The 144,179-nt window shown below is 35.1% G+C and overlaps 6 protein-coding genes and 1 pseudogene across 18 annotated transcripts; 1 reads left to right on the forward strand and 6 right to left on the reverse strand.

The window, feature by feature from the left end:
- Positions 1-5,032: 5,032 nt before the first annotated feature.
- LOC114925369 (uncharacterized) lies at positions 5,033-5,662 on the forward strand. The gene is made up of 2 exons (XM_029292986.1): positions 5,033-5,113; positions 5,219-5,662. Exons 1-2 carry the CDS (start codon positions 5,033-5,035, stop codon positions 5,660-5,662), a joined length of 525 nt encoding a protein of 174 aa, XP_029148819.1.
- Positions 5,663-12,406: 6,744 nt separating this feature from the next.
- Positions 12,407-14,750, reverse strand: LOC114925370 (probable serine/threonine-protein kinase SIS8; annotated as a pseudogene).
- Positions 14,531-31,406, reverse strand: LOC112750949 (probable serine/threonine-protein kinase SIS8). Of its 6 annotated transcripts, none has more exons than XM_072216987.1 (8): positions 31,031-31,406; positions 29,832-29,909; positions 29,630-29,728; positions 29,455-29,523; positions 28,477-28,526; positions 28,053-28,229; positions 21,301-23,136; positions 14,531-14,904 (listed from the first exon to the last, which is right to left on the reverse strand). In XM_072216987.1, exon 7 carries the CDS (start codon positions 22,963-22,965, stop codon positions 21,310-21,312), a length of 1,656 nt encoding a protein of 551 aa, XP_072073088.1. In that variant the 5' UTR covers positions 22,966-23,136; positions 28,053-28,229; positions 28,477-28,526; positions 29,455-29,523; positions 29,630-29,728; positions 29,832-29,909; positions 31,031-31,406; the 3' UTR covers positions 14,531-14,904; positions 21,301-21,309. The 6 variants fall into 6 exon arrangements, with proteins under 6 accessions (XP_072073088.1, XP_072073091.1, XP_072073087.1 ...); XM_072216990.1 differs by lacking the exon at positions 14,531-14,904 and having other exon boundaries at positions 21,140-22,835; positions 22,925-23,136; XM_072216986.1 differs by lacking the exon at positions 14,531-14,904 and having other exon boundaries at positions 21,140-23,136.
- Positions 31,407-48,662: 17,256 nt separating this feature from the next.
- On the reverse strand, positions 48,663-52,547 carry LOC112750950 (uncharacterized). 8 transcript variants are annotated; one of them, XR_011872370.1, is made up of 6 exons: positions 52,389-52,531; positions 50,794-52,299; positions 49,683-49,726; positions 49,385-49,586; positions 49,183-49,280; positions 48,663-49,078 (listed from the first exon to the last, which is right to left on the reverse strand). XR_011872370.1 is itself a non-coding variant. In XM_072216992.1 (2 exons), the coding sequence occupies exon 1, from the start codon at positions 51,901-51,903 to the stop codon at positions 50,803-50,805; it is 1,101 nt and encodes a 366-aa protein (XP_072073093.1). In that variant the 5' UTR covers positions 51,904-52,040; the 3' UTR covers positions 49,541-49,656; positions 50,794-50,802. The 8 variants fall into 8 exon arrangements, 1 of the variants encoding a protein (XP_072073093.1); XR_011872369.1 differs by having other exon boundaries at positions 49,176-49,280; positions 52,389-52,515; XR_011872371.1 differs by having other exon boundaries at positions 49,176-49,280; positions 49,385-49,506; positions 50,794-52,547.
- Positions 52,548-63,942: 11,395 nt separating this feature from the next.
- On the reverse strand, positions 63,943-64,425 carry LOC140179373 (uncharacterized). The gene has a single exon (XM_072218233.1). It carries the CDS (start codon positions 64,423-64,425, stop codon positions 63,943-63,945), a length of 483 nt encoding a protein of 160 aa, XP_072074334.1.
- Positions 64,426-92,826: 28,401 nt separating this feature from the next.
- On the reverse strand, positions 92,827-96,095 carry LOC140172859 (uncharacterized). The gene is made up of 2 exons (XM_025799882.3): positions 94,367-96,095; positions 92,827-93,186 (listed from the first exon to the last, which is right to left on the reverse strand). The coding sequence occupies exon 1, from the start codon at positions 96,029-96,031 to the stop codon at positions 94,376-94,378; it is 1,656 nt and encodes a 551-aa protein (XP_025655667.1). The 5' UTR covers positions 96,032-96,095; the 3' UTR covers positions 92,827-93,186; positions 94,367-94,375.
- A 15,677-nt stretch (positions 96,096-111,772) lies between these two features.
- LOC112750953 (uncharacterized) lies at positions 111,773-113,636 on the reverse strand. The gene is made up of 2 exons (XM_029292987.2): positions 113,593-113,636; positions 111,773-113,500 (listed from the first exon to the last, which is right to left on the reverse strand). The coding sequence occupies exons 1-2, from the start codon at positions 113,634-113,636 to the stop codon at positions 111,874-111,876; spliced, it is 1,671 nt and encodes a 556-aa protein (XP_029148820.1). The 3' UTR covers positions 111,773-111,873.
- Positions 113,637-144,179: the final 30,543 nt, after the last annotated feature.

Here is a 144,179-nt window from a genome sequence, read left to right on the forward strand (position 1 = left end):
TATTCATATCCGATAGAACAAGTGGTTTTCAGAATGCTATAAGCAAGAGTTCTGATATCTTAGAATAAGGATAAAATGATTGAAGAGTACACTCACGTCTGACGGCATTGCTTGATAATATCCGTGATAGCAGGGTCCATATCATCTGCAATGACAAGGCAAATAGGCAACAATGCTGGAAACCGACAGCACCCACAACTTGCATCGGATTCATTCCACCCCAGGGCTGTTGCAAAGTAGAGAGCTCCCATAATATGACTCCAAAGCTATAAACATCGCACCTGGATATCCAATCACCACTTGTTATAATCATAAAATTATGAATGCCTTAAAAGGGTGGCAAAACCAATGAGAAGAACGACGAGACAAGGAAGCAAAAGAATAACACTTATATGTAATAAAAATTCCAACTTATTTTTTCCTATGCCAGATGATTCAGGTTAGAGAGGAACACAGACTATGAAATCCTTCTCCACAAGCAAAATAAAGAAAAATTTAATGACGAAAACCAATGATAACTGAGCTTACTTTTTATTTTAAGGTTCATTTCTTAACACTTCAGGCACCATCCACTCGGCCTACAACATGCCATAAAAAATGAATATATTGCAATGCCAAACAAACGCTTAGCAGCAAAACTAAATACGTGCAGAATATTGGAACTGATCACGCATACGAAAGAGAGGAGCTTGAGGTAGAGAGAAAAGTATGTAGTTACACTAAGCCCCCATTTGGCAATTATCAGAGAACACGATTATTACTTTAGAGTTTAAAAAATTATAATTAAATTCTTATATTAGATAAAAAAATTTGCAATTAGATCTTTATTAGCTGTTATTTAAAAAAATTAATAATTCTAAAATATTTACTTTTAAAACAAATAGTATCTTTTAACAAAAAAAAAAGAGATGATCTAATTGAAAGTTTTAATCTAGTATATAGATTCAATTACAAACTTTAAATTATAGAGATTTAATTAAAAATTTAATAAAATTATAAATATTAATAGAATAATTAAATATAATTAATTATATTTGGGATTGTCTAAAAACTAAGTTTGTAGGATATAGCATTGGATATTTCTTGTCATCCTTTGGATTGAAGAACTGATTCTTGTATCATAGCAGAGAGCAGGTTCTTTTTGAGACTTTGGTGGATATGGCGAGTAAGGAATAATAACATCTTTAATCCTCATAAAACTTGGCCTCTGAAAAAAGTGATTTGTCTGGCATTAACTTCAAAAAAGGAGCTTAGGAATATTTTTAAATTACAGCGTATGTTCCTTCCCTCTATTCTAAATGGTTTTTGGAATCTCCATCCATTTGTACTTTCAAAATTAATTGTGATGCTAGTATCTTAGTTCGGGTGATAGTATTGGTTTTACTTGTGTTATTAGAGATTGTAATGGGAGTTGGCAAACAGGGTGTTTGGGAATGATTGAGAGTAATAGTATTCTTTAAGGGAAATTGTTTGCTATTTGGAGAGGATATCTCTTAGCTTGGAATGTGGGTCAATGAGATGTTATCTGTGAGACGGATTATGTGAAAGCGTTTAATCTTATTACTAATCACCAAGATGGTTTTGGGTTTATTGATCCATTGGCGCTCAAAATAAGAGATATCATGTATTAGAATTAGCATGTTGATTTTCGTTTAATTATGAGAGATGCAAATATGGTGACAGACACTGTGGCAAAGATGGCGATGAAATTACAACTTTCTCATGTGGAGCTTCTTTCATCTTAGAAAGAATTTAAGAGTAATCTTAAATGAGACCGTCCCTCTATTTAAACAATTCCTTTGATTTTTTTTTTATTTAGTTTATTTAAGTGACCCAAAAAATATAATAATAATAACAATAAAGGGACATGTTACCTTTAGAAAAGTATAATGTCGACGGATAATTTTAAGATTTATGATTTAGAGAATTTGTTGAGTAATATAATATTAAAATAGGCCGAATTGGAATGTTTGAAATGGTTAGCAATTAGTATCATACTTGCCATAATTTTGCTAGTACACCTAATATACACCTGTTTGTAAAAATTTGTCTAACTCTACTATATATTTTTTCGGGTAAAGTAGAAGACCAAAAATATTTAATATTATGCAAGAAAAGAATATACTAAGAAATTTATACTTAGACAATATTCATGTTCTAACAATTAATTAGAGTTAATTTTTGTTTATGCCTCTTGATAATTGTTTATTTATATTAAAAAACTTATCAAACAATATTGACAAATCAACTTATCATTGGAAAAAGATTAAATGGAATAAATAAAAAATTATCACCGAATAAAATATTACACCTCATAGCTATTAGTTATTATCATTAAAATTAGGAACGCTAAATAATAATTTTTCACCAAGAAACGATGACTACTCTTTAAGTCTGTTAAAATTTCAATAAATATTTTTAATGTGAATTCATTTAACATGTATTTCTAAACATGTTTTTTTTTTTTTTAGTAAAATGTATTTCTAAACATTAATAGCTACTACTATTTGGAGTCTTGGACATACCATAGAAAACCTGCAGAAGACCAAATCTGAATCCTGATGAATAAACTCCCCAAAGAGATTCTAATATACATTATTCCAAAAAAATAAATTCAAAACAAGCAGAGAAAAAATATAGTAACAACAACAAATAAAATTATAAAAACACACACAAAAAGGGCCTCGAGGCTCATCCGTAGAAAAAAATTCACTAATTATCTCATAGAGGAAACAAAATTTTTGTAACAAAGCAGAAAAGCTGTCCAAGACTAGGTAAATGTCTCTCTTCTAGAGTATGCCACCTCAGTTCATCATGTGAAAGAAAAAAAAAGTTTCATTAGCATAGCAATGGGGCTAAAAATTTTAGTTATGGATTTACTATTGATGTTTTATTTGAAAATGGATACAGTGAGTGGATTTACAAATTGGTGGAACTATCAGATGAAAGATTCAACACTGGGAGAGGAGTGTTGAATGCAGCACGTGGGGGCATGATAGCCACGTGGCAAAGTTTGGTTGCATGGATTTGCAACATATGGGGGGCGTGCTGAGTCAGCACGGGGGTGGACGTGTTACACGTGGCGAATTGTCATTGGCTGATGAATAAAAAAGTGGGGGGGGGCGTGCTAAGTCAGCACAGGGGGAGTGTTGAGTGCTACCCTATATATAAGGCAAATCTCGGTACCATTTTCATTGCAAAGAAGAGTGTTTTTTATAGTAGTTTTTATTGTGTTGCTAGTGTAATGGAGGGTGCCACAAACTTGGTAATGTATCGCAACGGTGAGATTATACGGAATACTCATGAAGGAGTGAGGTTTGTGTGTCAGAATCTATTTTCGTTTGTGGTTCCCTGCACCATGACATTGATGGAGCTTCAAAACGGTCTCTGTCAAAGCATGGAGAATGGAATGTTGACGAGAGTGAGCAGTATTTTGTACCGGAATTCGGTTATAGTTTTTGGTGGTCTAATACAGTTTGATATTATGCCGATTATTGACGAAACGAGTATACAGAATATGTTCCAAATTCACCGGCAGACTTAGATGCGACAGCTACAGATTGAGTTGTATGTTGAGTTTGAAAACGTAGAGGCAGATGAGATTCAAAATGATTTAGATATAGAGGATGATAGAGCTGCAGTGTACGAAGGAATGAACAATGACAGTGAAGAGGACTTCGAAGCCACTTATGAAGCTGGCGACGAAGACGAGGATGGTGATGTGGGAGTCGAGGCAGCAACGGAGAATATAGTGGTTCATCACGCAGTTAGTCAACCGATGAATGTCCCCCCTATGCGTAATTTGGATCTTAACGCCATGAATGCACCGGAATTTCCGAAATATGCAAACATAGGTACGTGATGAGTGAATAATATGTTTTTGTATTTTTATCTTTTGGATGTATCAATGAATGATGATATCTGCTTTCTGTAGGTGTTGCTGACCTTGAGGACGGAGAGTTCAGGATCGGAATGAAGTATAGTTCTAGAAAGTCTGTCGTTGTAGCAATTAGAAGTTACACTATCTCTAGAGGAGTTGACTACAATGTTTATGCAAAAATGCAAGAGGTATGGGCGTGGGTGCGACTGGCTTATCCGAGCCAGCTTGATACGGAAAAAAGGTTGTTGGGAGATACGGAGATACAATGGTAAGCACACGTGCACCATGGGAACGATTTCACAGGATTATTCCAAGTTAGACTCGGAATAGTTGCTGAGACTATAAGGCCATTGGTTGAGACTGACCCGTCCATCAAGGTCAAATCTATAATTGCAGAAGTCCAGTCAAGGTTCAACTACACCATCAGTTACCGAAAGGCTTGGTTGGCAAAGCAGAAGTCTATAGCCAAAGTTTTCGGTGGTTGGGAGGATTCTTACCATGCTTTACCATGGTGGCTCTCGGTCATGGTTCAGAAGATTCCAGACTCAATTGTCCAAATAGAAACACGACCACTGTACAACGGGAGTGAGGAGGCGGACGGTGTCAGAATACTTCACCGCATATTTTGGAGTTTTAATCAATGCATTAGGGCGTTCAAGCATTGCAAGCCTCTAGTTCAGGTTCACGGCACACACCTATACGAAAAAAATAAAGGTACACTTCTAGTTGCTGTTGCACAAGATGGAAACCAGAACATTGTGCCTATCGCCTTTGCTCTGGTGGAGTGAGAGACAGCTGATGTGTGACACTTCTTTCTCAGGAATCTATGAAGGCATGTTGTTAGAAAAGACGGTGTGGGTATGATCTCAAACCAACGTGAGTTAATCCGGGCAGCAGTAAATCGTTCCGGTGGTGATTGGCAACCTCCGAGAGCATGGTGGATATTTTGTATAAGGCACATCGGTAGCAATTTCTTAAGGGCATTCAAAGTATCTCACCTGCAAAAACTTGTTGTCAACATAGGGTATTTAAGGATAGTGGAGGAGTACAACATCAACTATAAGAGGTTGGAAGAGCGAGGCAAGGCATATGCTCGGTGGTGCGATGCCATTGGACTTAGACATTGGTATTAGCATTTGATGAGGGTCATCGATGGGCCATATGACGACGAACCTTGTGGAGTGCATTAATTCAGTGTTAAAGGGTGCCCGAAACCTCGTTGTGTTGGCCCTCGTCTGAGCAACGTATTATCGATTAAATGAACTATTTACGTGAAAGAGTGTTGAGACTCACGAACGCAAGCGTTCCAGATTTACTTACTCTGTATTTGCACAACAGCGGATCAAAGCAAATATGCAACGTGCTGGAAATATAGTTGTGCAACGGTTTGATAGACAAAACGAGGTGTTTGAGGTGCGTGAAATGCCTAATGAAAAGGTGTTGGTAGTTGATCTTGCGCGACAGACGTGTGACTGTGGACACTTTCAGGTGGAACGACTACCATGTCGACATGTTATTGCTTGTTGTGCCAACCAGCGACTCGACTGGCAGCTGTATGTTCATGATGTGTACATGACGACAGAAGTTCGTAAGGTCTATATATTTGAGTTCGTACCATTAAGCGATGCAGAAACATGGCCTGCTTATCAGGGACCCGCATTGGTCGCTAATCCTGCCTTGAGGCGCACGTTGAAAGGTCGTCCCAAGTCGACCCGATACCTGAATGAAATGGATTCACGTGACATGCATAGTCCTCGGATATGCCGTCTATGTGATGCTTAGGGTCATAATCGGAGTTGATGTCCCCAACGTGCTGGACCGAGTGGTGCTGGTGACGATGGTCCTCCCTAGGTCTTTGTTGATTTTTGTGTTTCTCAGTTAATATTTTTGATATACGCAAGCGTGTTTGTATTTTTAACTTTGGATTGTGTCCGTTGATGTTGTTGATGTTCGTCATGTTTGTATTTTAATTTGGGTTTATCCATTGATGTTTTCGATGTTCTTAATGTTTAGTTAATATTATCATTTACTGCCTTTGTGAGGTACACATACAAAAGTTTAACCAAGATTTACATTCACCTAATTCTGACACCATAATTAAAATTAAATATAGGTCAACATTACAAAAGATTAACTACAAATTACATTAACTTAATTCTTAAAATTAACCAAAACAACATAAACCCAAGCTCACTTCTTTCGAACCAACCAGTTCAGTCCCTTGCCCATCATGCCCTAACCAAATCGCGACGGAATAAACCTTAGGTGGATTTTGTTCCGTCCATAAGTCATATGGGTGACCCCAAACTGAGTCATCCACAGCCGAAGTAGCTGACCCACCTGCCTCTGCCAGAGCAGATGCACCGAGGTTGTCCTCGTCAACAACCTCGTATCCCCGATGCGGCTGGATGAAACCACTGTCACACGATGTCCCACCTGACGTGTGCTCGGAAGCATGACCCCGCATACCATAGGCCATGTCTACTGATGTCCCATGTCCATCAGCTGATCCTGATGGTATAGGCATAGTGGTAAGATCTGGACAACCACCAAAACCACCGTAGGCCCAATGCTGTATTTGCTGATCTCCATGACCATCACCGAGAATCTGCAATGGGATCAACGGAAAGTCAAACCATTCATGTCCGGCCAGAATGGTAAGTATGGGCAGAATATGCTGGCCAGACTGACCTTGGTGGCTGTGCTGAGAATGCTGGGAGTGCTGGCTGTGCTGAGAGTGCTAATTGTGTCCACTATGCCAACTGTGCCCACTGTGCTGACTGTGCCCACTGTGCTGACTGTGCCCACTATGCTGACTGCGACGTCTGTGAGACTGCCTCGTCGTAGTCACCAGACTGAACGTGGTGGCTAGGCTCACTATGGTGATTGTGGTCTGGTGGTTGTGGTATATAATAAGGAAATGACTGAAACACTGCATACTGAGGTGGATCCTGAGGTGCTGGTGGCTGTGGTACTAGTGGCTGATCTGGATGCTGAGAAACGTACTCTGACAATCTCAGCAGATGTCCGTACGATCCCACATACCAATCTCGATACTCCGTCGACGGTGTAAAAGTCCCAAGTCGGAAGGGGGTGCTAATCTCGCAATCGATTGTTACGACAGTTGCCCCATTCCTTTATCCATCCCCATGTAAAACTGTCCAGTCATAAAGCTGCGCTCCGCAAAGAGTGATGCAATGCTCTCTCAATAGAATTTCTCTTGCTACCGGCGGGGGAGGTTGTGCATACCCAAACTGACGCATGATTCGGTTCGCAGAATGACATTCGGCACACTCGAACGACAATAATGGAGCAACGATGTCACACACCTCAAGGTGACCATGTAACTCGTCGGGTATGATCAGCCCTTCATACAGCCGCCATACAAACTGCCACATATTATTAGAAAATTAGCACCCTAATATTAATTTTTCTATATGGGAATCATACAAACCCTAAATATTTACCTCGTCCATGTAGTCTATTTCCTACCTAAAAATCGCTACGATCTTCGATGACCACGCCTTGTTCAGATAGGAATGACTCCACCTGAAATATGATTCATTGAAAAAAAAAAAAGGTTACTGATACGAGCCCTATGGGATAAACTGAAAACTGTCATATGCCAATTGGTCCAATTACAAGAGCAACAACTAAGAGAATAAAAGAAGATTTTGCAAACATGGCTAAATCATGTGTTCAGGAGATGCATCAAGAATTGGGCAAGACAATGATTAACGATTATCAAAAGCCACACGTCTTACTATTTTACAAGATGCATTGAAGACTCTCATTAGTCAAGATGAATTAAAAGAGACATCACTTTCTTAGAATTTATTCTATGTTTATTTTATTTTTGTTATTTGTTTGTTTTAGGCCCAATTATGATTTGACCCATATTTTATTCTAGTGAACTTATGAGTTAGGGATTTAAATTTAAGAGGTATAAAAACCCTCTAAAACCTGGTAGCCTTTTTTTTTCTTAATTTTATGAATGAAATTTTCTTTGAGTTTCTTTGAGAAACTTGGGTGTGAACAGGTGAGGTAGAGTGATTCCCTTAACTGTTGCATCAGGAAATCAAATTGAGGTAGATGAGTCCCTTTCTTTGATCTTCCATCTTATCCTGGGTTACGTTCCGTATCAGTTACCGTAGGTCAAATATGCATTGTCAACATAATGCAGGACTGAAATAGGAACTGTTACCTCATGGCAACTGGTATCACAACCGGTGGAAGGGATTGTCTGGGTATGGGCGCAATACACGGCAGTCGCTCCCATGCCCAAACAAACAACAAATTAAGATGGTCATCCATCTCCTTAGCATCATACTGTGATGCACGACATAATCCCCTGTAAAGATGCGCGAGACATGTTGACCCCCAACTATAAGTATGGATCCACTCGAAATCGCGAAGCAACGGTAGATACTTCGCGTGGACATATGCGATCGACTTATCCGTGAATAAGGTTGAACCCAAAAAACAAAAAATCTGGCATCTGACGTATCTCTTAATAGACTCCTCGGTGTCCAATTGCTCTGCGTCTCTGATATCCCGAACACAACCCAACTTTATATAAGATTTCGAAGAACTACTGACAGCCAGTTCGTGGCGGAATATAGCGATGCTCTGACTCTATAGGAAGTCGCTACTACTATCTGTCCGGTCGCTCACAGGCTCTCAATCAATGGGTAGGCCAAATATATGAGCGACATCTTCTAATGTCACAGTAACCTCACCCACCGGCAATACAAAGGTATGAGTTTCTAGTCTCCACATTTCCACCAAAGCAGCTAATAAGGGGTAAAATTGTTTTATGAACCCAATCCTAGAGACGTGGTAGAATCCGATTGAGCGTAAGTAGTTTTCGACCATCGGATTACACGTCTGCGGCGGATCCAGTTTACGAACCATCAAATTCCTATTTGGCTAGTTCAACAAAATTTATTCATTAAATATTAGTTTAAATAAATAAAAATAAATATTTATAATAATAATTTACATAAATATAACATATTTTTATTCCTAATCATAAAAAAATATTTACTTACTTAAATATTATAAATAAATACATTTAATATTTATATTCAAAAATAAATAAATATCAATAATATTTATTTTTGAAAATAAATAAATAAATATAAATAATATATTTTTGAAAATATATAAAATATTTAATAATATTTATATTCAAAAATAAAAAAATCTAAATAATATCTATTTTTGAAAATAAACAAATATAAATAATATTTATTTTAGAAAATAAATAAATATCAATAATATTAATATCTATTTTCGAAAATAAATAAATAAATATAAATAATATTTGTTTTCGAAAATATATAAAATATTCAATAATATTTATATTCAAAAATAAAAAATATCTAAATAATATTAATTTTCAAAAATAAATAACTATAACTATTATTTATTTTCGAAAATAACTATGTAAATATAAAAAATATTTGTTTTCGAAAATATATAAAATATTTAACAATATTTATATTAAAAATAAAAAAATCTAAATAATATTAATTATCGAAAATAAATAAATATATATAAAATTTTTATTTAAATACATAAAATAATAAAATTATCAACTTAAATAAATTGGATGATCCAAATAATTGATGATATGTTCTTCGAGTATCGTATAATTACGTACCATTTTTTAATCACTACAAAATTAATAATTTTTTTCTTTATACACACCTAAATAAAATCCTAACTCTCACTATATAACACACTTCACAAACTTTAGATGCTGCACAAACTTCAAATGCTCCACCTATCTTCTTTCTTAGTATCACTCACAAATTTTAGATAGGGAAAGTATGAGAAGCCAATGGAATATTTATACAATGTGTATAATGGAAGTTTAGAAAGCATTAGAGATATAATCATTAGTGTTACCTTTTTCCATCAGCTGAAGCTTTTGGGATGAGTGGTATCATGCATGGTATTAGAGCGCTAGATCCGAAAGGTCAAGAGTTTTTACCTTGGTGAACCCCAAAATCAATTTAAATTTTTGAGAAGATGTTTATTATCGCTAGTACTCAGATGATTATTCTAGATAGTATGGGAGATGTTCATTTTGTAACTCAATAGCCCATTGTATACATTGTACAAATAGTCCATTGTCTCCCTAGCAGGATCCAGATAGATACTCCACCAAGAAGCAAGAAGCTCAATTTATAGAGCTTGAAAATGAGACTAGCTTGTTATCGGAGTGGGGGCTGTCCCCTGCATGCAGACCACCTGCAATACTCCCCTGTGTTGCTGCATCCTTGGAACTAAGCAAAAGCTTTGTAACTCAATAGCCCATTGTATACATTGTACAAATAGTCCATTGTCTCCCTAGCACGATCCAGATAGATACTCCACCAAGAAGCAAGAAGCTCAATTTATAGAGCTTGAAAATGAGACTAGCTTGTTATCGGAGTGGGGGCTGTCCCCTACATGCAGACCACCTGCAATACTCCCCTGTGTTGCTGCATCCTTGGAACTAAGCAAAAGCCTGCAACGCTGCCAAGATTTAGAGGGAACACACTCCCTGCGTGTTGTTGCCACCCGTGCATGCCCGCCACCTCACTACGTCCTCTGCGTGGTGCTCGGGAACTGCCACACTTCCAATTGGCTCTGTCACCACGCCCCCTACGTGTTAAACACCTCACTTACAACGCGATAAAACACCTCCTTCTCTGATATTGAGCAAATACACCATTGGATATTCCATATAAAAAATAATTTCTGTAACAATGGCCTTTTATTAGACAAGTTTTCTTTATTTCTTTTATTCACTTAAAAATTACCAATAAAAATCATATTTTATAGGCAAAAATTTATATATAAATATTTTTATGTAAAAATAATATTTAAAAATTATTAAATAATTTAATAAATTTAATTAAACTATCATCTAATGATTTTTAATTATTAATTTTATATAAAAATAATTTAATATAAGTCTATTTTATAACATTAATTAAGAAAAGTAAATTGAAAAGATATATTTTCTCTTTGCTACTATAATTAATCTGTTTGAATTGACTTCTCAATCACTTTTCTGAAAAAAAATGTAAACTAGACTAACAAAAATTTATATTTAATCCGCTAAAAAAGTCATTTTAAAAGATAAAAAGCGTATAATTTTAATATATAGAAAATATAGATTATTTTATATCTTTATTTAATTATGTAATTTTAAATAACTATTTATATTATTTTTATAAACATAACATCACATATTAAATATATGTATATAATAAAATACTAAAGCACTTTTATAATTTTTTTTCCATCAAATTTAAACCAAAAGACATTTTTTTTACGAGTTTGATAAAAATATAAACAATGTTATTTTTTCAGCAAGAAGGATGAACTAGTTAGATTTTGTTTAGTAAAACTTTTATTTTTTTAAAGTAATTTATAAATATTAATTTTTAAAAGATAGTCTTTTAAAATTTGTAATATTTATATTTAATAAATTAAATTTAAAATAATTTTTAATAAATACAAATAACAATAGCATTTCATAAAATAACTTTTAAATTTAAAAATACTATAATATACTTTAATATAAGAATTATATTTAAATATTAATTAATGTATAAAATTATATTAAATTTTTTAATTTTAATATACAAAATTATTTTTAAAAAAATTCATCTTAAATACTTTTAAAAACGCTCCTATCTTTTAAAATTTGTAAGTATAAATACATAATTTTTTTTATATACCAAATGTAAAATAAAAAATTTTACCAATTCAAGCCTTAGACATAATAACACTTGGACCATCCAAATTAAAAAATTAAAAAAAAAAGAATAAAAAGCTTATCCAATTTGCATTTACAGCACCAAACAATTTCCACGGACTATCAATTTTTCTTCCATTCAAGCTACAACTGCAACATTTAATAATTTATGCACATCAAAATTTAGAATTGATTACAGCAAAATTACAAAGAATTGTGTATACAAACAAATGGTACAAACTGATAAATGATAATGACTCCACTGCAAAAAAAATTAAAAGTAAATCGGAAGAAAGAAATTAAAAAGAAAAAAAGAAAAGGAAAGAGACAAGACTGAAAAGAATCACATGACTGAATGAACAAAGGTTGTTTGGGTGAGCTTTTGAGAAAAAATCTTTTTTCGAGTTATCTTTTTTTAAAAGATCCTATAGAGAAGTAAAAGTAATTTTATGTTTGGATATCTCATGTAAAAAGGTCTTTTTATCTATCAATTATGTTTGGGTATAACAATATAAAAGTACTTTTTTGTTCATTTATTACACGAAAAACATCTTTTTTTTTTTAAGGAAAAAAGATCTTTTAAAAAAAGATGTAAATTACAGCTTCTCAAAAAAGATCTTTTTTTGATTTTACTAGTGCTTTTACTTTTACTACTAAAAATTTGCCAAACACATTAAAAAATAAAAAAAGATCTTTTTTCATTGAAAAAAGATCTTTTTTTAACAAAATAATGGCGCCCAAACATGCACAAAAATACAGTACAACTCGTCTTCCCATCATTTTCTTTTCAGCAAAAATGGAAAAAGATATGGTTAGCTGAGTCTGCACCAACTCTTGATGACTGAGCCTTCCCATGCCTACCTGGTTTCGGCACTTCAGATTGAGAACCAATGATCAGTTTGTGCAACGGCTTCAGCGCCACCATTATTTCTGTAGTTCTCAACTTTGGATCTCTACAATACAAAAGAGTATCATATAGTCACACCAACCATGATTGTAGGTTTAGTATTATAAAGGTTCCTAAAGCTAAAACATTTGCAAGGGCATTCCTGTATATGCGAAATATTTTCGACAAATCCCTATAGTCTAGAAGTTTTCAATTAAGTCTATATACTGTACAAATATTTTTCAACAAAGTCTTCTAGTTTAAAAATTGTATAATCAAGTCCCTATCATGCATAAACGACGAGTCGTCGTTACAGGGGTTTCTTGAAACTGGCTTGCGCTTTATAAGGATTTTTTATTAGAAAAAATGGTTATATTGAAACAAAACTGTACCTTGGCAAGATCAAGTGTGTATTTCCTTTCATGTGATTATTCATATCCAATAGAACAAGTGGTTTTCAGAATGCTATAAGCAAGAGTTCTGATATCTTAGAATAAGGATAAAATGATTGAAGAGTACACTCACGTCTGCCAGCATTGCTTGATAATATCCGTGATAGCAGGGTCCATATCATCTGCAATGACAAGGCAAGTAGGCAACAATGCTGGAAACCAACAGCACCCACAACTTGCATCGGATTCATTCCACTCCAGGGCTGTTGCAAAGTAGAGAGCTCCCATAATATGACTCCAAAGTATAAACATCGCACCTGGATATCCAATCACCACTTATTATAATCATAAAATTATGAATGTCTTAAAAGGGTGGCAAAACCAATGAGAAGAACGACGGGACAAGAAAGCCAAAGAACAACACTTATATGTAATAAAAATTCCAACTTATTTTTCCCTATGCCAGATGATTCAGGTTAGAGAGGAACACATACTATGAAATCCTCCTCCACAAGCAAAATAAAGAAAAATTGACAAAAACCAATGATAACTGAGCTTACTTTTCATTTTAAGGTTCATTTCTTAACACTTCAGGCACCATCCACTCGGCCTGCAACATGCCATAAAAAATGAATATATTGCAATGCCAAACAAACGCTTAGCAGCAAAACTAAATACGTGCAGAATATTGGAACTGATCACGCATACGAAAGAGAGGAGCTTGAGGTAGAGATGAAAAGCATGTAGTTACACTAAGCCACCATTTGGCAATTATCAGAGCACACAGACCTATTTGAAACTCTTACCAAACAATAACTTTAGGCTCAAGAAAATTAAGAAAGATTTGCTCATTTGTTACCAAAGACCATTCATCGTAGTAGAGTGAGTTGGTAAAGTCTAGAGAAGAGTTACAAGAGTTAGTTATGAAAGAACTGTTGGCTGTTAGAACAGTGCCAGCTACATAGGAGAGCTGTTAGTTACAGCTATCATAACTAACTTAAGAATGAACGGACTGTTGTGCCTTTTGTACTAGCTTGCACAGTAAGCTACCCTTCTCTATACATAAGCACAGATTAGTGATAAGCTCACTAGTAATGCAGATCATAAATTTCTTGTCTTTCTCTTCAAATCCTCTTTTCTTTCTCACTGTGTTTTCTTCCTTCTCTCATTCTCTCAAACCCTATTCAATCGACATTTTCTTGGCACATAGAACTAGTAATTGTATTATAAATTGAACATAACATAAGCCGAGGCTAAAGATAGGTATTCATCATCACAAAAGGATTAATATAACATGCCAAACATAATGAATTTTTAAATGGCAAGAAGCTCCGGTTTTCCAAACTTTTTGTTAAAAGATAATAGCAAATGCCTCTATTTGTGTATGTTTGTATAGCTTTAGAAGAATATAAAGCACAACGAACATAAAAAATATGCAGCAGAATGTAGAACAAGAACATGAAAGAACGAATAATTCAGAAGGCAGAGGGTATGACATAGTATTTGAGCTTAGAAATGAGGATTATGACAGCTTACTGTTCCTCCAATTGATCTGGAAGAAAGGAATGTACTATGTTTCATTCTTGATAAGCCAAAATCACATAACTATACGAAAGATAAAAGAAAGGGTGAAAAAAACAATTAAACCATATCTACAGGTAGCATTCAGCATGCTATCAAGAAAATTCAAACATGACAATTAGTTGACACCTTCACAACCCAATTTTTATCAACAAGAAGATTTTGTGGCTTCAAATCATGGTGTACAATCACTGGAGTGCAGTTGTGCAAATAGTTTATTCCTCGGGCCTGTAGATTCAAGAGATATATGTCACATCAACTGAGTTTCACTGATTATGGCAATAATTTGATTAATGAAACAACATCGCAATAAAAGAAAACAGAATCTTCCAGTATAGAGGGCCATCTCAACTGCCTTCGCTCATCTAATTGATTGTTTGGCAGATGAATTAGTCTGTACAAACTTCCTCTGCATAGCAAATATAAAGTTCAGACTTCAGAGTCATTAAAAGTAATCCTTCCAGAACAACATTAATCAAAATAATAAATAAATGCAAAGAAATTCACCAAATAAAATCAAATTCAATTTAAAGAGTTCTGTATTATTTCACTTTTAACACCTCCGTCACAACAACACACAATGAAACTCTAAGCCAGTAAGAGTTTTTTTAAAATGCTAACAATCAGAGAGTCAGAGACAATGGAACAATGTCTACACAGGATCTTAGACAAGAAATAATGAGGTAATTTATCTAAGAATTAAGAGAAAAACATCCTCGGGAAAAGTACTTCATAATGTACATATTTTCAGCAGGAGCGATTTCCAAGCATTACAACTGAGTAGCAATAATTAAATAAATGGCCAAAAATTTTTGAGACAACTGAACCATATTAACCTTAACTCGATGTTGCTCAGGATGAAGAAAAAAGGGGACATGCATTTTAGAAGGTGGGTTTAATTTTAAGATGGAGGTGAAAACTATATAGCCTGAGAAGAAATCCCTAACTTGTGGCCTACTCTCACTCCCACAGTCCCGCTCTCCTTTTTAATTTTTCTTTTCTTATTATTACTCCACGATATAAAAGAATGTGAGAAGAAGATTTGTGTGATTGGCGAGTGAAGGGAAGATGAACGGAAGAGGTAGACGGAGATCTGGTGTACTTGGGTGCAACACCAGCGGAGCACTTCTAATAGCGTGAGTTTATTTTTTGCTGCTCCCATTCAAGTAAATTTTTTTAAGCATTTTTCTATGCTCGAGGTTATTGCCGAAGTCATTATCTTGGATCTTAACTGTTTGGAATTAGTTTGCTTTTATTAGTTTTGCTATTCATGGTGAATAATTCTTAATTGCTTAAATTAAGGAAGTTGGTTTGTTTTTTATAATGGTTATGCTGCACTATCTCATTATTGTTCATCTTGCAGTTTTGTGATTTTGCTTTATGAATGGTAATATGTTTTAGAGACATGCACTTATGCTTAGGTGTGGTAGATATCCATGGATCTACTAAGAATGGACATATCAATTTGAATATATATCTACTTGAAAGATCATCTTCATCTACTAAGAATGGACATACCAATTTAAATCTTTAGTATTGATGATAAAAAATACTATATACTTAACAATACTAGATGATTTTGTTTGTACGTAGTTAGTAGTAGTTGGTTACTTGGTTTTGTTTTTCAATTCTCGATATATAGGAAAAGGACATAGTACAAAAATGAAGGAAGTTTTGTGAATTTTAATTCGAACAAGTGTGTAAAAAAAATAAGTTGTTTCTTGAATTGATAGTGAAGGTTTATTTAAATTGTTTTGCATTGATTCAATTTTATGCAAATTTCCCTTTGTAAACTGTAATCCAAACACACACTAAGCAGATTCTATTTTGGCAGGTAAGCTTCCTTTACCACTTCAAAAAAGTGTGACTTGCTATATGTTAATACCTTTAGTTCTCCTAATGCAGATTGGTTAGTTTCTTCTTATTCATATGTTTATCTCATATAAATATGTTGACTTTTGGTTAGTTCAAAACAATGCAAATGATGTATGTTTTATGTGATCTTTCGTTCCTTCTTTAAACTAGACACCTTTCAACTATAATCTTCTGTTTTTTTAACGGTTATTTCTAAAATTTTTTATTATTAAACAATTAGTTGATAATATTATTGTAAATTTAATTAAAGGATTATGTATACTGATGTTTTAATGATTTACCTTTGTGAATTTTAATTATTTTCTTTAAATTAAGAAATTTTCTTTGAAATGTGTGCTAGACTTTTTGATAAGAAATACACGTGTTTTTTAATAGTTCTACACTCACAAATCTCCAAAGAAGGTGAGATTAGGTTTACAGCAAAAAATACAAGTGTATTTTAAGTAATATTATTTAGATAATAATATACATTCAAGTATTATTTATACTAATACTATTTTTTTCTTTTATTGATTCCTTTTCATGACACCTGAATGGATGTAATCATTGCATGAAGATGCAGGTTTTTCTGGTTACTTGAGTTGCTTTTAAGGCCGTGGCTTCTTCTTGGAGTCCAAAGCATGAGAAGATGCAGAAGAACTTGAGTACAAAGTTAGCTGTGGCAATAAGAAGTGTTCAATGGAGTTATGACATTTTATGTTCACCTTCAACAACCCAAGATGGGTAATCAATTTAAAAACAAAAACTTTTTAGAATACAAAAAACAATGCCACTTTTCTCTCATGATATGAAGTTTCTATTTTGGTAATTTTGATTCTTTTGAGTCTTGTGTATATGATGATCATTGTGTTCCGTTAGTTTCATGAATAGGTTGTCTTGTCAGAACTTTTTGAGACATACATAAGGCTTTCGTTACGCAGAAAAAAAAACATGTTATTCATACTTCATTTAGTTTATGACTTCATCAGCCTTTAAGAATTAGCATGTAAGTACTTCTGTCTTGGATCCAACTTTCTGCCCTGTTTTATGTAATTAAACTTTCAGTGAGTTACACCATTGATGATAGCAAGGCCCCTATATTTGATTTGTTATTATAATCTATTTAATCTTTCTTTATGATGCTATGATTTTCGAATTTTTCCCTCCCATTTGATCCTATATCTCCATGTTCCATTATCTTTTCTTTATAATTTGAAGTCTGAGATCATTGTCTCTTGACAATACTGATAAAACATCCATGGGGTCACTGATATTTGGTGCAGTCATATAATATCATTTTTTTTTTCAATTTGATGAGTATAACTACATGAGTGTTGTATAGTTAAATGGATGAAACTTTGGTGGTCTTATATAAAAACTTTATATCAATTATTCTCTTTTATTCTCACATTTACTAGTGCATTTATTTTTGTATTACTTGGATATCTATACTCTTTTGGATTCATCTTTGTGTTTTTTACTCTATTGACAAAAATGATTTCAAGTCTTTAGGAATGGTGATTTTTTGGCAATTTGTTTGGTATAAAGAATGGTTGCGTATGCCTATTTTCAATGTTTGTTAATAGCTTTTATTATATTTTAAACTTAAAGCTAAACTTCATAATTTCTGGCAAATATTTTGGGGTCAATATAAATTAAGCTGTCAAAAAATTATTAGCAAAATATAAGAAATGGGCTATAGTAACGGAGGAATGTGATTGATCTCTTAGCAAACAATATATCATTGAGTTATTTGAATTCTTTCTAGAACTTGTATGTTATTTTATGTTTGGTACTTTTTAGCCTGAGGTTTAGAATACTATCTCCTATATAAATGAGTATTCTACTAAAATGCTAATTGGTTTCAAGAAATACCAGGAACATGTTAAAGATTTTATTACCTGCATCTCAAAGTATCTAAGACAGATTGTTATTTTAGATAACAATCCATTCGTCTTTTTATTGCAACCAGTGAATGGTATTCCATGTATTGCCTTTTTTGTAGGACAACCACATGACATACAGGTGCAAAGATCTTTGCTATTTAACATTGAAATTTAAAGTTTTCAAAGCCAAAATATAAAAAACTTCAAATCTCCCATATTAAATTGTGAGTAGTTTTGAAGCACAAATTTTGGCAAGAAGCAAACGAAAATGGTTCAGTATCTGTTGCATTTGGATAAGTCATAATATTTAGTTGTTATAGTTTTTGTTTTTTTTTATTTATTTATTTATTGTTTCTGGTAGTTGTAGTAGTAGTAGATTAATAATATGGAAAATTTAGATGTCCATAAAAGTGACATAGGATTGGTTTTATATCTGTATAAAAAAGGGTAAAAGTTTTCATTTTTCAAGATAAAATTAATATTGATTTTAACATAGTCTAAATAACGAATTAATTAATAAGTATTTTTTAGAATATTTGTTAAGAGCCCGTTTGGAAACAGAAGTTTTTTTGACTTTTGAATTATGAAAAGTCACAATATGCGTGTTTGGCACTATTTGAAAAAAAGCTTTTAACTTTTTGAAAAGTTAATTCATAACTTTTCGAAGAAGTAGAAATATACGACTTTTTCTTTTCGATAAGTCATTCTATCATTTTTCTAAAAAAAATTGCTTTAAAAAAAAATCTACTTTGCTCTGTAAAAATGTTTCCTGTTTTTTATGAAAATACTATCTCTCCACTACCATTTTTACGCAAAGTTTCATCTGCTAGAAGTATTCGCCCTCCACCACCTTTTTTAGGTAATGATTCATCTGTTGAAACTATTGACCTTCCAACACTATTTTAAAATAATGTTCCATCTGAATTACCTACTTCATATATTTCTTTCAGTTATTTTTTTAATTATTTTACCACTCTATTTTATTATTAAATTTGTATTTAATACTGTGTGTGATATGAAATCGTAGTTTTAGTTTTATTTTTTTCACATGTTATTTTATTTTTATATAGCTTGCTATTATTTTTATAATTAGTTATAACAAGTTTTTGAGTTATTTATTCAAACGCTACAACTTTAAAATAAGTACTTTTATAATTAAAAATTGAAATACCAAATAACTTATTTATAAACTTTTATTAATAAAAGTCCTTATATGTTAGGAACTTATTTAAGTTGTTTACCCAAACTGAACCTAAGTAGATAATAATAATAACTTTTGAGTCACCAATAAACAAGTGCTTCTTTAACAAATTTAACAAGCGCATTTGTTAATCAAATTCTTGAAAACATATTTATCCTTTGCTCAAATAGAGTCCACAAGTCCATGCTTACAAAGAACATATTAGTGTTAATAACAGTTCCTTAAGACTTAGATTTATTATCTTTGAGTGAGCTATGGATATTCACATTTTGATTCCCCATCAAAAATTCAATTTTTTTTTCCTTTTTTGAGTTGTGCCATTAAATTGAATTAAACTGGAAAATGATATTAAGTGTAACACTTATTATTGTTTTATTTATTTATATTTGGTAATTAAAATAAAGTCTAAAAGTCCAGCCGAAAATTACATATCAAAGATAAATCGAACTCTGGAGACCTCTCTACAATTATCATCTAACATATATTTGATTTCTTTAGGATAATTATCTATGAAATAAAAACCTAACTCTCTAGTGATACTTCTTTTGGCTAACCAGTCTGTACACACATTTTTCTCCCTGTAAGTGTGCTTAAAAATTAAAATTCAGTCTCTTTTCATCATTAGACTAACACTTCTAGGTGTACACTTATGTACAAGTATGTATAGACTTTTAAGATGAGAGTTTGGACCATTTAAAAAAAAGTTTAACGGACAAAAGGCTAACGAGTTTAGTTTTTATTTTTCTTTTGTCTAAATAGATAATTTATTTAAAAAAAATTATATTATGGACTAAAAATCTAAAATATTAATTTTCGAACAAATTTTTTGTCTTTAATAGATAAGGTTAGAATTTGAGTTGTTTTTTTTATTAGAAGTAAAGATATTTGAATTAGATCGGTAAGAAAAAAATTGTTAAAAAATTAATAAAAATAGGAAAAAAAAAAAAAAAAAAAACAACTAAATGGGTTTGTCCATTTATTTCGCAGCCAAGCACGTTAAAGAACTCTAAAAGTGCCAATCCCAATGGACCCAACCCATTTTAACGGTTCTAATTAGAATTTCGTAATTAGAATTTCGTAATGTCATCGTCAAGTAATGTAAACGAATTCAGTATTAGTGTTTTAAAAAAGAAAAAATGAAGTGGAATATAGTTTTAATTAACAAAAGAAAATGTAATTTTAAATCTTAAGTGTAATTTAGTTTACTTTTATGAACAAAAAATATTATTCTATAATACATCTATTTTTTTATTTTGTGCTTAATATATATTTAGACTAACATTAAAATTCTTTGTATAATAGAATATTTTATTAATATGAAAAGAACTCAAATTTTAAAATTATACCTATGTACGATATTTTGATATAATAAGAAGTTAAAAATATTATTCAGAATAAATAATTTTTTGTGGTAAAAATAAATTCTCTAGCGCGTGCATTTGCACGGGTCAAATGCTAGTATATATATATATATTTTTGGTACCTACAAAGTTACGGAAAAATAAGTTGCACAACAGAATAACAGAACAAACAAGAAAACAAAATTTTCAATCTTTTTCGTTTTGCTTAGTTTGTAGCATGATAAATATATGATCTCAGAGAATAACAGTAAAGAACACTCGATTGCTATAAAGAGATCTTAAACACTAAATCAGTAAGCTATAACTAGGAATATCATCTAAATAATCAATAAAGTAGTGGAATTAAAAAGGATCATAGCAATTGCAAAAATCGAAAGTGCAAAATTATATTGTGTCATGGCATTGCCAAAGTCCTCTGACCCAACAGACACAGAATTTACAAAACTATGATACATATTCAGCAACAATGAGATGTAATTTCAATTTGAGTTGATGTATCTTACCTTCTTTTATCAATTCAATAAGCCTCTAGCAACCATTTCCCGAAGAAGTTTCTCCGCCATGTCATTCTCATTTTTTTCAAACAAAGCACGGATAACAGTTTCAAAAGTGACACCATCTGGTAAGCAACCATTGCCTTCCATTTTTGACAAGAGTGCCAATGCTTCTTCAAACAAGCCCTCTTTGCAGAGCCCATTGATCATAATATTGTATGTCCTCACATTTGGAGGATAGCCTTTAACGGAAAGATCTTGAAAAATCTCTTTTGCATCTATAAGTCTTCCACCTTTGCATAGGCCATCTATAAGTATATTGTAAGTGAATATATCTGGATCAATGGCACACTCTTTCATTTGATTGAATAACATAAATGCCTCGTTAGGTTGTTGGTTTTTGAACATCCCATCCAACAACGAATTGTAAGTAACTACATTAGCGGGTTGACCTCTATGATGCATCTCGATAAGAAGCTCCAAAGCACGGGAGATTCTCTTTGATTTGCTCAAGCCATCAATAAGAGTGCTGTAAGTTACCGTGTTTGGAACCAAGTTCTTGCGATGCATTTCTTCAAAGAGATTCAAGGCTTCATCGACCATTTTACTTTTGCAGAAGCCATTAATCATGATACTGTAACTTTGAACATTGGGTAACACACTAATTTGGGCCATTGTGTTGAATATATATTTTGCCCTATTTACCTGATTAACCAAACAATATCCATCCATTAAGCTGTTATAAGTAACCACATCTGGTTTCACACCATGTTTTGCCATTACAGCCAATACACTCTTAGCATCTTTGATCTTTCCTTCCTTGCATAGCCCATCAATCAAAGTATTATAGGTATAAACATTAGGAGTAATGTTTCTAAGCACCATATCACTTAACAAATCAATGGCTTCCTTATATTGACCCTCAAGACACAATCCAAAAATGAGAGAACTGTATGTGATAACATTGGGAGAAATTCGCTTAGCAAGCATTTCAGAGAATAAATGAAAAGCCTGACTTACAAGTGTATCCTTGCAGAGGGTATCAATAATTGCGCTGTACATGAAGACATTAGGAGCAATGCCATACCGTGGGATCTTTCTCAACATTTGAATAGCAGCTGATGTGTGTCCGGTTTTACAGAGGCCATTGATCAAGGTCCCATAAGTGACTTGATTAAAGTGAAATCCATGAGCCAGCACTCTATCATGAAAGCGCACTGCTTTTTCAACACTACCACAGAGAAAGAGGCCTTTAACGAGTGTATTCAATGTTACCGTATCAGGTTGATAATCCATTTTGAAAATCTTGGCCAATACAGAGAAAGCAAGCGTCATACGACCCATGCCGCAACAACAATTAATTACGATGCTCAAAATAAATAAGTCGGGAGCGATTCCCCTGGCTTGCAATTGCTGAAAAAGGGAAATGGCGGTGGAGAAATGGTTGGTCTTGGCAAGAGATCCCAAAATCTTGGTGAATTGGATGATGGATGGAGGGCGACGCATAGAGAGCATGCGAGTGAAGGAATCAACAGCTTCATCAACTTCACGAAGGCATGGGGGCTCAGAATGAGAGTGAAGGGATGAAGAGGAAGGGAAGGAAACAAAATTAGGGATTTGGAGAAGAGAATACCTAGAAATGAAAGTGATCCTTGAGGTTGAGGATGACAACATTTTAGTGTTTCGCACTTTCGCTGTTGTCTAAGTTTGAGGGAGTTTGCTAACTCTGCGGAAATAGTCCTCTGTTTCCAACACCCCCCATACTAATGAAAGGTCTCCAGACTCCAGTCCCGTTTTACTTGGGTTCTTTTGATTTTTCTTTTATCAATTGTAGGAAGGAAAAGTCTAGATGCCAGCAACTTTGTTAAATTTTGGTCAATATATAATTAACAGAAAAAAGTGAGTCATTAGATAAAATCTCATACTAATTTCACACCATTAAAATTATCATTAATGACTATTTAATAGCTACAAATTAAAAAAATTGCTGCCCCTAACATTCTTCTTTTATGAATTGGACGTATATACCAAATAAATTACAAGGCTTGGGGGAGTAATGGTTCCATTATGCTCGAGAAAAAAAGTGATCCATCAAACAAGACATCGACAACAATAACAATAAAATTTAATTATTTTGTTAGTCTTTAATCAATTCTTTATAATTTAATCAAATTTTTAATTAAATTTTTAGAATATAAAAATTTATAATTAAATTTTTATTAATTATTATTTAAAGGTCAAATTATACCGCTAATCTCTATATTTTTACTAAAATTACAAATTAGTCTTTACACTTTAAAAATTTATAATTAGATTTATGTATAAAATATAATTTTATAATTAAGTCCTCAATAACATTTACCGTAAAAAAAATACACATTTATGTATCTATTTTTCCTCCTCCTCTCTTCAGCATTTTTGTTCTTCTTTAACGTTAATACGACTTTAACAACAACAATGCCGAAATCATTGCTAATGACCAAATTCATTAACACAGCAAAAACCAAAATTAACAGTTATTATACAAACTACCACAATAATGTATACTATTATCATGAATGAACTCAATTCAACTCATCCCAATTATATTTAAATTATCAATAATTAAAATCTTTCCCTTATCACAAGCAAAATCCTTCTCTCTAACAACTCAATCTTACTAATCAAATCCCTCATAGTATGCCTATGGATCCCACCCACAGGCACATACCGATCCAAGAACTCACGATCCATCAACGTCTTTCCCTCCACCGCTCCAACACCATCACTGCCATCAACCTCAAACGCACCGTTTTGGAACGCAGGAAGCTCCTCACCTCTTCTCTTCCCATAACATCCGTCAATGCCTTCCCACCTTTCGCCATCCGGATTTTGTCAGGGACCATCCTAACCTTCTCGCCCTCGCAAACCAAGTTCTATAGCGTCTCGCTTTATTAGCACCAGAACCACTCGAGTCCGTGGAGGACCTAGACACGGTGTGTGAAGCCGTTTCCGAAGCTAATGGTGGTAGTGTCAGAAACATGATGTCATTTTAGCAGAATCAAAGATTCTCATTGGCGTGGGGACCAATTTGCAATTTCATTAAAAGTATAGGAACCAACTGTGTAATTTAATCTTATTTAAAAAAAATTAATAATTTTAAAATATTTACTTTTAAAACAAATAGTATTTTTTAATTAAAAAAAAGAGATGATCTAACTGAAAGTTTTAATCTAGTATATAGATTTAATTATAAATTTTTAAAATATAAAAAATTAATTAAAAATTTGATAAAATTATAAATGTTAATAAAATAATTAAATATAATAATAATAACAACAAAGAGAAATGTTACCTTTAGAAAAGTATAATATCGACAGATAATTTTAGAGTTTATGGTTTAGAAAATTTGTTGAATAGTATAAAGTTAAAAGAGGCTGAATTAGTATGTTTGAAGTGGTTAGCATCATACTTACCATAATTTTGCTGATACACTTAATATACACCTGTTTATAAAATTTTGTCCAACTCTACTATATATTTTTTCGAGTGAAGTGGAAGACCAAAAATATTTAATATTATGCTAGGAAAGAATATATTAGGAAATTTATACTTAGACAATATTCATGCTCTAACAATTAATCAGAGTTAATTTTTGTTTCTACCTCTTGATAATTGTTTATTTATATTAAAAAAATTATCAAACAATATTGACAAATTAACTTATCATTGGAAAAAGATTGAATGAAATAAATAAAAAATTGTCACCTAATAAAATATTGCACCCCATAGCGCTATTAGTTATTATCATTAAAATTAGGGATGCTAAATAATAATTTTTCACCAAGAAACAATGACTGCTCTTTAGGTCTGTTAATTTCAATAAATTTTTTTAATGTGAATTCATTCAACAACATGTATTTTTAAATATGTTTTTTTTTTTTTGGTAAAATGTATTTCGAAACATTAAGGACCTTGGGAAGCTTCAAAAATATTTTTTTTTTGAGTTTTTGACTTATGAAAAGTAGTAGTATTAATGTCTAATGTAATTTTCAAAACCAAATTGCAGCTTTCTAAGAAGTTATTTAAGAGCTTATAGAAAAGTTTAAAAAAATAACTTCTCTTGTAATACTACTACTTTTTATCATATTTTTATAAAATAAACACTTTTAAAATTAAAAACCCAAATATAAAATAACTTATTTATAAGCTACTTTTAATATAGTCATTTATTATTTAATCTATTTTTTTTAAAAAAATTTAATTAAGTTGTAATAGCTACTATTATTTGGAGTCTTGGACATACAATGAGAAACCTGCAGAAGACCAAATCTGAGTCCCCCCAAAGAGATTCTAATATAGATCATTCTAAAAAAATTCTCACAAGCGGAGAAAAAATATAATAACAACAATCTATAAAATTAAAAAAAACACATAAAAAGGGTCTCAAAAAAGTCCATCCGTAGAAAAACTTCACTAATTATTTATCCTATAGAGGAAACAAAACTTTTGTAACGAAACAGAAAAATTGTCCAAGACTAGGTAAATATATCTACTCTAGAATATGCTACCTCAGATCATCATGCGAAGAAAAAAAAAAGTTTCATTAGCATAACAATAGCCTTTTATTATATCACATTTTCTTTACTTCTTTTATTTCACTTAAAAAATATCGATAAAAATTATATTTTATAGACAACAACTTACATGTAAATATTTTTATATAAAAATAATATTTAAAATTATTAAATAATTTAATAAATTTAACTAAATTATTATCTAACAAATTTTAACTATTAATTTTATTTTAAGATAATTTAATGTAAGTCTATTTTATAACATTAATTAAAAAAAACAAATTAAAAAGATATATTTTCTCTTTGTTACTACAATTAATCTGTTTGAATTGATTTCTCAATTATTTTTCTAAAAGAAAAAGAAATGTTAACTAAACTAACAAAAATTTATGTTTGATCCGCTAAAAAAGTCATTTTAAAAGATAAAAAGCATTTAATTTTAATATACAGAAAATATAAATTATTTTATATTTTTATTTAATTATATAATTTTTTAAATAACTATTCATATTTTTACAAATATAACATCACATATTAAATATATGTATATAATAAAATACTAAAGCACTTTTATACTTTTTTCCATCAAATTTAAACCAAAACACATTATTTTTACGAGTTCGATAAAAATATAAACAATATTATTTTTTTTTTAGCAAGAAAGGTGAAGAAGTTAGGCTTTGTTTAGTAAAATTTTTATTTTTTAAAAGTAATTTATAGAAATTAACTTTTAAAAGACAACATTTTAAAAATTTTACATTTATACTTAATAAATTAAATTAAAATTAATTTTCAATAAATACAAGTAATAATAGCATTTAGTAAAATAACTTTTAGAATTTAAAAATACTGTAATATACATTACTATAAAACTTATATTTAGATATCAATTAATGTATAAGATTATATTAGATTTTTTAATTTTAATATGCAAAATTATTTTTGAAAAATTCCATCTTCAATGCTTTTAAAAACACTTCTATCTTTTAAAATTTTTAAGTATAAATACATAATCTTTCTTATATACCAAATGCAAAATAAAAAAATTTGTTCTTTTAAATGAAAAACACTTTTTCAAAAAATTTTACCAAACCAAGCCTTAGACACTATGATGCATGGACACTGACACGGACACAGAACACGACACGTGTATATATATATATATATATATTTTAGATAAATTGTAATGATATTTTGATATTTTATTGATATTAAAATATAAATTAATTTTTTAATTATTTTTAATATCTTATTTTAATTATATAAAATATTTAAATATTTTTTATTTTAATTAATAATAGTATATACTATATCTAAATTTATTTCAAAAATATATGTTAAGAATAAGACTCGATACGCTAACACGTGATGGTATTTAGGTATGTCCAAGTGTATCCGAAAAAGAATTTTTTACCTTTTATTATGACACGGTTGGACACATCAGACATGCGTGTCAAACGAGTGTCGATAAGCGTCGTGTCTAAAATATGTCCGACACGCGGACACGACAACTCAGCGAAGTGTCCGTGCTTCATAACTTAGACATAACACTTGGACCCATCCAAATAAAAAATGGAAAACAAAAAAAAGAATAAAAAGCTTATCCAATTTGCATTTACAGTACTAAACAATTTCCACGCACCATCAATTTTTTTTCCATTCAAACTACAACGGCAACATTTCATAATTTATGCACATCAAAATTTAGAATTGATTACAGCAAAATTACAAAGAATTGTGTACACAAACAAATGGTAGAAATTGATAATGACTCCACTGAAAAAAATTAAAAGTAAATGGGAAGAAAGAAATTAAAAAAAAAAGGAAAGGAAAGGGAAGACTGAAAAGAATCACAGCCTCATAGGACTGAATGAGCAAAAATACTATACAACTCCTCAAGTCCCTAGTTTTCAACCAAGTCTTCTAGTTTAAAAATTGTGTAATCAAGTTCCTATCATGCATAAAAATCTTTAAGAGAAAACGAGTCGTCATTACAGGGGTTTCTTGAAACTGGCTTGCACTTTATAAGGATTTTTTAATAAAAAAATGGTTATATTGAAACAAAACTGTACCTTGGCAAGATCAAATGTGTATTTCCTTGCATGTGATTATTCATATCCGATAGAACAAGTGGTTTTCAGAATGCTATAAGCAAGAGTTCTGATATCTTAGAATAAGGATAAAATGATTGAAGAGTACACTCACCTCTGCCAGCATTGCTTGATAATATCCGTGATAGCAGGCTCCATATCATCTGTAATGACAAGACAACAATGCTGGAAACCGACAGCACCCACAACTTGCATCCGATTCATTCCACCCCAGGGCTGCTGCAAAGTAGAGAGCTCCCATAATGTGACTCCAAAGCTATAAACATCGCACCTGGATATCCAATCACCACTTGTTATAATCATAAAATTATGAATGCCTTAAAAGGGTGGCAAAACCAATGAGAAGAACGACGAGACAAGGAAGCCAAAGAACAACAGTTATATGTAATAAAAATTCCAACTTATCTTTTCCTGTGCCAGATGATTCAGGTCAGAGAGGAACACAGACTATGAAATCCTCCTCCACAAGCAAAATAAAAAAAAATTTAATGACGAAAACCAATGATTACTAAGCTTACTTTTCATTTGAAGGTTCATTTCTTAACACTTCAGGCACCATCCACTCAGCCTGCAACATGTCATAAAAAATGAATATATTGCAATGCCAAACAAACGCTTAGCAGCAAAACTAAATACGTACAGAATATCAGAACTGATCACGCATACAAAAGAGAGGAGCTTGAGGTAGAGAGAAAAGCATGTAGTTACACTAAGGTCCCATTTGGCAATTATCAGAGGACACAGACCTATTTGAAACTCTTACCAAACAATAACTTTAGGCCTCAACAAAATTAAGAAAGATTTGCTCATTTGTTACCAAAGACCATTCATCGTAGTAGAGTGAGTTGGTAAAGTCTAGAGAAGAGTTACAAGAGTTAGTTATGAAAGAACTGTTGGCTGTTAGAACAGTGCCAGCTACATAGGAGAGCTGTTAGTTACAGCTATCATAACTAACTTTAAGAATGAACGGACTGTTGTGCCTTTTGTACTAGCTTGCACAGCAAGCTACCCTTCTCTATACATAAGCACAGATTAGTGATAAGCTCACTAGTAATGCAGATCATAAATTTCTTGTCTTTCTCTTCAAATCCTCTTTTCTTTCTCACTGTGTTTTCTTCCTTCTCTCATTCTCTCAAACCCTATTCAATCGACATTTTCTTGGCACATAGAACTAGTAATTGTATTATAAATTAAACATAACATAAGCCGAGGCTAAAGATAGGTATTCATCATCACAAAAGGATTAATATAACATGCCAAACATAATGAATTTTTAAACGGCAACAAACTCCTGGTTTTCCAAATTTTTTGTTAAAAGATAATAGCAAATGCCTCCATTTGTGTATGTTTGTATATCTTCAGAAGAATATAAAGCACAATAAACATATAAAATATGCAGCAAAATGTAGAACAAGAACATGAAAGAACGAATAATTCAGAAGGCAGAGGATATGACACAGTATTTGAGCTTAGAAATGAGGATTATGACAGCTTACTGTTCCTGCAGTTGATCTGGAAGAAAGGAATGTACTGTGCTTCATTCTTGATAAGCCAAAACCACATAACTATACGAAAGAAAAAAGAAAGGGTGAAAAAAAACAATTAAACCATATCTACAGGTAGCATTCAGCATGCTATCAAGAAAATTCAATCATGACAATTAGTTGACACCTTCACAACCCAATTTTTATCAACAAGAAGATTTAGTGACTTAAAATCACGGTGTACAATTACTGGAGTGCAGTTGTGCAAATGGTTTATTCCTCAGGCCTGTAGATTCAAGAGATATATGTCACGTCAACTGAGTTTCACTGATTATGGCAATAATTTGCTTAATGAAACTACATCGCAATAAAAGAAAACAGAATCTTACAGTATCGAGGACCATCTCAACTGCCTTCGCTCATCTAATTGATTGTTTGGCAGATGAATTAGTCTGTACAAACCTCCTCTGCATAGCAAATATAAAGTTCAGACTTCAGAGTCATTAAAAGTAATCCTTCCAGAACAACATTAATCAAAATAATAAATAAATGCAAAGAAATTCACCAAATAAAATCAAATTCAATTTAAAGAGTTCTGTATTGTTTCACTTTTAACACCTCCGACACAACAACACACAATGAAACTCCAAGCCAGTAAGAGTTTTTTTAAAATGCTAATAATCAGAGAGTCAGAGACAATGGAATAATGTCTACACAGGATCCAGACAAGAAATAACGAGGTAATTTATCTAAGAATTAAGAGAAAAACATCCTCTGAAAAAGTACTTCATAATGTACATATTTTCAGCAGGAGTGATTTCCAAACATTACAACTGAGTAGCAATAATTAAGTAAAAGCCAAAAATTTTGAGACAACTGAACCATATTAACCTTAACTCGATGTTGCTCAGGATGAAGAAAAAAGGGGGCATGCATTTTAGAAGGTGGGTTTAATTTTACGATGGAAGTGAAAAACCATATAGCTTCCTCATGAAACTCTCTTGGGGACTGATTCACGACAGAGACAAGCTTTGGGTGAAAGTCATGAGAGCCAAATATGACTGCAGTGAAGATATCTTGCTAAAGGTTCAGCATAGATCAGGTAGCTCAAATGCCTGGGTCGGAATTAATAAGGTCTGGGAGAAATTCAAAACCAATCTCATCTGGAGGCTTGGAGATGGGAATAAAGCCCTTTTTTTGAGGAAACAATGGATCCCTGGATTCACTAATCTGAAAGAGGTGGCCTTAACTAATCTAGAAGAGGATAAACTCATTGAAAAGGTTGCAGACTATGTCACCGAAAATGGAGACTGGGATTGGGAAGCCCTGAATCGTGTTTTACCCGAAGAGGTCACAGATATTCTACATACAATCAAAGCTCCTAATCCGCAAATCGGGGAAGATTCTATCAGTTGGATGTCCTGCCCATATGGTGTTTTTTCTATTAAATCAGCCTATGAAACTTTTTGTATTGAAGATGGAGAGGAGCATACTCTATACAAACATCGAAAAATGTACAATCACTATAGTTGAGCTTTGGGGTTTCTTTATAGGAATGAAATTAGCAGTAGACTTGCATATCCCTTACCTAGAAATTGAATCTGACCCGAGCTGTGCTATTAATTTCGTCCAGAGTACGGCGGTTGAGACTCACGTTGGAACTTCCCTGGTGAGGTCGATCAAGGAGCTGCTGATAAAACCGCAAAAAGTGGTGATTCGGCATATCTTTAAAGAAGCGAGTCAATGTGTGATGCTCTAACCAAATATGGGCAAGGAATGGAGAAAGGGGTCATGCTGTTCAAAGAAGTCCCAGCTATAATGGTTCTCTTGATGAAAACTGATGAGCATGGAGTGGAGTTTTGCAGAACCACTCTTGTTTAGTGTTTTTCTTTTTCCTGGGCTTTAGCCCCGTTTTATATCAAAGAATAAAAAAGTATTAGTACCCTTCTAAAACAATGATATATAGCTTCCCCCTCCCCTCTCCTCCCCTCTTTTAATATCACAAGTTGCACAACTTAATGCAATATTTGTCTTGTTTCACATGAAAATAGGAATATTGATTGTTTTTATAATTTTTTTCCTTTTATTTTCGTAGTTACATTTTTATTATTATATCTTTTTTTTTGGTTTAAAAATTTAACAGCCGAGAAATTGCATTTTCCATTGAAAGATCCATAATCAAATTAAGAGAACAAAACCATTATAGCTATAAATCTACTAAGTAAACAAATTAAAACAAATAGATGAACATTTTATAGTTTGTGGAATTGTTCCCTATTATATTATCCTCGCTTTCACCCAATCAACGTATACCTTCTATAACGTTCATCGAGTTGTGTACTTGTGTTGAGCTTTCGCATAATGTAGTTGAAACCTTGAATTAATAACATAATGTCTATAATTTGTATTCTTCAAATTTTGTTCACTTAATGGATGGCTTGGTTTTAACCTTCAACTTGCTGTTTTATTTTCATTGCAGTAAAAAGCCCACCAATATCAGCCTATCAAGCAAATCATCAACCAATACTATTGTGTTTGAAGCATTGAAATTTCCATGTCTGAAAAAAAAGCATTGAAATTTTTATGGATAATTTATACAAGATAAAAATATTATTTGGACCTTAAAGTTTCGGTTACATTTTAATTTAGTTCGTAACGCTTAAAAATTCTTTTTTACAAACATTTTATTTCATTCTATTTTAGTCTTTTGGTCGAAATTAAAATTTTTCCAAAAATATTATTTTCTCTCTATTATTGCCTTCTTATTTCTTTTATTGTTCTGTTACTTTTATTTTTAAATCATTAGAACCAAATAAATATGTTTGGAAATAAAACATCAAACATTAGAAACAGAATTAGAACTTAACTTAAATGTTAGAATTATAAGAGTACTTACAGATACAAATATAAAGTGATAAATATATCTATATTTTTTTATTAAAGCATAGTAGTGAATAAAATTATCCAATAATAAATTAATTTATTATTAATTTCAAATCAATTAGTTTGTCAATTGTACATTTATCAGAGACTCATTCATTACATATGTAATAACAAAATTCAAACTACATTTGCTGGTTTCAGATATAAAGTTAGACCCTAAAATGTTTGGTCCCCCTGCTGAATCATCAAGTGCAACAAGACTTATTCGTTTTGGTGTTCCAAGCTTTTTTGCTTTGTTGGCTGCTGCCCTATTTTAGATTAATAGTCCAACAAAATTTATATATATGAATCTTTGTTTATTTGATGCTGAAATTTTTTTTATTATTGTTTTTGGGATGGGGGCTTGCTTGATGAGATTATATTATGAGATTTCATTTCATCAATTGCAACCAAAACGCATGTGCTTAGAGTTATCATAGAGCAATTCAATGATTCTTTAATTCTTTGATCATTTTGCCATATTACAGTATCTTCATCAATGTATTAACATTTTTTTTATGCAAAGAAAGCAGAATAGATTCTGCAGAATTGAAGAAGATAGTATTCCTGAATATGAATTCTATAACAATCTGAATAGTCGAATCACTAGTTCATTATATGTTGTATATAGGGATGGCCAAAAACCTTGAACCCATGGATATCTATTGAGATTATCCGGAGTTTTAACGGAACTCGCAAAATCCCCACGGGGATGAGGACCCCTCCCCACCAAAGATGCTGGAGCTTTCGTACTATTATTGGAGCCCTGAAAGTGTTCGGTATTGTTGAATGATGGTGATAAAAAAATTATTTGGAGAGAAAAATTATGATTGAATGATGACGATCGAAAATTAGGAAGTGGAAGGATATATGCAGGGAAAATTAGTATTTGGAGGCAAAATTAGCGAACACTCAGAATTCTGTATTGTTTCACTTTAACACCCCCATAACAAAACTCCAAGCCAGTAACTTTTTTTAAAATGCTAATAAACAGAGAGTTAGAGACAATGGAATAATGTCTACACAAGAAATAATGAAGTAATTTATCTAAGAATTAACAGAAAAACATTCTCCGAAAAAGTATTTCATAATGTACATATTTTCAGCAGCAATTTCCAAGCAATACAACTGAGTAGCATTAATTAAGAAAATGGCCAAAAATCTTGAGATAACTAAACCAAGTTACCTTGACTCGATGTTGCTTAGGTAGATGAAAAGAGGGGACATGCATTTTAGAAGGTGGGTTTATTTTTAAGATGGAAGTGTAAACTATATAGCCTAAGAATAAATCCTTAGTACCTATTTAAATTTCCTTTTCTATATATATATGGTACCGACAAAGATACGGAAAAATAAGTTGCACAACAGAATAGTAGAGAACAAACAACAAACAACAAAACAAAATTTTCAATCTTTTTAGTTTTGCTTAATTTTAACATGATAAATACATGATCTCATAGAATAACAGTAAATAACACTCTGTTGCTATAAAGAGATCTTAAACACAAATCCGTAAGCTATAACTAGGAATATCATCTAAAGAATCAATAATGTAGTGGAATGAAAAAGGATGATAGCAATTGCAAAAATCGGAAGTGCAAAATTAATTAATGTTATGGTATTGCCAAAGTCCTCTGACCCAACAGACACAGAATTTACAAAACTATGATACATATTCAGCAACAGTGAGATGTAATTTCAATTTGAGTTGATGTATTTTACCTTCTTTTATCAATTTAATAAGCCTCTAGCAACCATTTTCCGAAGAAGTTTCTCCGCCATGTCATTCTCATCTTTTTCAAACAAAGCACGGATAACAGTTTCAAAAGTCACAGCATCTGGTAAGCAACCATTGCCTTCCATTTCCGACAGCAGGGCCAATGCTTCTTCAAACAAGCCCTCTCTGTAGAGCCCATTGATCATAATAGTGTATGTCCTCACATTTGGAGGATAGCCTTTCACAGAAAGATCTTGAAAAATCTCTTTTGCAACTACAAGTCTTCTACCTTTGCATAGGCCATCAATAAGTACATTGTACGTGCATATATCTGGATCAATGCCACTCTCTTTCATTTGCTTGAATAACACAAGTGCCTTGTCAACTTGTTTGATATTGAACATCCCATCCAACAAGGAATTGTAAGTCACTACATTAGCGGGTGGACCTCTCTCGTGCATCTTGACAAGAAGCTCCAAAGCACAAGAGATTCTCTTTGATTTGCTCAAGCCATCAATAAGAGTGTTGTAAGTTACCGTGTTTGGAACCAAGTACTTACGACGCATTTCTTCAAAGAGACTCAAGGCTTCATCGACCATTTTACTTTTGCACAAGCCATTAATCATGATATTGTAACTTTGAACATTAAGTAACACTCTACTTTGGGCCATTGTGTTGAATACATATTTTGCCTTATTTACCTGATTAACCAAACAATATCCGTCCATTAAGCTGTTATAAGTAACCACATTTGGTTTCACACCATGTTTTGTCATCACAGCCAACACATTTTTTGCATCTTTGATCTTTCCTTCCTTGCATAGCCCATCCATCAAAATACTATAGGTATGAACATCAGGAGTAATATTTCTAAGCACCATATCACTTAACAAATCAATGGCTTCCTTATATTGACCCTCAAGACACAATCCAAAAATGAGAGAACTGTATGTGATAACATCGGGAGAAATTCCCTTAGCAAGCATTTCAGAGAATAACTGAAAAGCCTGACTTACAAGTGTATCCTTGCAGAGGCTATCAATAATTGCGCTGTACATGAAGACATCAGGAGCAATGCCATAACGTGGGATGTTTCTCAACACTTGAATAGCAGCTGATGTGTGTCCGGTCTTACAGAGCCCATTGATCAAGGTCCCATAAGTGACTTGGTCGAAGTGAAATCCATGAGCCAGCAGTCTGTCATGAAAGCGCACTGCTTTTTCAACACTACCACAGAGATAGAGACCTTTCAGGATTGTTGTCAATGTTACCGTATTAGGTTGATAATCCATTCTGAAAATCTTGGCCAATACAGAGAAAGCAAGCGTCATACAACCCATGCCGCAACAACAATTAATTACGATGGTCAAAGTAAATAAGTCGGGAGCGATTCCCCTGGCTTGCAATTGCTGAAAAAGGGAAATGGCGGTGGAGAAATGGTTGGTCTTGGCAAGAGATCCCAAAATCTTGGTGAATTGGATGATGGACGGAGGGCGACGCATAGAGAGCATGCGAGTGAAGGAATCAACAGCTTCATCAACTTGGCGAGTAGAATGAGAGTGAAGGGATGAAGAGGAAGGGAAGGAAACAAAATTAGGGATTTGGAGAAGAGAATACCTAAAAATGAAAGTGATCTTTGAGGTTGAGGATGACAACATTTTAGTGACTCGCACGTCTAAGTTTGAGGGAGTTTACTAACCCTGCGGAAATAGCCCGCCCACCCCCCCTGTCACCGATTTAATCCTAATGACATAATAATTGGAATTTGGAGGTCTCCGCGCCCGTTTTATTTTTATCAACTTTATGAATTGGACCATCAAATAAATTTTAAGGTTTGGGGGAGTAATGGTTTCATTTCATCAATCATCATGCTCGAGAAAAAAGGTGACCATCAAATAATAATAATAATAATAATAATAATAATAATAATAATAATAAAATTTAATTATTTTGTTAGTCTTTATAATTCAATTAAATTTTTAATTAAATCTTTAGAATTTAAAAAATTATAATTAAATTTTTATATTAAATAAAAATTTATAATTAAATCTTTATTAGTCATTATTTAAAAAATATAATAATTTTAAAATATTTACTTTTAAAATAAATAGTATTTTTTAACAAAAAAATAGAAATGATCTCATTGAAAATTTTAATCTAGTATATAAATTTAATTATAAAAATCTAAGTAAAAATTTGATGAAATTATAAATACTAATACGATAATTAAATATAATAATAATTACAATAAAGGGACATGTTATCCTTAGAAAAGTATAGTATCGATAAATAATTTTAGGGTTTATAGTTTAGAGAATTTGTTGAGTAATATAATATTAAAATAGGTCGAATTAGTGTGTTTGAAGTGGATAGCATCACACTTGCCATAATTTTACTGGTACATTTAATATATACTTATTTGTAAAATTTTGTCCAATTTTATATATTTTTTCGGGTAAAGTGGAAGACCAAAAATATTTAATATTATGCTAAGAAAAAATATACTAAAAAATTTATACTTAGATAATATTCATACTCTAATAATTAATTAGAATTAATTTTTATTTATGCCTCTTGATAATTGTTTATTTATATTAAAAAAGCTATCAAACAATATTGACAAATCAATTTATAATTAAATTTTTATATTAGATAAAAATTTATAATTAGATATTCATTAGTTGTTGTCAAGTACAACAAGACTCATTCGTTTTGGTGTTCCAAGCTTTTTTATTTTGTTGGCTGCTACTCTATTTTAAATTAATAGTCCAACAAAATTCATGTATATGAATCTTTGTTTATTTGATGCTGAAATTATTATTATTATTATTATTATTATTATTATTATTATTATTATTATTATTATTATTATTATTATTATTATTATTGGGATGGGGGCTTGCTTGCTTCGATGAGAATATATTATGAGATTTCACATCATCAATTGCAACCAAAACACATATACTTAGAGCTGATAGAAACAAGAGAGAAATATGAGAAAAGTGTTTTTGTATATTGTTCAGGTTGATTAAAAGTATAATGTACAAGGCGTATATATAGGTGCTATAAGAATCAAAGTAATAAAAGTATAGAATTCTACAATTAATATACATATATGCCATATAAATATAAACGATACTAACTGATCTAAAATGATTCTAATGATTCTCTAATATTCCCCCTCAAACTCAAGCAGGAGCTAAGGATACCATCTTGAGTTTGGATAACAAAGTCCGGAAACGAGTCGGGTGATGAGCTTTCGTGAAGATATCAGCAGTCTGATCTAGTGTACCAACAGCAATGAGACGAACAGCATCAATAAGGATACGTTGCCGAACAAAATGACAATCAATCTCAATGTGTTTGGTGCGTTCATGAAAGACATCATTATGAACAATCTGAATAGCACTGCGATTGTCACAAAAAACATCAGTAGGGGACGACTGAGGAGCACCCAAATCTTCGAGAAGCCAACGAATGGAGATAACCTCAGCAATGGTGTCAGCGACGGCACGGTACTCAGCTTCTGTACTTGATCGAGCAGTGAACGTTTGCTTCTTAGCACGCCAAGAATGAGAGCGTCGCCAAGAAACAAACAGTAACCAGTAGTAGAACGACGATCAGTGGGATCACCAGCCCAATCAGCATCGGAGTACGCCTGAAGGCACAAAGAGAAATGGGCAGAAAAATAAAGGCCATGAAATAGAGTGCCTTTGATGTAGCGAAGAATGCGAAGAACTGCCGCATAGTGAGTAGTCCGAGGAGATTACAAGAACTGGCTAAGTACATGAACTGGATAGGCGATGTCTGGTCGGGTGACAGTTAAGTAGACGAGTCCTCCAACTAGCTGTCGATAGAGAGTAGGATTTTCCAAAACAGTGCCATCCATAGGAGTAAATCGAACATTAGGCTCAAGAGGAGTAAACTCAGTACGACTATCCGTAATTCCGGCTCGAGCAAGGAGATCTGAAGCATATTTAGCCTGAGAGAGATAGATGCCATCATCGGTGGATATGACTTCTAAACCAAGAAAATAGTTGAGAGAACCAAGATCTTTCATCTCAAAAGTACGCTGAAGGGATGCCTTGAGATCAGAGATACCATCAACATCATCTCCAGTAATGATCATGTCATCAACATACAGAAGCAGAAGAACGACTCCACGTTCACTTTTACGAATAAAGAGAGCATGCTCATGAGGACTGCAAGTGAAACCAAGACTACATATGGTAGTACTAAACTTGTCAAACCATTCACGAGGAGCTTGCTTAAGCCCATAGAGTGCCTTGCGAAGGAGACAAACTTTGCCAGAGGGACAAGGATAACCCGGAGGGGGTTTCATATAGACCTGCTATTTCAAATCTCCATTAAGAAATGCATTCTTCACATCCATCTGACTGAGAGACCTTTTTTGACCGCAGCAATGGCAAGAAGAGCTCGAACAGATGTGAGACGAGCAATAGGAGCAAAAGTCTCTTCATAGTCAATATCATACTCTTGCGTACAATCCTGAGCAACCAATCGTGCCTTATAACGGTCAATAGAACCATCAGAGCGAGTCTTGATCTTGTATACCCATCTGCTATCTACAACTTCCTGAGCAGAAGGAGGATCAACCAAATCCCAAGTGTGTGCCTTTTCAAGTGCCTGTATTTCTTCCTGCATTGCTTGTTGCCAATGTGGATTTGTGGAGGCTTCTCTGAATGACTTAGGTTCATGTTGATGAAGGATAGTAGAAAAACAATGATAATCAAGAAGATGAGGAGGTGGATTTCTTACCCTAGAAGAACGAGCGGGAGGAGGAGGCATGACAGTAGGAGCAGGATCATCGTCTGGTCTGGAATCATTAGGAGATGGAGAAGGCGGAAGAACAGGAGGCTGTGGAGGGTCACTCGAGATAAAATCTGTAGAATCATCACTAGGAAAAAGATCAACATTGGGGTTAGTAAACAAAGGTGACTGAGTAGTAGGAATTGACTCAAAGGATGAGAACCGAGAAAACATGTGATGCTTTCAGAAGACAACATGACGAGATATACGGACACGTTTAGAGAGAGGATCCCAACAACGATAACCCTTGTGTTTAGTGCCATAACCAAGGAAACAACACATACGAGCCCGAGGTTCATGTTTACTATGTTCATGAGGCTGAAGAAGAACAAAACATACACAACCAAAAACTCGAAGAGAACTATAATCTGGGGAGGTATGATAAAGATGCTCAAAGGGAGTAACATTACCAAGAACAGAAGAAGGGAGTCTGTTGATAACATGGACAGCAGTAAGAATAACTTCACCCCAAGTACGCTCAGGACACGAAGAAGAAAGGAGCATTGCATGGACGGAGTCAAGAATGTGACGGTGTTTGCGTTCAGCTCTACCATTTTGTTGAGACGTACCAGGACAAGAAAACTCAGACAAAGTACCCTGTTCTGCAAGAAAGGTTAAGAGTTTGGAATCATGGTATTCCATAGCATTATCACGTCTGAAAACCTTAATAACCTTGGAAAACTGAGTTTTAATCATAGTAGCAAAGTTGATATAGATCTGAGGTAACTCATGGCGATTAGTCATCAAATAAACCCAAGTAAAACGGGAATAATCATCAATGAAAATGACAAAGTATCGAGCTCCGCCCATAGAGGCAGTGGAAGCGGGCCCCCAAACATCAAAGTGAATGAGATCAAAAGGAGAGCAAGCAAGAGATGAATTATTGTGAAAAGATAAAGCAGATTGTTTGGCAGTTTGGCAAGAAATGCAATCAAAAGATTCATTTGGAACCTGACCTAAAACACCCTGAGACACGAGGATGCAGTTTTCTTAAGGAGGTGTGGGCAAGACGTTGATGCCATAAGTGAAGGGTAGAGGGAGAAGAAGCAGCACAGAGATTTTGTACAGGAAGAATATGAAGATTCTCGAGTTCAAACAACCTTCCGACCTTACGTCCAGTCTCGATGATTTGTCCCGTCCGAGGATCCTGTACACGACAACCAGAAAGAGAAAAAGTGACTTCAAAACCCAAATCAACAAGTTGACCAACAGAAATAAGATTAAAGTTTAATTTGGGAATATAATAAGTATCAGGAAGATTAAGAGTCGACTGGGATATAGAACCCTTGTGTATTGCGTGCAAGAGGGAACCATTTGCAGTATTGACAGAAGGTCCATTTGTAGTGGTAGACAGAGACGAGAAGAGATTACGCAATGGAGACATGTGATTAAAGCATCCCGAGTCAAAATACCATTTAGAATTACCTGGAGGGGTTGAAAGAGCAGCAGGGGTATTACCAGAAAAGGAGAGAAGACGTTGAAGAAGAGACGCAATATCAGATAGAGAGACAGGAGACGAGTTGAGAGGAGCAGTGGTGGTAGATTTAAGAGTAGTATCAACAGTAAAAGCAGGCGTAGGACGTGGTGGGTGAGTAGGACAGGTAGTAATCAAATGTCCCGAGAGCTTGCAATAATGGCAAAACAGTTGTGCACAATGGTAGCTAATATGACCTTTTTGGTGGCATGTGCGACATTCAACAGAGGAACAGCCGGAGAACGAGTGCCCAAAACAGTTACAGTTACGACAGAAGGTGCCTTTTCTATCTGTGGCAGCAAAAACATCTAACTTTTCCATAATAGTAGTCACAGAGATCAAGGAGAGGAGAGAAAACTGCAATGTTGGAGCAGAAAATGAGGAAACGGATGGCAAAATCGAAAAGAGCTCACCAAAAAACCTTAGGGAGGGTCCCGCTGTCTGACACGACAGCGGCCACGTCAGATGCCACGTCAGCTGCTTCGTCCGCAGAGAAAGACACGTGGTAACACGCGATAGGAGGAAGGAGATGCGTCAGCGCTGACGCGGGCATGGAGCTGGCAGCGGGTCGGTCTGGGTCGGGTCGGACGCGGTTTGGGCGGAACCGCGTGGATGCTGGCGATGACACGTGGCGCTGTCTGGGACCGTTGATCCTGGGCGTGGATCCAACGGTTCTGGATGGCGTCTGGGGAGAGAAAACCTGAAGCGGTGACCGGACTTCTGGCGGCGCGTGAGGGCGCGTCCGGCGGAGGTAGGAGGCGAGGTCGGCGGCGTTGGAAAGCTTGCAACGAGTAGAAGACGAAGGTGGCGGCGGTGACGAACCAAGGCGCCAGGAAGAAGTCGAAAACGAAGGACAAAGTACTGCCGGTGAAACAAGATAAAGGAGGTAGAAACCAATTATTTCTGAAAAAAAAAATAACCTAAGCTCTTGATACCATGTTAGAAACAAGAGAGAAATCTGAGAAAAGTGTTTCTGTGTATTGTTCAGGTTGATCAAAAGTACAATGTACAAGGGGTATATATAGGTGCCAGAAGAATCAAAGTAATAAAAGTATAGAATCCTACAATTAATATACAGATATGCCATATAGATATAAACGATACTAACTGATCTAAAATGATTCTAATGATTCTCTAATGATTCTCTAACAAGAGCTATCATAGAGCAATTCAATGATTTTATAATTCTTTGATCATTTTGCCATATTATAGTATCTTCAATATATTAACATTTTTTGAGACAAAGAAAGCAGAATAGATTCTGCAGAATTGGAAGAAGATAGTATTCTTAAATATGAATTTAATAACCATTTAACTAGTTAAATCGTTATACGGTTGTATATTCGGCCAAAAAACTTGCATCCATAAATATTTGCTGGGATTATCCGTGACTGAAGGCTAACGGGTATCCGCGCGCAAAATTTTCACGGAGATGAGGATTCACCCCGCCAATAAATAGAAACGGGAGACAGAAATTAAAATACCTGCTCTACGTAAATGTGAATTTTTTATAAAAAAAATTTACTTAAATACCTTTATATACATCACAAATACGATAAAAATAATAATATAGAATTTGTACTATAATGACAAAAATTACATAACATGTATAGGTTATGATGGCTGAGTAAGTCAGGTTGACAAAAAATAATGTAATTGACTTTTGAAATAAAAATTTACCAAACAAATAATTTTAAGAGTGAATTATCAATCTAGTCATGTCCGTTTCTCAGAATGACAACGCGACCTCTTAAGAAAAAAATAATCCACTTCGGTCCCTGTTATTTATTTCTTAACACGACGCAATTCCTATGACTTTTTCTCCGTCAACTCTGAACGAAAAATGCTGACGTGTCAGGTTTAAAAATGAACAAGCACCTAATTGTCTCTAAATTTAAATTGGTTAGGAGTTTATTTGTCCATATTTTTTAAACGATATCTTTTTCAAATTATTTTTTTATTCATTATATGAATATTCTTTTTCAATAAATTATTGAATATATGGTATAATAAATACAAACTAAATAATAAATCATTCAAATTTAAAAATATTATTTATTATGAAACTAAATAAATAATTCTCAAATATATTTTTTAAATATATAAATAATAAATATTAAAATACGGTTAATATATTAATAATAATAATCCTATGATATACTATTAGTATTATGATCTAGATAATTTTCACAATAAATTAAAAACTAATGAACATATTATAGGATATATAATAATTTTTTTTTTTGAGTAATAACAACTTTAATTTTTTATCTCTCTAAACTAAATTAATAATTCTATTTAATATTTTTGCATAAAATACATTAGGAGTAGGCTATTGATACTAAATGAAATAAAAATATTATATATATTATGGAGACCTCAACAAACTCAAAGCATGAATAATATTAATAATACATATTGTCATAAGGCTACAGATTGATGGAGATTTATCAATATAAGAATAATGTGGATTGATTAAAATTTTACTATATTAAAATTCAATTAAATTTACATATATTTTACTCAAAATCAAGTATTATGATCTAGATAATTTTCACAATAAAGTGAAAACTAATAAACACATTATTTGATATATAGTAAAATTTTTCTATGTAATAACAAATTTAATTTTTTATCTTTTTAAACTAAATTAATAATTCTATTTGATATCTTTGCATTAAATTAATAACATAATATCATAGGGTCATTATTAATGTATTCACCGTATTTTAATGTTTATTATTTATATATTTAAAAATTATATTTGAGAATTATTTATTTAGTTTCATAATAAATAATATTTTTAAATTTGAATAATTTATTAATTAGTTTGTATTTATTATATCATATATTCAATAATTTATAAAAAAAGAATATTAATATAATGAATAAAAAAATAAATTAAAAAAATATCATTTAAAAAATAAAGACAAATAAATCCCTAACCAATTTAAATTTAGAAACAATTAAATCCCTGGCCATTTTTGAATCTGACACGTCAGTATTTTTCATTCAGAGTTGACGGAGAAACAGAGACCGCGTTGTCTCACAAAATAAAGAATAGAGACCGAAGTGGATCGTATTTTTTTTAAGGGGTCGCATTATCATCTGAGAAATGGATAGGAATCAGATTGATAGTTCACTCAAATTCTAAAGTAAAGCATGAGTATTAAATTTGAAAAGAACAAAAAAGGGTCCGAAGATGCTGGAGGTGTAGTACTATTATTGGAGTCCTGAAAGTGTTCACCATTGTTGAACGATGGTGATAAAAAAAATTATTTGGCGAGAAATTATGATTGAATGATGATCGAAAATTAGGAATTTGAAGGATATGTGCACGAAAAATTAGTATTTAGAGGCAAAATTACGGCCCGTTTGGTTATTGTCCATGTCCATCAAAGACATAGACACGATGACACACGTCCAGTGTTTGTTGTATGAGACACAAAAAAGTGAGAGACACAGTTACACACAAGAGTACATGAAATACGTGTATTTTGTGTCTCTTCCAAATGGTGAGACACGAAATTGAAGCCATGGACATGGATCTAAAATCTTTTTTTTGGACAATTTTATCCTCATTGATTTTTTGAAATTCCAAATTTCTCCTTCTCTTTTTACAAACCCTAATCAATTCTGAGCTCTTGTCTTCTGTTTTCTGAAGCTTCGTGTGTTCTTCATTGTGGGTATGTGTTGGTTAATTTTGTGAAACTTTTTATTATTCTAAGACAATTTCCTTCTCCTTTTCACAAACTTTAACTAATTCTAATCTCTTCTCTTCTGTTTCTGGCTTTCTATAGCTTTGTGTCTTCTTCACTTGTGTGTGCTGCCATTTTTCTGAAGTTTTTTTATTGTTCTATCACAATCTTTCTCCTTTATCTGTGCTAGAAAACTCAACTCAAGGTTTGACATAATAATAATATTTTTGTTTGTTTGTATGTTGTATTTGTATGCTGCTATATTAGATATTCTTTTTTTCTTTTTGAGCACATATGTGTTAGGTACTCTTCTGCTCTCCCTGTTCTGGGTATGCAAATTTATAGTTTTAAATATCTGAAATAATTATATTTTTAATGGGGTTTGGTTGGAGTATTATGTTGGGTTATCTTGTTTTTTCTGTTTTGGTCAATAAAATAGATTATAAGTGATGGTAACTAAATTAAGAGTTCTCCATTTATGTATCAAAAACTATTAGCTTGATAATATGAGTATGTGATTATGTAATGAGTGTTTTCTCTATTTAAAGTTTAATTGAAATGATAAAGAAAAACTTATTTTTTAGTGTTGTCATACTGGATATTAGAATTTATTTTATTTTTATGCATTTACTTTTTATTGTTTGTTAGAAAGTGATGATGGATCGTTCTGAACAAATTAAGTTATGTGTTGGATATTACTGGATCATGAGAATGCAATTTGATACGTTGATGTTGTTTTTTTTAGTTACTTTATATATGTATATTAGGAATAGAAGGTGGGATCATTCTTCAATTGGGTGAAGAGTGAACACATTGCCATTAAGGCGAGATACATTAGATAACATCATTGGGGCAGGCGGAGATAGAAATTGCATATGGGAGTTAAGAATGAGTTTGAATGCATTTGCAAATTTGTGTGAATTGCTACAAGTTCAAGGTGGGTTAGACGAAGATGGTCATGTTGGCATAGGCGAGCAAGTAGCAACTTTCTTGATCATATTAGCTCATCATACCAAAAATCGCAGCGTACAAGTTAGGTTTTATAGGTCTGGTGAAACTATTAGTAGGTATTTTCATAAGGTATTAGGTTCGGTTTTGCGTGTCCAAAGTGTGTTATTTGCAAAGGCAGACCCTGTACCAGAGGATTGTATAGATCCCAGATGGAAATAGTTTAAGGTAAGGTGTTGCATAAAGTTTAAATTTTTATTGGTCAAGTTTACTTGTATGTAATAACTATTTTATTTTGTCCATTTGATAGGATTGTCTAGGAGCATTAGATAGCACTTACATAAATGTCACAGTCCCAAAGGGTGATAAATCTAGGTATCGGACAAGGAAATCTAGAATATCCACCAATGTCTTAGGAGTTTACAATCGGAACATGAATTTCGTCTATGTCCTTAGCGGTTGGGAAGGATCGGCATCTGATTCAAGGGTACTTAGAGATGCAATTACTCGACGTAATGGCCTAAAAATACCTGTTTTGATATGTTTAAATTAATCTTTTGATAAGTGCATTAACTATCTATTAAAGAATTACAATATTCCCCTTATAATTTTTCCATCCTTCAATTTTAGGGTCTTATTATTTAGTGGATGCTGGCTATACCAATGGTAGAGGATTTTTATCTCCTTATAAAAATGTCAGGTATCATGTGAATGAGTGGGCTCAAGGTCAACGTGCACCACAAAATCGTCTAGAGTTATTTAATAAGAAGCACTCTTCGGCTAGGAATGTGATTCAACGGTGCTTTGGGTTGCTTAAGAAGAGATGGGCAATTCTACGAAACCCCTCATTCTAACATAACAAAAAAAATACAAGGGAAAAAATTTATATCATCCCAAGAGCCATCAACAACTACTAGCACTTTTTTCTCACAACTTTGTAGCTTTATTATTTGGTTCTTCCAACTTTGCTCCTTATTGTTTGCTTCTTCCAGGCCACTAAGTAGAGGTCAATTCTAATTACTCAACTAAAGTTTGATTCTTTTCCTATATGTAAATTGAACAATGTATTTAAAATATGAGAACTCAACTGGAGTACTAGAATTCAATTAGAGTTTTAGAATTCAATTCTTTGATACAATAACATAAGAAATTCAACTGGAATTTAAAAAGTACGACATTGATGATGTATAAAAGGCACTCATTAACATATATAGGATAGTAATTATAAAGCATGCTTATAGCCAGCTCACATGCTAGAAAAAGATTGATTACAATATTTCATCAAACCTAAAATGGAAGCTACAGAGAAAAGAACAATTAGTAAGTTGAGTAAGAGATTGGTGAGCATCAACATCAAGTGCTGCCACAGTAGCTACAACTAACATTAACATAGTCTATAAAGATTTTGTATGCCAAAATAAATTTCATTTTACTACTACATTCACTAATGGAAAAAATAAAATAATAAATTAAATAAAATACTAAAAAAAGAGAGGGGATCATAACGTCCATATGATTTTCAACTAAAAAGATACAAAATTTGAAGTGTCAAAGCAATACCTATTTGAAAAAACACTGGGATGAAGGGCTTAGAGGCTTCAAATGTTATCCAATTTACATATATGTTTAGCAATCTAACATAATTAACACTCATTCAATGTCACCAATTCTTGATTTTTTCAGCATAACCAAAAAAATTAAGCAGCAACTTTTCTTCACTGATTCTCAATTAAACCTTGGAAGAGCAAGAAATTGATGGGAAGAAGAACATTATACCTCACCTCCATGAAAATTGAACGTATACAGTGAAGAAGAGGAATTTGTGACAAACAAAACAAGGGACAGAGCCACAAGAAAACAAACACTGGATACGGAGATGGAGGAGAGGGTTTAGGGTAGATGCGGCCAGCGTGCAAGGTGAAGACATTCACGAAGGAGGAGAGCGACTAAAGAGAGGAAGTGTTTTGGGGGTAGGGATAACTGACGATAAATGGTGAAGAATAGGGGTTTTTATCTCACTCTTTTTTTTTTTACTTTTAATATTAATTATTTTTAAATTTAATTTATGAGGACAAAATAGTCATTTTTAGTTATGTAATGTTCTTGTGTTTTGTAACCAAACATAATATTAGACACTACACACTAGTGTCATGTCTATTATTTCCAAACACTATACACAAACACAAATATTTTATGTTTATGTCTCAAGTGTCTATGTCTTAATGTCTATGTCCCAATGCATACACAAACCAAACGGAGCCTTAGCGAACACTCAAAATGCAAATTTTCCTTCAGATATCGCACCAAATTTTAGTTTAAGAATAAGTGAAAATGATAGCGATATGATTAAAGATCCTTTGAGAAAATGGAAGCAAACATAGAAAATAAAGCCAAGTAAACTCAATAAGAATGAGATAGATAGGTATTTGGAAGATGATGTAACCAAAGATTTTAATAGATTTGATGTATTGAGGTGGTAGAAAAGAAAAACACTTTAAGTATCGTGTTCTCATGACTAGAAATATATTAGTCATTCATGTTTTTTACTGTAATATCTGTTTCTACTTTCTACTATATTGCATTAACTAGACTATATCTAAAGTCACATGACATTATTATTAATTTAATTCAAATTCAATAATATATAAGACAATAATAAACAATATAATTCAAATTCAATAATATAAAAAATTATTACATGTACAATATAATAACTTCTTATAAATTGATTAGGTGAAACTTAACCTATGATATCTTGCAGGAACTAATACTAGAAAATTAACAATAAATAATAAATTATCATATAATATTGACACAAAAAATTATCATATAATATTAGTAAATTTTATAGTTACATTTCATAATAAATACTACATATAAAATATACTAGCGGTCACAATTTATAGCGCCAACAATTACCAGCACCAAAAATTTTAATATAGTTAACCATTTTTTCTTCTGCTACGAGGTAGAATCGCAACTTTTTAATGACATAACAAAAGTTAAATTACCTATGCCTACAAATGGTAAAACCTGAACAGAACTGCATTGTAGATTGCATAACGAAAACTGAAAAAAAATAAATAAATAAAAAATACTATTCAACTTGAGCTCCCATTTTGTATGTCAGTGAAAATGAACAAAGAATTGGTTAACTATATTAAAATTTTCCCTTTCTGTAGAGTCTCAAACAACTCTTGATGACAGAGCCATCTTGTTCTTGATGAACTTGCAATATCCAAAACACATTGTATATCATATACTCTCACCATAAAGCAAGATTATTCCCTTTGCAGTATCAAATGTTTATTTGGAGTACTGTTTGCTTAAGTCTAAAACTGTTTTATGCAGCACGCACCACACAAAGTTAGAATGGAAGTATATAAATAAAGAACCAAATTATAATGCAAAGATTGGCTTTGCAAAGTTTATAGCAACAGCAATATTTCATCCATTTGAGATGAAGTGATTTTTGTTTGAGTTTCATGAGAAAAGTGATTTTTGAAGTTTAAAATCTAGTTAGTATGGGTTCAACTAGAAACCAAATTAGTTGAGAAGAACTCTAGTGTCTCACAATTGATTCCAAAGGGGCCAAATACAAATCAAAGTATAAAGGAAAATTCACACTAGAGAGCTTCAACATAGTTTGGATTAATGTGTAGCCAGTTAAATTTATACATATAACATGGTAGATTGGTATTTATCCATATGTAAATGGAGGACTCTTCGATCAAAAATCAACAAGCATTATCTACTCAGATGTTAATTCCTACTAACTCACAACTAATTTGGGTTAATCAACTCCTAAACGAAAACAAGCAATGGAACCAACAGCTCATTGCAGAACAATTCAGTACAGATATTGCACAGAATATTTTACAAACTGAAATTGGGGAACGGGATGATTCAGTTACCTGGCCAAGGGAGAAAAAGGGTTGCTACACCGTGGCTTCAGGATATTTACTGGCGCACTAGTTCTGCCACCCTCCACTCGATCTGATGCCACTCCACTGCCAGCAGAAGAAGCTCTGGACTTCTATTTGGGACCTGAAAGTGCAACCGAAAATAAGAATCTTCCTCTGGAAAGTAATGCACAAGGGATTGCCGGTGAACCAACAACTCCATGGAAGAATCAGAACAATACCCCCAACCTGTCGAAGATGTACCACGATGGAAGAAACAGTCCAACACTGCATAATTAGCTGTGGTCAGTCATGGTCCACTTGGCTCAGATCCGGAATTGGAGTCCCTGGAAGTCAAACGGACCAAGAAGTATGGCAACGGTGGATAGAGTTAACTGAGAAGTTGAAAAGAAGCAGAAATGGTGTGAAGAAATTGAGAGAAGCTGCAAACCTGATGTGGGAGATATGGAAGGCTCGCAACAGATTCATGTTTGACGGTGAAGAGTTCGATGAGGCTTGTGTCCTTGAACGAGCCAGAAGGAGTGAATCAGAGTTCCAAGCGTGCTTGCTCGACTGAGGAATGCGAAGAAGATTAGAAATGTCTGAAGAAGAAGTTTTCACTTTACTCTTTCCTTCCCTTTCAATGTTGTTTCCTGATTTAGACAAGTTTTGTTGGGAAATCTCTCTTTTAGTATTGTAAGTGGTCCATCGTGGACCCAAATCCTAATTTTCATGAAATGAAATTCTACCTTTGAGAAAAAAAACAAGGATGAAAGCCATGTCAAGCCTCAACCTAAGTCAACCACCAATACAAGATCAAAATCAGTTTCATAAATATGAAATATTCAGCAATAAAGCTATATTCATAATCCAACATCTAATTGAAAATAAATAATAAATAAATAAATGCAATAATTATGCAAATAAATTTACCAAATAAAATCAACTGCAATTCCAAAGAATTCTATATTGTTTCACTGTTAAGTTTTAACATTCCCATCTCAAACACCACAAAACAAAACTCCAAGCTAGTAACTTTTTTCAAAATGCTAATAAACAGAGACAATAGAATAATGTCTACCCAAGAAATAACGAGGTAATTTATCTAAGAATTAACAGAAAAACATTCTCCGAAAAAATACTTCATAATGTACATATTTTCAACAGAAGCAATTTCCAAGCAATACAACTGAGTAGCATTAAGAAAATGGCCAAAAATTTTGAGATAAATGAACCATACTAACCTTGACTCAATGTTGCTTAGGTTGATGAAAAAAGGGGACATGCATTTTAGAAGGTGGGTTTATTTTTAAGATGGAAGTGAAAACTATATAGCCTGAGAATAAATCCTTATTACCTACTTAAATTCCCTATTACAACAATTCCCAGAGGATTCAATCAAATAAAAATAGCTCATGGTTGCTTATGATAAAACAGTCATAGGAATTAGTTTGATATATATTATATATTTGGTACCTACAAAGTTACGGAAAAATAAGTTGCACAACAGAATAACAGAGAACAAACAACAAAACAAAATTTTCAATCATTTTAGTTTTGCTTAGTTTATAGCATGATAAATATATGATCTCAGAGAATAATAGTAAAGAACACTCGATTGCTATAAAGAGATCTTAAACACTAAATCTGTAAGCTATAACTAGGAATATAATCAAACGAATCAATAAAGTAGTGGAATTAAAAAGGATGATAGCAATTGCAAAAATCAAAAGTGCAAAATTATATTGATGTCATGGCATTGCCAAAGTCCTCTGACCCAACAGACACAGAATTTACAAAACTATGATACATATTCAGCAACAATGAGATGTAATTTCAATTTGAGTTGATGTATCTTACCTTCTTTTATCAATTCAATAAGCCTCTAGCAACCACTTCCCGAAGAAGTTTCTCCGCCATGTCATTCTCATCTTTTTCAAACAAAGCACGAATAATAGTTTCAAAAGTCACAGCATCTGGTAAGCAACCATTGCCTTCCATTTTTGACAAGAGTGCCAATGCTTCTTCAAACAAGCCCTCTTTGCAGAGCCCATTGATCATAACATTGTATGTTCTCACATTTGGACGATAGCCTTTAAGGGAAAGATCTTGAAAAATTTCTTTTGCATCTATAAGTCTTCCACTTTTGCATAGGCCATCTATAAGTATATTGTAAGTGAATATATCTGGATCAATGGCACACTCTTTCATTTGATTGAATAACATAAATGCCTCGTTAGGTTGTTGGTTTTTGAACATCCCATCCAACAATGAATTGTAAGTGACTACATTAGCGGGTTGACCTCTATGATGCATCTCGATAAGAAGCTCCAAAGCACGGGAGATTCTCTTTGATTTGCTCAAGCCATCAATAAGAGTGCTGTAAGTTACCGTGTCTGGAACCAAGTTCTTGTGATGCATTTCTTCAAAGAGATTCAAGGCTTCATCGACCATTTTACTTTTGCAGAAGCCATTAATCATGATACTGTAACTTTGAACATTGGGTAACACTCTAATTTGGGCCATTGTGTTGAATATATATTTTGCCCTATTTACCTGATTAACCAAACAATATCCATCCATTAAGCTGGTATAAGTAACTACATCTGGTTTCACACCATGTTTTGCCATTACAGCCAATAGACTCTTAGCATCTTTGATCTTTCCTTCCTTGCATAGCCCATCGATCAAAATACTATAGGTACGAACATTTGGAGTAATGTTTCTAAGCATCATATCACTTAACAAATCAATGGCTTCCTTATATTGACCCTCAAGACACAATCCAAAAATGAGAGAACTGTATGTGATAACATTAGGAGAAATTCCCTTAGCAAGCATTTCAGAGTATAAATGAAAAGCCTGACTTACAAGTGTATCCTTGCAGAGGCTATCAATAATTGCGCTGTACATGAAACTGATTAAACACTTGAATAGCAGCTGACGTGTGTCCGGTCTTACAGAGCCCATTGATCAAGGTCCCATAAGTGACTTGATTAAACTGAAATCCATGAGCCAGCACTCTGTCATGAAAGCTCACTGCTTTTTCAACACTACCACAGAGAAAGAGACCTTTAACGAGTGTATTCAATGTTACCGTATCAGGTTGATAATCCATTCTGAAAATCTTGGCCAATACAGAGAAAGCAAGTGTCATACGACCCATGCCACAACAACAATTAATTACGATGCTCAAAGTAAATAAGTCGGGAGCGATTCCCCTGGCTTGCAATTGCTGAAAAAGGGAAATGGCGGTGGAGAAATGGTTGGTCTTGGCAAGAGATCCCAAAATCTTGGTGAATTGGATGATGGATGGAGGGCGACGCATAGAGAGCATGCGAGTGAAGGAATGAACAGCTTCATCAACTTCACGAAGGGATGGGGGCTCAGAATGAGAGTGAAGGGATGAAGAGGAAGGGAAGGAAACAAAATTAGGGATTTGGAGAAGAGAATACCTAGAAATGAAAGTGATCCTTGAGGTTGAGGATGACAACATTTTAGTGATTCGCACTTTCGCTGTTGTCTAAGTTTGAGGGAGTTTGCTAACCCTGCGGAAATAGTCCTCTGTTTCCAACACCCCCCATACTAATGAAAGGTCTCCAGACTCCAATCCCGTTTTACTTGGGTTCTATTGACTTTTTTTTAGCGAAATTCTCCGTATACAAGTATTTTTTTATACAAGTCTTTACAAGTTATTATATTAACGCGCTTGAACGTTATTGTGTACGTTCTTCTTCCTCTTCCTCTTCTTATTTTCTTTCGTTTCTTGTTTTCTCTTTCTCCTTCTTCAACCGTTACTGCACAATTTCACTGCACCGTCTTCTTCTTCTTCTTCTTGCTGCACATTCTTCTTCCTCTTCCTCCTCTTCTTCTTCTTCTTTTCTTTCATTTTTTGCCTTCTCTTTCTCCTTCTTCATTTACGTGCTTTTCTCTTTGTTTTCTTTTTTCGTTATTCTTGATTTCCATTATTTTTTGATATCAAGCTCTGAAATCGTTTTTGAAGAAGAAAAAGCAGCAGAAGATGAGGAGGAGAAAGAGAAAGAGTTTTGAATTATGCATAAGGTGTCCTTTGGGTGTATTTCTGTAATCGTTTGGGTGTATTTTCTGTAATCGTTTGGGTGTATTTCTGAAGTTCCATTATTTTCAAAACGATTTCAAAACTTGATTTTAGAAACCATGAAAATAAAAAAAAAAAGCAAGAATACCAGTAATAAACGCAAGACGCAAGTAAAACAACTAATGAAAAGGCAAAGAGAATAACAAAGAAATATCGTTTGGGTGAATTCCTGTAACCGTTTGGGTGTATTTCTGTAATCGTTTGGGTGTATTTCTGAAGTTCCATTATTTTCAAAACGATTTCAAAACTTGATTTTAGAAACCATGAAAATCGAAAAAAAAGAAGCAAGAATACCAGTAATAAACGCAAGTAAAACAACTAATGAAAAGGCAAAGAGAATAACGAAGAAATATCATTTGGGTGTATTTCTATAATCGTTTGGGTGTATTTCTATAATCGTTTGGATGTATTTCTGAAGTTCCATTATCTTCAAAACGATTTCAAAGCTTGATTTCAGAAACCATGAAAAAAAAAAAAGGAAGCAAGAATACCAGTAATAAACGCAAGTAAAACAATTAATGAAAAGGCAAAGATAATAACGAAGAAATACATGGAGGAAGAGGAAGTCGTTCGTAATCCACGGTGAGTGAAGAAGAAGAAGAAGAAGAAGAAGAAGAAGAAGAAGAAGAAGAAGAAGAGGAAGAGGAAGAGGAAGAGGAAGAGGAAGAGGAAGAGGAAGAAGAGGAAGAGGAAGAGGAAGAGGAAGAGGAAGAGGAAGAGGAGTCGTTCATAATTCACGGTGAGTGTAGTGCTTTGGAAACTGAATAACACATTAAAAGACCCTAATGTATAGCAACTTATAAAACTTGTAAGTCAAAAAGACTTGTATGTGTAGCAAGTCTCGATTATCAATTTTATGAATTGGACGTATATACCAAATAAATTACAAGGCTTGGGGCAGTAACGGTTTCATTATGCTCGAGAAAAAAAGGTGATCTATCAAACAACCACGACAACAACAATAACAATAAAATTTAATTATTTTATTAACCTTTATAATTTGATCAAATTTTTAATTAAATTTTTTAATTTAAGAAATTATAATTAAATTTTTATAATTAAATCTTTATTAATTGTTATTTAAAGATTAAATTACACCACTAATCTTTATATTTTTACTAAAATTACAAATTGGTTCCTATATTTTAAAAGTTTATAATTAGATCCATATACAAATTATAATTTTGTAATTAGGTCCTTAATAACATTTATCGTAAAAAAACCGCACATTTACCATAATGTCTTCTTCTTTCTCTTTTCTCTTTTTTTCCTTATTTTCTCTTTAGCGTTGTTGTTCTTCTTCTTTAACAATAATACGACTTTAACAACAACAATGCCAAAATCATTGTTGATGATCAAATTCATTAACACAGTAAAAACCAAAATTAACAGTAATTATACAAACTACCACGATAATATGCACTATTATCATGAAGAGGAAGTATAGGGAGTCAATGGAATATTTGTACAATGTGTACAATGGAGGTTTAGGGATGTCCAATTCAGTATTAGAGATATAACTATTAGTGTTACTTTTTCCATCAGCTTAAGCTTTTAAGACGAGTGGTATCATGACATGATATCAGAGTTCTAGATCTGACATGAGATGTTTATTAGCCTTAGTACTTGAATGGTTATTCTGGATAATGTAGGTGATGCTCATTTTTTAACTCAATAGTCCATTGTACACATTGTACAAATATTCCATTAGCTCCCTAGCAAGACTCTATCATGAATGAACAAAATTCAACTCATCCCAATTATATTTAAATTGTCAATAATTAAAATCTTTCCCTCATCATAAACAAAATCTTTCTCTCTAACAACTCAATCTTACTAATCAAATCCCTCGTAGTATGCCTCGGGATCCCACCCATAGGCACATACCGATCCAACTACTCAAGATCTATCAACGTCTTTCCCTCCACCGCTCCAACACCATCACCGCCATCAACCTCAAACGTACCGTTTTGGAACGCAGGAAGCTCCTCATCCTCTTTCCTTCCCATAACGTCTGTCAGCGCCTCCCCGCCCTTCGCCATCCGCATCTTGTCAGGGACCATCCTGACTAGGGGTGGAAAAAGGTCAGGCGGCCTGCCAAGGGCCTGCAGCCTGGCCTGTGTTTGGCCTGACCTGGCCTGACCTGTTATAAAATAGGCACAGGCTCAGGCTGTTATAAAAGCCTTATTATGTTAATAGACCCAGGCTCACTAATTAGCCTGGCCTGGCCTGTCAGGCCTGTCTAGCCTTTTAATATATAATTATATATATAAATAATTTTTTTATTATTAACAAAATAATGAGATATTTTAAATTTACTATATTTAATTATAAATAATTTTGTATATTTTAAATATTTTAAAAATTCTTATAAATATTAAATATGACATTTTATATATAAATATGTTTATTAAAAAATATTTTTTTAAATAATATTTTTATTTTTGCAAAAAAAAATTAGCAGGCCTTTTAACAGGCTTCAGGCCAGGCCAGGCTTAGTACTTTAAAAAAAAGCTTATAGCAGACTGTAGGCCAGGCTCAGGCCAATCAACTACATGACAGGCCAGGCCTGTTAAAAGCAAAGCCTGGCCTGTTTCCACCCCTAATCCTAACCCTCTCGCCCTCGCAAACCAAGCTCCGTAGTGACTCGCTTTATTAGCACCAGAACCACTCGGGTCCTTGGAGGACCTGGACACGGCGTGTGAAGTAGTTTTTGAAATTAATGGTGGTAGTGCCAGAAACACGACGTCATTTTGGCAGAATCAAAGACTCTCATTGGCGTAGGGACCAATTTACAATTTCATTAAAAATATAGGAATCAACTATGTAATTTAATTTTATTTAAAAATATTTTAATAATTTTAAAATATTTACTTTTAAAACAAATAGTATTTTTTAATAAAAAAAAATGAGATGATCTAACTGAATGTTTTAATCTAGTATATAGATTTTTTTTTGGGGTGACTCTAGTATATAGATTTAATTACAAATTTTTAAAATATAAAAAACTAATTAAAAATTTAATAAAATTATAAATATTAATAAAATAATTAAATATAATAATAATAACAACAAAGAGATATGTTACCTTTAGAGAAGTATAATATCAACAGATAATTTTAAGGTTTATGGTTTAGAAAATTTGTTAAATAGTATAATGTTAAAAGAGGTTGAATTAGTATGTTTGAAGTGGTTAGCATTACACTTACCATAATTTTAATGATACACTTAATATACACCTGTTAATAAAATTTTGTCTAACTCTACTATATATTTTTTCGAGTGAAGTGGAAGACCAAAAATATTTAATATTATGCTAAGAAAGAATATATTAGGAAATTTATACTTAGACAATATTCATGCTCTAACAATTAATCTATACTTAGACAATATTTATGCTCTAACAATTAATCAGAGTTAATTTTTGTTTCTGCCTCTTGATAATTGTTTATTTATATTAAAAAAATTATCAAATAATATTGACAAATCAACTTATCATTAGAAAAGATTGAATGGAATAAATAAAAAATTGTCACCTAATAAAATATTGCACCCCATAGCAATTAGTTATTATCATTAAAATTAGGGACGTTAAATAATAATTTTTTACCAAGAAACAATGACTGCTCTTTAGGTATGTTAATTTCAATAAATTTTTTTAATGTGAATTCATTCAAGGTTTAATTATTCTGTTAGTTTTTATAGTGTCAAATTTTTCATTAGATCTCTATACTTTCTTTTTTTAATTGGATCCTGTACTAATTTTTTTTTCAATTAGGTCTTTTTTTGTAGTAATTGACTTAATTGTATAGGGAGCCAACTAAAAAAAATGGTGCAGAAACTCAAATAAAAGGGAAAAAAAAGTGTAGGAACTCAATTGAAAAAAAATTTGGTGCAGGGACCCAATTAAAAGGAAAAAAAAGTATAGAGACCTAATTAAAAATTTCGCAAAACTATAGGGACCAACAGAGTAATTAAGTGTGTGTTTGGATTACAGTTTGCAAACGGGAGTTTGCATAAAATTGATTTTGTAAAATTGATTTTGACAAAAAGTAAGTTTGAGTTAACGTGATTTATGTTTGGTAATGTTTATATCAAAATTAATTGTAGTAAAATAAATGTTGTTTGGATTATACTACTCAAAATCACTTTTAGATAAAAAATTACTAAAAGAGACATCAATTTAAATAATTTATATATATATATATATATATATATATATGCAAAATCAGAACACTAACAAAAATAATATAAAAAAATATTTATCATATAAATAAAATAAATACAATAAAAAATATGAAAGAAAGCACTATAAATTTTATAATGTCAAACAAAAAAAAATTCTATAATTTTTTTAGTATTGTTAGTACTTGTTATGTAGGATAACCGACAATAGCGGGCTGGACTCGTTGGGTTGACCCAATTGTCTGAGGGAGGAAACCTTCGATTGAGTTAGCGCCTTGAGAGCCTCTGTCCAACTTGTATGTATTAATGAATAGGGGGTGGTACCTGCAAAGACACTCCGATGCTTAAGTCAGCAAGGGTCTAAGCAAGTTTTAGAGTATTGGGACTTAAAGATACCTGAAGGGTGTCAAGGTATATATAGTGGTGAACCCATAACCACCGTTGGAGTAGTTCCACTTTTTAAGGAGGATAGCCGTCCCTTTATCTTAGGGAAGTTGAGATATGACTCCTGGAAGTGGGTTGAGAGATTTTAGGGGCAGTTATTTATTTGGATGAGTGTTATCTACCAGCTAATCTTCGTTCCCGACTTCTTTTAGTCAAGTCGTCGTTAAGACCGACTTCTTAAGAGAAGGTCGGTGTCGAGTGAGAACCAATCTTTGGATTGGGCCTTTTATTTTGGACCTGGGCCTTAGGGTTGGGCCAAGGTACAAACAATGCCCCTACATGAGTGCAATCTCTTTTAAGAGTTGGGCTCGAGTATTTTAACTCGGGATCGTAGCCGACTTAGTGAGGAACCGACGTGATTTTTCGAATCCGATGTGATTCAAAATTTTCCAACAGTCGCGTCTAATCAAACGTCGTGTCCGTTCAGGGGTTTTTAGCATTTATACGCGGGGAGCAGTTACATTGGTAACAACGCCTCTCTTAAATGATTACGTCGTTTTATTGTTATGCCCCTAACATGTTTATAAATACTTTCCCTCTCTTTTCTTGTATCGTTTCTGAAAATTTTCTTACTTGCACCCTCTGTTCGAAAGAAGAGACTCCTTCCTTCTTCAGGTGCTTTGACTGTCTGTCGCCCCAACCTTTTTTGCAAGCGAAAGGTTAGTTCCTTTTTCCTTCTTCTCTTTTACAAATTCTTTTACTTGTATATTTTTCGTTTAGAGGAGCGTTGACTGTAGGCCTAGTGACTCTGTTTGTCTGAGAAGCTTGTATTAGGTCCTTTAGAGACCCTTTTTTTATTCTTTTTTCTTTTCTCTTTGTAGGATTCGTCACCCTTTTAGAAAAAGATGTCTTCCTTAGAGTCTTTTTCCCAGTGGGTGGATGTCACGGTCCTTGGGGAGGAATCCTTCGTAGACACTGATTACATCACTGACCTTCGTACTCATCATAGAATTTGTGTTCTTGATGAGGATGAGCCAAAATATGAACTGATTGCTCCGGGTCCGGAAGACCAAGTTTGTTTTGGGAGGGCTTCTGATGCGGACCCTCATTTCTTTTTTATGTATGAGAGCCTTTTTACCCGCCTGGAAGTTTTTCTGCCATTTTTCAACTTTGAAATAGCAGTTTTGTCTCACTGTCGCATTGCTCCCACCCAACTTCACCCCAATTCTTGGGGTTTTATGAAAATTTATCAACTTATCAGCCGTGAATTAAATTTTTCGACATCTTTGAAGATTTTTTTTTCCTTTTTCATATGACCAAGCCCTTTAGTGGGCAAAACAATAAGCAGCAATGGGTGTCTTTCTGAGCCATCCAAGGCCGGAGAGTCTTTACCTTTTTTATGAATCTTTCCATGACTTCAAAAATTTCTTTTTTAAAGTTCAAGCCGTAGAGGGTCACCACCCCTTTTTTCTGGACCAAGATTCTTCTCCCCGTTTTTCCTTGTACTGGTTGGAAGCCTCTCCTGTGGAGAAATATAGTCTGGATGATCTGAACAAGGTAGATGAGGCTATTGTGGGGTTCTTCCGAGAAGTTTGGGGAAGAGCCCCTTATCTCGATACAAAAAAGTTCCTCCAGGGGTCTCCGACCTTTGTACAGACTCGTTTAGGTAGATATGGTTGTCTTTTGATTTGCTCTGACTTGTTTTAATCATTTGACTCTGGAATTCTGATTTCCCTATAAATTGATTTTTTGCCTTCTTTTTCAGAAATGGTGAAGAAAGCTTCCGCCTCTTCTTATAAAAAAGTTCAAGATGCCAAGAAAAGATCTCAGGCGCGGTGGATGCGGCAAGGGCTGCTGGTACCCTTCCTCCTCCTCCTCACACTTTGGGGACTTCCTCCTGTCCTATCATGGTATCCTCTTCCTCTACTTCCTCTCTTCCTTCTCCTTCCCCTCCGCCCCGATCTTCCCCTGAACCTGAGAAGAAGAAGCGAAAGACTTCTGGCTCTTCTTCTGGGGTTACATTCGATGGTCCCCAATTTGTCCGGAACCATATTTTTCTCCATTCATCCATTAATATGGATGATGCTATGGTTCAGAATCATCTAAATGTTATAGTTCAGGGGAGCATCCAGGCGGCTGGGGTGTGTACAAAACTCCTAGATATTTTTGAACATACTCTCCTTAGCTCTTTGGGTTCTGTCTGTAAGGTTGAGGAGCTTGAGGAGAGAATTTCTTTATACCAAGAAGAGGAGAAGAAGTTAAAGGAGGAGGTTACCAAGTTAAAGAAGGAGAAGGATCGGGTTCGAGAGAGGGAGAAGAAGTTAATGGGCCAGTGTGCCATGGCAGAGGGTCTCAGGGAGAAGACAGAGCAGAATTACATTAGGCTGTTTGGGGAGAACCTGGATTTGAAGAAGGAGCTTTCTGGGTGCCAGGACGCTTTCCAGGAATTGGAGGATTCGATTGCTGAGGGTGCAGAGGAGGCATGGAGGATCTTTAAGGAGCAAGTCGGAGTTATTGCTCCTGAGATCCTGACAAGATTGTAGTGAGCGGTGCTATTGTCTCCCCTCCCCGACCTGCGACTGACTCCAATTTGAAGACGAGGGGACAAAGAATAATGGAGTCTCCTCCTCGGGGGGACGTGCTGAGTTCCTCAAGAGTTCCTTTTGAAAACCCTGATCAGCCTGCTCCGCCCCCTCTTGATGTTGCTCCGTCTTCTCTCCCTGGTCCTGGTGGTGATGGCCCTTCTCCTGGTGGTGGTGATCTTCCTTTTGCTTAACTGATTGTGGCTATATGGGGCCCGGCCTGTGGGCCCCCTGTTTTTTAAACGATTTTTATATTTTGTTTCTTTGTGGTGGTAGTTGTTACTTGACATTTCTTGGTCTTTTGTGGTCGTAAACAAAATATTTAAAAATGCTCTTTTTTGGATAAGGGTTTAGGATATCTTTTGCCGTGTGCATGCTTTCTGTTTAGGCTATTTTTGCGAAAAATCATTTTTTGATCTTTTTGAAAATCTTTTATCCTGGCTGGCTGTCTTTCGTACTAAGTTATTTTGAATTTGTAGAAACTTGGGACAGCTTTTGCCTTCGGCTTTTGGGGATGGATTTTCTTATTTCTTCTTGGTATTCCTCACACTCAATTTTTCTTTTATTGAGTTTTTATAACTTAGGTTATTTTTGCGATGCATTTCATTTCGTCTCGAGTTTTTCCGACCTGCGAGTCGGTTATTTTCCGAGTTTTTTCATGATCTACTTTTATAACCTCTTTACGCCGACTTGTACCTCGTCGTTTCATCCTGACGACCATCTAGGTCGGTTCATGGAATTTTCACGCTTTGTCAAGCTTAAGTCGGCGCGTTTCGTAGAAAGAGTGAAAATAATCGTAAAAAGAAATTTATAAAGAGATATGGAAAAAGATCTTTATTTATTTGCGAAGGTACTTTTTTGCTACTAAGGGTTTTGACAGTTTGTTCCCCCTTAGCCCCCACTTTTATGCCTCATTAAAAATCCCACTTCAGGAAAACCCTCTATTTGGGAAAAAACCATGGAGTTGGGAAAAGAGTACATCAGGGAATGGAGTTTGCTTTTAACTGTAGTACCTTTTCATATTACAAGCATGCCACGATCTAGGTAACTCGGCGCCGTTTAAGTCGGTCACCTTATAGTAGTCTTTTCCTAAGACCTCGCTAATTATGTATGGTCCTTTCCAATTGGCAGCAAGCTTTCCATCCCCAGACTTGTTGACTCCAATATCGTTTCTAATCAAAACCAAGTCGTCTGAGGTGAAACTTCTTTGAATGACCTTTTTATTATATCTATTTGCCATCCTTTGTTTCAACGCTGCTTCTCTTATCTGGGCTTGTTCTCGGACTTCAGGGAGTAGTTCCAATTCTTCTTTGTGCCCCTGTATATTTCCATCCTCATCGTAGAAGCTCACCCTTGGACTTTACTCACTGATTTCAACTGGTATCATGGCTTCTATGCCGTAAGTAAGTCGGAAGGGTGTTTTCCGTGTGGCAGACTGAGGTGTAGTCCGATAAACCCAAAGTACTTGTGGGAGTTCTTCAGCCCAGGCTCCCTTTGCCTCTTGTAACCTCTTCTTCAACCCTGCCAGTATGACTTTGTTAGCTGCCTCGGCTTGTCCATTTGCTTGTGGATGTTCTACCGAGGTAAATTGGTGCTTGATCTTCATACCGACTACTAGGTTTCTGAAGGTTGAGTCGGTGAACTGAGTTCTATTATCAGTGGTGATGGAATGAGGTACTCCATACCTTGTGATAATGTTTTTGTAGAGAAACTTCCGACTTCTCTGGGCGGTGATGGTGGCCAATGGTTCGATAAAAAGATTCATCCATCCGAGGGTTAATCCGGAGACTTCAAGGACGTCTTGCTTGGCCTCTGTTTTTGCTACGGAGGGTTCTTGGAGAGCTTCTTAGATCAGGCTTCTATTATTCCCCCCTGGCTTGGTACTTGCTAGCTTGGAGAGGGCGTTTGCTCTACTGTTGAGATCCCGAGTTATGTGCTTGACCTCGGTTTCTGCAAAGCGCCTAAGATACTCCAAGGTTTTGTCCAAGTATCTCTTCATATTGGGGTCTCTAGCCTGATACTCTCCATTTATTTGGGAGGTCACCACTTGAGAGTCGCTAAATATCACTACTTTTGTCGCACTGACTTCTTGTGCTAGCTTTAATCCTGCAATCAAGGCTTCATATTCTGCCTGATTGTTAGAAGCTGAGAATTCAAATTTTAGGGAAACTTCTATCTGTGTTCCCCCTTTGTTGACCAGTATTATGCCTGCACCACTTCCTATTTTGTTTGAGGATCCATCTACGTATAACTTCCATGTAGTGGATTCTTTCTCTTGGTCTCCTGCATATTCTGCTACGAAGTCAGTGAGGCATTGGGCTTTTATTGCCGTCCGAGTTTCGTATTTCAGGTCGAACTCGAATAGCACTATCGCCCATTGAACCATTCTACCCGCAATATCTATCTTCTGGAGGATTTGCTTCATGGGTTGGTTCGTTCGAACTCTTATTGTGTGGGCTTGAAAATAAGGCAGTAACCTTCGAGAGGCTACTATTAACGCATACACAAACTTCTCGAGTTTTTGATACCTTACTTCAGGGCCTTGTAGGACTTTACTAGTGAAGTAGATAAGATGCTGCCCGACTTCGTCTTCCCATATTAGGGCTGATGCTATAGCTTTATCTGCTACGGACAAGTACAGGACGAGTTCTTCCCCAATTTTAGGTAGGGTCAGAATAGGAGGTTGGCTTAAAAACCTTTTGAACTCCTGGAATGCTTCTTCGCATTCAGGAGTCCATTCGAACTGGCATCCTTTTCTTAGTAGGGAGAAGAGTGGGATCTTAATGTTGATCCCACCAAGAACCTGGAAAGGGCGGCGAGTCGGCCGTTCAGCTGCTGGACCTCTTTTAAGCAAGTCGGGCTTTTCATTTCTAGGACTGCTTTGCACTTGTCGGGATTAGCTTCGATTCCTCTTTCATTAAGCATGAATCCTAGAAATTTTCCAGCCTCTACTGCGAAGGTGCATTTTGCGGGATTCAATCTCATCCCATGCAACCTTATGGTGTTGAAGACTTGCAGGAGGTCTGTCAAGAGGTTGGTCTCATCCTTGGTTTTTACTTGCATATCGTCTACGTAGACTTCCATCAATCCCCCAAGGTGAGGTACAAACACCTTGTTCATCAGCCTTTGATATGTGGCTCCAGCATTTTTTAGTCCAAAGGGCATTACCACATAGCAATAGTTTGCCCTAGGCGTGATGAATGATATTTTTTCTTGATCCGGCCTGTACATCAGGATTTGGTTGTATCCCGAGTATGCATCCATGAACGACAAGTATTTATATCCTGAGCTGGATTCTACTAGGGTATCAATGCTTGGAAGTGGATATGGGTCTTTGGGACATGCCTTATTCAGGTCGGTATAATCGACGCACATCCTCCACTTGCTGTTTTGTTTTTTGACCAGCACCACATTTGCCAGCCACGCCGGATATTTGACTTCTTTGATGAACTCGGCTTCTAAGAGTGCTTGCACTTGTTCTTCCACTACTTGAGCTCGCTCGGGTCCGAGCTTCCGCCTTCTTTGTTGAACAGGTCGCGATCCGGGGTAAACTGATAGTTTGTGTGACATGAGTTCGGGATCTATCCCTGGCATGTCGGAGGCTTTCCAGGCGAAGAGGTCGGAATTTTCTTGTAGGAGCTTTATAAGCTTCTCTTTCAGCTCTTCTTTCAGGTCGGCTCCTATGTTGGTGTTTTTCCCTTCCTCTTTTCCAATCTGTACCTCCTTAGTTTTTCCCCCAGGTTATGGTCGCCACTCTTCCTTGGCTCTGACCCCTACGAGCTCAATTGTGTGCACCTCATTTCCCTTTTCTCTCAGGTTCAGGCTTTCGTTGTAGCATTTCCTTGCCAATTTCTGGTCTCCCCTAATGGTTGCTACTCCCTCTGGTGTTGGGAATTTTATGCAAAGGTGAGCGGTGGATACCACTGCTCCGAGCCGATTTAGGATAGTTTTGCCGATTAAGGCATTATAGGCTGACCCCACATCGACGACTATGAAGTCGATGCTCAGAGTTTTGGATTTTCCCCCCTTTTTGAAAGTCGTGTGAAGGGGCACATATCTCAGTGGTTTTATTGGCGTATCTCCTAGGCCATATAGGGTGTCAGGGTAAGCTCTTAATTTCTTTTCATCTAACCCCAGCTTATCGAATGCTGGCTTGAAAAGGATGTCAGCTGAGCTCCCCTGATCTACCAGGGTTCTGTGAAGATGGGCGTTGGCAAGGACCATGTTATCACCACTGGATCATCATATCCAGGGATGATTCCTTGCTCATCTTCTTTGGTGAATGAAATAGTGGGGAGATCGGGAGCCTAGTCCCCGACCTGGTAGACTTCCTTCAAATGCCTCTTGCGAGCTGACTTTGTGAGGCCGCCTCCACTAAATCTCCCTAAGATCATAAGTATATGTCTTTCTAGGGTTTGTGGTGGTGGATCTCTTCGGTCCTCGTCGTCTCGCTTCCTTTTTCCATGATGGTCTGACTTTTCCATGAGATATCTGTCAAGCCGACCCTCTCTGGCCAACTTTTCTACCACATTTTTAAGGTCGTAACAATCATTCGTTGAGTGACCATATATTTTATGGTACTCACAGTAGTCACCGTGACTTCTCCCCTTCTTATTTTTGATGGGTCTGGGGGGCAGTAGCCTTTCAGTATGGCAGATTTCCCTGTATACATCTACCAGAAAAACTCGCAGAGGAGTATAGGAGTGATATCTCCTAGGCCTTTCGGGGCCGACATCCTCTTTTTTCTTGGGTTCTCTTTCTTTCTCTTTTGAGGAGTGAGAATGCCCAGGCCGCCAACTCGGTTCTCGTAGCTTGGCGTTTTTCTCCATGTTGATGTACTTCTCAACTCTCTCCTGTACATCACTTAAGGAGGTCGGGTGCCTTTTCGATATGGACTGGGAGAAGGGGCCTTCTCGAAGTCCATTTACTAGGCCCATAATTACTGCCTCCGTGGGCAAGTCTTGAATCTTTAGGCACGCCTTATTGAACCTTTCCATGTAGTCTCTTAGAGGTTCTCCGACCTCCTGTTTTACTCCCAGGAGGCTTGGCGCGTGCTTTACTTTATCCTTTTGGATGGAGGATCGCATTAAGAACTTTCGCGAGAGGTCGTCGAAGCTAGTAATCGACCTTGGGAGAAGATTGTCGAACCACTTCATCGCTGCTTTCGTTAAGGTGGTCGAAAAAGCCTTGCAGCGAGTAGCATCAGAAGCGTCGGTGAGATACATCCGACTTTTAAAGTTGCTTAAATGATGCTTTGGATCCGTGGTTCTATCGTAGAGGTCCATATCAGGACTTTTAAAGTTCCTTGGAACCTTTGCCCTTATTATATCCTCGCTGAACGGATCTTGTCCCCCCAAGGGAGAGTCTTCTCGGTCGCTGCGGGAACTTCGACTTTTAAGAGCAGACTCCAGCCTTAAGAGCTTTTCCTCTAGCTCTTTTCGTCGATCAATCTCGTTTCTCAGGTTTCTCTCCGCCTCTCGTTGTCGTTCCAGTTCTTATTCCAACTGCTCCAAGCGCCCTTGGTGCCCGTGGAACAATCCCATGAAATCGGCAGCATGGGGTTGTCCCTCCTTTCCCGATTCGCGACCATCAGAAGAGTTTGCCTTTGGGTCTTTCAATCCAGAAGTGCCTTCTCTGTTCTGATCGGCCCCACCTTGGTGGGTGGTCAAGTTCGCATCATTGTTTCCAACGTCTAGATTTTCTTGCTCAGAATCGGACGCTGTGTGGCCATCTTCAGGTGAATTATCCGCCATCACTGGTTGATCTCTCAGGTCCCCGGCAACGGTGCCAATATTACGTAGGGTAACCGGAGAATAGCGGGCTGGACTCGTTGGGTTTACCCAATCGTCTGAGGGAGAAAACCTTCGATTGAGTTAGCGCCTTGAGAGCCTCCATCCGACTTGTATGTATGAATGAATGGGGGGTGGTACCTGCAAAGACACTCTGATGCTTAAGTCAGCAAGGGTCTAAGCAAGTTTTAGAGTATTGGGACTTAAAGATACCTGAGGGGTGTCAAGGTATTTATAGTGGTGAACCCATAACCACCGTTGGAGTAGTTCCACCTTTTAAGGAGGATAACCGTCCCTTTATCTTAGGAAAGTTGAGATATGACTCCTGGAAGTGGGTTGAGAGATTTTAGGGACAGTTATTTATTTGGATGAGTATTATCGACCAGCTAATCTTCGTTCCCGACTTCTTTTAGCCAAGTCGTCGTTAAGACCGACTTCTTAAGAGAAGGTCGGTGTCGAGTGAGAACCAATCTTTGGATTGGGCCTTTTATTTTGGACCTGGACCTTAGGATTGGGCCTTTTATTTTGGACCTGGACCTTAGGATTGGGCCAAGGTACTATCAGTACTCTTTAATTTAGTATTATTTTGGAATATAAATTTTTATTATTTATAGTTTTATTGTTACTTATAATTAATTTTTTATTTATTTTATAATTTTTTTATAGGATCATAATTTATATTATACAAAATTTTGATAATAAATGTAGTATATAATAATTACAATTACAAATTTTACAAAGTTAGAATAAAAAAATAAAAAAATTAATGCAAAACAAAAATAGAATACATCAAAGAATAAAAAAAGAATCATACAGATAAGAAATAATAAAAATTTCATAAAATCAACAACATATATCATATGAACAAAAAAATACAATAAAAAGTAAATAAAATTTATATGAATAAAATCAAATAAAATTTTTTTATACACGACATAAATACAATGCAATAAAGAATAGAAAAAAATTCATATGAACAAAAAATAATAAAAATATCATAAAAAAGTCAACAATATTTGTCATATGAATAAAAAAAATATAATAAAATAAATAAAAAATCATATGAACAAAGCCAAACAAAAATAATAAAAAAAAATTCATAAAAAATATACATATAAAAAATAGTATAGTAAATGATAAAAAAACTCATAAAAATATAACATGAAAAATCAGAATACTACACAAATAATATAAAAATATTTATCATATAAATAAAAAATATAAATAAAAAATACAATAAAAAATATATAAATTAAAATATGAAAATGAGTACTAAAAATAATAAAAAAATTAAAATATTTAATTTGCTAGTGATTAAAATAAATCTGAACTATTTTAATGAAAAAAAAAATTGAAACGAAAAACTATGAAGAAGTAGGAAGAACTATAAAGAATTATTGTGAAGGTAATAGTTACTGGTATCTTTTTTATAGAAGAAAATGAAGGGTAGGGTTGGTAAAAAAAATAAATTTTTCATCTAATTTTCCAAGGGTAATAAGCAACCATGAACGTGAAACGCAGAAGCTACAAATTTTAGCTTCTCCTAAACGTGCGTTCAGAAAGATAAAAATTACCAAACATAAAAGTGAAACTTTCAAAAAGTTCAAACGTGCTTCTCTCCTCCCCAACGCGTTTGCCAAACACACCCTAAATCTTCATTCAACAACATGTATTTCTAAACATGTTTTTTTTTTTTGGTAAAATGTATTTCTAAACATTAAGGACCTTGGGAAGCTTCAAAAATAATTTTTTTGAGTTTTTAACTTATGAAAAGTAGTAGTATTAATGTCTAGTACAATTTTTAAAACCAAATTGTAACTTTCTAAGAAACTATTTAAAAGCTTATAGAAAAGTTTAAAAAAATGACTTCTCTCATAATACTATTACTTTTTATCACATTTCTATAAAAATAAGCACTTTTATAATTAAAAATGAGTTAATACTCAAAATCGTCCCTGAAAGATACCTCGATCTCCATATTAGTCCCCGAAAGATAAAGTTAATCAAAAGAGTCCCCGAAAGTTACACGAGTTAATCACGTTTGTCCTTCCATTAACTCTGTTGGTGACCTGGCTAACTGTTGCTGATGTGTGTGGTTAGCTTCCAACGTGGAAGAGGCCCACATGTGATGACCTGTTGCTGACAAGGTAAGTTTGAGAAAACAGTTCAAATTAGTCCCTAAGTGTTTGAAACCTAATCCTAAATTCCACGATAAATAGGTCGCATTCATCAATCAGATGGCCATATACCTGGGTTCGTGTTCAAATTGGTGGTTTGGGACGACGATGGAGGCCGGAAATGGAGGCCGTGGTGGCGGTGTGTCGTTGTTCTCGAACGGCAGTAATGGTTCCAGCGCCTCAATGCGAAGCAGGAGGAAACCCCATGAGGAATCATGTTTCTGTGGGTTGAAGGCTGCGATAAGAAAGTCTGGGACAGCGGAGAACCCAGATAGACTATTCTGTGCATGTCCAAGGTACCGGGTGAGTGTTGTGTAAGATTTTAAGGGTTTTTGATGTTGTTTTGTGTGTTGGGATTTTATTTAATTTTTGATTTTCTGATTTCTGAATTTTCAGAAGGGCAGTCACTGCAACTACTTTAAGTGGGTTGAGGATGATGAGTATGAAGGGATGGGCCAAGGTGGAACGAAGAAAGATTATGGGGCTGAGCTGCAGGTTGATAGTGACTGTGATGAATGGAGGTTGAAGGTGGCATGGAGACTGGGCAGCTTGGAAGCTGAAGTAAAAGCATTGAAAATGTTAATAGTTTTCCTATTTGTGGTAGTTGTGCTTAATGTGATTGTTTGTAGTTTGTTGTGTCGTTCCAAGTAAAGCAAATTCCAAACACTTGATGGTGTAATGAGATGAATCCATTGAATGAGAATAGATGTTTCATTTGGTTGTTTTATATGAAGACAACACAATCCAATTGAAAGGTTCCAAACCAATTCGATTGACTATTAAAGTAACATGTACTAAGGAATGGACATAATCAGTAGTGAAAGTAGTGTTAAACATTGAGTAGTCAAAGTACTATTAAATATTCAGTTGCCATAGAAGGCTAGATGTCACATTTTCTTAAGGACCAAAAGGTTTAATATAGGAAACAGACCACATCAAAGTCATAAGCCTTTACATGAGGATACATAACCTAAAAAGTATCCTAGACCAAAATAAAAGGGCATAGTACAACTTGCATTGACATAGATAACCAAAATGTAGATAATGTAACTCCAATTGCCCTGTGCAAAATAACAGAAAGTATCCTCACACAAAAAACGAATTCAACCACAATACAATTCAACACTAATCAAAGTCATTTATCAGTCTTTTTTGGGGGCTTGAAGGCGGGAGTAGGAACGAAGGTCATAAAGTCGGCCAGTTTTTTAGCAGTGGCTGAACTAGTCCCCTTGATTGTCTCAGCAGAGATAGCGACTGGTGCGGCTACAGTAGCTTTAGGAGACGACTGAATTCTGGCTTTCCCTTTAATGACCTTTAACTTCGATGGCCTAGCAGCGAGTTGTTCCTACACAAATTAATGGTACATCTAGATTTAGATTTAGCTTATTAAAGAAATGAGATTTATGAACTAACAAATGTTTAAAATGAATCACATATGGCAGATTACCTGTTGTGTTTCTTGGGTTGGTGGTATACTATCACACTGGCTAACATCAATTACTGTCGGAGTCTGTGTTGGTGATCGAGCTGGATTAGGTTCAGCTGGGACAGTGGTTGCTTCAGGGGCAGCCCCTTCTGCAGTAGGAGCAACCAGAGCTAGTTGCAGCTGCAGCTGCCTAGCATGCTCCTCAGCTTCGATAGCTTTCTTCTTTGCACAGCTTCGCTTGTTGTGTCCTATCTCACTGCAATACATGCATCTGATAGGGTTGTATTTCCTCTTCATCTTTGTTTTTGATCCAGTGGGTTGTTCCTCTTTGTCTCTTCTCCTTTTCTTGGTTGGTCTTCCAGGCTTTGCCTTAAATGGTGGTGGGACGGGTGCTGGGTGTGGAGTTTTTTCCCACAGATCCTGACCTTTCACTGGATTCACATTGAAGCAATAAGTCTTCCTGTACGCTTCCATCTTCAACCAGTCGTGACAATAGTCTTCAGCACATTTTTCATTCTTATCCTGTATAGCTGAGATTGCATGCATACACGGCATCCCTTACATAGAGAAACCAATCATTATTTTAATCTCGTGCATAAAATTAAATTATAGTAACTAAATGTTGAATTTTTTACCTGTTAGTTTCCAAAAACGACAGCTGCACGTATGCTTTCCCAAGTCAACCACCATATTGGTTGGCCAGCCATGAACTTCATACAGTTCTTCTTTTTCATCACCAGACCATTGAGGAGCCCAGTGGCTAGACAACGCTGTCATGGCTTCAAGTCTGCTCTGCTGAACAGGGGGGAGAATCCCTTGATAATTCTCTAGCTTCTTCCGATTGTCAACAATACTCTTCATGGTGATTCTTCTTACTTCCTCAGCTAATGTCAGAATCGGCTTGCCCCTATCATGCTTGATTTTTGCGTTGAAAGACTCGCAAGCATTGTTGCATATGTTATCCACCTTTGGCAGTTCACTGAAGTGGGCCTTTGTCCATGCATCTTTTGGCCACTTCTCGAGATATTCCCATGCTTTTTGATTAATGAGCTTCACTCTGTTCATGTTTCTGTTGAATTCAACTGTTGTCCTAGACCGAGCACATTCCCAAACCATATCCTTCAGTTCAGTACTAGACCACTGTTTTGAGAAATTGCGCCATAAATGCCAGACGCAGAATCGATGGTGTACCCTGGGAAATACTTCCTGAACAGCTGGTATTAACCCCTGCAAGTTGAAACAGACACGACAAGATAACATGTCAAATTCGTCCCTACGATAACTTCATTAAATCAAATACATCCCTCAATGTTACTTTATTTAATCAAAATAGTCCCAGTATTGTCTTATCAGAATCAATAAAGTGCTCACCTTCTGCATGTCTGAAATGAAGCACCATTTGTTCTCCCTGTAGTCTCCCAGGTCATTGTGCAGTAACTCAAGGAACCACTTCCAGTTGTCCTTGTTTTCAACACTGACTATGGCATAAGCAATCACAAGTATGTGATTGTTAGCATCCTGCCCACAAGCTGTTAAAATCTGACCCCCATGTAGTGTTTTCAGAAACGCTCCATCAAGACCAATTAAGGGTCTGCAACCAGCCTTAAAACCCCTCTTGCAGGCATCAAGGCAAACATAAAAGCGATCAAACAGGGGAGGACTCTCAGGCATGGGGATAACAGACACTTGAACTGTGGAGCCGGGGTTACTAGTCAGCAACTCATTGACATAGTCCCACACCAACCCATATTGAGCTATCTCATCACCCTCAACTATTTTCCTAGCGGCTTTCAAAGCTCTTGTAATGCATGTGCTATTGAGATAGACGTTGCACTTTCTAACAAACCAGTCATAAACCTCTCGATGCTTCATGGTTGGGTGTTTTCTAAGCTTAGGAACTAGTTTACTCAGAGTCCAGGTTTAGGTTGCAGCTCTGTTTTTCCTCCTTCTTGGACAAGTGTGATTATCTACTAGTGTCTTAATTTGCCAAGAACCATCTTGCTTATTACATGCACAGTAAACTACCCAGGGACAATCTTTAGACTTGCAGACAACCCTAACTCTAACTTTGTCATTTTTTGAAAACAAAATATTTCTACCCCACTGGATTGTATAATCCCTAGTTGCTTGCATGAATTCAGCCTTTGACTTAAATACCATACTGACCTCGAATTTCAACTCTCCAAACTTTATTTTTTCATTGAACTGAGGGTACACAGCTGGTGCTTCTTCATCAGACTCCAACACCTTATCAGAATCCTCTGAATGCCAGGAGTCACCATCTGAGGCAGCATCACTATCATCTAAATCTGGTAACAAAGAAGTTTAACACATTAGAAACCCTAACATTTGCCTAATAATTTACGAAACAACTAACCCTAATGGAATTAACATACCAGACTCAGAACTTTCTTCATCTTCAGACCCCTCATAGTTGGAATCATCAGTGTCTATCTCTTTATCAGCTAGTCTTTTCTTAGGGGGCTTCTGCTTTTCTCTGACTTCAGACCTGCTGTCTCTTTTTCCACTTCTTTTTCCCTTCCCAGAGTCACTGTCACTCTCACTGCTATAGAGGTTGTCTCCTACAACCTTTGGAGGCCTATACAGTTCATCTTCAGTACTCTCATAAGAGTCATGAGAGTCAGTGTCATCTTCCTGGAGTTGAGCTTCCTTCACTTGTCTTCCAGATCTTGTGACTCTGCAGCCACTGCTAGTTTGTTTGTCCTTTGCCCCTTGTGAGTTGTTGCCTGCCTCTGATGACGAATTTGATTGAGGTGGGACTGATTTGGCCTGATAACTGGTCTTCTTGGCCTGAGGAACAGGCTTCATGGGCTGAGCAGTTGTCTTCTTGGGCTGAGATGTTGTCTTCTTGGGCTGTGGGCTACTTTATTGGGCTGAGACATGGGCTTCACCTTTGGTTGATTGCGCTCAGATATGGGCTTCATTGTAGGATTGGGCTGTGACTTGGGCTGTGAGGTTGTTCTGTTGGGGTGACAGGTTTGCTTCTGGGACTGAGGATCAATTCTTGTGGGTTTCTTCACAGGTTGGGAGCTGCACTTCCCCTGTTTCAACCCTGCTGCTTCCACATTCACTACTTCATCCTCAATCTGGTCTACTATACAAGGCTGAGAGATACAATGCTCCAGGTAGATATTGATCAGATTGTGGTTTCTCCTGCAATCCTTGCACATCGCAACCAAGTCTGCGTCTGTGACTAAGCTTCTCAACCCTGATGAAAGAGGAACTCCAGGATCTTTCCACCAACAATTTCCAGCTTCAATGTAACCCAACTCCCTATAATAACCCCTTACAAAGAAGACGTCAAGCGTGTCTCCTTCAACCCCCATCAGCACCTCTGTATTATTGGGTTCGTATACCATATCTCCTTCAGCATTCTTCTTAAACAGTCCCCCATGGTGAAACACAAAGGTCATCGGAGGACCTTCCATCTACAAGCAGAAATAAGAAAAGCCCACACAGATTGTAACTGCCTATTCTCAATCATAACATAAGAAACCCTAACCCCAAAACAAACATGCAACAACGAAAACTAACTCCCATTAACATCAAACACCCATAACACAATATCATCACAACGGCATTCAAAGCAATGCATTCTGACCTTAAACAACACTCACACAAACCCCTACCCCTAATCAGACAGAGATATACAGAACGCCACCCCTACGACATCAGGCTACAAACTGACTTCAAAAAAATGGAAAAAACTTTAATGCTTACCTCTAACCGTCACGCTTGCTTCTTCCACAAACAATGTTGCTAACAGCTGATGACCGCTCTTCTCAGTACCAACAGCTACTCGGCTTTCATCGTCAACCAACAAGGACAAACGTGGATGGCGATGTTCGAATGCAACGTGAAGGGGTTAGGGCATGGCTTGACAGAGACGAAACAATTTGGAGTCAAACGTGGAGATACTCGTTATGGAAGAGGGTAAATCCACTCTGCAACGTTTTGAATCCACTATCTCCACGAAACGACGCCGATTCATGTCTATCTGGACATTCCCTCAAAACGGCGTCGTATTCCTTCTCTGCCAGCATGGCAGTTAACGTGCCACGTGAGCAGACGTTAGCCATGTCATCAAGCAAATTGACGGAAGGACGAACCTGATTAACTCGTGTAACTTTCGGGGACTCTTTTGATTAACTTTATCTTTCGGGGACTAATATGGAGATCGAGGTATCTCGGGGACGATTTTGAGTATTAGCTCAATTAAAAATTCAAACACAAAATAACTTATTTATAAGCTACTTTTAATATAGTCATTTATTATTTAAGCTATTTTTTCAAAAAAAAATTAATTAAGTTGTTTACCCGAACTGAAGCTAATAGCTACTACTATTTGGAGTCTTGGACATACAATGAAAAACCTGAAAAAGACTAAATCTGAGTCCTGATAAATATCTTCCCCCCCCCTCTCAAAACCCCTCCCCCTTCAAAAGAGATTCTAATATACATCATTCCAAAAAAATCTCACAAAAATATAGTAACAACAATCAATAAAATTTAAAAATACACAAAAAGGGTCTCGAGGCCCATCCGTAGAAAAACTTCACTAATTATTTATCCTACAGAGGAAATAAAACTTCTGTAACGAAGTAGAAAAGCTGTCCAAGATTAGGTAAATATATCTATTCTAGAGTATGCTATCTCAGTTCATCATGTGAAGAAAAAAAATAAAGTTTCATTAGCATAGCAATAGCCTTTTATTATATCACATTTTCTTTACTTCTTTTATTTCACTTAAAAAAACTGATAAAAATTATATTTTATAGATAATAACTTACATGTAAATATTTTTATATAAAAATAATATTTAAAAATTATTAAATAATTTAATAAATTTAACTAAATTATTATCTAACAAATTTTAACTTAATTTTATATAAAAATAATTTAATGTAAGTCTATTTTATAACATTAATTAAAAAAAACAAATTGAAAATAGTATATTTTTTCTTTGAATAAATATTCAAATTGGTCCCTGAAAAATTACCCAATTTTCAAATTGGTTCCCGAGATAAAATTAATCAGAATTGTCTCCAAAAGATTTAAAAATGGTTACGTTAGTCCATTCATCTCTCCTCCGTTCATACCATCAGTAACAATGTTAAATTTTGCTTATGTAGCCGTTAGTGTGTCATGACAGGTTGGTGCAGAATGATGTTTAAACATTTTTGTCAAATTATTCCTAAAGAGAATAAACCCTAATCCCTTATTCTCATTAAATGCCATTGTTGTTGTAGCAACAAATTGATTCTGCAGAGGCCAAAATTGTTGTTGTACTACATCATAGGCAGCGTTTAGTTGGCCAAAGTCTAGACAAAGATACAATATAGTTGAAAACTATGCATAATATAATATATAGTCCTGCTAATAACGTATAATCCTCCTGTTACCTTCATCTTAAAAGCCAAAGATTTTGACTAAACTTCAAAGCTACTTGATACTGTATAGTGTATCAAAAGAAAGTTGATGCCTTTGGCCTTGGCCTATTTAAAGTCTATATTTCTTTCTGTATTTTTGAAAGATTCTTGAGGTTAAAAGTTGAAATTGAAATGATCTGAAAAATGTAAAGTAGCCTTATAAAAAATGATACAAAGAATATACTCATAATAAATAAATGCACTTCATATTACTACTACATACCTTTTGAAACTCTCATTCCATTCGTGGAGAAGCGAAAATGGGGTGAAGTAGACACAGAATTTTGGACAAACTGCAACACTGCCAAACGTCTCTTTTGTATTTATACTAGTTCTAGAGCCTGCTCCTACTCTTCCATAAGTTGTCTTCTAAGAGATTTAGCATTCCCACAACTTCTTGGAACTACAAAAAAAATTGAAAATGGTTATTTTAGTGACTAATGAGAGAATAATCATAGAACAAGTCATATGAACAGGACAAGTAATGTAGATTCCAAACAAGATAATATGATACTCACTTGAGTTCATTTCAGAATCCATGTCTATGTGGTGAGGTGAGTAACACATAGAGTACTGAATTCTATCAGCATAATTCCTTCAACCAAATTAGAGTTGATATGAAAAATTTTTTGAAAAAGAGGTATATGTCAACATAACTAATATGATCAAAGGATAAAATTAAATTACTAAATTTCATTTATACCCAAAGGACGAAAGTAAATTAATTAATATATACTATTATCATATGTAAATTTTTTTAAATTAACCTTAAGATAACCGGATATTGATACATTTATACCAATAAACAATCAAATTATAATAAGAACCCTTTCTAATGTCAAGTGCAATTTTACCCACATTTCAAGCTTAAATCCGAGTTTAAGCATTCAATTCCGAGCTGAAAATGTAAATTAACCGAAGGAACATTAAATAAGGAAGTACCTTTCAATAACCTTTAACTTCTCCAGGTAAGGTTTAACAAGCACCCGAGACCCACGAACATAATGGGATTCCCTTTGTCTAAAATGATTTTAGCAGTTTGTGGATCAATAAACGTCACAAAGCCAAACATCCTTTTTTACTGGAGGTGAGAACCAAAGACGAAGGATTGGATTAGAGAGATATTCTGTTTTGAGAAGAAGGATGGAATAGACAGTAATGAAAAATGGTTGAAAAGGGTGATCAAAGAAAACGACGCCTTTGAAACTTTTGTTGACATGTGACATTAACCGCCAGATAAGCAAATGTTAATGTGATTTGTCAAATAATAGACGAAAGGACTAACGTGACTATTTTTAAATCTTTTGAGGACAATTCTGATTAATTTTATTTTTTTGGAATCAATTTGGAGATCGAATAATTTTTAAGGACCAATTTAAATATTTACTCTTTTCTTTTATTATTATAATTAATCTGTTTGAATTGGCTTTTCAAATACTTTTCTAAAAGAAAAAAAAATGTTGACTAAACTTACAAAAATTTATGTTTAATCTGATAAAAAAGTTATTTTAAAAGATAAAAAGTATTTAATTTTAATATACAGAAAATATAAATTATTTTATATTTTAAATAACTATTCATATTATTTTTACAAATATAACATCACGTATTAAATATATGTATATAATAAAATACTAAAGCACTTTTATATTTTTTTTCACCAAATTTAAACCAAAAGATATTATTTTTACGAGTTTGATAAAAATATAAATAATATTATTTTTTTTAGCAAGAAAGGTGAAGAAGTTAGGATTTGTTTAATAAAATTTTTACTTTTTAAAAGTAATTTATAGAAATTGAATTTTAAATATAACATTTTAAAAATTATAATATTTATATTTAATAAATTAAATTAAAACTAATTTTCAATAAATACAAGTAATAATAGCATTTAGTAAAATAATTTTTAAAATTTAAAAAATATTATAATATACATTAATATAAAAATTATATTTAGATATCAATTAATGTATAAGATTATATTAGATTTTTTAATTTTAATATACAAAATTATTTTTGAAAAATTTCATCTTAAATGCTTTTAAAAATACTTTTATCTTTTAAAATTTATAAATATAAATACATAATCTTTCTTATATACCAAATGCAAAATAAAAAATTTATGCTTTTAAATGAAAAACACCTTTTTAAAAAATTTTACCAAACCAAACCTTAGACATAACACTTGGAGTCTTGGACTCATTCAAATAAAGAAATGAAAAACAAAAAAAGAATAAAAAGCTTATTCAATTTGCATTTACAGCACCAAACAATTTCCACGCACTATCAATTTTTTTTTCCATTCAAGCTACAACTGCAACATTTCATAATTTATGCACATCAAAATTTAGAATTGATTACAGCAAAATTACAAAGAATTGTGTACACAAACAAATGGTACAAACTGATAATGACTCCACTAAAAAAAATTAAAAATAACTGAGAAGAAAGAAATTAAAAAAAAAAGAAGGAAAGGGTCAAGACTGAAAAGAATCATAGCTTTATAGCCTATAGGACTGAATGAGCGAAAATACTATACAACTCCTCAAGTCCCTAGTTTTTAACCAAGTCTTCTAGTTTAAAAATTGTATAATTAAGTCCCTATTATGCATAAAAATCTTAAAGAGAAAACGAGTTGTCATTACAGGGGTTTTTTGAAACTAGCTTCAGTAGCTTGCACTTTATAAGGATTTTTTATTAAAAAAATGGTTATATTGAAACAAAACTGTACCTTGGCAAGATCAAATGTGTGTTTCCTTTCATGTGATTATTCATATCCCATAGAACAATTGGTTTTCAGAATGCTATATAATAAAATTGTGAAAGAATAGGAAAATAAAAGAATTGTGAAAGAAAAAGATGAAGAAATTTTATTGATTGTTGATTGAATGAATTGTAAACTATGAAGGTAAAACTAAGTATATATAGAGTATTGGCCTATGAAAGATAAAATTAGATAAAGATAAGATATAGATAAAGATAACTATAAGATAAGATAAAGACTAAATTATAATTTAATTTGTGTATTCTGTTGGGCTGAATTTGTGGGCCGTGAGACGTCTTTATTGTTGTCATGGGCTAAGGTGGAAGAGTGGTTTAATACGCCCCCGCAAGCTGGAGGATGAAAGATGTCAAGAACACTAAGCTTATTCAGATTAAGATGGAAGGGTTGAGGAGACAAAGGCTTGGTGAAGATGTCAGCTAGTTGCCCAGAAGAGGGAATTGGGAGAAGTTTCATCACTCCAGCTTGAGCTTTTTGTCGAACCAAGTGACAATCAACCTCTAAATGTTTGGTCCGTTCATGAAAAACCGGGTTAGCAGCAATATGAAGAGCACTGTGATTATCACAATATAAAACTGGTGGGCGAATAGGAGAGATGCGTAAAAATTGTAACACATTTAGTATCCATTGAAGTTCACAAGTTGTGTTGGCAAGTGCACGATATTCTGCTTTCGTGGAAGAGCGGGCAACGGTGGTTTGTTTCTTGGTCTTCCAAGAGACTAAAGAACTGCCTAAGAAGAAACAATAACCTGTTAAAGATCACCGAGTGTCAGGACATCTGGCCCAATCAGAGTCACTGAAGCCGAGAAGCTGAATTTCTGATTCCCTTGGAAAGAAAAGTCCTTTGCCGGGACTAGTTTTCAGATATCGTAACACATGCTTGGCAGCTTGAAGATGAGATTCAGTAGGAGATGCCATGAATTGACTTAATTGTTGAGTGGCATACATGATGTCCGGTCGAGTAGTGGTGAGATAGATAAGACGGCCAACCAAATGACGATATACAAAAGGGTCGGATAGCAAGGGACTTTGATCTTGATATAGTCTTGTGGTACTATCCATTGGAACAGAGGCAGGTTTAGCACCTAATAAACCAGAATCCTCCAAAAGATCAAGGCAATATTTTCTCTGAGATAAGCAAATTCCCTTCTCTGATTGAGCAACTTCAATACCCAAAAAATATTTTAATGGGCCCAAGTCTTTAATTCGGAAGTGTTGATGTAAAATAGACTTAATGGCAGCAAGTTCAGAAATAGAATTACCAGTGAGAACAATGTCGTCAACATAGACTAAAATGATAGAAATTTGATCACCAATGAATTTGACAAATAAACTATAATCAGATGAGGTCTGCTGATATCCATGAGATAGCAAAAGATGAGAAAGTTTGTCATACCACATACGCTAGATTGTCGTAAACCATACAGTGACTTTAGTAGCTTACAGCATTGATTCGGTTGAGGAGATATAAATCTGGGTGGCAGAGTCATATAAACATCCTCAGAAAGATCCCCATGTAAGAAAGCATTATTGACATCCAACTGATGTATAGGCCAATGCTTCATAGAGGCCAATGCCAAAACTAATCTGATAGTGGCAGGCTTGACAACAGGGGAGAAAGTTTCCAAGAAATCAACACCTTCAGTTTGAGTGAACCCTTTAGCCACAAGGCGTGCTTTATATCGATCAACTGAACCATCAGGCTTGCGTTTGATGCGATAGACCCATTTACAGCCAACCGGCTTAACCCCTGCAGGGCAATCAACAAGACGCCAAGTTTTGTTCAGCTCAAGAGCATCCAACTCATCTTTCATAGCACTACGCCAATTAGAGTGTTGATTGGCGTCCTTAAAAGACTTTGGCTCAACGTCAGAATGTAGAGATAAAAGAAACTTTTTATGTGAAGATGAAAGAGAAGAAAAAGACATGACTGAAGATAAAGGATACTTGCACTTTGAGGGAGATTGATTTGTAGAGATGAGAGAGGAATTACACAAGTAATCAGAGAGATATGCTGGAGGTCGGTGAGGCCGGTCGGAATGACGAGGATGGGGTTGCTCAGGTGGTGAAGAAGGTGACGGTGGATGAGAAGGTGACGGTGGGCTGGTGTCTAGTGTTGAAAGGGATTCGGTGGTCATGGGTTCAACTTGGTTAGGAAACGATAGTGAGGAAGAAGGAGAGGTTGTTGGAGAAAATAAAGAACTAGGTGGAGTTGGGTCAATGGGTATAGGTGAGGGTTCAACTGGAAGACTAACTGAATCTTGTTTTTGAGAAGGTGTGTTTGGCAATGTTGGGTTAAGTGTCTGGAATTGGACATTTTTTGTGACTAAGGGCAAGATCTTTTCATAAAAAATTACGTTTCTAGAAATCTCAATTCTTTTATCTTCTAAAACATAAACAATATACCCTTTAAAACCAGATTGAAAGCCAATAAATACAGCCTTTTTGGCTCTTGGATCAAATTTTGATCTATTTGCCATTTGGGTAGAAACAAAACATAAGCATCCAAAAACTTTAATGTCATGATAATTTGGTGGAAGATTGAATAAAATCTCAAATGGTGTTTTAAAATTAATTGCGGATGATGGAACTCTATTAAGTAAATAAACAGCATGTCTAACAGCATAAGACCAAAAAGATGATGGTAAATTAGATTGAAACATAAGAGCACGAGCTATATTCAAAATATGTTGATGCTTGCGTTCTACCCTTCCATTTTGTTGAGGAGTTTCAATACAACTACGTTGATGAATAATGCCCTTTGAAGCATAAAAATCAGGTAAAATAAATTCTGGTCCATTATCAGAACGAATAGTTTTGACTTTGGAGTTGAATTGTGTTTCAATTAAAGTAATAAAATTTTTTATTTGATTCTGTACTTCTCCTTTTGATTTTAATAAAGTAACCCATGTAAAGCGGCTAAAATCATCAACAATAGTAAAAAAATATTTATGATTATGAATAGAATTTTGTCGAAACGGACTCCAAATATCAAAGTGTAATAAATCAAAACTTGCATTGACTTTGTTAAAACTTTGAGAAAAAGAAAGTTTCTTTTGTTTAGAAAGATGACAAATGTCACAAGTCTCGTCATGATGCATAGAGATAAAAGGAAATTGTTTATGTAAATGATTAAGTCTTTGCCCAGAAAGGTGTCCTAAACGAAAATGCCATATATTGGAAGGTGTAATGGGTGGAGATTGGATGGAATTTATGGAGTGTGTAGTGGATGAATTCTTACCGAAATTAGGTTCAAAGACACATAATCCCTCTCTCATTCTGGCCAAATCAATTGTCCCCAAATTGTTGCTCTGTAGAGTGCAAGAAGAAGATGAAAAAGTGAGTTCACATATGAGTGCTGAAGTAATTTTTGAAACAGAGATAATATTAAAGTTGAAATGAGGTAAATAAAGAACATCATGAAGAACCAAGGATGGTGAAAATTGAACGATGCCTTTATAAGAAATAGTAGTTTGAGAACCATTTGGTAAATGAACAATAATAGGAGAAATTTGTGTGTAAGAAATAAACCAAGACAAATTTGATGCAATGTGATCTGTGGCACCAGAATCAATGATCCAAGTATTCAAGAATGAATCTCGATTTGAAGAATTGTTAACAGTAGAAAATGTATTGAAAGAACAAAGATAATGAGTAGTTGGACTTGGCAGAAGTTCAAGTTGGTTTGAAGGACGAGCTTCTTCATTGAAAGGAAGTGCCATGAAAGAAAAGTGTTGGGCTGACGAAAGGTCCAAAAGAGACTCCGAATGAAGTTGCTGGTGTGCCCTTTCTCCTTGATCCATGGATGTCAGCAGAGCTCAAGAGGAGCTCTGATACCATAATAAAATTGTGAAAGAATAGGAAAATAAAAGAATTGTGAAAGAAAAAGATGAAGAAATTTTATTGATTGTTGATTGAATGAATTGTAAACTATGAAGGTAAAACTAAGTATATATAGAGTATTGGCCTATGAAAGATAAAATTAGATAAAGATAAGATATAGATAAAGATAACTATAAGATAAGATAAAGACTAAATTATAATTTAATTTGTGTATTCTGTTGGGCTGAATTTGTGGGCCGTAAAACGTCTTTATTGTTGTCATGGGCTAAGGTGGAAGAGTGGTTTAATACTATAAGCAAGAGTTCTGATATCTTAGAATAAGGATAAAATGATTGAAGAGTACACTCACGTCTGCCAGCATTGCTTGATAATATCCGTGATAGTAGGGTCCATATCATCTGGAATGACAAGGCAAGTAGGCAACAATGCTGGAAACTGACAGCACCCATAACTTGCATCGGATTCATTCCACTCCAGGGCTGTTGCAAAGTAGAGAGCTCCCATAATATGACTCCAAAGCTATAAACATTGCACCTGGATATTCAATCACCACTTGTTATAATCATAAAATTATGAATGCCTCAAAAGGGTGGCAAAACCAATGAGAAGAACGACGAGACAAGGAAGCCAAAGAACAACACTTATATGTAATAAAAATTCCAACTTATTTTTTCCTATGCCAGATGATTCAGGTCAGAGAGGAACACAGACTATGAAATCCTCCTCCACAAGCAAAATAAAAAAAAATTTAATAACGAAAACCAATGATAACCGAGCTTACTTTTTATTTGAAGGTTCATTTCTTAACACTTCAGGCACCATCCACTCAGCCTGCAACATGTCATAAAAAATGAATATATTGCAATGCCAAACAAATGCTTAGCAACAAAACTAAATACGTGCAAAATATCAGAACTGATCACGCATACAAAAGAGAGGCGCTTGAGGTAGAGAGAAAAGCATGTAGTTACACTAAGGTCCCATTTGGCAATTATCAGAGGACACAGACCTATTATTACTTTAGAGTTTAAAAAATTATAATTAAATTCTTATATTAGATAAAAAAAATTGTAATTAGATCTTTATTAGTTGTTATTTAAAAAAAATTAATAATTCTAAAATATTTACTTTTAAAAACAAATAGTATCTTTTAACAGAAAAAGAGATGATCTAATTGAAAGTTTTAATCTAGTATATAGATTCAATTACAAACTTTAAACTATAAAGATTTAATTAAAAATGTAATGAAATTATAAATATTAATAAAATAATTAAATATAATTAATTGTATTTGGGATTGTCTAAAAACTCCGCTTGTATGACAGAGGTTGGATATTTCTTGTCATTTTTTAGATTTGAAGAACTGATTCTTATATCATAGCAGATATCCGTTCAGGCTCTCTTCGAGACTTTGGTGGATATGGCTAATAAGGAATAATGACATCTTTAATCCTCATAAAACTTGGCCTCCAAAAAAAGTGATTTGTCTGGCATTAACTTCAAAAAAGGAGCTTAGGAATATTTTTGAATTACAACATATGTTCCTTCCCTCTATTCTAAATGTTTTTTAGAATCTCCATCCATTGGTACTTTCAAGATTAATTGTGATGCTAGTTATCTTGATTCGGGTGATAGTGTTGGTTTTGTTTGTGTTATTAGAGATTGTAATGGGAGTTGGCAAAGGAGGTGTTTGGGAATTATTCAGAGTAATAATATTCTTCGAGGGGAATTGTTTGCTATTTGGAGAGGATATCTCTTAACTTGGGATGTGGGTCAACGAGATGTTATTTGTGAGACGGATTGTGTGAAAGCGTTTAATCTTGTTACTAATCACCAAGATGGTTTTGGGTTTATTGATCCATTGGTACTCAAAATAAGAGATATCATACATTGGAACTGGCGTGTTGACTTTCGTTTGATTATGAAAGATGCAAACATAGTGGTAGACACTATGACAAAGATGACGATGAAGTTACAACTTTTTCATGTGGAGTTTTCTTCACCTTAGAAGGAGTTTAAGAATAGTCTTAAATGAGACTGTCCCTCTATTTAAACAATTTGTTTGGTTTTTTTTTTTTGTTTAATTTATTTAAATCACCCAAAAAATATAATAATAATAATAACAATAAAGAGACATGTTACCTTTAGAAAAGTATAATATCAACGAATAATTTTAAGATTTATGGTTTAGAGAATTTGTTGAGTAATATAATGTTAAAATAGGTCGAATTGGTATGTTTGAAATGGTTAGCAATTAACATCATACTTGCCATAATTTTGCTGGTACACCTAATATATACCTGTTTGTAAAAATTTATCTAATTCTACTATATATTTTTTGAATTTGGATCCTCTAAATTTTAAATTTGTATTTTAGAGGGTAAAATGTGATCTTCTACTTTTGAATAGTTTTTCTCTTATATTTATTTTTGATCCCATCTATAAAATAAATGGTGAGAGATCCCACTTTACTCTCTAAAATAAAATTCAAACATTAGAAAATCTAAATCCATATTTTTTTGGGTAAAATAGAAGATAAAAAATATTTAATATTATGCTAGGAAAGAATATACTAAAGAATTTATACTTAGATAATATTCATGCTCTAACAATTAATTAGAGTTAATTTTTATTTATGCCTCTTGATAATTGTTTATTTATATTAAAAAATTTATTAAATAATATTGACAAATCAACTTATCATTGAAAAAAGGTTAAATGGAATAAATAAAAAATTATCACCGAATACAATATTGCACCTCATAGCTATTAGTTATTATCATTAAAATTAGGGATGCTAAATAATAATTTTTCACTAAGAAACAATGACTGCTCTTTAAATCTGTTAATCTCAATAAATTTTTTTAATGTGAATTCATCCAACAACATGTATTTCTAAACATGTTTTTTTTAGTAAAATGTATTTCTAAACATGAATAGCTACTACTATTTAGAGTCTTGGACATATCATGGAAAACCTGCAGAAGACCAAAACTGAGTATTGATGAATAAACCCCACAAAGAGATTCTAATATACATTATTTCAAAAAAAATAAATTCAAAACAAGCAAAGAAAAAATATAGTAACAACAATCAATAAAATTATAAAAACACACACAAAAAGGGCCTCGAGGCCATCCGTAGAAAAAAAATTCACTAATTATCCTATAGAGGAAACAAAACTTCTGTAACGAAGCAGAAAAGTTATCCAAGACTAGGTAAATGTGTCTCCTCTAGAGTATGCCACCTCAGTTCATCATATGAAAGAAAAAAAAAGTTTCATTAGCATAGTAATGGGGCTAAAAAATTTAGTTATGGATTTATTATTGGTATTTTATTTGAAAATGGGTACAGTGAGTGTATTTACAAATTGGTGAAACTGTTAGATGAAAGATTCAACATGGGGGAGGGGGGTTGAATGCAGCACGTTGGGGGGGGGGGGACGTGATAGCCACGTGGCAAAGTCTGGTTGCATAGATTTGCAACACATGGGAGAGTGCTGAGTCAACACAGGGGTAGGCGTGTTACACGTGGCGAACTGTCATTGGCTGATGAATCAAAAAGTGGGGGGTGTGCTGAGTCAGCACGTGGGGGGAGAGGGGGGAAGTGTTGAATGCTACTCTATATATAAGGCAAAACTCGGTACCATTTTTATTATAAGGAAGAGTATTCTTTTTAGTGTTCGTTTATTGTGTTGCTAGTGTAATGGAGGTACCACAAACTTGGTAGTGTATCGCAACCGTGAGATTATACGGAATACTCATGAAGGAGTGAGATTTGTGTGTCAGAATCCATTTATCAAGATCGACATTGAAGCTGTACCAACACACTCTTTCACCCATTCCCGTCACCTCCAAACAAACCCCATCTTCTGGAGTACAATATCTATGAAGCTCCACTTAACACTGTTATACGCCTTCTGGAAGTCCAATTTTATAATCGCTGCTTTTCTTTTCCTCATCTTTAACCATTGTACTGTTTCGCATGCGATAAGTGCCCCATCATGTATTTTTCGACCCTTTACAAAAGCACTCTGCGTCTCACCTACTAGACCTGGCATCACTGCTCTCATCCTTCGAACCAAGACTTTAGAGATTACTTTATAAATGCAACCAACCATGCTAATCGGCCTGAGGTCCTTAATCTCCTTGGCTCCAGTGAACTTTGGTGCTAGGGCCACCCAGGTGATATTCGAGCCAGAAGGCAGTCTTGATGAGTGAAAAAAATCTAGTACAGTTGTCGTGAACTCTGCACCAATGTTATCCCAGCACTTTTTAATGAAGTTCATGTTGTAACCATCGCTTCCTGGAGCTTTAGATGACTCACAGTCCCAGACTGCCGCTTTAATCTCCTCCATAGTCGGGATCCTTTCCAAAGCTGCTGCATCTTCTTCATCAATCCGATTTACCAGACCATCCCTAAACCTCACAACCGGCAATCTCTCCTGAAGATACAATTCCTTGTAGAACTCTCTAATAGTAATCTTGATCCGAGCTTGATTTCTTATCAGTCTTCCGTTTATGACCAAAGCATCAATTCTGTTATTCCTCCTTCTTTCCGACGCCAAGTGATGGAAGTACCTTGTGTTTTTATCCATGTCCTTCGCATGCCTGGATCGCGACATTTGCTTCCAGTGTATTTCTTTTCTCACATACCATTGCTTACAACAACTTACCAGAGCTTTCTTCTAGCCTCGACTGTACCATCATAAACTCCATTTCCAACCATCTCATCTAGCTTCTTTATCTCCTCCTCAAAGCGTTGAATCCTCTTATCCATGTCACCAAATTTGTTCTTGTGCAATCTCCCCAAAGGCAAAGTTAAAGCCTTCAAATTTTTTGTAAACTCGAGTTCTCCAATATTCCTCCACTCCTCCCTAACCATTCTTAAGAATCCCTCATGTGTAAACCACAAATCTAGACTCCGAAAAGGACGTGGACCATCTCTAAATTTGGAATCCTCCACTACAATTGGGCAGTGATCAGACGAACCTCTCGAACCACCTTTTAATCGAATTTTCGGAAATTTCTCAAGCCATTCTACACTCATGAGGACCCTATCAATGCGGCTGCAGGAGCGGCCTCTGAACCAAGTAAATTTCCGATCATTCAACGGTAAGTCCACTAGTTGCATATCTTGGACCCAATCTTTGAACTCTGCTGCCGACGCTGGTATTCTGTCCTGCCCTTTCCTTTCTCCAACCTATATGATCTCATTAAAGTCTCCTATATAACATATCAGATCCTGGCATAACCCAGCTACAAAGCTCAGTTCCTCCCACATAGCCAGTTTTTCCATTCTAGTATGAGCACCATATACCAAACAAATTGCACAGTTGAACTCATTTTTTAGAAGCACTCCTTCAACACATATCCATCTTTCCCCTTTGTAACAATTATTCATTTTAAATTGCATGTCATCCCACATTAACAACAGACCCCCAGATGAGCCTTCCGACCCTACAAACTCCCACCCGACATTATCGCTTCCCCGGATTCAGATTACATCAAACTTAGTCATGACTTGCAATTTAGTTTCAACCAATCCTAACATATTCAATTTTTGCTTCTTTTTTAGATTTTTCACCATACTCACCTTTCCAACACCCCTTAACCCCCTAATATTCCAAGCGCTAAAAATCATTTTAAAACTGTTTTACACACCTTTTTGGGATTTTTAGGTCTGCATCATCGTGCCTTCTCTTTCTTCTTTGCTAACCTCCTCTTCTGAGCTAAGGCCTCGTTCTGTTCTTGAAGGATTGCCATGATATCATCTTCTTCGTCATACTGCACAGCTCTAATTCAACAGCCAGCTCCCACGTCCTCCTATTCTCCATCATCATTTCCTCCCTTTCCTTGTCCTTCCCGTCACTATTTCCCATATTATCATCACTATCGTCCACAGCAAGCTCAGCTCTGACTCTGTCTCTGTCTACTCCCTCAGCAATCAAGTTCAAACAGTTCCTAGGTGTGTCATCCGTAAGCCTCAACAAGTCAACCTTTGAACCGGCTTCAGACTCCCGAGGTGCTAAGCAGCGCAGCTCTGCATCCGGGTCAGGCTCGCCGTCCATGAGGGAGCGCGGCGACGCCATCGCCGGTGTTAGACGGAGCCCAGGTGGAGAGTCAGCTTCCATGGGAGGGCACACCAATAGTCCTTGGTCGCAGGTCTCTACCGCCGTTGCAGGTCGGGTAGCTCCATGACCAACACGACGCTCATCGCCGGATCCAGTGGCGCCCACTTCCTGCGCATTCTTCACGCCAATCATCTGCGAGAACCTCCCCTCACGTTGATGTGGCAGCGCTGCGCACAGACCAGGAACCGGGTTGCTTCAGTCTGGAGCGCACCAGCCCAATCCGGATTACCCAGCCCGTCTCCTCCAGCGTTTTCAGTGTGGCCAGCACGAGTTGGGCTAGCTGCTGTAGGAAGGAGGCCTATACCTACTTTATTGGCGCAGCTTCCACAAAAAACCGTGTTGGGCTTCATAATAAGCTTGCTTTGGATTTCTTTTTCCTTCCAAGTACCGTTTTGCTTCAGCTTCTTGTTATTGTAAGCCCAACTCAGTGTTTTTTCTTATGCATCATCATTAACACTCAAATTATTACATCCCATAATATCCTCACTTTCCTCTGATTCCGAATCAGGTGTTTTCCTTTCTATACACATTTATACTGGATTGTAATTAATCCATTCATTCAAAATTTCTTCTAAATTTATGACTCTACCCTTGTCACTTTCTTCCTCCCTTGGCACCACCATCACTAGCTCAGCCATCGGGTTTATGCTTTCCACTGGCAGCATGGTCTTCGAGCTGCTCGCAACCGTCTCGCATGCTTTAGGGAGGCCAAGATTCCCTATCTCTTCAAATTTGCACTCTCCACTATAACTCTCACGACCAACCTCTTTAACCAAAACGTCGAACCCGCTAGTGCCAACTGTGACGTGGATTCATTCGTTGATGGTGTCCATGATACAAGTATCAATTTGTACCCGTCCAACGCTAAATGAGAGGCAAGATTTAGTGGCTTCGTCACATCCAATCACTTCTCCCCATTGGCTTTCTATGACCTTAAATGTCTCCACTGACCACGTATGCAATAGAACACCGAAACATTCTAACCAGACCCTTCGAGTTTTACTACGTTCCTCCTCATTCCATCTCCATACGTTGTGGAAAAATTGCAACATATTGTTCATTTTGAACGTGTAGGCTTCTTCTGCACTCAATACACTATCAAAAGTCATGAGAGCCTTATACGCTCCTAGCTCTCGCACATGCACCACTTGAGGCAGATTCTTCCTAATCATAGACATCAGAGATGGGAGGTTCATAGCCTTCGTCGCCCCGCCTATGAGGCTCCTCTGTAGCCATTCTAGGTTTACTTTTGCCACTGGAATTTCTATCTTCTTCGTCCATCCATTGCCATGTGGATCTTTCTTTTTCCCCTGCTCTCTCACCTCTTTCACATTTTTCCTCAGAAACCTCGTGCTATCCTCAGGTTGAGTTTGAATTTTCACACCATTCTGGGCATCACCCGCCTCTTGAAGCCCCTTACTATACTCCGTGTCATTCTTATGTCGATACCTCGCTTCTCTGACTGAGATGATCTTCCCTCTTAGCCTCGTTCTGTTCATCTCTGCAATAGCCTTCAAAGCTCCACCCTTTGTTGTAAACTTGATGAATGCAAACACGTACATCTTACCATGCTTTTGTTTTCGTGAAAGATAGATATCATTTATGCGTCGAGTCCAGTTGAATAAGTGGTACAGCTCCCTTTTTGATATATCATCCGGGAGATGATCTACAAAAATTGAGAACGATTCGTTTTCCAAACGACAGCACTCTTCTCGATTCCAAACCCTCGGATCTCTACTGATTTGCCTAACCCTACCCCTCCCGGTGTTTCCCACCCCCTCTCTTTCTCTCTCTCATCTCTCTCTCTCAGTCTCTCTCAGATATCTTTAAACAAATGCAATATTTGTCTTGTTTCACATGAAAATCGGAATATTGATTGTTTTTATAAATTTTTTCCTTTTATTTTCATAGTAACATTTTTATTATTATATCTTTTTTCTTGGTTTAAAAATTTAACAACCGAGAAATTGCATTTTCCATTGAAAGATCCATAATCAAATTAAGAGAACAAAACCATTATAGCTATAAACCTACTAAGTAAACAAATTAAAACAAATAGATGAACATTTTATAGTTTGTGGAATTGTTCCCTATTATATTATCCTCGCTTTCACCCAATCAACATATACCTTCTATAATGTTCACCGAGTTGTGTACTTGTGTTGTGCTTTCGCACAATGTAGTTGAAACCTTGAATTAATAACATAGGGGAATATTAGGGAGATTGAACAATATAAACAACCACCAATTAAATAAAAACACACTACACCTTTAAATTAATCTTCTAAATTTTAATATTAAAATAACCATCCATACACTAGTAAAATAAACATCCGATATATCTATTATTTACATTGTTTAATATTTTCATTATTTACCTATATTTTTCCAATAACATAATGTCTATAATTTGTATTCTTCAAATTTTGTTCACTTAATGGATGGCTTGGTTTCAACTTGCTGCTTTATTTTCATTGCAGTAAAAAGCCCACCAGTATCAGCCTATCAGGCAAATCATCAACCAATACTATTGTGTTTGAAGCATTGAAATTTTCATGTCTGAAAAAAAACAATGAAATTTTGAAATATTTGTTGAACAAGTTAAATAAAATTTAAGCAATTTTGAAGTAATTTATTTATGACAAATATATTTATCTAAAGTAAATTTTCAAAACTATTTCTAAAAAAATAGAAAAATATCATCCTTTTAGATTTGAAAACAACTAAATCCTCTTAAAATAGATGACGAAAAATTAGCACAAATTTTTTATGGATAATTTATACAAGATAAAAATATTATTTTGGACTTTAAAGTTTCGGTTACATTTTAATTTAGTTCCTAACACTTAAAAATTCTTTTTTTACAAATATTTTATTTCATTCTATTTTAATCTTTTGGTCGAAATTAAAATTTTTTCCAAAAATATTATTTTCTCTCTATTATTGCCTTCTTATTTCTTTTATTGTTCTGTTACTTTTATTTTTAAATCATTAGAACCAAATAAATATGTTTGGAAAATAAACATCAAACATTAGAAATAGAATTAGAACTTAACTTAAATGTTAGAATTATAAGAGTACTTACGGATACAAATACAAAGTGATAAATATATCTATACTTTTTTATTAATGCATAGTAGTGAATAAATTTATCCAATAATTTACAAAAATTCAAACTAGATTTGCTGGTTTCAGATATAAAGTTAGACCCTAAAATGTTTGGTCCCCTGCTGAATCATCAACTGCAACAAGACATATTCGTTTTGGTGTTCCAAGCTTTTTTGCTTTGTTGGCTGCTGCTTTATTTTAGATTTGGACAATATACTTAAATAAATAAAATGAGAGAATTCTTTACCTGATTGCAACATTTAAAAACTCCTTACGTGAGTGTCTTGTTTTGTTTATTATGTAAACCGTGGGAGCTAACTACGGTTTCAACATGTTCATAAACTGTGGGAGCCTTGGACGGATTTCAGCTGGAAAAATTTGATTATAAACTGTCTTTACGTGAGTGTCTTGTTTTGTTTATTATGTAACCGTGGGAGTTAACTACGGTTTCAATATGTTCATTAACTGTGGGAACCTTGAACGGATTTCAGCTGGAAAACTTTGAACATAAACCGTGGCTGCTCACCACGGATTATGAAGGAAAATAGGTAGCTATAAACCGTACTTGGTCTCCACGGTTTATGAAAAAAAAAAAAACTCTGAACATAAACCTCTACTGCCTACCACGGTTTATGCATAGAGAAGTATAAATACATAATCCGTCATCACGGATAGTATTTGTGCCAAACCAAAATTGTTGTACCTTGGTGGTTGAGAGAATTGGAGAGAGAGGTTCGAAGGTTTGAAAGTTTTGGTGATATTTGGGTGGTGGAGCCATAGAGAATGAACCTCGCATGTACTGGCTATATTAAATTATTAATTTTAGTTACACTTCAAAATGAATAATACTTTAAAAATAACTAAAAAAATTCAAAAATCTCATGTGAATCAACATGTACATAAAATATTATGTGAAAATAAGTATAAATATCAGGATAGTCAATAAATAATTACCAAAGAATAAAAAGAGTAAAAAATAATTTAAATTCTAAGAGTTGAAATAGTAAAAAGAATGAAGAAGAAAAAGTTAGATATATATCAATTAAATAATATTATAAATAAAAAATTTAATTTATTATTTTATAATATCATTTTTAAAAAAATGCAACTTTTTCTTTTTCATTCTTTTTACTATTTCAACTCTTAGAATTTACAATTATTTTTTACTCTTTTTATTCTTCGGTAATTATTTATTGACCATCCTGATATTTATACTTATTTTCACATAAGATTTTTGAATTTTTTTTAGTTATTTTTAAAGTATTATTCATTTTTAAGTGTAACTAAAATTAATAATTTAATATAGCCGGTACATGCGAGCTTCGTCCTCTATGGCTCCACCACTCAAATGTCACCAAAACCTTCAAACCTCTCCCTCCAACTCTCTCAACCACCAAGGTGCAACAATTTTGGTTTGGCACAAATGCTATCCGTGATGACGAATTATGTATTTATACTTCTCTATGCATGTGGTAGGCAAGGGAGGTTTATGTTCAGAGCTTTTTTTTTTTTTTTTCATAAACTGTGGTGACCAAGCACGGTTTATGGCTACCTATTTTCCTTCATAATCCGTGGTAAACAGTCACGGTTTATGTTCAAAGTTTTCCAACTGAAATCCGTCCAAGGCTCCCACGATTTATGAATATATTGAAACCGTGGTTAGCTCCCACGATTTACATAGTAAACAAAACAAGACACTCACGTAAAGAATTTCCAAATGTTATAATCAGATAAAGAATTCTCTCATTTTATTTATTTAAGTACATTGCCCAAATTTATATATATATGAATCTTTGTTTATTTGATGCTGAAATTTTTTTTATTATTGTTTTTGCGATGGGGGCTTGGTTGATGAGATTATATTGAGATTTCATTTCATCAATTGCAACCAAAACGCATGTACTTAGAGTTATCATAGAGCAATTCAATGATTCTTTAATTCTTTGATCATTTTGCCATATTACAGTATCTTTATCAATGTATTAACATTTTTTTTATGCAAAGAAAGCAGAATAGATTCTGCAGAATTGAAGATAGTATTCTAGAATATGAATTCTATAACAATCTGAATAGTTGAATCACTAGTTCATTATATGTTGTATATAGGGATGGCCAAAAACCTTGAACCCATGGATATCTATTGAGATTATCCGGAGTTTTAACAGAACTCGCAAAATCCCCACGGGGATGAGGACCCCTCCCTTCCCTCCAACCCCCAATAAATGGGGATGGAAGACAGGGATTGAGGTACCCGCTCAACGGAAACATGTGAAATTCCTGCGAAGAAGAATTAACTTAAATGCCCTTATGCACATAACAAATACGATAAAAATAATAACATAGATGGAGGGCTGAATAAGTCACATTGACAAAACATAATGTAATTGACTTCTGAAATAAAAATTTATCGAACAAAAAATTTTGAAGTAAAGCATGAGTATTAAATTTGAAAAGAACAAAACAAGTACAAAGATGCTGGAGCTATCGTACTATTATTGGAGCCCTGAAAGTGTATTGTTGAACGATGGTGATAAAAAAATTTATTTGGAGAGAAAAATTATGATTGAATGATGACGATCGAAAATTAGGAAGTGGAAGGATATATGCAGGGAAAATTAGTATTTGGAGGAAAAATTAGCGAACACTCAGAATTCTGTATTGTTTCACTTTAACACCCCCATAACAAAACTCCAAGCGAATAACTTTTTTTAAAATGCTAATAAACAGAGACTTAGAGACAATGGAATAATGTCTACACAAGAAATAATGGAGTAATTTATCTAAGAATTAACAGAAAAATATTCTCCGAAAAAGTAATTCATAATGTACATATTTTCAGCAGAAGCAATTTCCAAGCAATACAACTGAGTAGCATTAATTAAGAAAATGGCCAAAAATCTTGAGATAACTAAACCATGTTACCTTGACTCGATGTTGCTTAGGTTGATGAAAAGTGGGGACATGCATTTTAGAAGGTGGGTTTATTTTTAAGATGGAAGTGTAAACTATATAGCCTAAGAATAAATCCTTATTACCTACTTAAATTTCCTTATATATATATATGGTACCTATAAAGATACGGAAAAATAAGTTGCACAACAGAATAGTAGAGAACAAACAACAAACAACAAAACAAAATTTTCAATCTTTTTAGTTTTGCTTAATTTTAGCATGATAAATACATGATCTCATAGAATAACAGTAAAGAACACTCTATTCCTATAAAGAGATCTTAAACACTAAATCTGTAAGCTATAACTAGGAATATCATCTAAAGAATCAATAATGTAGTGGAATGAAAAAGGATGATAGCATTTGCAAAAATCGAAAGTACAAAATTAATTAATGTTATGGCATTGCCAAAGTCCTCTGACCCAACAGACACAGAATTTACAAAACTATGATACATATTCAGCAACAATGAGATGTAATTTCAATTCGAGTTGATGTATCTTACCTTCTTTTATCAATTCAATAAGCCTCTAGCAACCATTTCCCGAAGAAGTTTCTCTGCCATGTCATTCTCATCTTTTTCAAACAAAGCACGAATAACAGTTTCAAAAGTCACAGCATTTGGTAAGCAACCATTGTGTTCCATTTCCGACAGCAGGGCCAATGCTTCTTTAAACAAGCCCTCTCTACAGAGCCCATTGATCATAATATTGTATGTCCTCACATCTGGAGGATAGCCTTTCACAGAAAGATCTTGAAAGATCTCTTTTGCAACTACAAGTCTTCCACCTTTGCATAGGCCATCAATAAGTATATTGTACGTGCATATATCTGGATCAATGCCACTCTCTTTCATTTGCTTGAATAACATAAGTGCCTTGTCAACTTGTTTGATATTGAACATCCCATCCAACAAGGAATTGTAAGTGACTACATTAGCGGGTGGACCTCTCTTGTGCATCTTGACAAGAAGCTCCAAAGCACAAGAGATTCTCTTTGATTTGCTCAAGCCATCAATAAGAGTGTTGTAAGTTACCGTGTTTGGATCCAAGTACTTACTACGCATTTTTTCAAAGAGACTCAAGGCTTCATCAACCATTTTACTTTTGCACAAGCCATTAATCATGATATTGTAACTTTGAACATTAAGTAACACTCTACTTTGGGCCATTGTGTTGAATACATATTTTGCCTTATTTACCTGATTAACCAAACAATATCCGTCCATTAAGCTGTTATAAGTAACCACATTTGGTTTCACACCATGTTTTGTCATCACAGCCAACACATTTTTTGCATCTTTGATCTTTCCTTCCTTGCATAGCCCATCGATCAAAATACTATAGGTACTAACATCAGGAGTAAGGTTTCTAAGCACCATATCACTTAACAAATCAATGGCTTCCTTATATTGACCTTCAAGACACAATCCAAAAATGAGAGAACTGTATGTGATAACATCTGGAGAAATTCCCCTAGCAAGCATTTCAGAGTATAAATAAAAAGCCTCACTTACAAGTGTAACCTTGCAGAGGCTATCAATAATTGCGCTGTACATGAAGACGTCAGGAGCAATGCCATACCGTGGGATCTTTCTCAACACTTGAATAGCAGCTGATGTGTGTCCGGTCTTACAAAGCCCATTGATCAAGGTCCCATAAGTGACTTGGTCGAAGTGAAATCCATAAGCCAACATTGTGGCATGAAAGTGCAGTGCTTTTTCAATATTACCACAGAGACAGAGGCCTTTCAGGATTGTTGTCAAGGTTACGGTATCAGGCTGAAAACCCATCCTGAAAATCTTAGCGAAAGCAGAGAAAGCAAGCTTCATATGACTCATGGCGCAACAACAATTGATTAAGATGTTCAAAGTAACTATGCTGGGGGCGATTCCCCTGACTTGCAATTGCTGAAAAAGGGAAACGGCGGCGTGGAAATGCTTCGTCTTGGAAAGGGATCCCAAAATCTTGTTAAATTGGATGATGGGAGGAGTACGACGCATAGAGAGCATGCGAGTGAAGGAATGAACAGCTTCATCAACTTGGCGAAAGGATGGGGGCTCAGAATGAGAGTGAAGGGATGAAGAGGAAGGGAAGGAAACAAAATTAGGGATTTGGAGAAGAGAATACCTAAAAATGAAAGTGATCCTTGAGGTTGAGGATGACAACATTTTAGTGATTCGCACTTTCGCTGTTGTCAAAGTTTGAGGGAGTTTGCTAACCCTGCGGAAATAGTCCTACGGCTCCTACCCGTGCCCCTGTCACCGATTTAATCCTAATAACATAGTGTGTTTGGATTACAGTTTGCAAACGGAAGTTTGTATAAAATTGATTTTGCAAAATTGATTTTGATAAAAAGTAAGTTTGTGTTAACGTGATTTATGTTTTGTAATCTTTATATTAAAATTGATTATAGTAAAATAAATGTTGTTTGAATTATACTACTCAAAATTACTTTTAGATAAAAAATTACCAAAAGAGACATCAATTTAAATAATTTTTTTATATACATGCAAAATCAAAATGCTAACAAAAATAATATAAAAAATATTTATCATATAAATAAAATAAATACAATAAAAAATAAAAATATGGAAAAGAGTACTATAAATTTTATAATATCAAACAAAAAGAAAATATTCTATAATTTTTTTAGTAATATCAGTCCTCTTTAATTTAGTATTATTTTAGACTATAATCAATTTCCTTTGTTGTATCAACTATTTTTCATTATCTATGACTCTATTGTTACTTATAATTAATTTTTATTTATTTTGTCTTTTTTTATAAGATCATAATTTATATTATAAAATTTTGATAATAAATGTAGTATATAATAATTACAATTACAAATTTTATAAAATCAGAATAAAAAATAAAAAAATTAATACAAAACAAAAATAGAGTATATCAAAGAATAAAAAAAAATTAATACAGATAAAAAATAATAAAAATTTCATAAAACCAACAACATATATCATATGAACAAAAAAAATACAACAAAAGGTAAATAAAATTCATATGAATAAAATAAAATAAAAAAATAAAAAAAATTCATACACAACATAAATACAATGCAGTAAAGGATAAAAAAAAAATTCATATGAACCAAAAATAATAAAAATATCATAAAATTAATAAAATATCTAAAAATTAGAGCACAATACAAAAATCAACAACATTTGTCATATGAATAAAAAAAATACAATAAAAAAATTAAAAATCACATGAACAAAGCCAAACAAAAATAAAAAAAATTTCATAAAAAATATACATATAAAAAATAGTATAGTAAATGATAAAAAAAACTCATATAAAAATATAACATGAGAAATTAAAATACTACACAAATAATATAAAAATCTTTATCCTATAAATATAAAATATAATAAAAAATATAAAAATTAAAATATGAAAGTGAGTACTAAAAATAATAAAAAAAAATTAAAATATTCACTTTGCTAGTGATTGAAACAAATTTGAACCATTTTTATGAAAACAAATTGAAACTAAGAACAAGTAGGAGGAACTATAGAGAACTGTGATAGTAATAGTTACTAGTATCCTTTGTATAGAAGAAAATGAAGGATAGGAATAGTAAAAAAGAAATAAAATTTCCACCTAATTTTCTAAGATAATCAACCACCGTGAATGTGAAATGCAGAAGCTACAAATTTTATCTTCTCTTGTACGTAAGTTTAAAGGCAAAATCACTTCTGCGTTCAGAAGAATAAAAGTTGCCAAACATAAAGGTAAAACTTTCAAGAGACTCAAACGTGTTTCTTTTCTCCTCAACGCGTTTACCAAACACACCCATAATAATTGGAGGTCTCCAGATTCGACGCCCGTTTTATTTTTATCAACTTTTGAATTGGACCTAGATACCAAATAAATTATAAGGCTTGGGGGAGTAATGGTTTCATTTCATCAATCATCATGCTCGAGAAAAAAGGTGATCCATCGAATAATAATAATAATAATAATAATAATAATAATAATAATAATAATAATAATAATAATAATAATAATAATAATAATAATAATAATAATAATAATAATAATAAAATTTAATTATTTTATTAGTCCTTATAATTCAATTAAATTTTTAATTAAATCTTTAAAATTTAAAAATTATAAAATTAAATTTTTATATTAAATAAAAATTTATAATTAAATCTTTATTAATCATTATTTAAAAAAATATAACAATTCTAAAATATTTACTTTTAAAACAAACAGTATTTTTTAACCAAAAAAATAGAGATGATCTCATTGAAAATTTTAATCTAGTATATGAATTTAATTATAAACTTTTAAATTATAAAAATCTAAGTAAAAATTTGATGAAATTATAAATACCAATACAATAATAATAATAATAATAATAATAATAATAATAATAATAATAATAATAATAATAAAGAAGGGACATGTTACTCTAAGAAAAGTATAGTGTCCATAGATAATTTTAAAATTTATGGTTTAGAGAATTTGTTGAGTAATATAATATTAAAATAGGCTAAATTAGTGTGTTTGAAGTGGTTAGCATCACACTTGCTATAATTTTGCTGGTACATTTAATATATACCTATTTGTAAAATTTTGTCCAATTCTATATATTTTTTCGGGTAAAGTGAAAGACTAAAAATATTTAATATTATGTTAAGAAATAACATACTAAGAAATTTATACTTAGACAATATTTATACTCTAACAATTAATTAGAGTTAATTTTTGTTTATGCCTCTTGATAATTGTTTATTTATATTAAAAAAGCTATCAAACAATATTGACAAATCAACTTATAATTAAATTCTTATATTAGATAAAAATTTCTAATTAGATATTGATTAGTTGTTATCAAGTGCAACAAGACTCATTCGTTTTGGTGTTCCAAGAATTTTTATTTTGTTGGCTGCTATTCTGATCTATTTTAGATTAATAGTCCAACAAAATTCATGTATATGAATCTTTGTTTATTTGATGCTAAAATTTTATTATTATTATTATTATTATTATTATTGGGATGGGGGCTTGCTTGCTTCGATGAGAATATATTATGAGATTTCACGTCATCAATTGCAACCAAAACACATACTTAGAGCTATCATAGAGCAATTCAATGATTTTATAATTCTTTGATCATTTTGCCATATTATAGTATCTTCAATATATTAACATTTTTTGAGACAAAGAAAGCAGAATAGATTCTGCAGAATTGGAAGAAGATAGTATTCTTAAATATGAATTCTATAACAATCTAACTAGTTAAATCGTTATACGGTTGTATATTCGGCCAAAAAAACTTGTATCCGTAAATATTTGTTGGGATTATTCGTGACTGAAGGCTAACGGGTATCTGCGCGCAAAATTTTTATGGAGATGAGGATTCACCCCGCCAATAAATACAAACGGGAGACAGAAATTAAAATACCTGCTCTACATAAATGTGAATTTTTTATAAAAAAAATTTACTTAAATACCTTTATATACATAACAAATACGATAAAAATAATAATATAGAATTTGTACTACAATGACAAAAATTACATAACATGTATAGGTTATGATGGCTGAGTAAGTCACGTTGACAAAAAATAATGTAATTGACTTTTGAAATAAAAATTTACCAAACAAATAATTTTAAGAGTGAATTATCAATCTAGTCATGTCCGTTTCTCAGAATGACAACGCGACCTCTTAAGAAAAAAATAATCCACTTCGGTCCCTGTTCTTTATTTCTTGACACGACGCAATTCCTATGACTTTTTCTCCATCAACTCTGAACGAAAAATGCTACGTGTCAGATTTAAAAATGAACAAGCACCTAATTGTCTCTAAATTTAAATTGGTTAGGAGTTTATCTGTCCATATTTTCTAAACGATATCTTTTTCAAATTATTTTTTTATTCATTATATGAATATTCTTTTTCAATAAATTATTGAATATATGGTATAATAAATACAAACTAAATAATAAATCATTCAAATTTAAAAATATTATTTATTATGAAACTAAATAAATAATTCTCAAATATAATTTTTAAATATATAAATAATAAATATTAAAATACGATTAATATATTAATAATAATAATCCTATGATATACTATTAGTATTATGATCTAGATAATTTTCACAATAAATTAAAAACTAATGAACATATTATTTGATATATAATAATTTTTTTTGAGTAATAACAACTTTAATTTTTTATCTCTCTAAACTAAATTAATAATTCTATTTGATATTTTTGCCTAAAATATATTAGGAGTAGGCTACTAATACTAAATGATATATATATATATATATATATATATATATATATATATATATATATATATATATATATATATATATATATATTATGAAGACCATTTATAAACTCAACAAACTCAAAGCATCAATAATATTTGTTTATACCCTGACCCAATAAATAGGGCCCAGGATCCAAGCAAAGGCGCCCCACCCAAAGGGTTGGCCCTCCATCCAGTATCAGCCTTCATCCCAGAAGTCGGTATTGAACACGACCTATTCCAAAGAAGTCGGATACGAGGGTTAGCTGGCAGATAACACTCATTCGAATGAGTAACTGACCCTAGAAACCCTCTAACCACTTCATAGAGCCATATCTTAACCTCCCTAAGATATGGGAACGGTTATCCACCTAAAAAGGTGGCACTACTTCAGCGGTGGTTATTGGTTCACCACTATAAATACACTGACACCATTCAGGTATCACTAAGTTCCAATACTCTCTAGCCCTGCTCACACTCTTGCTAACTTAGGCATCGGAGTGTCTTTGCAGGTACCACCCCCCATTCTTTCTCACGTACAAGTCGGACGAAGGAGCACCAAGTACCAGGTCCACTCGAAAGCCACCTCCTTCACTCGTTTGGGCCAACCAACGCCATCCGGCCCATCAATCTCCGGTTACCCACCGTAACATTGGCGCCGTTGCCGGGGACCCGAGAGATCAACCAGTGATGGCGGAAAGATCCCCTGAAGAGGGTCATGTGGAGACAGATTCCGAACAAGAGAATTTGAACACTGGAAACAATGAGATAGATCAGACCCTCCACCAGGAAGCCAATGATCAACATAGGGAAGGCACCTCCGGAATCAAAAATCCGAAGGTGAACTCCTCGGAGGGGCGCGAATCAGAAAAAGAAGGACCCTCCCACGCTAGTGAGCTTATGGGATTAATCCATAGCCGCCTCGAGCAGCTAGAACAGGAGCGGGAACGACAAAGGGAAGCTGAAAAGAACCTAAAAGAGGAGATGGAGCGACAAAAAGAGTTAGAAAGAAAACTCTTAAAGTTAGAATCCTCCCTCAAAGGTCGGAATTCCCACGACGATAGAGAACATTCCCCCTTAGGAGAAAAAGATCCGTTTAGCGAGGACATAATGAGGGCAAAAGTTCCGAGAAACTTTAGAAGCCCCGATATGGACCTCTACGATGGAACCACCGATCCAAAGCATCATCTGAGCAACTTTAAAAGTCGGATGTATCTGACCGACGCTTCTGACGCTACGCGATGCAAAGCTTTCCCGACAACCTTGTCAAAAGCAGCGATGAAGTGGTTCGACAGCCTCCCTCCGAGGTCAATTACCAGTTTTGAAGACCTCTCAAGAAAATTCTTAATGAGGTTCTCCATCCAGAAGGACAAAGTAAAGCATGCACCAAGTCTCTTGGGAATAAAACAGGAGGTCGGGGAGTCCTTACGGGCCTATATGGAAAGGTTCAACAAAGCATGTTTGGAGATTCAAGACCTGCCCACCGAAGCAGTCATCATGGGGCTAGTCAATGGTCTTAGAGAAGGTCCCTTCTCACAGTCCATATCAAAAAGACACCCCGCCTCTTTAAATGATGTACAGGAAAGAGCTAAAAAGTACATCAATATGGAAGAAAACGCTAGGCTAAGAGACCCGAGTTTGCGACTCGGGCACCCTCCCTAGACGAAAGAAAGGGAGAGGGAAGCGAAGAAGAAGGAAGAGCTCGGCCTCGATAGGCCAAGAAAATATCACTCTTATACTCCATTGAAAGTTCCTGTAGTGGATGTATACAGAGAAATTTGCAATACTGAAAGGCTGCCTCCCCCCAGACCCATTAAAAATAAAAAAGGGGGGAGTCGCGGTGATTACTGTGAGTACCATAAGATATATGGGCACTCTACAAACGACTGTTACGACCTTAAAAATGTGATAGAAAAGCTGGCCAGAGATGGTCGGCTTGACAGATATCTCATAGAAAGGTCGGACAGTCATGGAAAAAGAAAGCGAGAAGATACGGATAGAAGAGACCCACCACCACAAACTCCGGAGAGACATATCCATATGATCTCAGGAGGGTTTGCGGGAGGGGGACTCACAAAATCCTCTCGTAAAAGACATCTCAAGAGAGTTTATCAGGTCGAAGAGGGGTCCTCCGACCTTCCGACCATTTCATTCACAAAGGAAGACGGGCGAGGAGTAATCCCTGGGCACGATGACCCAGTGGTAATTACCATGATCCTGGCAAATGCCCATCTACACAGAACACTAGTAGACCAGGGAAGCTCAGCAGACATCCTCTTCAAGCCCGCTTTCGACAAACTAGGATTAGACGAGAAAGAGTTAAGAGCCTACCCCGACACCTTGTACGGGTTAGGCGATACGCCAATAAAGCCACTAGGATTTTTGCCCCTCCACACCACCTTTGGAAAGGGAGAGAAGACAAAGACTCTGAGTATAGACTTTATAGTCATCGACGTGGGGTCGGCCTATAATGCTTTAATCGGCAGAGCTACCCTTAATCGACTCGGAGCGGTGGTATCGACGCCCCACCTTTGCATGAAATTCCCGACCTCAGCAGGGATAGCAACGGTGAGGGGAGATCAGAAGCTAGCAAGAAAATGCTACAATGAAAGCCTAAACCTGAGAGGAAAAGGCAAAGAAGTTCACACAATAGAGCTCAGTGGAGCAAGGATTAAAGAAGAGCTGCGACCCCAACCCGGGGGAAAAACCGAGGAGATTCAGGTCGGCGAAGAGGAAGGGAAAAATACTCACATAGGAGCCAACCTAAGGGAAACCCTAAGACAAGGGTTGACCAAGCTTCTAAGAGATAATTCCGATCTCTTCGCCTGGAAGGCCTCCGACATGCCTGGGATAGACCCCGAGCTCATGTCCCACAAGCTTTCGGTCTACTCGGGATCTCGGCCTGTACAACAACGAAGACGCAAACTCGGCTCAGAGCGAGCTCTAATAGTAGAGGAACAAGTGCAAGCGCTCCTAGAAGCCGGTTTCATCAGAGAAGTCAAGTATCCAACATAGCTAGCCAACGTAGTGCTAGTCAAAAAACAAAATGGTAAATGGAGAATGTGCGTCGACTATACCGACTTAAATAAGGCATGTCCCAAGGACCCTTATCCACTACCAAGCATTGATGCCCTAGTAGACTCTAGCTCGGGGTATCAATACTTGTCGTTCATGGACGCCTACTCAGGATATAACCAAATCCCGATGTATGAACCAGACCAGGAAAAAACATCATTCATCACGTCCAGAGCTAACTTTTGCTACGTGGTCATGCCATTTGGATTGAAAAATGCAGGGGCCACATATCAGAGGCTGATGAATAAGGTGTTTTTCCCCTCACTTAGGGAACTTAATGGAAGCATACGTCGACGATATGTTGGTAAAGACCAAGAAGGAGGTCGACCTCTTGTCCGATCTCTCACAAGTCTTTGACACCATAAGGTTGCACGGGATGAGACTAAATCCTGCAAAGTGCGCCTTCGCAGTAGAGGCAGGAAAATTTCTAGGATTCATGCTAACACAAAGAGGGATCGAAGCCAATCCCGACAAGTGTAGAGCTATCCTAGAGATGAAAAGCCCGACTTGTTTGAGAGAAGTCCAACAGCTGAACGGCCGACTAGCAGCTCTCTCCAGATTTTTGGCAGGATCAGCATTAAGATCCCTTCCACTGTTCTCCCTACTGAAAAAGGGGCACCCGTTTGAGTGGACTCCCGAATGCCAGGAGGCGTTCCAGGAGTTCAAAAGGTTTTTAAGCCAACCTCCTATCTTGACTCGACCTATAGCCGGAAAAGACCTCGTCCTATACCTATCCGTGGCAGACAAGGCTGTCTCAGCAGCCTTGATAAGAGAAGACGAGGTCAGTCAACACCCAATCTATTTCATCAGTAAAGTTCTACAGGGCCCTGAGCTAAGGTATCACAAATTAGAAAAGTTTGCCTACTCCTTAGTAACAGCCTCTCGAAGGTTACGGCCTTACTTTCAGGCTCACACAATAAGAGTCCGCACGAACCAACCCATGAAGCAAATCCTCCAAAAGACGGATATTGCAGGAAGAATGGTCCAATGGGCAATAGAGCTCTCCGAGTTCGACTTGAAGTACGAAACTCGGACGGCGATTAAAGCCCAGTGCCTCGCCGACTTCATTGCAGAATATGCAGGGGACCAAGAGGACAAACCGACTACCTGGGAACTCTACGTGGATGGATCCTCCAATAAAACAGGAAGCGGCGCAGGCATAATACTGGTAGATGAAAGGGGAACCCAGATAGAGGTTTCCCTCAAGTTTGAATTCCCAGCTTCAAATAATCAGGCAGAATACGAAGCCTTGATCGCAGGATTGAAGCTGGCAGAAGAGGTCGGTGCTATAAAGGTGATGGTATACAGCGACTCCCAAGTGGTGACCTTCCAAATAAATGGGGAATATCAGGCAAAGGACCCAAATATGAAAAGGTACTTGGAAAAAGCTTCGGAGCTCCTGGGGCGCTTTGCAGAAACCGAGGTGAAACACATAACTCGGGATCTAAACAGCAGAGCAGACGCCCTATCCAAGCTAGCAAGTACCAAGCCGGGAGGAAATAACAGAAGCCTGATTCAAGAGACTCTCCAGGAACCTTCAGTGGTAAAAACGGAAGACTCACTAGAAGTCTTTGAAGTGGTCGGATTAAACCTCGGATGGATGAACCCCTTAGTCGAATACCTAAAATTCGACATCCTCCCTAAGGAGGAAAAAGAAGCCCAGAAAATCCGAAGGGAAGCACAACACTATACCTTGGTGAAAAATGTTCTCTATAGAAGGGGGATATCAACACCATTGTTAAAGTGTGTACCGACCTCAAGAGCCACCGAGGTGTTGGAGGAGGTACATAGTGGAATCTGCGGGAACCATCTCGAAGCCAGGTCATTGGCCAGGAAAGTGATCCGAGCTGGATTCTACTGGCCAACCTTACAGAAAGATGCCACAGAATTTGTGAAAAAATGCCAGCCATGTCAGATGCATGCAAATTTCCACGTGGCTCCCCCAGAAGAGCTCATTAGTATCACGTCTCCATGGCCCTTTGCAAAATGGGGAATGGATTTGTTAGGTCCTTTTCCCCAGGCGCCAGGACAAGTTAAATACCTAATAGTGGGAATAGATTATTTCACAAAGTGGATAGAAGCGGAACCACTGGCCACCATCACCGCACAAAGAAGTCGGAGGTTCCTCTACAAAAACATAATCACAAGGTATGGGATACCTTATTCCATTACCACAGATAACGGAACCCAGTTCACCGACTCCACCTTTAGAAGCCTAGTAGCCAGTATGAACATCAAACACCAGTTCACCTCAGTCGAACACCCACAAGCCAATGGGCAAGCCGAAGCAGCCAACAAAGTCATACTAGCAGGGTTGAAGAAAAGGCTGCAAGATGCGAAAGGAGCTTGGGCTGAAGAGCTCCAACAAGTACTATGGGCTTACAGAACAACCCCCCAATCCGCCACTGGAGAAACACCCTTCCGGCTAGTCTATGGCGTAGAAGCCATGATCCCAATAGAGGTCAATGAGCAAAGCCCAAGAGTGATTTTCCACGACGAGATCAGGAACATACAGGGGCACAAAGAAGAGCTCGACTTGCTCCCTGAAGTTCGAGAAGAAGCTCAGATAAGAGAAGCAGCGTTGAAACAAAGGATGACTACAAGGTACAACAAAAAAGTCATTCGAAGGAGTTTCACCCCTGACGACTTAGTCTTGATCAGAAACGACATTGGAGTCAACAAATCGGGGGAGGGAAAGCTCGCTGCTAATTGGAAAGGACCATACAAGGTCAAGGAGGTCTTAGGAAAGGGCTATTATAAGGTGACCGACTTAGGCGGCACCGAGTTACCAAGGTCATGGCATGCTTGTAATATGAAAAGGTACTACAGTTAAAAGAAAACTCTACTCCCTGATGTACTCTTTTCCCAGCTTCATGATTTTTTCCCAGAATCAAAGGGTTTTTCTGGAGAAGGGTTTTTAACGAGGCATCATAGTAGAGGCTAAGGGAAATAAATTATCAAAAGCCCTTAGTTACAATAAGGTACCTCCTCAACTAATAAAGATCTCTTTTAGTTATTTAAAATATCTCTTTTAAATTCCCTTTTTTATTCTCCTTCTACGAAACGCGCCGATTTAAGCTCGACAAAACGTGAAAATCCCATGAACCGACCTAGATGGTCGTCAGGATAAAACGACGAGGTACAAATCGGCGTAAAGAGGCCATAGAAGTCGATCATGATAAACTCGGGAGCGGTCCGACTCATGAGTCGGAATGCGACACCGAGTAAAAATAAAATGAATCGCAAAAGTAGCCTAAGTCACGAAAGGCTCAATAAAACGAAATTGAGTACTAGGAATAACAAAAAGAGATAGGAAAAACCAAGGAAAATTGTAAAGCTACCTTGAAGATCAAGGAGATTCAGAAAAGCAGGCAAGCCCCAAAGAAAAGGTTTTTCTAGAAAAGAATCAAAAGAACCACGAACAGAAAAAGCATGCGCGCATAAGAGTCAGGGGGAACGCCAGGAGCAGGAGTCGAAGAGGAAGTCGGAAGAATGGTAGAGAAACTCGGAGTGTCCTTAGAGCGAGGAGGGGACTCTACGATCCTCTGCCCCCGAGTCTTTAAATCAGACTCAGACTCCACTATGGGGACAGGAGGATCCACGATGGCACCATCAATAACAATCTTATCAGGGTCCAAAGGAGAAAGGTCCAAGTCAGGAGCAATAACTCCGACTTGTTCCTTGAAAATCCTCCAGGCCTCATCAGCACCATCCGCAATAGAGTCCTCCAACTCGGTGTAGGCCTTCCGAGCATTCAGCAAGTCGTTCTTTACAGACACAAGATCAGCAAATAAACTATTGTAGCTGGCTTGCGCTGCTTTCCTCAAATCTACCTCCATGTTGCATTGGGCTTGCAACTTCTACCCCTTCTCTCGGAGGCTGTCCCTCTCCTCCTTCAGTTTGGCGACCTTCCCCTCCAACTCCCTCTCATGCTCCTGATATATGCGAAGCCTACCCTCTAGCTCCTCGACCCTCGAGGTCGTCCCTAAAGAGCTGATAGGAGTCTTCTCAAATATATCCAAGAGTTTGCCGCAAACCCCCGCCGTCTTGAGACTTTCCTCAACCACAGTGGTGAGGTAATGCCGAACAGAAACATCATCCATACTCATACGAGCATGAGGATAGATGTTCTTTCGGACGAACGCAAGAGCGTCCGCCTCACCAGAAGCGCCGGACTCCAAGGTCTTGCGCTTCTTTAGCTCTGGTTCGGGAGTAGGTCGGGCGGAAGGGGGTGGCAGAGAGGAGGCATAGGAAGAAATCACAATAGGTTGGGAGGAAGTCCCAACATTCCGAGGAGGAGGAGAAGGAGAGACAGCCACCCTAGCACCACCAGATCTGGCACGAGACTTCGCTTTGGCTTCCTGAACCCTCTGGAAAGACTCTTGAGCATTTTTCTTTGCCATCTCTGCAAAAACAAATTGGCAGCTAAAAATCAGACAAGTCGGTAAAAGAAATTGCAAGTCGGAGATAAACGAAAAGCGCAAAAGGCTACCTAGTTGTGACTGGACAAAGGTCGGCGACCCCTGGAGAAACTTTTTAGTATCCAAATATGGGGCCCTCCCCCACACTTCTCGGAGGAACCCCACAATGGCCGCCTCCACCTCATCCAGGTCGTCCAGACCATATTTCTCGCAGGGAGAGGCCTCTAGCCAATATAAAGGGAACCGGGGAGAAGAATCATCATCCAGGAAAAAGGGGTGGTGACCCTCTACTGCTTGAACTTTGAAAAAATAGTTTTTGAAATCATGAAAGGATTCGTCAAAAAGGGTAAAGAGCCTCCGACCTTGAATGGCACGGAAGGACACCCACTGTTGTTTATTATTTAACCCACTGAAGGGCTTGGTCATATGGAAGAGATAGAAGAAAATTCTCAGAGAAGTCGAAAACTCTAAAGCCTGGCTAATAAATTGGTAAATTTTAAAAAAACCCCAAGAGTTGGGGTGAAGCTGGGTGGGGGCAACCCGGCAATGACGCAACACAGACATTTCAAACTCTGAAAAGGGGAGAAAAATGCCCAAACGAGTAATCATACTCTCATACATAAAAAAGAAATGAGGGGCCGTCTCGTCGGCCCTCCCGAAACAAACCCGGTCTTCTGGACCCGGGACTATCAACTCGTACTTCGGCTCATCTTCTTCAGAAGTACAAATTCTATAGTGAGTGCGTAGGTGGATGATAAATTCAGTATCAAATGAGGGCTCCTCCCCTAGGACCGTAACATCAACCCACTGGGAGAGAGCATCTACGGAAGCCATTTCTTTTCTTAAAAAAGGGTGACAAGAAACCTACAAAAGAAAAGGAAAATCAACACACAGTCTCTAAGGGAAGGGGTACGGAACTAAAGCCTACAAACCAAATCTACCTACAAGATAAAAGCACGCAAATAGAACGCATGTTACAGAAAGGGAAAAAGCTAACCTTTAAAGTCTGAAATCAAGACTGGAGGAAGCAAAAGCCTTCGAAACGCAAGAACGCAGTACGAACAAATACAAGGGAAATTTGAAAGATTGCAGAAACGAAACAACGAAAGAGAGGGAAAGTATTTATAAAGACGTTAGGGGCATAATGGTAAAACTGGGGCAACTCTTAATAAAGGTGCACCGTTACCAAGGCCATTAAATCCCTACGCATACTCAACGGACACGACGCTTGATTAGACGTAACCGTCAGAACCGAAAGGTCAAAGAAAAATCACGCCGGTTCTCAATCATCACGTCGGTCCTCTCGCAAGTCGGCCAAGACCCCGAGTTGAATACTCGAACCCAACTCTTAAAAGAATTGGGCTCGAGTAGGGGCACTGTTCATACCCTGACCCAATAAATAGGGCCCAGGATCCAAGCAAAGGCGCCCCACCCAAAGGGTTGGCCCTCCATCCAGTATCAGCCTTCATCCCAGAAGTCGGTATTGAACACGACCTATTCCAAAGAAGTCGGATACGAGGGTTAGCTGGCAGATAACACTCATTCGAATGAGTAACTGACCCTAGAAACCCTCTAACCACTTCATAGAGCCATATCTTAACCTCCCTAAGATATGGGAACGGTTATCCACCTAAAAAGGTGGCACTACTTCAGCGGTGGTTATTGGTTCACCACTATAAATACACTGACACCATTCAGGTATCACTAAGTTCCAATACTCTCTAGCCCTGCTCACACTCTTGCTAACTTAGGCATCGGAGTGTCTTTGCAGGTACCACCCCCCATTCTTTCTTACGTACAAGTCGGACGAAGGAGCACCAAGTACCAGGTCCACTCGAAAGCCACCTCCTTCACCCGTTTGGGCCAACCAACGCCATCCGGCCCATCAATCTCCGGTTACCCACCGTAACAATATTAATAATACATATTGTTATAAGGCTATAGATCGATGGAGATTTATCAATATAAGAATAATGCAGATTGGTTAAAATTTTACATATATTAAAATTCAATTAAATTTACATATATTTTACTCAAAATCAAGTATTATGATCTAGATAATTTTCACAATAAGGTGAAAACAAATAAATATATTATTTGATATATAATAAAATTTTCTGTATAATAACAAATTTAATTTTTTATCTCTTTAAATTAAATTAATAATTCTATTTGATATCTTTGCATTAAATTAATAACCCTAATGTCATACGGTCATTATTCATGTATTAACCGTATTTTAATGTTTATTATTTATATATTTAAAAATTATATTTTAAAATTATTTATTTAGTTTCATAATAAATGATATTTTTAAATTTGAATAATTTATTAATTAGTTTGTATTTATTATATTATATATTCAATAATTTATTGAAAAAGAATATTAATATAATGAATAAAAAAATAATTTAAAAAAATATCGTTTAAAAGATAAGGACAAATAAACTCCTAACTAATTTAAATTTAGAGACAATTAAGTCTCTATTCATTTTTAAATTTGACACGTCAGTATTTTCCGTTCAAAATTAACAGAAAAACAGTACCGCGTTGTCTCACGAAATAAAGAATAGAGACCAAAGTGGATCGTATTTTTTTTAAGGGGTCACATTATCATTCTGAAAAATGGATAGGGATCATATTGATAGTTCACTTAAATTTTAAAGTAAAGCATGCGTATTAAATTTGAAAAGAACAAAAAAAGGTACGAAGATGCTGGAGGTGTAGTACTATTATTGGAGTCCTGAAAGTGTTCATCATTCAGGTGTAGTACTATTATTGGAGTACTGAAAGTGTTCACCATCGTTGAATGATGGTGATAAAAAAAAATTAGGGTAAAGTATACTTTTTATCCTTGAAATTTGGCAAAAGTTTCAAAAATACCCCTAAGTTTTATTTTGTTTCAATTTTGTTCCAAAAGTTTTCGATTTACATCAAATATACCCTAGACGGGTAAATTTTCAAAAAATTTAAAACCAATCTAACAATAATGCATAAAACTTATGCTTGATTTGCTTATGTTGAGGGTTGTTCTTATGAAATTGTTGTTGAATTGATCTTAAATTTTTTAAAAAATTAGCCGTTAAGGGTATATTTGATGCAAATCGAAAACTTTTAGGACAAAATTGAAACAAAATAAAACTTAAGGGTATTTTTAAAACTTTTGTCAAACTTCAAGGACAAAAGATATACTTTACCCAAAACATTATTTGGAGAGAAATTATGATTGAACGATGATCGAAAATTAGGAATTGGAAGGATATGTGCAGGGAAAATTAGGAATTGGAGGCAAAATTAGCGAACACTCAAAATGCAAATTTTTCTTCAGATATCGAACCAAATTTTAGTTTAAAAATAAGTGAAAATGATAGCGATATGATTAAAGATCCTTTGAGAAAATGGAAGCAAACAAAGAAAATAAAGTCGAGTAAACTCAATAAGAATGAGATAGATAGCTATTTGGAAGATAATGTAACCAAAGATTTTAATAGATTTGATGTATTGAGGTGGTAGAGAAGAAAAACACTTAGGTATCGAGTTCTCATGACTAGAAATATATTAGTCATTCATGTTTTTAACTGTAATATCTGTTTCTACTTTCTACTATATTGAACTTATATCAAATTTATATTAAGCAAATTCAAAATTACAGAAAGATTAATTCATATAATTAACAAAATAAAAAAAAACTGAAAAGCAGAAGAACTCTGCATCAAGCCATCGATTCATATATTTAACAAGACAATTGAACTAACAATCTTCCAACAAACAATTCATATAGTGAATTAACAAAATATAAAAAATAATTCAAAAACCCAAGAACTCACAGTGGCAGAGAGCAGAGATCAGAACAAAACACCAACAATCTAGCTCTGTTAACAACAATGAATGAACAGCGAAGAAAATCAACTCAGAAAACAACTAATTAACCCAGAAAAAAAATCAACAATCAACCTAATTAAATCCAGAAAAATAGTAATTAACTCCCAAAAATAAAATCTGTAAGCTATAACTAGGAATATAATCTAAAGAATCAATAAAGTAGTGGAATTAAAAAGGATGATAGCAATTGCAAAAATAGAAAGTGCAAAATTATATTGATGTCATGGCATTGCCAAAGTCCTCTGACCCAACAGACACAGAATTTACAAAACTATGATACATATTCAGCAACAAGGAGATGTAATATCAATTTGAGTTGATGTATCTTACCTTCTTTTATCAATTCAATAAGCCTCTAGCAACCATTTCCCGAAGAAGTTTCTCCGCCATGTCATTCTCATCTTTTTCAAACAAAGCACTAATAATAGTTTCAAAAGTTACAGCATCTGGTAAGCAACCATTGCCTTCCATTTTTGACAAGAGTGCCAATGCTTCTTCAAACAAGCCCTCTTTGCAAAGCCCATTGATCATAATATTGTATGTCCTCACATTTGGACGATAGCCTTTAACGGAAAGATCTTGAAAAATCTCTTTTGCATCTATAAGTCTTCCACTTTTGCATAGGCCATCTATAAGTATATTGTAAGTGAATATATTTGGATCAATGGCACACTCTTTCATTTGATTGAATAACATAAATGCCTCGTTAGGTTGTTGGTTTTTGAACATCCCATCCAACAACGAATTGTAAGTGACTACATTAGCGGGTTGACCTCTATGATGCATCTCGATAAGAAGCTCCAAAGCACGGGAGATTCTCTTTGATTTGCTCAAGCCATCAATAAGAGTGCTGTAAGTTACCGTGTCTGGAACCAAGTTCTTGCGATGCATTTCTTCAAAGAGATTCAAGGCTTCATCGACCATTTTACTTTTGCAGAAGCCATTAATCATGATACTGTAACTTTGAACATCGAGTGAAACTCTACTTTGGGCCATTGTGTTGAATATATATTTTGCCTTATTTACCTCATTAACCAAACAATATCCATCCATTAAGCTGGTATAAGTAACTACATCTGGTTTCACACCATGTTTTGCCATTACAGCCAATACACTCTTAGCATCTTTGATCTTTCCTTCCTTGCATAGCCCATCGATCAAAATACTATAGGTACGAACATTTGGAGTAATATTTCTAAGCATCATATCACTTAACAAATCAATGGCTTCCTTATATTGACCCTCAAGACACAATCCAAAAATGAGAGAACTGTATGTGATAACACTAGGAGAAATTCCCTTAGCAAGCATCTCAGAGTATAAATGAAAAGCCTGACTTACAAGTGTATCCTTGCAGAGGCTATCAATAATTGCGTTGTACATTAAGACATTAGGAGCAATGCCATACCGTGGGATGTTTCTCAACACTTTAATAGCAGCTGATGTGTGTCCGGTCTTACAGAGGCCATTGATCAAGGTCCCATAAGTGACTTGGTCGAAGTGAAATCCATGAGCCAGCACTCTGTCATGAAAGCACACTGCTTTTTCAACACTACCACAGAGACAGAGACCTTTCAGGATTGTTGTCAATGTTACCGTATCAGGTTGATAATCCATTCTGAAAATCTTGGCCAATACAGAGAAAGCAAGTGTCATACGACCCATGCCGCAACAACAATTAATTACGATGCTCAAAGTAAATAAGTCGGGAGCGATTCCCCTGGCTTGCAATTGCTGAAAAAGGGAAATGGCGGTGGAGAAATGGTTGGTCTTGGCAAGAGATCCCAAAATCTTGGTGAATTGGATGATGGATGGAGGGCGACGCATAGAGAGCATGCGAGTGAAGGAATCAACAGCTTCATCAACTTGGCGAGTGGATGGGGGCACAGAATGAGAGTGAAGGGATGAGAATGAAGATGAAGAGGAAGGGAAGGCAACAAAATTAGGGATTTGGAGAAAAGAATACCTAAAAATGAAAGTGATCGTTGAGGTTGAGGATGACAACATTTTAGTGATTCGCACTCTCGCTGTTGTCTAAGTTTGAAGGAGTTTGCTAACCCTACGGAAATAGTCCTTACTCCGCTGTTTCCAACACTCCCCATACTAATGAAAGGTCTCCAGACTCCAGTCCCGTTTTAATTGGGTTCTATTGATTTTTTTTTATCAATTTTATGAATTGGACGTATATACCAAATAAAGAGTAAATACCAACTCGGTCCTGTCTATTTTCCAAAATGACAAGACGATCTTTAACCAAAAATACGTTCCATTATGGTCCCTAACCCTGTATTTCGTCTGCCAATTCGGTCCTTCTGTCAATTTTTCGGTGAAAACTTGACGAAAATTGCTGATGTGTCAGGTTAAAAAATGGACAGGGACCTAATTGTCTCTAAATTTAAATTGGTTAGGGGTTTATTTGTCTTTATTATTCTTTAAACAATATTTGTAATTATATTTTTATTCATTATATTAATATTTTTTTTAATAAAAAAGTACAAACTAATTAATAAATTATTCAAATTTAAAAATATCATTTATTATGAAACCAAATAAATAATTTTTAAATATAATTTTTAAATATATAAATAATAAACATTAAAATTCAGTTAATACACTAATAATAATAACTAGTGACGGATCTAAAAAATTTTGATAGTGGGGGACGAAATATATATAACATGATAATAATTTTTATAATAAAAATATTACGTTTACATAAAAAATTAGCTATCAAATTATCTACTATAAATTTGAGTATAAATACATATATTAAATTATTTTTAATGTGTATTTTGTATTTCAAAATTTGTATTTTAAGATTTATTCTGTACAAGTGATTATTTTATATTTACGTAGCATAATTGTTGTTATAATTATATTTTATTATTATAAAATATGATTAGGTTTCAAGATATCTAATTACAAATTAAAATACGAAAATAGTAATTTAAATAATAACACATAATTTAAAATTTAATTTTTTATATTTCATATTTTGAAACCTTGACAATATAATCAAAATGTCCCTTTTTTTAGTCACAAAAAATGTCCTTTTTTTGTATATGTCGTTAAACAATCATTTAGAACTCAACTTTTATACAATTAGCTCTTGATGATATTCATAGTTGAAAAAATTCATTCAATTAGTGTAGTTATTATGAAAAAAAAAAACTAAAACTAATTTCAAAAGAAGAAACACAAATAGATAGATAATATTCTTTTGAGCAGATTTCTAAAAAAGAACACTAATCTTATTTAAATTTAAAAATTGATTATTATAACGGAAATCTAATATGAAGTTCTCAAATTGATTATCAAGTGTCGAAAGTTGAATAAAAAATTATTGTGGGGTCAAATTTAATAATTTAATGGAGGCAAATAAATATTATTATTATATACTACTCAATAAAATTTCAAACTGTAGGGGGGGCGCTTGCTCCCACACCTATAGGAGTGGATCCATTGGTGATAATAACCCTATGATATACTATTAGTATTATAAATAATGAACACATTATTTGATATATAGTAAACTTTTTTTACTAGTAACAAATTTAATTTTTTATCTCTTTAAACTAAATTAATAATTCTATTATGTTTTATTTCATTTAGTATTAGTAGCCTACTCATAGTGTATTTTAGTGTAAAGATATCAAATAGAATTATTAATTTAGTTTAAAGAGATAAAAAATTAAATTTGTTATTAGTCAAAAAAAGTTTACTATATATTAAATAATGTGTTCATTAGTTTTCACTTTATTGTAAAAATTAGCTAGATCATAATACTAATAGTATATCATAGAGTTATTATTATTAATGTATTAACTGAATTTTAATGTTAAAATTATTTATATATTTAAAAATTATTTATTTAGTTTTATAATAAAGGATATTTTTAAATTTGAATAATTTATTAATTAGTTTGTACTTATTTATTAAAAAAAGAATATTAATATAATAAATAAAAAATAATTAAAAAATATTATTTAAAGAATAATACGGACAAATAAATCCCTAACCAATTTAAATTTAGAGACAACTAGGTCCCTGTCCATTTTTTAACCTGACACATCAGCAATTTTCGTCAAGTTTTCACCGAAAAACTGACAAAAGGACCGGATTGGCAGACGGAGTATAGGGTCAGGGACCGTAATGGAACGTGTTTTTGGTTAAGGATCGTCTTGTCATTTTGGGAAATGGACAGGGACCGGATTGGTACTTTACTCCCAAATAAATTACAAGGCTTGGGGCAGTAATGGTTTCATTATGCTCGAGAAAAACATGTGATCTATCAAACAACCACAACAACAATAACAATAAAATTTATAATACCAAAAAAAAAAAACAATAAAATTTAATTATTTTATTAACCTTTATAATTTGATCAAATTTTTAATTAAATTTTTAAATTTAAAAAATTATAATTAAATTTTCACAATTAAATCTTTATTAATTGTTATTTAAAGATTAAATTACATCACTAATCTTTATATTTTTACTAAAATTATAAATTAGTCCCTACATTTTAAAGTTTATAATTAGATTCTTATACAAAATATAATTTTGTAAGGGTAAAGTATATTTTTTGTCCCTGAAGTTTATTAAAAGTTTCAAAATTACCCCTAAGTTTCAATTTGTTTCAATTTTATCCCAAAAGTTTTCGATTTGCATCAATTTTATCCTTTAAGTTGACGCCGTTTAAATTACTCACAGACGTTAGTGATATGGCAAAGTATAGTGTGTGATGTGGCAAGAAATGTGAAACCCCCAAAATACCCATGGCTGAGTTATACCAAGTAAACCAATTGGCATCCTTTTTCAAACATAACCCGTTTGTCTTCCCTTTGCCAGTAAGGAACATCGCCAGAGAAACAGAGTCACAGGAGGAAGGTTGGTGGGTGGTTAGACGTCGCACCGTCAACTACAGTCCGCCACAGCGACGTGCAGGACGGCGCATGTTGTGACGCCGTCGAGACTGAGGGAGGAGTTTGGGATAGTATTCAGTTATCAACCATTCAAACGTGGATAGCGCCATTCTGATTAAGGTTTCTGACGAGGTAGGCCACCATTCTAGTCAATTTTGCTACTGCATGTCTGAATGGTTAGGATTTAGGGTTTTTTTTTAATCACTGTTGATTGCTGTTAGGATTCTATTGCATTGAGGGATTGAGGGATTTCTGTTCTGTTTTAGTGAAAAATATAACTTTGAGGTGGTCTATATTTTTTAATGATTAGTTACTCTGTTCTTTGGTCTGAACATCTTTTTATAACGGCAGGATGGATGATTTCAGTGTTAGAGTTCATCACAGGGGTAGGTTTTGTAGTGATAAGGGAAAAAATGAGTATATTGATGGTGAGGTGACAACGGTTGACTGGTGTGACAGAGATAGATGGAGTGTTATAGAAGCTTATGATGTGGTTGGAAAACTTGGGTACATTGCTGAAAACATTGGGGTACTGTGGTATAAAGATACTGAATTAGGATTAGAAGGGTTGAAGTTGTTGAAAGGTGATGAAGAAGCAATGGAAATGGCAAAGATAGGAGTTGAAAAAAAGGTAGTTGATTTGTATGTGGTGCATAAGGCTTCAATCCCTGATGATTTTTGTTACGACATTGGTTATTTAGATGTTGGGGGTGGCAGCAAAGTTGTTGAGGAGGAGTGTGTGGATGCTGATAGTGGGCCAAGTGATATTAGACAGGCCCAAAATATTCAAGCAGAAGCCCAAGGTGGAGGGGTGGATATGGAGGCCCAAATGCAGGGATTAGTTGATGCCCATTTATCTGCTGAAGAAGTGCTACAGAATATTGGTGATGGGGACAATAGTGAAGAAGAGGATGACACTGATGACCCAGATTATGAGGCTGATTCTGATCTGCATTTTAGTGATAGTGAAGATGATTATTGTGGTGATGATGGTTTATTTGATGTTGATATAACTCTTGGGGAGATGCACCAAGATATAAGAAAGTCTAAGAAAAGTAAGAGTGCTGTCGAGAAGTTAAAGAAAACTCAAAAGGTGGCTGCTGGGAAGAGAAAGAGCTCTCGTTTAAGCGATGATGAAGGATTGAACAGTGATGAATTAGAGGAGGTATCGAGTGAGGATGATGAAGCCAGCAAGAAGAAATTTCCCGTTCACAAGGAGTTGAAGGATATGAGTAAGTATAAGTGGGAGGCTGGAACTCTCTATGCAACAAGAGAGGAGTTCAAGGAAGCTGTGACATCATATGCTGTTCATACTGGGAGAAACATAAAATTTCCAGTGGTGGACAATGTCCGGGTGAGGGCTAAGTGTGGAGATGGTTGTGAATGGTTTGCATATGCGGTGAAGATGGCCAATGAAGATAGTTGGCAGCTAAGAACAGTTAATGATCATCATTCTTGTAACACTGTATTTGACATAAAAGTGATGAAGTCGAAGTGGCTGGCGAAGGTCTTCAGGAGAAAAGTAGAAGAGAATCCGAAGTTGAAGCTGGGCACCATACAAAGTAGGACTCTTAGGAAGTGGAATGTGCAGATTTCAAGAGCAAAGGCATTTCGGGCCAAGCAGATTGCACTGGTTGACATTAATGGAACTTTTAGGGAGCAGTATAGAAGACTTTACGACTATTGCCATGAGTTGCTGCGCACCAATCCTGGTTCATCTGTGAAGCTGCATGTTCAATTACCTCCAGTAGCCCAAACTGAGCACCCCGATACAACAGTTGACTTAAGTCCACGATTTCATAGGATTTATATTTGCTTAAAGGCTTGCAAGGAGAGTTTCATGAAGTGTAGGCCTATGATAGGGCTTGATGGTTGCTTTTTGAAGACACTATATGGAGGATGGCTATTGGTTGCTTTGGGGTGGGATCCGAATGACCAGATGCTACCTATAGCATATGCGGTCGTGGAGGCTGAAACAAAAGATTCATGGACGTGGTTCCTCTCAAACCTAATTGATGATATAGGAGCGGATAAATTATTACGTAGCACGTTCATGTCTGACCAACAAAAGGTAATTTACTAACCTGTATTTTAGTGTAATTAAGATTTTGCACTATATTTTTATGTCTAGTTATAATTAGTTAATGTTAATGTTCTTGTAATCTTCCTTTATAATTAGCACGTTCATGGCTTCTGCACTATATGTTATTGTTCTTGTAATGTTCTTTTATAATTAGCACGTTCATGGCTTCTGCATTATATGTTATTGTTCTTATAATTAGCTAGTCATGTGGCTTATGCACTATATGTAATGTTCTTTTATAATTAGTTAGTAATTGTTATACCTATATGTTAATGTTCTTGTAATTGACTTTTATAATTAATTATAAATTGCTGTGAATTAGCTAGTCATGTAGCTTCTGCACTATATGTTAATGTAATTGTAATGTTCTTTTATAATTAGTTAGTAATTGTTGTACCTATATGTTAATGTTCTTGTAATTGACTTTTATAATTAGTTATAAATTGCTGTGAATTAGCTAGTCATGTGGCTTCTGCACTATATGTTAATGTAATTGTAATGTTCTTTTATAATTAGTTATAAATTGCTGTACCTATATGTTAATGTTCTTATAATGTTCTTTTATAATTAGTTATAAATTGCTGTGAACTAGTTAGTCATGTGGCTTCTGCACTATATCTTGCTGTTCTTGTAATGTTCAACATATAATTAGTTATATGTTGCTGTTATAAATTGCTGTGAATTAGCTAGTCATGTGGAGAGCTGCACTATATGTTAATGTTCTTGTAATGTTCTTTTATATATAGTTATAAATTGCTGTGAATTAGTTAGTCATGTGGCTTCTGCACTAAACTAATTATTTGATCATTATATTAAAATTGTGCACTTTGCACCAATAGGGCCTGGTGCCAACGTTTGATGAATTACTTCCAGGTGTTGATCACAGATTCTGTGTGAGACACCTTTATGCCAACTTCAAAAAAAAATTTCCAGGGCTGAATCTTAAGAAAAGGATGTGGAGAGCTGCAAAATGTACATATCTAGCAGCATGGGAAAAGGAGTTGATGGAAATCCGAGCCATTAGTGAGGGTGCCTATCGACACTTGATAGGAATTCGTCCAAAGTATTGGACTAAATCAAGGTTTGAATTCTATCCTAAATGTGACGCTCTTGTCAATAATATGTGTGAAAGCTTTAACTCTGCAATTGTTGAATCAAGGGAAAAACCAATATTGACAATGCTAGAAGATATTAGAGTTTATTTGATGAAGAGATGGGCTGAAAATAGGGTACTTATTGAGAAGTATAAGGATGATATTCTTCCTAGGATTAAGCTTAAGTTACAAAAGGAAATAGATGCTTCTAGGTGGTGGTTTCCGGTTGCTGCCGGTATTTCAAAATTTGAAGTCATAAGAGGCAGGGACAAATTTGTAGTGGATCTTCTGAAGAAAGAGTGTACTTGTAGAAAGTTTCAAATGACAGGTTTACCTTGTCCGCATGCAGTTAGTGCAATTAATTGTGCTAAGGATGATATTCGAAAATATGTTTCAAGCTGTTACACTAAAGCTGCTTATGTGGCTTGTTATACCCCCATGATTAACCCTTGTAATGGACATACAATGTGGGAGAGAACTACCCACCCAGATGTGATGCCTCCACCACATAGAGTGCCAATTGGGAGGCCTAAGAAGAAAAGAGCAAGGGGGGAGGGTGAAGAACCACAGGGCCCAAGCACATCTAGGCTGGGGTTACAACAAAAATGCTCTCGTTGTCTGAAATTGGGTCACAACAAGCGAGGCTGCCCTCTTAGAAGGCCAAACGTGAGTACTTGTCTAGTAAATATAGTTTTATACATAACACTGTTTCTTATACTGTTTACCTCTTTATAACTGTAACTTGTTGTTGTTTTTTGTTCATGTCCATCATAGGAAACAACTGCTGCCCCATCCTCAGCATCGCCAGCCCAAAACAATAATGCTGGAACTGCTACAACATCACCAGTCCAGCACAACACTGCAAGGAATGCTGGATCTACTGGCTCAGTGCATAAGAGTACCAGGTTGGCCAGTGTTGCAGCAAGGCCTAATACCCAACCAAATGCACACAAAAATTTCAGCCACCAAGACTAACTAGAATTCTTAGGAGCAACTCTACTTCAACTGCACAGGGACAACCCTCATCACAAGGGAGTCAGACTCAGAGTGCTCTCACAGGGTCTTAGTTGTGTCACATCTTGTGTTTGGTGTTTATTTTGGAAGATTGAAAAATGTTGGCATTTTGTATTATGACTTATGACTTATGACTCCAATTCTTCCTTTGTTGCTGAATTATTTTGCTTAGGACTTATGTAATTAAGTTTTTACTTTGGTTATGACTTACGTTAACTAGAGATTATGTTGATTAACAACTTATGTTATTTTGATAATGACTAATGTGATGTATTCCTTCATGCAAATTTATTTTAGTGCACTGTTGAAATTATCCCTCATTACTTGAGTTTGTCTCTGCCACAACAGGTTCTTAATGCCAATTTTAGTGCCAAACTATTTTAATCCGTTCAGGGATATTTTTGAAACATAAATTAAACTTCAAGGACAACTATATTAACAAGTTTTCGAGTTGAGTACATTTTTGTAACTGATTACAACCAGTCAATCTATTCTTACTTCTGCTAATTTCAGCTATCCCAAACGCATTAATACCCTAATCTCAAATGGGTTCCATTCTTCACCCACAAATAAACCATTAAAATCACCATAAACCAACCCAACACACCAAAAATAACAGCCACCAACAGTTTGCATTTAGCATAAACTAATTTAGTCTTCAAGGTGGAAATCTTCATCTTCAACCTTGCAACCTCAGCCTCTTCTGTCTCTGCAACTCCATCTGCCCAGGAAAAAAATGTGCACTCCTTCCCAATCTGCAACATAAACAAAAAAAAAAGAACTTGAAGAAACTCATGAAGACATCAAAATTAAAAGCACTCAAAACTAACATCAAAGTATACACAGCCCCAAAATCTCCGGCCGGGATTTTCTGGTGTCTTCGACCATCTCAGTACAGGGGGTTCACCACAGTTGCATATAAGCGTTCGTCGTCTCCGATTGCTTTTTTGTGATGATACCGAGCCTTGGGAAGCCATTCGTTAGGGTTCTTATTCTTACACACAGTGAAGAAGATGAAGAGGAAGACGTAAATGAAGAAGTTAATTTTAGGGTTTGAGGTTGTGATTTTTAGCCATATCATTTTTGTAATATAAATTTTTAAACAAAAATTAAAAATTATTTTAAAAAACGTTTTAGAAATGACTCACACACATAATTGCCACATAGAACTCCTTTATTGCCACGTCACTAACGTCTGTTAGTGATTTCAACGCTGTTAACGTTCAGGGATAAAATTGATGCAAATCGAAAACTTTTGGGATAACATTGAAACAAATTGAAACTTAGGGGTAATTTTGAAACTTTTAGTAAACTTCAGGGACAAAAAGTATACTTTACCCATTTTGTAATTAGGTCATCAATAACATTTTATAGTAAAAAAAACGCACATTTATCATAATATCTTCTTCTTTCTCTTTTCTCTTTTTTCCTTCTTTTCTCTTCAGTGTGTTTGTTCTTTTTTTTTAACAATAATACGACTTTAACAACAACATAATATCTTCTTCTTTCTGTTTTCTCTTTTTTCCTTCTTTTCTCTTCAGTGTGTTTGTTCTTTTTCTTTAACAATAATACGACTTTAACAACAACAATGCCGAAATCATTGCTGATGATCAAATTCATTAACACACAGTAAAAACCAAAATTAACGGTAATTATACAAACTACCACGATAATATATACTATTATCATGAATGAACAAAATTCAACTCATCCCAATTATATTTAAATTAGGAAAAGTATATGGAACCAAAAGGTTACCAACCAAAAACTAAACAAAATCACATTAATTTATATTAATAATTAATTAATTTTAAATTTTTTAAATTCAAAATTTAAAAAATTTAAAAGATTAAGTAAACCTAATTAAAACCTATAAAAACGTTCCTCTTCTCTCTCACATTAACCTAACCACAACCTGCTTGTAACCAAAGAAGGATCTCTTCTTCGCCGGCCTTCACTATCCGGGCCCTCCTTTCGAATCAACCTCCACCTCTAATATTTCTGGCACCGTCCTTTTCATCTCTCTACACATCTTCGTCACCTCCACTAGCTCCTTCAATCGGAAGCAATTACAGAGACCGCATCTTTTGCGTGAAATTTCCTGCACCCCCAGAAGTACCGCCGGTAGGCTCTTCCCCTACTGGTAGCTCGATCTTAATATCCACTCCTTCATCCATTTTTTATCCCCTTCGATTTTTGCTGGTACTTCATCATTTTTTTTTCTTTTTTTACAGCAACCGATGATCCAATCATAAAATTGGTTTATTGTCATACTCTCTCATGAACATAGTGATCCGCTTTACTGAAAAAAGACTTGTTTGTTGGAAATTGTCGGTTGGTTGATCCCGAAATGCATGGGAGAAAGAAAGCATTTTTATCGATCTTGAACAACGATAGACTTGATGATTAAAGAGACTGTAAACTACACATTTGATTTTAGTCAAAAGGAGTTCTTGAACAATTACAAAAATATAAAAAAATATTCATTTAATATGAAAAAAAAGCTATCCTAATACTTAACAAAAGAAATATCCAATTATATTTTAGTAAAAATAATTAAATATCTATAAAATTTAAAAAAAATTATGAAATTTTTAAAGAAATAGAGACATTCACATTTGTAATACAAAAAAATTTAAAAAATATATAAAAGAACATCCATTTAGTATAAAAAAGAAACATTCTGATACTTAACAGAAGAAACATCCATGTATATTAACTCGTAGAGATTTTGGATTCACCCAAAAATATTTGGCTGATTTTTGGCTAATACCCTTTTGGTTCCCTAGCATTGCTCTTTAAATTATCAATATATAAAATCTTTCCCTCATCATAAACAAAATCCTTCTCTCTAACAACTCAATCTTACTAATCAAATCCCTCGTAGTATGCCTCTGAATTCTACCCATAGGCACATACCGATCCAAGAACTCACGATCTATCAGCGTCTTTCTCTCCACCGCTCCAATACCATCACCGCCATCAACCTCAAACGCACCGTTTTGGAACGCATGAAGCTCTTCATCCTCTTCCCTTCCCATAACGTCTCCAACGCCTCCCCGCCCTTCGCCATCCAGATCCTGTCAGGGACCATCCTAACCCTCTTGCCCTCGCAAACCAAGCTCCGTAGCGTTTCACTTTATTAGCACCAAAACCACTCGGGTCCTTGGAGGACCAGGACACGGCGTGTGAAGCAGTTTTTGAAATTAATGGTGGTAGTGCAAGAAACACACGTCATTTTGACAGAATCAAAGACTCTCATTGGTGTAGGGACTGAAGGTTGTGGTAGGCTTAGAGAAGGGGGGTTGAATCTATGCCTTCCTTTTAAGTAGCTGTTATTACCCTTTTAAACAAATTTGCAATTCTGATTCTGTTTGGACTCAGCAGCGGAAATTTATGAGACAATTTATTTTTGTCTCATGAATATCAGAAAACAGAACACAGCAGAGAAGAGAAAAGCTAACACCAGCATGTATCCTGGTTCGGTTGCCTTGTGCTATGCAACCTACATCCAGTCTCCTCCACAACTATGGAAGAATTTCACTATAGTTAACAGTATTACATACACTAATAACACAGGATTGACCCAATCCTTTCACACTCAAGTTCTAACCTAACTTGACATTGGCTATGCTAATACCTAACTATTCACTCTTAGTGCTAACTCAACTAAGAAAGGGATACCTCACAGGTACAAGATACAAGACATAAACACACCTAAAGAAATCAGAAAATAACTCTAGGCTTTTCTCTTAAGTGTATCACTCAACCTTTTTCCACTCATGGCTTTTACTTGAGCTTTCTCACAATGCCTTTTCTCTCAAGAAATTACAGAAAGATAAACTTAGAAAAGTACATTACAATCAGTAAAACATGAAGGAGATTGACTTCATCAGCAGCCTCTTTGCTATGCGAAAAACCAGATTAGCAAGCCTCTGAATCAGTTCTTCATACTGGCGGAATGCACCTTTGATTAGGTTACACTGTCCAGTTAGTTGAACTTCTTCAAAGAGCTCTCTTCAGAACAAAACCTCTATTCACTGGTTTTCTCTCCTTAGTTTATGAATGAACAGCAAACCTCTTTTATCTCCTTGCATGTTCCTTGGTTCTTCTTCCAAGGTCAACACCTTGAGCCTTGAGCTTCACCAACCCACAAGCTCACTTTTTCTTCTCAAACATCAAAATAGGATCTTTGCTTCTGACTTCTCCAACTTGACCGAAAGCCATGTGGGAGTAACTGAAATTGTCTTCCAATGGTCAACCAAATCTGAACCATAGAGATGCAACTTGGTCCCCAAGAATCTCTTGTGACCGTGGATTTGTAGCAGTGAAGAACAGAGATCAACTTTTTCTTGAATGCCATTTTCGGATAGAGCAGAGAGTTGGGAAGAAGGGATGAAGATCTAATTGCATGCAAGATGAGATGGATTACCTTTCTTAAGCTTGATTTGGTTTGGATTTTCTGTTTTAGCTTCTGTGCTTATGTGCTTCAACTCTCTCTCTCTCTCTCTTGCTTCTTTGGTTACTAGCTTAGGGAAGAAGCTCTTTCTCTCTTTCTCTTTCTTACTTTTCTGATGCCATGATTTGACTTGATTAGAGAGGAGAGGAACGTTGCTTTTGGTTAAGCAAAAGAGGGGGATTTGCATTTCTAAAACCAGATCGGGCTGGGATCGGGTATTGGTATGCTTGGCCCGATTTAATTTCTTTGGCTTCTTTCTTTGCTTTTGTTTGGGCTCTTTATTTTGCTTTCAGCCCAATACTCTTTGCTGATTGCTTTTTATTCCATTTGGGCTATTAATATTTGGCCTGCAACAATAAACAATTAGTTAATAAGTAAATATAATTAATCAACACTAATTATTTATTTTACTCAAAAATAATGTTTGTCATCACTAATTAATTTGGTTAATTTCTTAACTCAACATTCTCCCCCTTGATGACAAACATGATTTAAGCAATAATCAAAAGGAAATGAGTTTGAGTCAGGTTTAGAAAACTCCCTTTGATTTTTGTCTTTTGCTTTTATGTCGCTCCCCCTTTCCTTTTCATGGTTAGCTCCCCCTGAATTTGTGCTTTCCTCTTTGTTCCTATTTTTCTTTGATCTTAAAGAGAGCACAATAAAGAGCTAAAATACATTAATCTTGGTTAAGGGATATCAGATAAGCAACATCACATAATCAGCCCAACATCAAGCTATTACCATCAGCAAACAGATTCAGCATGTGAAAACAAGTATTAATGCAGCAAAAAACCAAAAGAAGTACTAGGATCTACTATCCTATCCTATTGCTATTACTCCCCCTTTTGTCATCAAGGGTGGATAATAAACGAAATCAACAAAAACAAAGTCTTGTATCCTGCAGAAAAGAGTTAGAGCACAGTTTAAAGTACTAACTAAGCTGTCTGAAGTGCATCAATATTAAGAGTTATTACAGTCATCCAAAATGAAATAGTTCAAAAGTAGCAAAAGAGACATAAATTATGAGACAAAAAGAGAGCAGTAGCAGCAGTTTTCATGAGACAAATCTAGGCATCAGAACCATTCCCCTCCGAAGCAGCTTCCTCTTCAACATCCGTGGCTATGTCTTCATCATTTTGAAGGTTGTCAATGAAGGTCATCAGTACAACCACCCTATCCCTTGATTTCTTCAGGAAGTTTTCGTGCTTGCTAGCCAGCTTCCTTTTCTCTTTGCTCAATTCAATCAAGTGATTCGATTGGGAGACAAACTCTTGAGCAACATCCCTGACCACATTCAGCAGAGTGGATTTCTTCCCAGTGGAGATGGAAGTACCCTAAGTGGAAGGAGCAGTAGAATCCTCAGGGACAAAGTCCTCATCTTCATCATCTAGGACGACTCTTTCAGATCTAGTGGGTCCTTTGTTCTGTTTCACTGAACCACCCCCCTTTAGGTATGAATGTCTATTTTCATATTTCTCATTGGTCAAGTCAACACCAAAATACTCAAAAATGCAAGTTAGAAACATGCCATAAGGGAGTGCTTTGTCCTTTTCACTCCTAACAGAGTCAAACATATATCTAACCATCAAGTATGCAAATGAAATTTTAGTTTTGGTGAGAAGGGCATATAAAACGAGAGTATCAGTGTAGGAAACCCTTTGATATGAGCCGCTTTGAGGCAGAATAATATGATTGACCATTCGGTGCAATTGAGCACGCTCATATCTTAGGGCTTTGTGAGTGGGTGTAATACCATCAATTAGAGAAACATGTTCACAGATGTGAGCCAATGCATCATGATAAGAAATTTCAACACCTTCATCCCACTTAACCGAAGTGTAGGCACAAGGCCCAACATCAGTATACTTCAAGGCATCACTGATAGTTTCATTATTTAGAAATATGTCTCGGCCCTTAACATACGAATGCACACTTCCTTCATGGTAAGTCATGTTTGCATAAAATTCTTTGACCAACTTAGGATATACAGGTTTTTTGATTTTGAAAAGGTGATTCCAGTCTAAAAATTCCAAATTTTCAACAAAAGGAAAACCTTTCTTTTTCAAATCAGGTAAATCAGCCAGAAAAGATGGACACAGAGTACGATACTGAATAACTCCCTCATAGAAATCGTGGTTCATGGCAAATTTGAAACGATGGGGGTTAAAGTCTGAGTGAGATGTCATATAGTGTGATTTGTGAGCAAAAGGATCAATGTCTGGTTCTCTAACAGATGTGAGAGGAACTCGAGTTTTACCTCTTTGAGAACGTGATGGAACAGACCTAGACTTTGGTTATGTGGACTCAGGTAGAGGTTCTGGTGCTGCAGGTCGCTTCCCTTTGGATGAACTCGGTTTCGATGATCCTGGCTTTGATGGTGTGACTTTCGGTGGTGGCGTCGGCTTGGCAGAGGCAGGGAACCTTGGAGTGTTCTTGGTCCGAGCCATGGGGTCACAGTGAGAGAAGGAGAGGTAGGAGGAGACAGAGAAGGGGTAAAGGTTCGGTCTTGAGAGCGAGTGGTAGGCTTTGTGGATAGCTTGTAAATCTTTTCACGAGGAGGCCTTTTAGGAATGGTTTTCTTCCTTATTTGGTTAGTTTCAGTCTTTTGAGGGAAAAGAAGCAGTAAAGTGAGTGGGAAGAAACCGAAGAGTGTGTGGAGAAGTTATGGAGGGAAGAGAGGGAGTGTTGGTAACCGTACCCAAAAAGTAGATTTCTAAAACCATGCAACTGCATCACCATTTGAAAAGACTTGAAAAGACATGACCTCATTCAAGAAAGATTTTATTTGATTTTAAAAATTAAGAAATTAATTTTAAAAATTTGAAAAACAACACAATTAACCTGAAACACTCTTTGGGCCAAAATTAAATCCACTTGAAAACCTTTTGGGCCACAAAACATTTAGTGAAAGCCTTTTATGAAACACACAAGTCATCAAAAACTAACAAACAAGATTGTAACATTCATATTTGAGCCTTGAGGTGATATGAAATTAATGAAACATATTTGGACCACTCTTGATCTGAATATTGAGGTTGGCCCAGATTGAGGTTCATTTGAAACAAGCCCAGAACACGCTGACTTGATGGAAATGTTCATCACCTGCCCAGAATTGGCTCATGCCTGTTTATGAGACAAAAAACTCCAGCAAATACATCAGCATTTTTCAAATAAGGAATCATAACTCAAAATTCCTAGACAAGTCCTAAGCATGCAGAATCTATCCTCAGCTAATGGTTTTGTGAAAAAATCTGCTAATTGCTCCTCTGATTTAACAAATTGAATACTAATATCCCCTTTTTGGACATGTTCTCTTATTGAGTGAAATTTCACCTCAATATGTTTAGTCCTAGAGTGCAAAACTGGATTTTTAGAAATATTAATGGCACTCATATTATCACACAGCAGGGGTATATTTTCAGCATTTAATTTGTAATCAGCAAGCTGCGTTTTTAACCATAAAAGCTGAGAACAACAAGAAGAAGCAGCTATATACTCAGCCTCTGCAGTGGAAAGGGCCACTGTTGGTTGCTTCTTACTTGACCATACATTTAAGGACTTCCCAAGGAAGCAACATAAACCAGAAGTGCTCCTTCTATCAACTCTATCACCAGCAAAATCTGCATCACAATAACCAACTGCAGAAAGATCATCAATCTTAGGATACCAAAGACCAAAATTGGATGTGCCATGAACATATCTAATGATTCTTTTAACTGCAGAAAGATGTGACTCTTTTGGTTTGGATTGGAACCTAGAACACAATCCAACACTTTGCACAATATCGGGTCTAGAGAAAGTTAAGTACATAAGAGAACCAATCATTCCTCTATACCTAGTCTCATCAACATCTTTCTCAGTTTCTCCCTTATCTAATTTTGAATTAGGGTGCATGGGAGTTCCCATGGGTTTGGCATTTTCAAGACCAAATTTCTTAACTAATTCCTTGGCATACTTTTCTTGATGAATGAAAATACCATTTTCAGTTTGTTTAATTTGTAGCCCAAGGAAAAAATTAAGTTCACCCATCATACTCATGTCAAATTCACTTGTCATGAGTTTTCCAAATTCAGAACAAAGGGATTCATTTGCTGATCCAAAAATAATGTCATCAACATATATTTGGACTAGAATAAAAGAATCATTAGAATTCTTGATAAATAGAGTTGTATCGGTGGTGCCTCTTTGAAAATCATTTTTCAAAAGAAAAGAGCTAAGTCTCTCATACCAAGCTCTAGGAGCTTGTCTTAAACCATAGAGAGCTTTAGACAATTTAAAAACATGATTAGAATGCTCTTTATTTTCAAAACCAGGAGGCTGCTCCACATATACTTCTCTATCTATCACACCATTCAAAAATGCGCATTTCACATCCATTTGGTATAATTTAAAACCACAAAATGCAGCATAAGCTAAGAGAAGTCTTATGGCTTCCACTCGGGCAACAGAGGCAAAGGATTCATCAAAGTCTATTCCTTCTTCTTGGTCATATCCTTGCGCCACTAGCCTTGCCTTGTTTCTTGCAATGCTACCATCTTCTCCCAACTTGTTCCGAAATATCCACTTGGTGCCGGTCACTTTCCTTCCACTTGGCCTTGGAACCAAAGTCCATACTTGGTTATTTTCAAACTCAAGAAGCTCATCCTCCATAGCTTTAACCCAAGAGGGGTCACTAAGTGCTTCCTTGACGTTTTGAGGCTCTATTTGTGAAAGAAGGGCAATGTTTGATCCTTCATTTGCCTTTCTAGTGGAAGACCTTGTTTGCACTCCATGAGAGACGTCCCCAATGACAAATTCCTCAGGATAATTCTTCAAGAATCTCCATTCACGAGGTCTGGTGGTCTTGGAGGCAAATTCATTTACCAAGGGATTCTGGGCGCTGCTGGCTGCAGGATTTCCTTTAGATTCATGAGACAAAATGGAATTGTCTCTTGAATTTTCAGCATTTGCAGTTTCTGATTCAGCTTGTCCAGAATTTTCTTTTCTTTGATTTTGAGCAATTTCATCTTCCTTTGAGCTTGATTTCCTGCATCACAATCTTCCAAAATGCTTTGTACCAAGTTAGTATCACAGAATGTGACATGTATGGACTCCTCAATAATCCTAGCATCTTGATGATAAACCATATATGCTTTGCTAGTTGTGGAATGTCCTACAAACAAACACTCATAAGCCTTTGGATCAAATTTTCCCAAATTTTCTTTGTTATTTAAAACAAAACATTTGCATCCAAAGATGTTCAAGTAATCTAAGTTTAGTGGGTAGCCTTTCCAAAGTTCATAAGGGGTTTTCTTCAAAAATTTCCTAATGATTGTTCTATTTAAAATGTGGCAAGCTGTGTTAACCGCTTCAGCCCAAAGGAATTTTGGAACATTACTCTCACAAAGCATGGCTCTTGTCATCTCTTGTATGCTTCTATTTCTTCTTTCCACAACACCATTTTGTTGTGGTGTTCTTGGACAAGAGAAGTTGTGAGATATTCCAAATTCCTCACAAAAGGATTCAAACAAATTATTTTCAAATTCAGTTCCATGATCGCTTCTTATAGAGGAGATTTTCAAATCCTTTTCATTTTGAATTTTCTTGCAAAAAGGTTCAAAGGCTGAAAAGGCTTCATTTTTGTGTGCAAGAAATAAAACCCAACCAAACCTAGTGTAGTCATCCACAATTACTAAGCCATAATGTTTACCACCTAGGCTTTGAGTTCTTGTTGGACCAAATAAATCAATGTGTAGCAACTCAAGTGGTCTTTTAGTAGAGATGTCTTCCTTTGGTTTAAAAGAACTTTTTGTTTGTTTTCCCATTTGGCAAGCATCACAAGTGATGTCTTTGTCAAACTTTATCAAAGGAAGACCTCTTACTAATTCTTTCTTAACAAGTTTGTTTATTTGAAACATACTTGCATGGCCCAATCTCTTGTGCCATAACCACTTTTCAGATTCTTTAGAGTGAAGACAAGCTACATTTTGATCTTTTAGTTCATCAAGAGTAAGCCCATACATATTATTGAAACGCTTGGCTACAAACATCACTTCATTTGTTTTTTCATTAACAATACAGCATTCAAGCCTTTTGAAGACAACTAAATATCCTAAATCACACAGCTGACTTATACTCAAAAGATTGTGCTTTAAACCACATACCAAAAGTACATCATCAATGAAAGTAGATTGTTCATTACCTACTTTTCCAACAGCAATGATTTTACCTTTACCATCATCTCCAAAGGTCACAAAACCTCCATCATACTTATTTAGTTTGATGAAGTAGGTTGACCTTCCAGTCATGTGCCTTGAACATCCACTATCCATGTACCACATGTCCTTTTTGTTCTTGGATGCTAGGCAAATCTGCATGATGAGTTTTAAGTAGCCTTAGGTATCCAAATTAATTTGGATCCTTTGAAGTTAATCCATCTTGGTTGCCCAAGTGCATTGAAATCACAAACAACATTGTAGACTTTGTTTCCTACAACTCTCTTTTCAATGAAGCATTGTGCATATGAGTGACCAAATTTCTTGCAATTAACACAATGATTTTCTCGTGTGTGTTGCTAAAACTGATGTGAGTTATATTGCTTGAAATGATTAAAGTTTTGAAATTTTCTGGTTTTTGGAGGAGATGCATTTCTTTTAACGAACTGATTTTTATTAAAGTTATTCCTCTTTGCAAAAGTATTTTCACCAGAATTTTTTTGAACATTTTTACCTTTCGAATATGAGGTTTTGTTGTAAAATGGTGGTTTCTTGAAAACAGCCTCATTTTTCGAAACATAACCCAAACCTGGCCGGTTTGAACTCGGTTCAGTTTTTGGTGAAGGCTCAGTTTCACTTGTGTATACTTCATCAAATTTTTCTTCAAGTGTTGGAGCATTTTCAATACCAGATTTGTTTGGTATGGTTTCGGTATTTGATGAAGAAGCCACAAACTTTATAGAGAAAATATTAGAAACTGCATCTTCCTTGGCTATGTAGCCTAAACCAGATTTTTCAAACAATGGTCTTTGACTTGCAAGTAATTTGTCCAAGTTACTAGACCCTTAAGCAAATTTTGCTAAGTCACCATTCAGCCTTTTAATCATATCATTTAATCTTTCATTTTCAGCAATTAACTCATGTGAAGGATCCACAATGTGCTTTCCTTTTAATTTTTCAAGTTCAGATTTTAAAAATCTGTTTTCGTCAATGATGTCCAAAGCACATTCAGTTTCCTTTACTTTTTCTTTTAGAAAAATATTTTCAGCTCTTAACATATCTCTTTCAGATCTGCATTCATTGTATTTATCAAGCAGTTTTGATGTGTTTAAAGTGAGATCATCAATAATAACATGCAAGTCCTCAATGGTCAAATCATAATAGTTTACCTCATCAAGATTGTTGTTTCCAGCCATGAAACAGTCCTTGTCATCTCCTTCAGATTCTTCTTCTTCATTTGAGTCATTCTCAAGATCCTCCCAAGTTGCCATGAGTACTCTCTTCCTTTCCTTCTTTCCTTTGTCCTCCTTTTTGAGCTTTGGACAGTTTGACTTGAAGTGTCCAGCCTCCTTGCAATGATGGCACGTCACTTTGCTCAAGTCTATCTTGTGCTCCTTTGAACTTGAACCCTTGTATTTGCCCTTGTTCTTCATCATCTTTCTAAATCTCCTAGCAAAAAATAAAAGTTTATCATCTGAAATACCATCACTAGACTCACTCTCTTTCGGTTCTATTTGTGACTTGAGGGCTATTCTCTTTTTCTTTGAGTCTGTGTTTGTGTGTGTGGCTTCATAGGCAAGGAGTTTTCCTCTCAGCTCATCATAGGTTATGGGACTTATGTTGTTACTCTCGGTTAGGACAGTGGCAGTGTTTTCCCACTCTTTTGTGAGGCTTCTAAGGAGTTTTCTCACCAAGGTTTGTTCTGCATAGTTTGTACCCATAGCATCAAGGTTGTTGATTATGATTGAGAATCTCTCAAATGCTTCATCAATGCTTTCTCCATCCTTCATGCTAAATATCTCGTACTCTTTTCGCAGCATATCAATCCTCGTTTCTTTGACTTGTTTAGTGCCTTCATGTGTAACCTGGAGTTTTTCCCAGATTTCTTTGGCTGTCTTGCATCTAGACACCTTTCGGTACTCTTCAAAGCTGATAGCACAGTGAAGAAGGTTGATTGCTTTAGCGTTCAGCTCTATCTTCTTCTTGTCATCTTCATTCCATTCAGCTTCTTCTTTCGGAGTCACCACTCCATCAGCACTTGTTTTTGTTGGGATCTTGGGACCACTCACAACTATCTTCCATAAGTTGTAATCGATGGATTGGATGAAGATCCTTATCCTTTCTTTCCAGTAGGAATAGTTCTTTCCGTTAAAGAAAGGTAGCCGGTTGTTTGACTGGCCTTCAGTGAGGGTGTAGGCAACAATGGTTGTGCCCAGATTGTTCGCCATTGGATCTTTGCTCCAAGCGGTTAAGCTTGATTCTTGAGACCTTAGCTCCTGATACCAATTGAAGGTTGTGGTAGGCTTAGAGAAGGGGGGTTGAATCTATGCCTTCCTTTTAAGTAGCTGTTATTACCCTTTTAAACAAATTTGCAATTCTGATTCTATTTGGACTCAGCAGCAGAAATTTATGAGATAATTTATTTTTGTCTCATGAATATCAGAAAACAGAACACAACAGAGAAGAGAAAAGCTAACACCAGCATGTATCCTGGTTCGGTTGCCTTGTGCTATGCAACCTACATCCAGTCTCCTCCACAACTATGGAAGAATTTCACTATAGTTAACAGTATTACATATACCAATAACACAGGATTGACCCAATCCTTTCACACTCAAGTTCTAACCTAACTTGACATTGGCTATGCTAATACCTAACTATTCACTCTTAGTGCTAACTCAACTAAGAAAGGGATACCTCACAGGTACAAGATATAAGACATAAATACACCTAAAGAAATCAGAAAATAACTCTAGGCTTTTCTCTCAAGTGTATCACTCAACCTTTTTCCACTCATGGCTTTTACTTGAGCTTTCTCACAATGCCTTTTCTCTCAAGAAATTACAGAAAGATAAACTTAGAAAAGTACATTACAATCAGTAAAACATGAAGGAGATTGACTTCATCAGCAGCCTCTTTGCTATGCGAAAAACCAGATTAGCAAGCCTCTGAATCAGTTCTTCATACTGGCGAAATGCACCTTTGATTAGGTTACACTGTCCAGTTAGTTGAACTTCTTCAAAGATCTCTCTTCAGAACAAAACCTCTATTCACTGGTTTTCTCTCCTTAGTTTATGAATGAACAGCAAACCTCTTTTATCTCCTTGCATGTTCCTTGGTTCTTCTTCCAAGGTCAACACCTTGAGCCTTGAGCTTCACCAACCCACAAGCTCACTTTTTCTTCTCAAACATCAAAATAGGATCTTTGCTTCTGACTTCTCCAACTTGACCGAAAGCCATGTGGGAGTAACTGAAATTGTCTTCCAATGGTCAACCAAATCTGAACCATAGAGATGCAACTTGGTCCCCAAGAATCTCTTGTGACCGTGGATTTGTAGCAGTGAAGAACAGAGATCAACTTTCCCTTGAATGCCATTTTCGGATAGAGCAGAGAGTTGGGAAGAAGGGATGAAGATCTAATTGCATGCAAGATGAGATGGATTACCTTTCTTAAGCTTGATTTGGTTTGAATTTTCTGTTTTAGCTTCTGTGCTTCTGTGCTTCAACTCTCTCTCTCTCTCTCTCTTTTGCTTCTTTGGTTACTAGCTTAGGGAAGAAGCTCTTTCTCTCTTTCTCTTTCTTACTTTTCTGATGCCATGATTTGACTTGATTAGAGAGGAGAGGAACGTTGCTTTTGGTTAAGCAAAAGAGGGGGATTTGCATTTCTAAAACCAGATCGGGCTAGGATCGGGTATTGGTATGCTTGGCTCGATTTAATTTCTTTGGCTTCTTTCTTTGCTTTTGCTTGGGCTCTTTATTTTGCTTTCAGCCCAATACTCTTTGCTGATTGCTTTTTATTCCATTTGGGCTATTAATATTTGGCCTGCAACAATAAACAATTAGTTAATAAGTAAATATAATTAATCAACACTAATTATTTATTTTACTCAAAAATAATGTTTGTCATCACTAATTAATTTGGTTAATTTCTTAACTCAACAATCTCCCCCTTGATGACAAACATGATTTAAGCAATAATCAAAAGGAAATGAGTTTGAGTCAGGTTTAGAAAACTCCCTTTGATTTTTGTCTTTTGCTTTTATGTCGCTCCCCCTTTCCTTTTCATGATTAGCTCCCCCTGAATTTGTGCTTTCCTCTTTGTTCCTATTTTTCTTTGATTTTAAAGAGAGCACAATAAAGAAATAAAATACATTAATCTTGGTTAAGGGATATCAGATAAGCAACATCACATAATCAGCCCACATCAAGCTATTACCATCAGCAAACAGATTTAGCATGTGAAAACAAGTATTAATGCAGCAAAAAACCAAAAGAAGTACTAGGATCTACTATCCTATCCTATTGCTATTACTCCCCCTTTTGTCATCAAGGGTGGATAATAAACGAAATCAACAAAAACAAAGTCTTGTATCCTGCAGAAAAGAGTTAGAGCACAGTTTAAAGTACTAACTAAGCTGTCTGAAGTGCATCAATATTAAGAGTTATTACAGTCATCCAAAATGAAATAGTTCAAAAGTAGCAAAAGAGACATAAATTATGAGACAAAATGAGGGGGTTCGGTTGCTTCTACGGGTAGCTAACTTCTTCCTGTTAACGAAAGAGATGAAGTAGAGAATGAGAAGGTGAAGAGAGGCCGAAGAGTAAGGAAGGTGAGGAGAGGATACAACGCATTAAATGCTTAGTGGGGAATAACATTTAAAGTAATGAGTATTTAATGGAAATGGTTTTCAATTAAGGAAATTTAAAATTAAAACAAGTAATTGAAAAACCTTTTCCTTGAAACGTGGGAGAGAATAAGGGAAAAGAGATTTGATATGACATGAACTCCCTTTTAAAGATATGATGTGACAATCTTTCCAAAAACTATTTAAAAAATTATTTTATTGAAACTATGATGAAGAAAAATTGAAAGCGGGCCAGAATCATGGAATTGATCAAAGTGGTTGGGTTGGGCTTAAGTTAGAAGGCACCAAGATCCAGTCTCCCCCTGTTTCATAGCTTGTTCATCACATGCCCAGATTTGTCTCCCTGCTTTCTACGAGACAAAAACCAACAGAAACATAAAAATTACAATTTTTCAACACAGCTCAAATCCATCATTCCCAAACTGTTCCTTAAAGAACAAAACCTATCTTCACATAGAGGTTTAGTGAATATGTCAGCTAGTTGCTCTTCGGATTCACAAATTGAATATCAATAGTACCTTTTTGCACATGTTCCCTAATAAAATGATATCTTACTTCAGTGTGCTTAGTTCTAGAGTGCAGAACATGATTTTTAGAAATGTTTATAGCACTCATATTATCATAAAATAAAGGTATACTATTGATTTTCAATTTATAATCCTCTAATTGAGTTTTCAACTAAATTAATTGTGAGCAACAAGCGGCGGCAGATATGTATTCAGCTTCAGCCGTGGATAGTGCAACAATGGCTTGTTTCTTGCTTGACCACATGTTGAGTGAGCTTCCTAGGAAGCAACACATGCCGGAAGTGCTTCTTCTATCCACTCGGTCACCTGCATAATCTGCATCACAAAAACCTACTGCACAAAATTCATTAGATTTTGGATACCATAAGCCAAGGTCATATGTGCCCTTAATGTATCTAATGATTCTTTTAACAGCCGAAAGATGAGATTTTTTTGGGTGTGATTAAAATCTTGAACATACACCCACACTTTGAACAATATCCAGTCTAGAGGAAGTAAGATATATAAGTGAGCCTATCATTCCTCTATATCGTGTTTCATCCACATCTTTGCCACTTTTATCCTTATCAAGTTTAGTGTTTGGATGCATAGGTGTTCCCATTGGTTTGGAATTTTTAAGGCCAAATTTCTTAATTAATTCTTTTGCATATTTACCTTGGTAAATAAAAATACCACTAGGAGTTTGTTTAATTTGAAGACCAAGAAAAAAGGTTAATTCACCCATCAAACTCATTTCAAACTCATTAGTCATAAGTTTTCCAAACTCTTCACACAAGGTTTCATTGGCCGAACCAAACACTATGTCATCCACATAAACTTGAACAAGTAAAATATCATCATTAGATTCTTTTATAAATAAAGTAGTATCGGTGGTACCCTTTTGAAAATGATTTTCCAACAAGAAGGCACTAAGCCTTTCATACCAAGCTCTTGGAGCTTGCCTTAGGCCATAAAGAGCCTTTGAGAGTTTAAAAACATAATTTGAAAATTCTTTACTTTCAAAACCAGGGGGTTGAGCCAGAAATACTTTCCTATCTATAAAACCATTAAGGAAAGCACATTTGACATCCATTTGGAACATCTTAAAACCCTTGTGGGTAGCATAGGCAAGAAACAATCTAATTGCTTCCATTCTTGCTACCGGGGCAAATGACTCATCAAAATCAATCCCTTTCTCTTGATCGTAACCTTGGGCCACTAATCTAGCCTTGTTACGAACAACACCACCATCCTCACCCAATTTATTTTTGAAAATCCACTTTGTATCAGTTACCTTCTTACCATTAGGATTTGGTACAAGTGTCTAAACCTCATTCTTTTCAAATTGAGCAAGCTCCTCTTCCATGACTTTAACCCATGAGGGATCTTCAAGGGCTTGCTTTACATTAAGAGGCTCCAATTGGGACAAGAAGGCAACATTGCTTTGTTCCACTTGTTTCTTGCTTGAGGATCTAGTGGTTATGCCTTGAGATGGGTCACCAATGATGAAATCATGAAGGTAAACCTTCAGAAACTTCCATTCTCGTGGCCTTTGAGGGATGGTTATGCCTTGATGAGTTTCAGTTGACTACTTTGTTCTGGGTTCTCTACCTTGGTCAGGAGATAAAACAGAAATGTCTCCTTTATTCTGACGAGACGTTTTTGGACAGTCAGGTTCAGCATCTGGGAAGGACTTGGGATCAACTTGACTGGCTTCTTGGTTCACCTCAGTATCACAACCTGCATCATCTTCTATCACAGCACTAGGAATAGAGTTAGAATCATAAAAGGATATATGTATGGATTCATCTATTGTTCTATGTTCCTTGAGGTAAATTCTAAATGCTTTGCTAGCGGTGGAGTACCCAACAAACATTCCTTCATAAGATTTTGGATCAAATTTTTTAAGATTTTCTTTATTTTTGAGTACAAAGCATTTGCATCCAAAAATGTGAAAATACTTAAGATTAGGTGGGGTTCCTTTCCAAAACTCATATGGGGTTTTCTTTAAACCTTTTCGAATGATGGTTCTATTCAAAATATAATAAGCTGTATTTATAACTTCTGCCCAAAAAATTTTTGGAATATCATTCTCATAAAGCATAGCCCTAGTCATTTCTTGAAGGCTTCTATTCCTTCTTTCAACAACCCCATTTTGTTGAGGTGTTCTTGGGCATGAAAAGTTATGTGCTATTCCAAATTCATCACAAAAATTTTTAAAATCTTGGTTTTCAAATTCCTTTTCATGATCACTTCTCAAGTGGGAAATTTTAAAATCTTTTTCATTTTGAATCTTTTTACAAAGAGAAGAAAAGGTATGGAAAGCATCATTCTTATGAGCTAAGAAAAGAACCCAACCAAATATAGAGTAATCGTCCACCACTACCAAACCATAATGTTTGCCCCCCAAACTTTGAGTTCTAGTTGGACCAAAGAGATCAATGTATAACATTTCTAATGGCCTTTTAGTGAAAATTCCTTCTTTTGGTTTAAAAGATGATTTTACTTGTTTGCCTAGTTGACAAGTATCACAAGTAATATCCTTATCAAATTTAATTTTAGGAATTCCTCTAACCAAATTTTTTTTAACAAGCTTAGAAATTGGGTACATGCTAGCATGACCCAATTTCTTATGTCAAATCCATTTTTCAGATTTAAAAGAAGTAAAACAGGTTACTTTTTGATCCTTTAAGTCCTCTAGAGTTAACCCATACACATTATTGCACCTTTTAGCCTCAAACAAAATGTCACCAGATTTTTCACATACAACCAAGCAGTCCAATTGTCTAAAAATAGCCCAATATCCAAGATCACATAATTGGCAAATGCTTAGTAAATTATGTTTCAATCCATCAACAAGTAAGACATCATTAATGAAGGAAGAAAAGTTCTTACCCACTTTACCTATGACCACTATTTTACCTTTTCCGTTATCACCGAAAGTAACAAAGCCTCCATCATACTCATCAAGCTTGATGAAGAATGTTGCCTTTCCGGTCATATGCCTAGAGCACCCACTATCCATATACCACATGTTGTCCTTTCTTTTGGATGCTAGGCAAACCTACAAAACAAGCTCAAGTGACCTTAGGTATCCAAATCTTTTTGGATCCTTTGATATCAAACCATTTCTTTTGTCCAAGCCATTATAATCACAAACAATTTTGTAAACTTAATTTCCAATCATCCTTTCACTTATGAAACACTAAATAGGAAAATGTCTAATCCGATTGCATAATTTACAAAATTTTTGAGTTGCTGTTTTTCTAAAGTTAGTTGGGTTTTGAAACCTTATGTCACCTGAAGAGGATGCCATGTTGGTAAAAGAAGGTTTTTCAATAAATTTTGCAGATTTATAAAAACCCAAGCCAGCTTTATCATAAAGAGGTTTTTGACTAGCTAAAAGTTGATTTAAGTTTTTAAAACTTTGAGCAAAGGTGGCTAAGGCCTCTTTAAGTCTTTTTACCTCTTTAAGCAACTTCTCATTTTCTTCAAAACAGTTAAGATATGCAATCACAGAATGCTGTTTTTCACAAGCTTTTATTTCAGTTTTCAACCGCTTGTTTTCTTCAACAAGATCAACAGCGGTTTCAGCCTCTCTCAACTTTTCTTTCAGAATACCATTTTCTGCCTTCAGAATTTCTATTTGAGACTCAAGATCTTGGTTTTCACTTAGGAAACATTTAATCTTTTCAGAAAGATGATCAATCATAAGATGAAAGTCTTTAGTTGAGGGTTCAGGTTATATTACCTCATCAACTATGTTAGCCATGAGACACGTTTGAGACTTGATTTTTGTTTCATCATCTTCATCAGAGTCATTTTCCAAGTCTTCCCAAGATGCCATGAGGCCTTTCTTCTTTCCCTTTTTCGGCTTGTCCTCCTTCTTCAGTTTTGGATAATTAGTCTTGAAGTGCCCAGCTTCTTTACAGTTGTAGCAGATTACTTTGCTGAGATCCTTCTTTGTCTTCCTTGAGCTGCTTCCTTTGTTTCGCTCCTTCAGCTTCACCATTTTCCTGAATTTCTTAGCAAACAAAACAAATTCATTTTCAGATGAGTTATTACTGGATTCATTATCCAGAGGTTCAGTAATAGATTTGAGAGAAATTCCTTTCTTTTTTGTATCCCTTTTTAAATATATGTTTTCAAAAGTAAGAAAATTTTCTCTCAAATCATCATATGTCATAGTATCAATGTTACTACTCTCAACTATTACTATTGCTTTGGTTTCCCACTCTTTTGTGAGACATCTCAGTATTCTCCTCACAAGCACAGATTCTAGATATGTGATCCCCATAGCATCCAAGCCAGTGACGATGACGTTGAATCTTTCAAACAGTTCATCTATCATCTCTCCTTCCTTCATTGAGAACATTTCATATTCTCTGTTCAGCATGTCTATTCTGGTCTTCTTTACTAGGTTTGTGCCTTCATGAGTGATTTGAAGTTTGTCCCAAATTTCCTTTGCTGTTGTGCATCTTAATACCCGTCGGTATTCCTCGAAGCTAACCACACAGTTGAGCAAGTTGACAGCTTTGGCGTTGAGTTCTACCTTTTTTCTGTCTTCCTCATTCCAATCGGCTTTGCCTTTGAGTGTAACCACACCATCAGCACTTGTAACTATTGGAAACTATGGTCCTTCTAGGATTATCTTCCAGAGTCTGTAATCTACAGATTGAACAAATATCTTCATCCTTTCTCTCCAGTAACTGTAGTTCTTTCCATTGAAGATTGGAGGTCTGTTGCTTGACTGCCCTTCTGTCAGAGTATAGGCAACCAGATTTGAGCCACTGTTAGCCGCCATCAGGATCTTTTCTCCAAGCTGCAAAGCTTGATCTCTTTGAGACCAAGCTCTGATACCAATTGATGGTAATCAGTGGCTAAGAGAAGGGAGGGTTGAATCTTAGCCCTTTTTTTTGCTATGTGTAACTTTCTACCTTTTGAGATAACTTCAGGAGATATTTCTGTTTTTGTCTCATAACTAGTCAAGAGACATTTTCTTTTTGTCTCGGAAGCGGTTAGGAGATATTTTTCAATTTTGTCTCCTACGCAACAGAATCAAAAATAGAGTAGAAGAGAAAGAGAGAATCACACCTAGAAATATCCTGGTTCAGCTGCTAAGTGCAATGCAGCCTATGTCCAGTCTCCATCACAACAGTGACAGAATTTTACTTTAATCAATAGATTACATACACCAATTCTTCCCTAGGAACTACCCATTCTTATCTGGGACAAGTCCAGAATCTATTCCCAAAACTGAACTTGACTTGGTCACCTACGAAGCTTTCAACCACAAAGTGCTAACCCAACTTGCAAAGGAATCCCCACAGGATCATGAAACACAACACAAATGTACAAAGGAACTCTTAGACATCTGTTTGCCTTTTTCACTATGAGACTCAGACAGAGAAAACTAAAGAAAAGAAAGCAAAATGTAACATTGAAGGAGAAGAACTTCTGTTAGCTTGGGTAGCTATGAGAACTCTGTGCTTACTCTCCTTGCTTCAACCCTTGGCCGTTCACCCTTATTATAGAAGGGGAAGCTTCCAAAGTTGAAACCGGTTCAACCAAGCCATCAATATCTTCTCCATCACACATAATCGGTTCAGACAGAGAGAAGAGAGAGGAAAAACAGAAAGCAAATCAACATGCATGTACCTCTCTCTCATCCCTTCTCATCAAACTTCATCAATCTGAGCCTTCCATCTTGACTTTGTCCCTAAGAAAGATTTCCGACCCTTGATGAACTCTTGATCCTTGACAGCTCCATCTGTTTCATTTTTGTTTCTTCCTCCACGTAGCTCTAGTAGCTACCTTCTGTGATGGATGAACAAAAGTGAAAACGAGCTTCACCTCAGAGATCTTCTTCTCTGACCCAGGCGATTGCTTCTACTTTAAGCATGAAGATCTTGAAGCTTCTTCTTCACACCTTGCCTTTAGTGGTAACAATCTTGCCACATCCATGCTTTAGATCTTCTTTTCTCAAGGCCATCATCATCCTAACCTTTTTCCTTCTTCTAGCTTCACTGTTTTTCTGATAGCTTCTTCTTCCTTCCTTCCTATTTGACAAGACCGAATGAAAAGAAAGAGGAGAGAGAAGAGAAAGAAAAAGCTTTGGAAGCAATGAATGAAAATTAAAACTTAATTAAATCCCACTTACATTCCCGTATGCATAGTAACGTGTGGAGTCATTGAAAGCAATCAAATCACTTTTAATTTTCTCTTTCCTGTTACCAATGCATGTAATTAAACTAATTTAATTTTGAATTCCATTCCACTAGGGGAGTAGGTAACCAAACTCATCATGTTCCACTACTTTCTTTCTTCTTTCAAATTCGGACCATGATGATATTGGGCCAAGACAATGTTAACTTGGGCTTAGTATTAAATTACCAGTCCAATTAGCTTTGCTGAGCCTTAAAAACATTCAGCCATAAGTAACAAAATTTTTCTTCATCCAAGACTGCTAGTTATTTGGACTAAAAAGTGCTTTTGGTCCATTAACAAAAAATCTACACATTAACAAAATTATTAAACAAACAATTGGAAGTAAAAATTAAATAAATAATTTTTTTAATTAATATTTTTAATAATGTTTGATCATCACAATAATTTCAAGTTTTTTAAACTCATCAAAAAAAAGGGGCATGCATTTTAGAAGGTGGGTTTTATTTTACGATGGAAGTGAAAAACCATATAGCTTAAGAATAAATCCTTAACAGGTACTTAAATTTCCTTTTACGACCATTCTTGGAGGATACAAATATACAATCTAATAAACAATAGTTTATGGTTGCTTATATGATAAAACAGTCATAGGAATTAGTTTGATTTATATACGGTACCTACAAAGATAAGGAAAAATAAGTTGCACGGCAAAATAGCAGAGAACAAATAACAAAACAAAATGTTCAATCTTTTTAGTTTTGCTTAGATTGTAGCATGATAAATATATGATCTCATAGAATAACAATAAGTAACACGCAATTACTATAAAGAGATCTTAAACACTAAAGCTGTAAACTATAACTAGGAATATCCTCTAGAGAATCAATAAAGCAGTGAAATTAAAAAGGATTGTAGCAATTGCAAAATTCGAAAGTTCAAGATTAATTGATGCTATGGCGTTGCCAAAGTCCTCTGACCGAACAGATACAGAATTTACATAACTATGATACATATTCAAAAATAGAGATGTAATTCAATTTGAGTTGATGTATCTTACCTTCTTTTATCCATTCAATAAGCCTCTAGCAATCATTTCCCGAAAAAGTTTCTTTGCAATGTCATTCTCATCTTTTTCAAACAAAGCACGAATAAGGGTTTCAAAAGTCACAGCATCTGGTAAGCAACCATTGTCTTCCATTTCCGACAGCAAGGCAATGCTTCTTCAAACACTCCCTCTTTGCAGAACCCATGGATCATAATATTGTAAGTCCTCACATTTGGAGAACAACCTTTAATTGAAAGATCTTGAAATATTTCTTTTGCATTTTTAAGTCTTCCACTTTTGCACAAGCCATGTATAAGTATGTTGTATGTATATATATATGCATGAATGCCACTCATTCATTTCCTTGAATAACATAAGTGCCGTGTCAACTCATTTGATATTGAACATCCCATCCAACAAGGAATTGCAAGTGACTACATTAGTGGGTTGACCCCTTTCATGCATCTCAACAAGAAGCTCTAAAATCACAAGAGATTCTCTTTGATTTGCT

The sequence above is a fragment of the Arachis hypogaea genome, chromosome 15 (assembly GCF_003086295.3).
Source record: "Arachis hypogaea cultivar Tifrunner chromosome 15, arahy.Tifrunner.gnm2.J5K5, whole genome shotgun sequence".
Classification (NCBI taxonomy): Eukaryota; Viridiplantae; Streptophyta; class Magnoliopsida; order Fabales; family Fabaceae; genus Arachis; species Arachis hypogaea.

Bases quoted from the DNA above. Each gene is read 5' to 3' on its own strand.
- LOC114925369 (XM_029292986.1), top strand. From the start codon at position 5,033: ATGGGCCATATGACGACGAACCTTGTGGAGTGCATTAATTCAGTGTTA. The intron at 5,114-5,218 runs GTCTGAGCAACG...TTTGCACAACAG, and splicing joins ACCTCGTTGTGTTGGCCCTC to CGGATCAAAGCAAATATGCA.
- LOC112750953 (XM_029292987.2), bottom strand. From the start codon at position 113,636: ATGGGGAGTGTTGGAAACAGCGGAGTAAGGACTATTTCCGTAGG. The intron at 113,501-113,592 runs GTTAGCAAACTC...TTTCATTTTTAG, and splicing joins GTAAGGACTATTTCCGTAGG to GTATTCTTTTCTCCAAATCC.
- LOC112750950 (XM_072216992.1), bottom strand. From the start codon at position 51,903: ATGGGCTCTGTAAGACCGGACACACGTCAGCTGCTATTCAAGTGTTTA.
- LOC140172859 (XM_025799882.3), bottom strand. From the start codon at position 96,031: ATGTTGTCATCCTCAACCTCAAGGATCACTTTCATTTTTAGGTATTCT.
- LOC112750949 (XM_072216987.1), bottom strand. From the start codon at position 22,965: ATGTTGTCATCCTCAACCTCAAGGATCACTTTCATTTCTAGGTATTCT.
- LOC140179373 (XM_072218233.1), bottom strand. From the start codon at position 64,425: ATGGTCCTTGCCAACGCCCATCTTCACAGAACCCTGGTAGATCAGGGG.